This window comes from Myodes glareolus, chromosome 26 (genome assembly GCF_982192425.1).
Source record: "Myodes glareolus chromosome 26, mMyoGla1.1, whole genome shotgun sequence".
In the NCBI taxonomy this organism is placed as follows: domain Eukaryota; kingdom Metazoa; phylum Chordata; class Mammalia; order Rodentia; family Cricetidae; genus Myodes; species Myodes glareolus.
In genome coordinates this window covers 40967202-41111380 of record NC_142051.1, presented here as the reverse complement: position 1 = coordinate 41111380, position 144179 = coordinate 40967202, and the positions used below count along the sequence as shown (strand labels likewise).

At 41.2% G+C, this 144179-nt stretch overlaps 4 protein-coding genes across 8 annotated transcripts; 3 read left to right on the top strand and 1 right to left on the bottom strand.

The window, feature by feature from the left end:
* The first annotated feature begins 16710 nt into the window (after positions 1-16710).
* LOC125389981 (tubulin alpha-1B chain) lies at positions 16711-17846 on the top strand. Its single transcript, XM_048418731.3, has 2 exons — positions 16711-16800; positions 17137-17846. Exons 1-2 carry the CDS (start codon positions 16726-16728, stop codon positions 17833-17835), a joined length of 774 nt encoding a protein of 257 aa, XP_048274688.3. The 5' UTR covers positions 16711-16725; the 3' UTR covers positions 17836-17846.
* Positions 17847-48134: 30288 nt separating this feature from the next.
* On the bottom strand, positions 48135-101172 carry Parpbp (PARP1 binding protein). The gene is made up of 11 exons (XM_048418691.3): positions 101059-101172; positions 97432-97569; positions 89664-89894; positions 85257-85361; positions 77128-77298; positions 75764-75918; positions 65194-65374; positions 62209-62387; positions 60838-60919; positions 55433-55565; positions 48135-55042 (listed from the first exon to the last, which is right to left on the bottom strand). The coding sequence occupies exons 1-11, from the start codon at positions 101131-101133 to the stop codon at positions 54714-54716; spliced, it is 1779 nt and encodes a 592-aa protein (XP_048274648.3). The 5' UTR covers positions 101134-101172; the 3' UTR covers positions 48135-54713.
* Pmch (pro-melanin concentrating hormone) lies at positions 53292-54550 on the top strand. Its single transcript, XM_048418300.3, has 3 exons — positions 53292-53540; positions 53874-54072; positions 54320-54550. Exons 1-3 carry the CDS (start codon positions 53292-53294, stop codon positions 54367-54369), a joined length of 498 nt encoding a protein of 165 aa, XP_048274257.3. The 3' UTR covers positions 54370-54550.
* A 22-nt stretch (positions 101173-101194) lies between the features above and the next one.
* Nup37 (nucleoporin 37) lies at positions 101195-131601 on the top strand. Of its 5 annotated transcripts, none has more exons than XM_085683431.2 (10): positions 101195-101283; positions 102461-102678; positions 107708-107832; positions 110461-110533; positions 112867-112961; positions 122237-122327; positions 126318-126499; positions 126847-126897; positions 128948-129041; positions 131253-131601. In XM_085683431.2, exons 2-10 carry the CDS (start codon positions 102523-102525, stop codon positions 131424-131426), a joined length of 1041 nt encoding a protein of 346 aa, XP_085539557.2. In that variant the 5' UTR covers positions 101195-101283; positions 102461-102522; the 3' UTR covers positions 131427-131601. The 5 variants fall into 5 exon arrangements, with proteins under 5 accessions (XP_085539557.2, XP_048274654.1, XP_085539558.2 ...); XM_048418697.3 differs by lacking the exon at positions 131253-131601 and adding an exon at positions 129953-130213 and having other exon boundaries at positions 101196-101283; XM_085683432.2 differs by having other exon boundaries at positions 101233-101287.
* The last annotated feature ends 12578 nt before the right edge of the window (positions 131602-144179 follow it).

Genomic DNA, 144179 nt, shown 5'->3' with positions numbered 1-144179 from the left:
CAAGATTTTCATCTCTGGAGCAGTCGTATGGCTTCAGTGTCAACACAGACAGTTGTTTATACTTGCCCGTGTTTTTCCTTTTTAATTACTGAGGGATAACCCGTAGTATCGAATATTTTATTCATTAGTTGAAGGGCATCTGGGTTAATTGATTATGATTATGAACTATGTTGATATAAATATTCATGGACACGTTTTTCTGTGGGCATCTGCCTTCATGTTTCTTGACTAAATACCCAAGAGGGGGAATTCTGAGTCCTTCAGTAAATATGTTTAACTTCATTAGAAGCTGCAAACTGTTTCCTAGTGTAGCTTGCTGCTTGCCTTTCTGTCTGGAACTCATGAGAATTATGGTTGCTATGCATCGTAACTAGTGCTTGGACCTGCTGAATTAATTGGCTTAATTTTACCTATTCTTACAAGTGTAAAGTTTTAAGTCATTACGGGTTTAATTTGCATTTCCTAGTGATTAATGACATTGAAAATCCTTTATTTCATTTGCCACTGGTAAATCTTCGCGTTGTCAGTTTGTGCTCTCTCTCTTCTCTCTCTCCCTCCCTGTATGTGTATCTGCATCATTTTTATAGCTATAAAATAAATTTAACTTTCTTGATGAATTATAGCTCAGATTTATATTTTCCATTGATTATTTATTTGATAAAACTTTGACCCAAATCTGTGGCATGAATAATAAAAACCCAAAGACAGATGTCGGGGTTCAACCTCAAAACCAGAGAAGCAAAGCAACCGAGCCATTAGAGAAGTCTCAACTCTACCAAGGCTGGGTGACCGCAGACTAAGCCACCAGAGCTTTTCTCTTCTCTTTACATTCCCTCTAGCGCTGGGATTAAAAGCGTGTGATTCCCTAGTACTGGGCTAAAGGTGTGAGCTACCACCACCTGGATTTGTTTCTGCATTGATCTCAGGTAGCTCAGGGGACCTTGAACTCAGAGATCCATCTGTCTCTGTCTCCCATATCCTGGGATTAAAGGTGTGTGCCACACTGCCTGACCTCTTAGTGGTTTAGCTTTGCCCCTCTGATCTTCAGGCAAGCTTCATTTATTAATGATACGATGAAATATCACTACACAAATCACTTTTCTATCATGCAAATGTCATTTTAGATGTGGATCATAAATTTTGATGTTATAGCTTCACTTTTTCATCAACTCAAAATATTTGTTTGGAAAGAGTCTCACTAAGCTGGCCTTGAACATTGCCCCTCCTATGTTGACCTCCCCACACTGGACCTGAACATGTTTACCACCACATAAAGCACAATTTGAAGTATTTTCTAATTCATATTTTATTTTTTATTGGTAGTTTCAAGGTCTGTTGTTTGAACCTTTCTTAAACTGGAAATTAATTTTTTTATTGGTTTCTAGTTCAGTAGTCTGTGGTTAGAGAATGTATCATCTCTATTTAATTTTTTGTAAACTTGTAGCTTACGATTCACAATATTGTCTATCATGGATCCATCCAGGGAGAAAAGGACTCCCTGAAATCACCAGAGGCGACTTATGTAATATAATATAAATGGTTTGGGGTCTTGGAAAACAATCTCGATGTCTATCTCCATAGATTTCATCCTCTAGGCTTCCTTAGCTCCGGCCTCCACTCTTTTGCTAATATCAACGAGGAAAGAAAGCTGTTTGGAATTTTTATTCCTTTTTCCCTCTCTGCCTCCATGTGTCAACAGTTGTGTTTCTGAGAGCCAGGCTGCCTGACCACCTATTCCCTGTTGTGATTCTGCAGCCCACACTAGCGCCGCTCTCAGCCCTTTCTCTTAGGAGCAGATATGGCTGCCCTGGCTGCCTCGCCATCCTCAGCTGGTTCCTGGGCGCAGCCTTCAATATTTCCACCCTGATCTGCCATGTCTCTAACCAGGCCCCCTCTTCCTTCACTTCTCATTCATCTTTTTTATTTTTTCTATATCTCAGGCAATTGATAGGGAGCTTCAAATAAATAATGATGGTATGTGTACTTCATTTTGGTTTGTTATTTATACCTAGGAGTCCAAAGAAGTGTTTTTGCACAATTTACATAGGTTTTCCAGTAGGAGCCAGGATCTTCTCTTTATTTTCTCTTACTCATCCTTCTAGACATAGTGTAGGGTCAGCATTTTTATGTGACCTGCTGTGATCTTCCTCTTCACCCACTTAAATAGCTTCTCCTCTGTTGCCAACAACTGTCTTGCTGTACTGTGGCCTAGACACGGCTCTTCAGACTGTAAGTCTCTCAGGATAATGCACTGTTTATTTTTCTAACCCTGGCATCTAACATATGCTTGGTGCACAGCAACTGGTCAAGAACTGTAGAATCAATGAGGTTTGAAGGGACGCCAGGTTCCTCTAGGCCAGAACGATGTCCATAACCTACTTACACCACAGTTAGGGCCACTAGTCAACAGATCTATGGATTCTCAGTGTTGATGCCAGGAGGGGCCCTCTCCAATTCTCCACAGAAACATACATGTATTTTCAGATCCAGAGATCCCTTGGTCCATCCATACCCCCAATATTACCTCATCTGATTTCTCAGCTCAGCACAGAACAGAGTTCAGAGCTGTATTCCAAGGATCTCCCGTACACCCACAGGCACTACTTTTCTCTCTGGCTTAAGAAGAATTGTTGTGAATCAAATGGAAGCTGTCTTCTCCCAAACGTCTCTAAACCGAAAACCGTACCAGAAGTAGAACTGCATCCCCCGAATGTATTCCTTCTTTCTCAACCGTTTTCTATCAATGAACCTTGGAACCTTGAGACTTCATGATTGACCCTGAAACTAAACGCCACCACAGTGATATTTAAAACAGTTTTCCAAGGTTATGCCCTGGGCGCTTAACTGTGTGTTCCTTCAGTTTGCACCAAACCTATGTCAATCTGCTGTTTTCGACTCCATATGGTCCGGCAAGGACCTCCTTCCCGTCTTCACCGCTGGGGGTTAGCTTTACAGCACAGTGAGTCACTACAGCAAGAAGAAAATGGTGCAAACGTCTCCATCACAACACAAGCTGGCTCAAATGTTGGAACAAGGCATGGAAATGAGATGGTCCTCCCTCCTCTCGGACCTGAGCCACCTTCCGCTGATGCAGCGCGGGAGCACCCAGCTTTCCGTTAGATTCAGTCACTTTGCTTCTTTGAAGTTTATGTCATCCAAGACAGTGATATAACAACAACACAACAAAATCCCAGGCTTTGTGATTGCTAGCTAGACCCTCTCTGCTTGCTGCAGTCTAGCAATCTTGAACTAGCTGGCGAAAAATTACTTAAAGATCTGGTAAGTGACGTCCATTTTCCTTGCCCATAGAGATGGTTTATGCCAAGAAAATTCTCCAAAACCAGAAGATGACTAGAAATTGGTCTAGAGAAATGCAATCATAATAAAGTGTATTCTATCTGTAAGGGGCTACGGGGAGTTTTTGATAATGTTACAGCCCGGATGTGAAGCTGAAGTCAAGGAGCTGAGGGAAGAATGGCCCAGCTCAACACCTTCCTCTCGGTGGTCTGTAGCAGTCAATATATTTGTTAACATGATGATTTAATCTGGGCTGATAGATATGATTAACGCCTGTTTTATCGATCACAAATCTTAGGCTCAGAGAGGTAAATGAGTCCAGAGGTTTATTCCAACTAGACACATAGGGAACGTGTTTGGCGGGAGAGTTAGTCTCCCCACGCATTAGCCCATTGGCTACTCTTACCATCACACCGCACCCAAGCGGGCACAATGTTGGTGGCTTCTCCCCTTCCTGAAAATATCTTTTCTGCTGTTCTTGCTGCCAATTAAGGCTTCAGCCTCCAACTCCTCTCTTCCTCTTGTAAGAGACCTTCTCCCTCATGTGGCTTGCAGGTTTGCAGGGCTGACCCCCTGCTGACCCCCACGGGCTCTGCTTTTCTCTGCTCACGCGGGACTACTTGTTAAGTATATGGCTAAAAGGTAAAGTTCTGTTCTATCTTATAAAATGGGTGTAAAGTCTTAAATAAAAGAATGTGCACACATCACTAAGCTATCATGGATATCAACATTATAACTTCAAAATGTATTAGCTCTGGGAAGTCCAAGGTGACTCTTCAAACTAACGTTTAAAATTAAAGCAAAGATAAAATTCTCCCGTGCCAAAAAGTAACAGCTGAAAAACAAAACGTGATCAAGAGTAAAAAACAGGGAACGAAATGCCGAGCATTTCTGCCCGTGGGTGCTAAGCCCAGACGAACAGTTTATTCGCCAAGGCTGCTCGCTGAAGACAAAGTCATTTGCGGCGGTTACTGTAAACGGTGAGATGGAAAACGAATTCCCTCTGTGTCACTAGGTTAGCAAAATGTTCTGCTTGCTGGCTCTGCACAGAGGGCAGCTCAGAGAACACCTGACCAGCTCATCAGCAACACGTTAGGCAGTTTGTCTTGGAGACGAAATGGTGAACCCGTTTGCACTTTTTATGACTTTCCAGACTTTTCTGCCGTTGTGTAGCAGGGCACTTGGCTACTGGAGGGTACTTTTGACGTGTAGTTCCTGGCATAGCTGAGTTACGGCTTAAGATTTCAGTCATCTTGATGGTTGCTGGGTTTCAGAGCAAGCTAAAACGACAATCTTATTCCCAGAAATGTCACTTTGAGTGGCCATCTCCTTATGTATGCCTATTTTCCAATATTCATCCAAAGATATACGGCATATACAGATAAAGGATGGAGACACAAAACATTTGTCGCAAACTAGATTTGGGGGACTTCTCAGGAACAGAAACTGTGTCCAAGTTTCCTACAGTGTCTGAAACATCAATAAATGTTTTCTAAACTTATTTTTCTCTTTACTGAAAACTCATAGCCTTTTTAAACAAATTCGTTTTCATAAAATAATTGTTAATGGCATGTCTGCATGTTGTTTCAAGTGTTCTCATTTGCCTCCTTGATATCTTTTAATGAATAAGAATTAATTGATAAACATCAGACGTCTTAAAATTCCATTCTTAAAGTCTGACTTAGGAATGCCTATGTGCAAATGGAGAGCTAAGACTCAAAAGTTCAGAGAATATTTGCAATAAAATCATAGAAGAAAATTCTTCTAACCAAAAGGAGGACATGCCCATAGAGGTATCAGAAGCATACAGAACACCAAATAGATTGAACCAGAAAAGAAAATACCCTCACTACTAATAATCAAAATGCTAAACATATAGAAAAACAAAAAAATTAAAAGATACAAAGGAAAAAGGCAAATAAAATAGAAGGGCAGCCCTATTACAATTGCACCTCATTTCTTTTAATGGAGACTGCAAAAGCCAGAAGAGCCTGGACACATGGCTATAGATTCAAAGAGAACACAGATGCCAGCCCAGACTACTCTACCCAGCAAAACTTTCAATCCCCATAGATGGAGGAAAATAAGATATTCCGTGATAAAGTCAAATGTAAGCAATATCTATCCACAAATCTGAGCCTACAGAAGGGGCTAGAAGGAAAACTCCAACCCAAGAAGGTTAACTACACCCATGAAAGCATAGGCAATAAATAATCTCACACCAGCAAAACCAAAAGAAGGGAAAACACACTCAAGTGACTGAGAAACAAACACTTAAAGAGTGTTCAGCATCCTTAGTCATCAAGGAAATGAGAATCAAAACTTCTTTCTGTCATTGAAGATGGAATCTCTGCTAGAGATTCCATCCTACACCTGTCAGAGTGGCTAAGATCAATAATACGAGTGACAGCCAGTGCTGGCAAGGATGTGGAGCAAGGGGAGCACTCCTCCACTGCAGGTGGGAGTGCAAACACTATGGAAATCAATATGGTGGTTCCTCAGAAAGATGGGAATTCTTCCTTAAAATTCAGCAATGTCACTCTTGGGCATAGACTCAAAAGGACATCCCATCCTACCACAAAGACACTTGCTCAGCCATGTTTATGGTGGCTTTATTTATAATAGCCAGAACTGGAAACAACTTAGATGTCCCTCAATAGAAGAATGGATAAAGAAAATGTGTAACATTTACACAATGGTGTATTATTCAGTTATTAAAAAAAAAACAACATCATTAAATTTTCAGTCAAATGGATGGTACTAGAAAAAATCCTGAGTGAGGTAACCCTGATCCATAAATACAAACATGGTATGTACTCAGTTATACGGGGATATTAGTCATTAAGCAAAGGACACAGCGCCTGATGCCATCGATATTGCTTTATGTGACCTCTCTCCTTTCATCTTCTTGTCTCGTAACACAAGAGGAAACACTTTCTCTCAATGTTTCTCAGAAACATTTTGTCTGTGCCACAGATCTCCTGACTTCACCTGAGCCTTAGACTTTCAGAACACAAGCTGTTTTCTATGGTGTCAGGAAGGGAACGAGGCGTGCACATGGTACACATACATACAAGCGGTTAAGACATTCATACACATAAAAGAAAAATAAATCTTTTTTAAAAAATCAATGTGGGACTTCTCTGCCCCCTACTGTGGATCAAGATGTGAGTTCTCAGATGTTCCTGCCACAGCTGCTGTGGTGACATCTTGGGTAAAGTACACCAATTTTTAATGAGCCCAGACTTATTTTTCAAGCTAATCCCCTGATTATACCTCTTTTTTCACTTGATTATCTTAAATTTTCTATGGCCATTTCAAGTTGATCTCTATTAAAAGTAGACTTTTACGCATGTCATGTCGACCTGAGTAACAAACAGGACCTCAGGACTTTCAAACGCCACCCTTAAGTCTCTATTTCTTGTTCTGAGTTGAGAATCCCACATGGAAATTTTCGTTACTGTTCAAAACCTCACAAATATTACACAGAAAAGAATGAGGCACTGTGTATTCTACTCTCGAACACTGTGTTCTACTTTCCGCTCTTCAAAGCACTTAACAGCTTAAACCTACTTTCCAGGACGGGGTTTGGTCCTCTGTGTAGCTCGAATGCACTATGTAGCAGACGTTTAAAAAACGAAACACAGATTACATCAGATTACAAGATCTGATTGGATCTAAGCATACAGTAAAAATGGGTGTTTTCTCCACACACTATGCTCATGAACACAAAACAGTAACTAAACAAAGCCAAACTAACTTTTTTTGATTATAGTCATAAACTCAGAATATGTCTTGTAGGAGAACTCCAATGGGCTTAATATATGAGGCCACCGTCATACCCTTGGCTCCCAATCCAGATGGGTAACACAGAGAAAGTTTTATCGTAGAAATAAAAGCTGGTCTAAGTTTTCTCAAGTCCTGAGAAAAAGCAGGGCAAGCTTGCTGTAACAGCGAGTCATTTTTCCGATCCGAAAACAACCAGACTCCATGGCTTCTGGCCTAGTCCCCTCTTCCTGGATTTCACCATTTAGAATGTAGTGTCTTTGCCAAAACACCTTCTTTGAGGTTTAGTACCAATTAAACTAAAGCACGATGTCAGAAAAGGAATGGAGACTGGCTCCAGTGTTATTGTCCAACGCTCCATGACTAATGTGGCGGAGGTCAGGAGTGAGAGGAGAATAAAGACTCTTGGGCAAATGAGTGGAACCTGGGACCCCGGGTAGACATTCGCTGTGCATGACCATGCGCTGGGAAAATAACCCTTTTTGCACAAAACTTTACCACGACCTTTCCTTTGGTTATAAATGTAGACAAGTAAGCCGCAGCAAAGTTAGCAACACCTATGACTGTTTCTTAGTCACTGTTCTGTTGCGTGCAGAGACACCATGGCCAAGGTAACCCTTATGAAAGACAGCATTTAACTGGAGACTTGTTTACAGTTTCAGAGGCTTAGCCCACTATCGTCATGGTGGGGAGCATGGCCATACACACGGCACTGGAGCAGTGGCTGAGAGCTACATCATGGTCCGCAGGCCCAGAGAGAGTGACACTGGGCCTGTCTTGGACTTTTGAAAACTCAAAGCCTACCCACTAATAGTACACTTTTTCCAACAAAGCCATACTTCCTGCAAACAAGGTCACACCTTCTATTTTTTCTAATCCCTGGTGACTAAACATTCAAATATGCATACCTACGGGGACCATCCTTATTCAAAACACCACAGACTCTTACTAAGAGAAGTAAGTGTTTTTATAGCATGGTATGGTGGCTACAGTTCTCTTACAGTATCCTTTAAACATATTCTCATTGGAGCTTAATTTTGAGCATCAGTTTGATTGGATTAGGAAGTTCCTAGATTAGTGAAGTATGCCTCTGGGAATGTCTGTGACGGCATTTCCGGCAAGGATCCACTAAGGAGAAGATTTCCCCGTACCTTGAGTGGCATCATACCATAGGCTACGGCAGTGGTTCTCAACCTGTGGGGCACACCCCCTTTAGGAGGTCCCATATCAGATATTTACATTATGATTCATAACAGTAGCAAAATTACAGTTATGAAGTAGCAATGAAAACAATTTTGTGGTTGGGGGGAGTCACCACAACATGAAAAACTATTAAAGGGTCAAAGCTTCAGGAAGGCTGAGAACCACTGGGCTAGAGAGAATGATGGAAGGGAAGATGGCTGTGGTGCGGGCATCTTCTCTCTCTCTCCTTCCTGTACAGTGCGAGGTGAAGAGCCCATGCCACATGCTTGTAGTATGAGGGCCGGCTTGTTGGGGTTTCTGTCCCGCCGGCACCCCAACAAGTCGGCAAGTCCCAAAGAAAAATCACACACAGGACTCCATAAGGTTATAAACTGATTGGCCCATTGGGTCAGGCTTCTTATTAGTCCTTGTAACTTATATTAATCCATTATCACTATCTATGTTAGCCATAATGGCTCAGTACCTTTCTCAGTGTGACAGCTTACATGTTGCCTCTTCAGTGGTCTGTACAGGAATGGCAGAGGAACCTTCCATTCCTTCTGCTTCCCAGAATTCTCCTGTTCTCATTGCATCACCTCTACTTCCTGTCTGGTTTTCCCGCCTATACTGCCTGCCTGGCCAATCAACGTTTTATTAAAATATGATTGACAGAATACAGACAATTCTCCCGCATCACGTGCTCCCACTGTGATGACAGGCTATGGAGTGGCAAAGCAGACCCAGACTTGGGGCCCATGGAATTAGGGGTCATAATAAACACACCCTTCTCTAAGCTGTTACTGCTATGTATTGTCACCATGATGAAAAGTCTAGTGGACTTTATATCAAAATTATGGTAATAGCTGACCTGCTGCTAAAACCACATATGACTCCGGAGTGCTTGCCCGCCAATGCTCAGCACGCAACACATATAACGAACTACTAAAACCTCCCAACTTCACAAGTCATTCAGACACTGCATTCTCACGTGTTTCCATATCCAAAAATCACAAATTGACACATAGGGAACCACAGAACTTGCTGCTTTCTAGCAATACCTGTCTATCAAATCAAAATAACTGATATTTAATGTTTTCATTCAAGCAAAGAAGGCACAGTCTTTACACCAATACTGTCTTTAATAAATAAGATTAAAGTTTCATTTGGCTATATTTTAAACAAATCATATTGTAAAGTAGCATGTTAATAAAAAAAGTACATATAGGACTAGGCCACAAACATAATATTTTGATAATTGTAAGTATAATTCTAATTATTCTTTGTATTATAATTCTATAATTCTTTGTAATTCTAATATGTTTTCTTTTATTCAATTAAATAATTCTTCTAAGAGAAGTTCCACAGACTTGACCGGATGGTCAAAGAAGATTATTATTTTAAACCAGTCAAGATCTTCTGACTATTGGAATCCCATCTATAAAACTGTAATTTACACAATGCAATGCTTTAGGTTTTCTTCACAATTCAGTACCTATGCTCTTTAGTTAGGAAGCGTTTTCTCTCACCAACCTCTGGCAAATGCTCCTGGAGAGTCTTTTTTATCTAAATGCTTCTTGCTGTCTTCCCTCTCATTTGATTAGGACTTGACAGTCTTTGATTTACTCTGACAGCGCTTCCCACATTTAGGGCTCTGTCCTCGTTTCTTCTCTTGCTCTTTCACCCGGTTAGAACCCGGCTTGCGGATGGCCCTCATTCCGCTTCACGTGAGCCTTCCTGACATACTGACCGCACGAGCATGCAGGTCCTCCAGGACCTGTACAAACAGTAAAATGGAACCGAGTTTTCCGGGGAAAAGCACTGTGATAAACACCAGACAAAGGAATTACTCAAAGAGCTACAGGGAGGAAGATGTAGAGGTAGGCTCTGCTGGGGGAAAGTGGATCTGCTTCCCAGGGAAATTCCAGAGCTAGATTTCAAATAGAACAACAGAGGAGACAAGAGCAACTCAAACTGAGAGACAATAAATAAACTCACATCCATTCCAGTGGGCTTGAGGGCTGATTTTTGGAAACTCAACACATGATTCTGAAGTTAATCTGGAAGAATAATATTTTTTAATCAAAAGTAGGGAAGGGATGAGTTGAGAAGAAGATGGGGGTCAAGTGAAATGGGAGGTGAATAAGAGTGAGTGAGGGGGTGAATATAAACATAATTAATAATATACTTTATGTATATCAATATATCTAATATCAAACATAAGTTAATAATAAAAATTATACCAAAAAATAAAACTTTCAAATAACTGAGAAAGACACATGTCCTATACCTTGGAGAAAAAGTTCCTATCATCCACACAAAGTTTAAAGGCCATCAAAAGAAATAAAAACAAAGCCAGGAGGTGGTGGCGCATGCCTTTAGTCACAGCACTCCGGAGGCAGAGGTAGGTGGATCTCTGAGCTCAAGGCCAGCCTGGTCTACAAAAACAAGTTCCAGGACAGGCTCCAAAAATTAGAGAATCCCTCTCTCAAAAAACCAATAGATAGACAGACAGACAGATAGATAGAAATAAAAACTAATAGACAACAATGGAAAACTCTCAAAAGAAGATATAATTATTGCCCAATAATTAAAATTGTAACTTAAGAAGTAAATCATGTTAGAACTGCAAATGGGCAAAGTCCTTTGTACATATTAGCACGAGTATGTGAAAGACAGCAGGTGAAAAGTCTGAAGGAGGGAGAATAAACAAACTTTGTAAAACATTCCTGAAAATTTCAGAACTCTTAAAATTTATAAATATACCACTTAGATCAATTAATCTTAAAACAAAAGTGAGTTTCTCAAACAGATATCGGTGATACTTGGTTAGGAAATGCCTGACCAAATTTTCTGTTTGTCAATGGTTTTCACTAAGAAATAAATGCAAAACACCAACGAAAACTAAAAAATCGGAAAACAGCTTTTAAGAAAGTGAGGAGACGCCTGCCACCTTGACCTACCAAATTTGGGGAAGAACTGCCTGCAGAGAAGGCCAAACAGAGATATTTATTTGGGGAGAACTGACATCTTGACAATATTCAGTCTTCCTTTGTCAGTAACCTGATATTATTCTCTGTTTAAAAATGTTCTTCTTTTATGTCCTTTAAGAACAATATTGTGGTTTTCTTCGAAATTCTGCACATCCCTAGTGGCTTTAGCTCTTAGGTAATGTTTACTGGCATTCCGCTATGTGACTTGTCTTCTAATTCAGTATTGCTGAACTGCAGGAAAATGTTGAGTTTTGCTTTATAATGACGAGTTGTGATTCAAAGGTATGATGTCCCCCAGAGGCTCACGTGAAGGTGGGCACCGGGGTGAGGCCTGGGTGGAGAAACTGGTCACTATGATCTTGAGGTGTCACAGCCTGGCACCGCTTCCTGTCTGCTCTCGGATTCCTGACTGTGGGTGTAATGTGACCAACCACCTCACGTTTCTGCCATGCTTTCCCACTGAGGTGGGCTGTATCCCCTTGTACTGTGATCTGAAATTAATTCTTCATTCCTTAACTTACTCCTTGTTAGAAATCTGATCACAGGCATGGGGGAACTAGTATTACTTTATTAAATTTCCCATAGTTCCTAGTTGTTTTCAGACTGTTACTTTGAGCTTTATATACCCTCACTCATACTATCGACCTGACTATTTTCTTTTTTTAAATTTATTTATTTTTTTATTATTAAAAATTTCCACCTCCTCCCCTCCTCTCACTTCCCTCCCCAACATCACTATTTTCTATCCTTTCCCAATATTCAATAACTTTCTTTCTCAATCAGTTTGCATTGACTAACTTCTCAGTGAATCCAGCAGGTACTTTTGACCACAGTAGGAATGCTTTTTATTTTATTGTTAGTGTGTTTATTATTCATACAAGTGGGCCTATTAAAAATGTTTTTACTGGATCTAGAGAATGGGATGACCTAGAAGGCAAGAGTGAAAAATACATTTGATATATGGAATGATGGTGACCTGTGTCAAATACCAATAGCTAGTCAAGGAAGATAGGAATGTGGCTGACCATGAGATATACCAACAGCTATTTCAACTGTGCTCAGACATGTAGTGAGAAAATACATTTGAGACATCTAGGGGTAACTTCTAATATAAGAGCCATCTGAAAATATACAAACGACTTGCCAAAAGCTGGCAAAACTCTTGACAATATCCAGAGAAGGAAAAACACACAAGATAAACAGAGGAACAAAAATAAGCACCTTTCACCAGAGTTATACAAGCTAAAGGACTATCACGTGTCTTTCAGGTGTCAAAGATTCTGTGTCCAGTAAAATTAATATTCAAATTTAAAGGTAAAAGTAGTATAGTCTACTCAAATCCATACAAAATTGGAGACATTCTTGTAGGATCTGTGTTAAATGGACATTCATGCCTTTCAGTGGAGAAAAAAGAGCTGCGTGCCAAAATGAATCTACGAGAGTGCTATGAACAGCGAGAGTACAAATAAACACAAAACATTCCCTCTTTCAACGTTTCCTCAGACCCTTTGTTCTGTGAACTGAAATTGGAGCAAAGTAGAATCTAGGAAACTAGAAAGTGGTCTTTGGGGAACATGTGGTATATTATAAAGTCGGGAGGTGGGACTCTGGGGGTGCAAAGGCTTAAACAGGGAGGAGAGTAGGGTTATAGAGGGAACAGGAGCTGGGCAGGGGGTCGACAAACCCAAAGAAGGAAGTGTGAAAAGCTGCATAGAAGCTACTATCTCACAAGTCAACTTAAAATAGATAAATAAATAAATGGAAAGAGAGTAGACACTGTGAGCTGAAGAAGAGGGAGAAGTGCAGAGGGTAAAAGGTCAAGCTGGACCAGGGAATGGAGGAGCAAATGGGGCATTAATCAAAACTAAGGCTCCATGGGTAAACGTTATGGAAATCCACTAATTAGGAAGCTAATTTCAAAACACAACTTTAAAATTAGTTTCAATGGACTTACTCTGCATGGGTGCAAAACACTACATTCTTCAGATAGGAGATATTAAGTGAAAATCACAATGCAAGGTATGGGATACTTCCCTAGAATTTTTTGGTCAGTGAGTCCCCACAGGTCTCTGAAACCGCATAGGCCATTGCTTTGCTTTGGTTACATGCCATAGCTACGTGATAAAAACCCTGTGGCTGAAGGCATCACATACTCTGGCTGCAGAATATAGAGGAATCGATCTCAACCAAGCAGGAAACCTCCTCTCCACTGGTTAGCTTTCACAGTGCCAGAAGGTATGACACAGGCCACGAGGGAAAAGAGTAGCCACAGTCTTGCTGAGTGCTGGGCCCTAACGCTACCATACTGCCCCCACCAAGCAAAGTGTTCTCTTGGTAGAGGCAATGAATGTTGTGGAGCAACTAACAGCATTCTGAAAGAACTCGAGACCTGCTCCGTGGGGGCATTTGGGAAGCCATAGACCCCAGGATAGAACCTGCGACTGCTTTGTTAAGTGACCATGCTGTTGAATTGCCTTCTACATATTTATGGTTATTTCCACAGACAGGCTGCTCTCGGTTTGGGTCAAAGCTGCATCTTTCTGAAGTGAGTGGCAGTCGGTGGAGGGTTGCGTAAGGGGACAAGGTGCTGGGAAGAAGACATTGTGTGCTCAGCCCTAAACAGCAAATCAATGTCAACCTCCCTGAAGCCAACACTCGGCTAATTCATGTCTCGGACAAGGAGGCAGGAAGAATAAAGAGCCAAAGGATGGGGAGACACGCCGTGAATCTATCTCCTATACATGACACCCTACACTTCTACCATAATAGCAGTCTCAAGGGTCTTAGAACAATGACAGACCTCTTGTTTTGAAATTACATGATTTTTCCCCTGTTTTTCTTGTATGCTGAATTTGGGGACACATCTTTCATCTTCTGATCAGCATCTACTAAAGCTACCCCCAAATAATTTTTAGGTCCCCTGATTCACTGCCTTAGAAACTTAGCTTGAGACTTAGGAGAAAAACACAAAACACTGAAAGATGTTACAAATGTAACTTAAATCTAAGCTCAATAAATAAATGACAGGCCGCCTGGACTCATCCAGCTCTTGAAAATAGCCTGGACAACTTTACCACAGAACAAAGTCAATACTGGTGTGTCATTTTGGGAGAAAGAACACTGGATCCAAGCTAATTATGTGACCTTGAATAAGCTACTTAACATCAGGACCCGAGGGTCCTGGGGGACATCCTCCTCTCCCTGATTAGCTCCAAGGACTACTTACAGGATAAAATGAGATCATGTACGAGAAAACACTTCTGGGAGGAGGGAAGGACACACAGCTCTCTGCAAGGGATAGGTGTTATTTCAAAGTCCTGCTTGGGTCTGGGAAATATCAATCTTCTGCATGTTACCAGCCCGCTAGTGAGGGAGCCTGTGGAGTTTTTCAAGAGGCCTGCAGGATCCAAGTTAGGCAGCTCAGGCTGAAGAGCCAGAGAGGGGAATTCTTGATCAGCATCTGCTTGTGATTAAGACTCAGAGGCGTGAGCCTGGACTTCGTGAGGGCAGTGCTAGTTACAGAATTCTTCGTAGCAGCAGATCCATCCTTTTAAAGTGGATATGAAAGGTAAACATGAAACTACAATTCTGCAGTTTCAAGACACGGAGAGGGGGGAGAGAAAGGAGAAGAGAAGAGAGAGAGAAACACGAGGCAGAAGCCAATGTGAAGGAAAAGTCCCTCCACAATAACCACCACCACATTAAGCTCACAAGAGCTTGCCTGTGCTCTGCTAACTGCTAAGCATATCTGCAGAGTGGGCCTCCCTGGCTCCCACTCTTCCACTCTTAACATGCTCCTCCTTTAAAGTTCAAGTTTGGTCAGTTTGGATCCCTGGCAAAAAAAAAAAAAAGCATAGCAATAACAATCAATCAGAACAAAACAAAACAAAACAATTTACCAAAATTCACTATTCGTTTGATCTGTGCCGAAGCTCTGACCATAAGCAAAGCAAGTGTGCTTGTTCTAACTCTGAAGTCATCTTCGACCTTGAGCACAGACTGAAGAACAGCAACCTGGAGGTGTCCAAGTGGGTTAGATAAGCAAGGAGTCCTGGGAAAGACTGGAGAGGAGCTGGGACGCGACTGGCGGGGTCTCCATGGGCTGTTTCATGACATTGTGCGGTTTCCGTCGTACAGGGGGAGCGCAACTTGTCCTTGGGGTAAAAGCCTTAGGGAGCATCTGTTTCAAACATATAAGAGGCAGCCGGACTCGACACCGAAGGTAGATGAGACTTTGCTAAGCAGAATATAAATTTCATTTGAAGGTACATGGGTGAAAAAACATAATGTCCTGCACCAGGAGGAAAGCCTGGGTTTTATGGGGAACATTTAGAGGCTATCCAAAGAGTCAGCTATGGGAACAGGCTGGCTGAGTTAAGCTCCATCCTTCTAGAAGCACTGGAATCGAATGGAGGGAGACCTGTGACTGTGTTCAAGGCCATGGAGTAAACGGTAAAAATAGAGGCGAAACCTTCTGTATGCTAGAGAGATTTAAGGATGGCCTTGTGCGAGAGAGGGGCTCCAGCTGGCAGAACGCTGGGCCTGTGCAACCAGCCTCTGGCCAAAAGAAAAGCTTCAGGCATTTCTGTTTGGTTAGATGAGCGATTGCATTCCATTAGAAAATAATCACCTTGTAAAATAAGTCACCACGAGCCATTCCATCTAGCTTCCAGAAACTAGCTCTTTGGGGAAGCCAACAGACTAAGATTATAATGGCCGTGAGAGGGACTTAGTAAGGAACTAAGTTCTAGGTCCCAACTTTGCCAGGTTCGCGCTATGGTGGGATTTTAGAGGGGACATTTATCTTATGGAAGCCTGCAAGGTATAAATGGGGAGAAAGAAAGACGATCTCTAGGGCCTCTTCCAGTTGTCGCAGGGTCTATTATTTCAGTTAAGCATAGAAAATAACTGAAGAAGTCTGGAAGGCTATACATCAAAACGTTACCAGAGGGTCCCTCCAGGGAGGAGGATTTGGGCTGGGGCTTGCACAATTGGAAAGAAAACCATCAGAGAACATTTCCAGTAAGGAAAAATACAGAGGGAGAAGCAATTTTTTCAAATGAGCCATTAAGCCAGGAAAAGTTCCAGTAAGATATAAAGTAATAAAGTATAGAAGTTCAGATATCAAAAGGCTGCTTGTAGTTGGAGTCAATGGAGGGCTTTGGAGGAGCCAGTGACGGTGATCTGGCTTCCCCACTTTTGCCCTTGCCCTGTTGGGCAGCCCAGGGCACAGCCATGAGAAAGTATTCCATTCCATCTAAATCCTGACCCTTCAGGGACCCTCCCTCCTTGCCCAGTAACAGAGGAATGGAAGTGCAGTTACCCAGAGACCCATCTCTCTTGATTACGAAAAGAAGTACAAGCTGAGTGTTTCATCTACCCAGCCCCCCAGGTTTCCACCGCTGTGGTGGAGCTGTCCCGTTTCATCCTCACCAGCCACATCACCTTGGAGCACTTTGATTGTGCCTTAATGGTAGACAATGAGGCCATCTATGGCATCTGTCGTAGAAACCTTGATATTGAGTGCCCCACCTACACTAACCTTGTTGACAGAAGTTTCCTGTCCCGCCTAATGCCGCAGCTGTTCAGTCCCAAAGAAACACACAGAGGTCTACATTAATCATAAACTGGTTGGCCTAGTAGCTCAGACTTCTTATTAATTAATTCTTACATATTACATTAACCCATTATTCTTGTCTCTGTTAGCCACGGCTTGGTACCGTTTTTGGCGAGGCAGTCACATCTTGTTTGCTCTGTGTCTGACTTCCTCTGAGTCTGGGTGGCTACTGCACACAGAAACTTCCCTCTTCCCAGAATTCTCATTGTCCCACCTCTACTTCCTGCCTGGCTATTAGTCAATCAGTGTTTAGATAGGGTACAGACCATTGTCTCACAACATAACCTTAACCACCTTATTAGCCAGATCGTGTCCTCCATCCCTGCTTCCCTCAGATTTGATGGAGCCATGAATGTTGACCTGACAGAATTCCAGACCAACCTGGTGCCCTACCCTCACCTCCACTTCCCTCTGGCCACATATGCCCCTGTCATCTCTGCTGAGAAAGCCTACCATAAGCAGTTTTCTGTAGCAGAGCTCACCAATGCCTGCTTTGAGCCAGCCAGCCAAATGATGAAATGTGACCCTCGCCATGGTAAATACATGGCTTGCTACCTGATGTCCCATGGTGGTGTGGGTCCCAAAGATGTCAATGCTGCCATTGCTACCATCAAGACGAAGCGTACTATCCAGTTTGTGGACTGGTGCCCCACTGGCTTCAAAGGTGGCATTAATTACCAGCCTCCCACTGTGGTACCTGGTGGAGACCTGGCCAAAGACCAGAGAGCTGTGTGCAAGCTGAGCAACACCACAGCCATCGCTGAGGCCTGGGCTCGCCTAGATCACAAGTTTGATCTCATGTATGTCAAGCATGCCTATTTGCACTGGTATGTGGGTGAGGACATGGAGGAGGGGGAGTTCTCTGAGGCCCGTGAAGACATGGCTGCCCTAGAGAAGGATTATGAGGAGGTTGGTGTGGATTCTGTTGAAGGAGAGGGTGAGGAAGAAGGAGAGGAATACTGATCTGTTCTTCCAGCCCCCGCTCAAGACAAACTCCCAGAACTTCAGCTTCGACGTTAGCTGACAATCACTGATGCTTCGTGTTAACATGATTCTGTGATCATGTCTCTTCCATGTGCCCCTGTGTGGTTTATTTCCATCATGTCTCAAAGTAAAAGCTTTAAGACAAAGGAATAAAGAGTCAAGTATGGTCACACACGACTGTAATTCCAGCCAGAGAGGTGAGGCAGGAAAACGGGGAGCTTGAGGCCCTCCTGGGCTACAGAGAAAGACCTTGTATTAAAAACTAAATAAAGAAGTACAAAAATAAGCAGACAAACTAAACAAGGAAACGTTCAGATTGACAAGATCAGCCAGAACCTGGGCAAGCAGTCATGGTTTTGCTAAGCTGGAAGCACAAAGAGTGAAGGTAAGCACAGAAATGTGAAACATCCTCTTGCCTCCCTGGTACGTGAGCGTTGATCTTAAATCAGTTCCCTGCCAGACTTTACTTCTTATCTTTTGGTTAAGGAATTATGATTACCCCACAAATATCATGTGGGTGCAGGAGCGTGGTAATGACAACCGAGTAAGCTTTTATGACATATTGCAGATGGACAATTCTCACGCTCTACACACACACACACACACACACACACACACACACACATCACCACCACCACATCCCCACCCCACACACCCACCTCACACACACCCACACCCCACACCCACACCTCCCCCCCACATCCCCCCCACACCCACACACACACCTCCCCCACACATCCCCCCCACACCCCACACACACATCCCCCCACATCCCCCCCCACACCCACACACACACCACACACACACACACACACACACACACATTCCCACACACCTACCCCACACACCCCACATTTAAAACACAAAAAGTCTTCACACCCCAACACCTCCCAACCCCCCCCCACCACACACACACTCCCACACACCACACACACACACACACACACACACACTACACACCACATTTAAAACACACACAAAAAAATCTTAAAAACAAAATAAAAGGCCTAGATAGAGACGACTTCTGGACGTTTTGTTCTTGATAAAGAAAAAGGGCATAAGAGTGAGATTTCTACTTGGGTAAACTTTTTCCTGTTTGTTTGGTTTTTTTTTTGAGACAATATTTCTCTGTGTAGCTCTAGCTGTCCAGGAACTTGCTGTACAGACCAGGCTGGCCTCAAACTCAGAGATCCACCTGCCTCTGCCTCCCAAGTGCTGGGGTTAAAGGCGTGCACCACCACCAGCGTGGGTCTACTTTTAAACCAGTTGAAAATGGTTTCGTCTGGAGATGTAGCTCCATGCTAGGACAGTTGCCTACCAGGCAGCAGGTCCTGTGAGGAAGAAACGCATAAGGGTGAGGTTCATAAAACTCCATGCATATATGTATCTGGTGCAAACACTGTCTCCAGTCAATGAAAAACAATTCACTGGGAACAGTGCATCTCTACCGGAAGTAAGGGTGGTACCAGTAACACCGTTTTGCAAGGTCTAACTGTTTGTAAAGAACCCAAGAAGCATGGAAAAGGATGGCTGAACAAGTAGGATAAGATGTCCACATGGATAGCATGTCCACGACCTACTTGAATTAACTATGCCTCTTTTATAATGTGATATCTCATTGCCCCAACAGGGAGACAAGAATATAATCAAGGTCAGCTTTCTGCTCCATGCCAATACCAGCTCTTTCCACACGCTTGCCGGACAAAGGGCAACGTGGTTTACAAGCATTAACTCTGTGGCTTAGCACACGCAGCATTTACAAGTTCAAGCAGTTCCGATAGCACTAAAGGGGAGATGCCACAAATCACACATGGCTGAACATTGTCCTTCTCTGACTTGCTGTTCCCTTTCACAGAGACACCAAACCCACAGAAGCAGAAAGAAATGAGCGGGTTTTGATTAACCATGGCCTTTTCCTAGAGCTGAATTATTTGTTCTCAGAAATTTAAACCACTTCATTTTGCCCAAATAGGCCAAGAAGTTCACAGGTAGAGCGAGCCAGAGTCTGGTTTGGTTCTGGGAGCCAAAACACGAGTCTACCCATTTGAGCTGACTAGACAAATAGACAAAAGAAATACTAAATTTATAAATGTGCGTGCGTGCGTACGTGCTGGGCCACGCACTCTCGCACATGCGAACACGGGGTTGACAGAAAGAATGAGTATTTTCACTGGCTTCTTTTCCACTTGGCTCTTCTCTACCATTGGAAATATCTGCAGTGCTAGATCCTAACGGACTTTGTCTACCTCATTTCGTGAGAAGCAGAAGCAGAAGTCGTAGAACACTTGGCTGTGTCCACGGCCTTTCAGGGGTTCTCTGCCCCTCACCTCAAAGCCTCCTTTTTCCACACTCAAATATGATCCAAGATTCGGTGTGGTATGGGACGTAAAGGGGGAAGTTATTATTCAATTAGTCGGTAAGTCATCAGCCTTCCAAATATTTACAATGAACTTCTCTAGGCACCGTGGCACATGGGAGCCAATAAGCAAGCACAGCAGAATGTATAAGGTTTTACGTTCTAAGGTCAGGATAAAACAGTTGTTAGTAGGAGAACAGCCTTTTCAAAGAGAAGAATACGTGTGCGCGCGTGCGCGCGCGTGTGTGTGTGTGTGTGTGTGTGTGTGTGTGTGTGTGTAGATCTAGGGGGTGCATAAATACAGATCTAGGGATTTTCTTTCTGGATACTACACAGAAGTGTTTTGCACATGGATTTGGACAGAACAGTGACGTGGGTGGCCTCCCCTTTCCTGCTTTCATTCTGATTAAGGCTCATTTTGCCTACGATCACTATGGCTCAGTGCCTCTTCACTCAGCTGTGCACGGCGGGCTTTGCGAACTCTTCTCCCCCCAGCCCCCACTCTCCCGAATCTACAGCTGTCCAACATGACCGCTTCAACACTGATTTTGGCTAGAGCCGTAGGTGCTGGTGGATCACTAGCAGGCAGGGTTCTGGGCTGGCTACAGGCTCTAGACCTGACTGAGTTTGACAGCTGTGTGGAATCCTGGTTCTGGTACCTCGGTATTAAGAGACTGAACTTGGCTTCTGTCTATCTCAGTGTCTCTTAGGTCAGATAAGATAAGAAAGGGTAGCAGCTTAAGCCCTACTCCACTAACCTACGGTGCCGTGGTATTTGCCTCAGTGCTATTTTACATGACACAAATAAAAAAAATGGGGCTGAGAATAGGGCTCAGTGAGTAAAGTACTTGTGTACAAGCATGAGACCCTGAGTGGAGGATCCAAGGCAGTGGAGGCACCTGAGGGGGACCCGGGTTTCTTGTCACACTCAGGTTTACAAATCTTGAAAGTTACTGTAGAATTGCATAGTCACAGGGACTGGAGCCATGGCTTTAGGTCAGCAGTTCTCAACCTTCTTGATGCTGCAACCCTCTAACAGAGTCCTCCATGTTGTGGTGACCCATTGTGGAAAATTACTTGAACTAAGCAAAGATGTATTACATTTTTTTTCTACCCGTGTAAAGGTGTGTTCCTTTGGCTCGTGCTGCGCTTGCTTAACAACGTAAGGATGTGTGTTTAATTGTGTAAGGATGTGCTGCACCTGTTTCGCCTTGCCTGCCTAAGGCACCTGATTGGTCAGTCAGTAGGTAGATGAAGGAAAGCAGGGGCTGGCAGGCAGAGAGAATAAGTCGGAGGGGGAAAGTCGGCTCCGGGAGAGAAAGGGAAGAACAAGCGACACACCTGGGACAAGAAGCTAGGCAGATGCCTGACAGACAGACAGACAGACAGAGAAGCAGTGAAAGTCAGATATACAGAACTGAGAAAGATAAAAGGCCCCAAGGCAAAAGGTAGATAAAAATAAACAGGTTAATTTAAGTTAAAAGATCTAGCCAGAAAGGAGCCTAAGCTAGGCTGAGCATTCAAAACTAATAATAAGTCTCCATGTTATGATTTGGGAGCTGGTTGGTGGCCCAAAAGAAAAGACCTGGTAGAGACCCACAAACCTGAAACCATGTTCATTAATACTTCATAACCGTAATTTTGCTAGTTAGGACTCAGACTATAAATACCTGTTATGCAGGATGTCTGATGTATGAAGCCCGACCCACAGGTTTAGAACCGCTGGCTTCATGGATTAAAACGCTTGCAGGGGAGGCCTGGCAACCTGAAACCAATCCCTGGAACCTACCTAAAGCTGGAAAGAGAAAAATGACCACAGAAAGCTCACTCTGGTCTCCACATGCCCAGAGGCTATGGTATACCACTGCCCTCTCTCCCCCTCTCCCCCACCACAGAATAGTAGTAATAAAATTTAAAATTTTAGCAACTTTTGTCATAATTCCACAACTTTTCCTTTATACGCTTATAATTGGATTAAGATACAGAATATACCAAATGCATACAAGTACACACACAATTCGCTTTCTTATGTACTTTAAAACTGAAAGGTACTTTTATTTATGGCTATTCCAGCTTCATTTCACCTGTGATCCTCAAAGCACAAAGACAAACCAATAAAGAATGTTACTTCACCACCAGAAAACAATTATGGTCTAGAAGAGTGACTTATAAAGATTATCTGAGCAAGACTGTGAATGTCATAAAAGATCCTGTGTTTAGAAACCCAATTCTGTTACCTTCACATTAAATTCAACCCAGAAAATCGGATGGCCCTCATCCAAGAGCTGGATGCGATACACACAGCAAAAGGAATTCACAGAAATACGCTGCAAAATCCCATTCCTTGGTCGTTCCCCAGTTTAGTCTGCAGCCTCACGTGTTGTTTATGCCAGCATGCCTGTCTGCCTGCTAAGCCGTACGCTAACTCCACTGATGACTGGGCCACCAGCGCCACGGTTGCATAACCCATCAAAGTTTTCATCCCAGCCTCGCCAAAAATGTCGACTGTATCTATTTACCAAGGAGCCGTTTTCAGGGAGCCCACACTTTGTACTTTTTATACGAGCAGTAGACTGTGATCTTGGTTGGTTAATGGTCTTGATTAAAATCCTTTATAGACATTGGCCAAAGACAAATGGACTCCCTATCTGAGACCCATCGCCTGGATTCCCTGCCATCCACCTGCTTAGCAATGGAGGAACTGCATTTACCGGAGCCCAGAGGCTTCATTTTAAGCCCGAGGCTCGGATAACCACACTGAAGTATTAACGCTGCATTCAGCTTAGCCATTGGATGATCTGCTTTATTCAAGATGAAACTTTCTTTCACCTATTGTTCCTTTTCTCCACAGTGCTTCATATATAAAAGAAATTTTGTTAAATTATGTATATTTCCAGCTAAGTTGGTCAACTCTGTTATTAACAGCTACCTGGATTCACCAATTTGTAACTAGAACAGGCTCACTGGAGTGCTGAGCTTTGGAGGTCTGTTGACCTTCTCCCTTTAGGACTTGTGGTAAGACAGCACGTCATGGTAGAAATGTGTGCCATCACAAAAAAACATCGGCTTATGGCCAGGACACAACAGAATAGAAGAAGAAAGGGTCAGGTTCCAACATCCTGTTAGAAAACACATTCCCAGTGACCTAACAGCCTGAAACAAGGTTTTACCACTAGAGCATCCTATAGTGACATGGAACGGTCACCAAGTCTTTAATTCATGTACATGAATTGGGTGATACCTTTCCATACTGTAGAATCTGTCTCTGGTTTCCAAGGGTTTGAGTCTCCTTACAATGCAAAAATGCAATCAACTCCATGTCCCAAAGCCCCAACCTTTACCTGTTCTGATAGTGTCCAAATATCTAAGTCCAGCATTTTGAGATACAAGGCAAACAGAGAGAAGTTCTTACTAAAATTCAAACTAGAAAGCTACATGCTTCCAGAACAGCAACAGGATAGGCATGGGCTAAAAAATTAATCCCATTTTAAAGACGAGGACCATAAAATAACAAGGGATTGAACCAAAGCAAGTCTGAGATGCAAAGGAGCAAACTGATTTCTACAGGTCTGTGCCTTTATCTAGGAACACAGGGTGGCAGGGTGTGGGCTCCGGAGGGTTTGGATAGCTCCTCCCCTCGGGCAGTTTTTACTTCAGCCCACTTGGCTACTCTAGCTAACTCTGCTCGCCAAGGCCAGCATTCTATGTGTCTGGCCCTGCATCTCCCTGGGCTCTCCGCGGGAGTGACAGTTTCCTGTGTCAACCCTATACAGCAGAGACCTGTCAGGGGCTACCCTCAGGACACCAACCATGCAACCAGACTGGGGCTGCCAGGCTTTCCTTAGAAACTTTGTTAGAGGTTTCAGGGACCCTCAGCTCTCACGCGGGCCTCCTGCAAAACCAGCACCACGCGGACAATGCCAAGGGCTGCTGCCAGTGTGAGCCCTACCAGGGCCCACCTGAATCACGGCTGCAGGGCCTTTCGAGCAAACTTTGCTGGATGAAAAGTGAAAGGAGTCCCAGAGTGCTTCTGAGCGTGCCTGAGGAAGCGGCTTCCCTGAAATCAAAGTCTTTGGGGATAAAATTGCGTGTTTACATGTTTGAGCCTGTGATGGGTAGAATGACTTTCAGAATGCTTAGCGACCCTCAAGGCATGTTTTCTATTCTCTCATTGCAAACACTTCCCTCTTCCTTCGCCATACCTTTATATAATATATATGGCTTTTCTTGCCAAGTTACAAGCTTTTCAAATCTTCCTATCTGCCCCTCTTTGCTCCCGAGTCCCACAGTAAATTTGGCTAAATGCAATCGGTAGTGCCCACCTCACTGGGTGCTGAGACGCCTTAAGCTCTCCTTTGACAAATAAACTGATCCGTCTTTTTGCACTCACCCTCCCATGACGACTCGGAGAATGGGAAAATGTCACTAGACTGTTTGCCACAGTGCGACAAGAACAACTGGATCCAATTTTCATCAGTGGCCTCGTCAGTCTTGTGCCTAATGTCGACATTCTCGTCGGCACTCTAGGCTGTTCCTAGCCCGTTCCCACAAGCTTCCCCAAAGTCTTCCTTCAAATCGGCGCCTAAGACCCTTCCACACTGTCACTTACATTACAATGCCACCCAGCTTCTCACTCCTGGTTCCCAGCGCTAGCTAGCCTTCTGCTACTGTAGCAAAGCAGCATAAGTGTCAAAAAGAAAAGGCTCAGCTGGACTCCGTCTTGGATCTTTCGTTCTGTGATTGGCTGGCTCCACTATTTGGGGGCCTGCAGCAAGTAACATGGAAGTAAAGCGTGGCAGAGAAAATATTGCCCCCCCGTCGTGGTCAGCATGCAAAGAGAAGAGGAAGGGCTAGGAGCTGGGGGAAGAATAGAGAATGAATGTGATTACTGAATGTGTATGTGTATGTATGTATGTATTATGAAATCACAAATAATGTATGAGATCACAAACTATTGTATGGGATCACAGAATAAAAATCATATCTTTTTTTTAAAAAAAAAAAAGAAGATAGGTATGGTGGTAGTCACCTTTAATCCCAGAATTCAGGAGTTAGAGGCAGAGGCAGGAAATTCTCTGAGTTAAAGGCCAGCCTGGTCTACACAGTGAGTTTTAAGCCAGCCAAGAGTATACAGTGAAACTTGTTTCAAAAAAAAAAAAAGTAAACCAAACAAAAAAGGAGTAAAACATTAAACAAAAACACAGAAAACCTTTCTACCCCTAACACTTGCAAGCAGTCGCTCTGAAGTTGTCAGTCTTTCCTGAATTCTTGCTTGCTGTCGTTGCATACAATACCCACCAACGGAAAGGGTTTCTGCCATATCCTTCAATCTGTTCTTACATGATCCTTCTGAAAAGCCATAAAGGACAATCCACATGCCAGCTTCTAACTGAATCCTTCCCTGAGTTCTCCGTATGTAGTTAGGTGCCGCAGCCTACCAACGTGTGTCCAGAATATCGCTTCCCTTTAAAGACAGAAGGAGCCACTGGAAGGTGTGAAGGAGGGGGAAGGTTACCCAGCTGATGACCTTGAAGGATGACCCTGGGGTATAGGACAAGCAAGCGGGTAGAGTCGCACAGGACAGTTACCAAGTGTTAACCCAGGTGACACTGACTTCAACCAGCAAGAGAAATATGCTCACAAGATTTGGCAACAGATTAGACAAGCGGAATCAAGAGAGAACAGGGGGTACAAAAGAACCTCCAAAACAACAGAATTATAGTTGGATTTTCCTTTACTCTCTCCCCACGTTGGAAAACCACCATGTTGTTGGACTCTTTGCTCCCAAAAACATCACACCTGAAGTCTTATTCTTACTTACGAAGGCCCGGCCTTAGCTTGGCTTGTTCTTAGCCAGCTTTTCTTACCTTCAATTGTCCCAACTACCTTTTGCCCCTGGGCTATTTCTTTTTCTTAATTCTGTGTATCTTACCTTCACTCGGCTCTTCTGGTTTCGCTGGCTCTGTGGCTTGCCAGGTAGCTAGTCCGTCCTCATCATCATCCACTCCCAGTCTCTTTCCCTCGATCTTCCTGTCCAGAGTTCTTCCACTGTTTATTCTTCCTGCCTGCCAGCCCCGCCTACCCTTGCTCCCGCCTCGCAATTGGCTGTTCAGTGCTTTATTAGACCAGCAGGTGTTTTAGACAGGCAAAGAATCACAGCTTCCCAGAGCAGTGTAGACAAAAGTAACACATCTTCACATCATTAAACAAATGTTTCGGAGCATAAACAAATGTAAAACAACTTAAAATAATATTCTACAACACAAAATATTGTGACTTCAATTTGAAATATTTCTTTTTAAAAAAAAATCACCTCAAGGTGTCTAGCATAAGCGACCAGGTAGAATGCAATATTGTTCCTGAAATACAGAAATCGGAGGTCACCAAGGTAGTTTACTTATTGTTATTTGTAGTTCATTTTGCTTTATAGTGTGAAATGGGGAACAAGAGTTTAGCTTCAGAAATGGAAGTAATCATCCCAGCAATGATTAGTACATAGGCATTATAGAGTCTTTGAATAAGGTCTAAGTCAGAGATAAAACTGTGGGGACTATTGGCATACAGATGACAATTACATAGAGGCGGCACTCTGTGGCATTAGGAAGGGAGACCGGAAAGCACCCTGCTATGCTTTTGTCACCAGAGGGGTCCCTTAACTTCCGCCCCCACTACCTTACTGCCAGAGCTTCCTTTTCTCATATAGCTGCCTTTCCTTTATAAAACCTACTCTGAATTGGGTCCAAAGACTCTTCCTTTTAAAGTCAAGGACCCCTCCCATCTCCCACTCTGTTTAGCCTCTGTAAGAGTGAGAACTGCCTATAACTATGACCATCAAGACCTGCTTGACTCCTTATCTGCAATGGTCTCTCATGTTCTGGTTCTCTCCTTGCTCTTCGCCTGCCTTCTCTTCTGGATCCACCTTCTCTCGCCCTCAGCTCAAATCTCAGACACCTATGTTTCCCCTCCTAACACGTGTGAGCTGTTTATTCGGTGACCTCACCTATCTAAACCGCAACTGCTACTTACACACAAAGCAGATCAAATTTTTATTATGAATTAATGTAGCACAAAATTAGAACTGGTCTTTGTATCAACATACCTTGACTTGGGCTTCCAAAATCTGGCTTCATGCCACAATTCAAACCATGACTCTTATTACTCTCCCATTTTAACTACATAGACGTCTGTGGCTTTCTTATTGCCCCACAGAATGCATTTCCCAGCCCCTGAAGCACTAATCCCTCCAATTATTTGAGATATCCTGCTTACCTCTCTCAAAATTCTTACACTAGTTAATACCAACATCACATCTTCCATGAACATTTGGTTCATTTCTGTCTGGAAATAATAATTTCTGTGATTGAAACTAATGGCCTTCACCACTTAAAAGGCCTTTTCATTCAGAATTATTTCATTTCTTTAACCACTGGTTCATTCCTAAGTATAGCAGTCTACCCACATTTATTGATTGGCTGAAAAGAGCTCAGGTAAATATCCAGAATCAAGATCTATAATTAGATGGGACCAATCTAGGCCCTCTGTATCTGGGTGACAGTAATGCAGCTTGGTCTTTCATGGGGTCCCTAGCAACGGAACCAGAACTGATCCATGAACTGACTGTTTGGAATCTATTCCCTATGGTAGGATGCCTTGCCCAGTCATGACGCAAGGGGAAGGAGCTAGGTCCTGCCTCAACTTGATTTGCCATGCTTTGTTGACTCCCATGGGAGGCCTTAACCCTTCTGAAAGGAGACAGAGGAGGAATGCATGGGGGGGGGGGGGTAAAAGGGAGGTAGGGGGAGAGATCTGGAAGAGAGGACGAAGGGGAAACTGCGGTTGGTATGTAAAATTAATTAATCGATTGATTGATTTAAAAAGATGTAGAATTAGACTCCTATAATTCCGTTGTCAACTGCAATCATTATTGAACCATTATTCAGTCGGAAAATAATTCTAAGAACTATCCAAATGTTGCAAAGTTAGCTAGATGCATTTGTATTCTAAGAAGCAGGCGTTCTTCCTGTAGCTCTGAAAGACAAACAGAAAGAAGGAAATGAGCTACGTATTGATGTCATCAGAGCGTAATATTTCAAGCAATATTTTATTTTAAAAGAAATGCAAGCAGGAAAACTTTCAAGTCACACCAAATATCATTAACCACATTTCCCTGGCGTGTGACTCACCAATTTCATGTGAATTAGTTCAAATTTCATGGTAACATGAGTCCATGTAATAGCAGAAATGAGCACTTGAAAGACTAGTTAATGCTTGATGTAACCCAACTAACTCACTAACTAAATCTACTCACGATTTAAAAAATGTGTCTGAATAATGTAGATATTGTGCGTAGTTTAATCCTAACTGGACCTTGACCAATTTAGTCACTTCGCTGTAAGACAAATTCTACATCCTTTTGCAACTGCAAGCTTCACAACTCGGGCAGGGCTAATTCTTTGTCTTCAGTCTGTCCGTCTTTCACATCTGCCGAGGCTGAGCTTGATCTCATGTTGCTTAGTATTTGATAGGTGATCAGCTCTAAAGATATAAGATTCCCTTTTGCATATGCTTAGCCTTTCTAATCAAACAGAGTTTACTGGTAGTTTTTCAGAATGAATCTTTCCCTGTATTTGGTTTGCCTTCAGATGTTTTCATTGTTGAGTAATTTTTACATATAGAATCTTGGATGGTGTCTTTCCTGTGTTAGGGATCTATGCTTTGAAATAATTCTGCCTTGCTAACTAGAAGGAAGTCACCAATAGTCGTTAAACTGAATTTTTATTCCTGGGACAAATAAACCATAGACAAGGTAGATAGGGTCTAAACTATTGGGCTGACGCTGAAGCAGGAAGCTTGTTTCAGGAGTTAACTAGGTAGAAAAGCAACAGCTATTCTCCTGGGATGACTTTTGAAATGCAAGCTGACCACAAGGGAAGTGACTGTGACAGGCTCTAGTTCTGCTGGACTGAGCCACCTAGGAGAGATCTTCCCCTGTTGTGCACATTGGGAGGCTTATAAACTGGCTACAGACTCTGCCATCCCTTCCCAAAGTCAGCCTTCTTCTGGGGTGGAGGGGGTGGCCCAGAATGCTTTTATAATTCCTACAGTCAGAGGGGCTGCCACAATAAAATAGCAACAGTTGGGGTTAGGCAGGCCCCCTCTCCCCAGCAGATTCCCCAGTAAGTGTTTTTGTTTCTTGGTTTTGTTAAAATGAGGTCCAAGTTATGGTTTCATAATTTCCCCCGTCACTGGCCCTGAAGTGAAGCTACTACAGCCCTCTAACTGGATGGGCTCCACTTGCTGCCGAGCAAACTTTTTTGTCCAAGATTCAAACCAAACTGAATGCTTGAGGCTTTGGGTTGTTTTGAGTTTTCTAAACTTCGAGCTTAAATTTTCATGAACCTTATTGCACTTCCTGATCTTTTCTGGGAGAAAGAGTGGAAAAATTGACTACTTTGGTGCCAGTGTTAGAAGCATTTCCATTAGCAGCATGGAGAGAGAATAGACCTAGGTAGGCATGAAGTGGATTATCTACTATGAAATATATATGTGTATATATATACATATATATTTAAAATGCTGACATTTTCTCTTGTAATAGACTCTCTTAGTTCCCCCCACTTAAATTATGCAATAGAAAAACTTAGAGTACTGCATTCCTAAAAGCAGAATCATATTTAAAAATCAGTAAGTTTTGTTCAGAATAGAATAGCTATTATCTATCAAAAAATGACAAATAAGAATTAAGTAAACGTAGACACACACTAAATGTTGTTTTGTAAGAATTGAGCGGAAGAGAAATGGATGACCAGATGTAAGCCTTCGACTTGAGATTGGGTGAATTCTACAGGTATTTCAGCAGAATGCAGATTTGCATAAGGAAGAGATTGTGCTAGAAACACAGGGCCGAAGAGAAATGAAGACTTCACAGAAAAGCCACGAGGAATGTTGAAGACAATGTAGTCATGGATTAGACAGATAGTTAGGGACTCTGCTACCCTCAAAAAATTTACTGCAATCTATTTCTAGCTTGGGCGGATACCAGTTCAGAGACCAACACCGTGAATAACAACTTCAGAGTTCCATATTGATGGACATTGTTGAAGGAGCATCCATGAAAACAGAGTCACTGAAAGCAATGATGAAAAAGACAGTGATGACCATTACATCACAAGCACCGCCGTAGTCTTTACCATCCTTATAGATAAGCCCTTCATACAGAAGTCCAGAAGGTGGCTAGATATGGAATAAGCTGTTTGTGAGTTGTCTGGCATGGATTTTTATTTGACAAAAAAACACTCTATTGATGAGTCAGAATCTCATAGTATCATTTAAGGACAAGTCATATTCAAAATAATGTTCTTCTGTCTTGAAAACACTGGAACAGGGGCTGGAAGGATATCTTAGCTGTTAACGGCATACACTGCTTTTACAGAGGGCCTGAGTTTGATTCCCAGCTGCCTTGGGAGCGCCTTCCGCTCCTTCAGCCAATAGCCACTGAAATACCAGCCCCCTGGGGCGTGGTATATTTCTCTTTAAAAAAGAGCGGCAAGCCTCGACTCCGGAGCTTGGTTCCGGCTCCTGCTCCAGCGACTAGGCTCCTTTCCTGACGGTTTGTGTTATGTAAAGTTTTACCCCCCAAAATAAATACCCCTTTAAAACCTAACTGGTGTGGGATTGTTTCGCCATTACCCAGCACCCATATCAGACGGCTCACAACCAACTGTAGTCCCACTTCAGGAAGATCTTCTGGCCTTTGTACCCAGTTGCACCCACAAATGTATCCACTCGTAGACACACCTATACATATTAAAAATAAATCTTTAAAAAATACTGGTATCCAGATCTCTTCCTTTTTCTCAAATAGAAACATAATTAAATAGAATGGTATTCTTCCAAAGAACATGATAAAGACAAAACTGGAGCATCCTATTCGGATTCTTAATCACAACTTCCAACAATATTTGGAGATAAAATATGCTGCTTTGGAATCTTTGTGAATATTATCTCGAGTAGCTAGAGCTATCTGTACGGGACGACGTGTAACTAACTAACCACAGGTCAGTCGCCAGGTCTGGGGAGGAGTTCTAGGGGCATGACAAGAGGAAACTGTTAGTCCTAGACAAAGCAGGAATATTGAAAATCAAGGAAACAGTTCAAATTAGGCCTTGGTTCAAGAAGAAGGAAGTCTCAGTCTGGCTGTGGGGTCATCGGTAATCAGTACAGGAGCGCTGGTGTGGGAGCGCCTTCCGTACATGTGTTGCTTTCATTGGTGGGCAGTTACATTCACATAAAAACCTGAGAGAGCTTGAAAAGGAATTCTAGACACACACACACACACACAAAAAAAAAAAAAAACAGAGTTTAACGCAGCTTCTTGCTCTGTTTGCTGGCGGCAAGCAGAGGCATGATTCCTTAAAGAGAGGTCTTCCTGGGGAGGAAAAAAAACCATGTGGTTTTGAAATGGTGGCTTCCTGGGCCGTGCTGCCAGCACAAACTCTGACTCTTTAGGGAGGTCCAGCTACAGAGGATTTAAATGGGGTCTGTGAGCAGAGTGCTACAACTTACTTAACAGCAACATAGACCCGCTGTGTGCCTAAAACTGGGGCAGGGTTGGATCAAAGAGGCGGCGTACATGCCTCTGCCACTGTAGACTGGGCAGAACGCAGGCAGGACAGTGTTGGCCCTAGCCACGTCCACTTAATATTTTTTCTTAAAAAAAAGTTGCTTCTGGTTAGAAAATAATTATAGATATACAATAAAGACAGATTCATATAAAAAAGACCTCTAAATGGGCCACAGTGTTGGATAAATGTACATAGGCTTGGGAGAGAGAAGACAAAGAGGATAGAGAGTTATAAAAAGAAGTAAATCATTAAAAAATAAAACAAAGTCTTTAAAGAAACAGAGTAAACTTGTAGAAAAAGTAATAGAGTAAGAAAAATAAGTCACATAAACATGGAATATGCATAGAGTCTGGTTTAAAGTAAGGGTATTTTACTTCGCCTCTTTGATCCAACACTGCCCCAGTTTTAGGCACACAGCCAGTCTATGTTGCCGTTAAGTAAGTTGTATCACATGTTACGTTTTCTAGATATATAGAGATATATTTCAGTTAGATAAGTATTCTTCAAATCTTTCAAAGACTACAGAATTTGGCATTTAAAGGTTTTAAGAACTTAGGACTTTTCATGACAATGAGACACATCTGCTCCTGGCAGCACCAACCTACTTCAAGAGAATAATGGGCATCGAAGAGGCTCCTTATGGAGTTTGCTAGCCATTTGGGCAAGAGACTGCTCTTGTCTGGACTGCTTGATGTTATCCTGTATGAACTGGACATGCAGGACCCACAGAAAAAATGACTGCTGAAGTTGCCTTAAAAAAAAGGTGAGACAGTCCTTCAGGGTTCATTTGATATGCAGGAAAAAGATCACACAGTACTGTTCTCACACGCCCTTCCTGAGAATTTTATTCATGCAACCAAAATGACTAGAAAACACAATAATATACATAATCCATACTTTCAACCACCAGTTAATTAGCCATCAAGAGCTAATAATTATATTACTTCTGATTTTGAAATAAAAAGTCCACCTGGACTCCTGTCAAAGGGCCCAAACATGTGCATCTTACTAATTCTCTAGATACCATCACTAATCTGTATGAAAGGAAAATAAAGAAGCTGAACTTCACTATGAGTCCACTATTAACAAAGTACAGATTGGGAAATTCTATAGACTGGGTGTTTTTTGGTTCTTTCATCAGGTGAATTATTAGAACTAGAAAATACTGGAGGTGAGATCTACATATCAAAAGGGACAACACCGTTTTAATGGGCAAGCCTACATTCTAAATTGTGGCATGTGTGTATGAGCACTGGAAAACACAGAAACTCAATGAATTAAAGCACTGGAAAACACAGAAATGTAATGAATTAACTTTTATGAGAATAGTAAGAGTAGATCTTTTGAGGGCGTAAGCCAAGGCTGACCAATGAGTGCGCACGGCTGAGCTTGGGTAACACATGGACATGTTGTTTCTTGACGTGGGTGGCGGTTATTGTATTTCATAATTTATTAAATATTACGTATCTCTTTATCTGTTTCGAGTGTGATATAATGTAATTTTATAATAAAATGACCAAAATCAATATAAGTGATTAGTAACTAAGTCACTAAGTGATTAATCACCTTTTTTGTGTTGTTACAAAGTATCTGACAGAAGCAACACGTGGAAGGGCTTATCTTGGCCTCTTGTGTGAGCCTGAGGGCGCAGTGCACCATGGGAGGAGAGGTAGCAGCTGGCCACACTGCATTGTCAGGGAGCGGAGAAATGAACGCCAAGGTCCAACTTGTTTTCGCCTGTTTGTTCAGCCTAGAAACTCAGCCCGTGAAACGGTGCCTCACATAATTAGGGCAGGTTTTCCCACTTCAATTAACCCAAATCTAGACATCTTCTCACAGGTGTGCCCAGAGGCTTAGCTCCGAGGTGAATCCAGAACCCAACAAACCGACAATAGGCATAAACAGTCACAATTTGTTATTTATATATCTTATTGGTTGAATAGGCACCAAATCATTGTCTTTGGAAGCTAGTGTTCTGTCATGATTTAAAATAAAGACACTGAACTGTGAAGGAACGTGACAGGTGTGACCAGGCACACCTGTAATCCCACCACTGGGGAGCTGGTGTCAGAGGACGAGGTATTCAAGGTCATTGCCAGCTATGCCAGAGGGTGAGGCCAACCTGAGCTGCACAAGGACACACAAAAGGAGACTGGGAGAGCTGGTTCCGCAGTAAAAGGCACGGACGGGATGCTATCGCGGAAGATGTGGATTCAATTTACAGCACACACATGGATGGCTGTTCACAATAGTCTGTAACTCCAGATACAGGGGTCCTGACCCCTTTTCTAGCTTCCATGGGAAATGCATACACACACACACACACACACACACACAAGACACACATATATATTCAGAGAAAACACTCCTGTACATAAACTAAAAATAAAACAATAAAAAAACAAACACTTTCTCTTCCTGATTTTAGCTTATGATGTCATCCTTTACCAAGTACATTCATACATTAATAATCCACAGTCAGTAGAAGGGTATTTGATTTAACAATGAAGAATTTCTAAAGAAAGTCAGGGCAATACAATTCATTTCAATAACATTAATTTGATACCTAGTTTCCTCTCCTAATAGGTAGTATGGAAGGTCATGGGATTAGCCAGACTAGCAATGATTAAACAAAGTTTACCTGAAGCACTTGGTAACATAACCAGGAGGATGGACATTTCTCTAACTTTCTATAGAGTTACGTTAACTCACATTCAGTTATGTCAATCAGAACACCTCTAAAAACTGCTTTTTCTAGTAATTAAAACTTTATTATAAAAAAATAGCAAATAAAAAAACATTAGGGAGTAAGATTAAAACTGTTTTTTCCTCTTGCCCCCTCTTCACCAACAAAACAGCTATCCAGTGGGAAGAGTGTAAGCTAGCAGTGCCGTTTCTTTCCTTCGCTGTTGAAATCTGGGACAGGGTCTTGCAATGTATCCCAGGCCAGCCTGGAATCCTCTCGACTCTCACTCTGAGGCTCTAATGCTGGGGTACGGACATGCACCACCCTCCCTCAGTGTATCCCAGGCCAGCCTGGAATCCTCTCGACTCTCACTCTGCCTCTTTAACACTGGGATACGGACAGGCACCCCCCTACCTGGTCACGTCACTAAGATCCCTTGTTAATAAAGTTACGCAATTTGGAACAGCAGCTGAAGATCGCTAGGATTTCTCTTCTGGCACACCTTGCAATAAAGGGTGATTGTATGGGAGGTAGGCAGGTTCGAGCGACCCTGTGAGGCTCAAGAAGAGGGTTTTAGAAGTGATAACTGGTCCAACAACACGCTTTTTATTCTTTCCCTGCTTTTCAGCGCCTCCCAGGCAGGAATTTGGAGTGGCTGGACCTTCGGCAACCACCACAAGACTGGAAGAGAAAGAATCCAGTCACTTCGTTCGCGCACAGGAAAGAAGAGTCTGGTCCTCGGGAGCATTCAAAACCATCACATCAGCCCGATTAGTTAAGTTCCTTCACTGCGGATTTCCGCTTCTCGGATAATTACTGATACAAGCATCAGTGATTTCCTTCTTATATCAACGGTTTCAGCATTCACAGACACATATCGGAAGCACAGATTAAGATGCACACACTACCTGCTGCAACTGGGGTCTGTGATGATGTCCATGGCCCGTTTCTGTTGTCATAGAAACCAGAGGGCCCTATTGACCCTGAGACAGCTGGCCCTGGCCCTTGCTGGACACTACTGAAGGAGAACTGATTCCGCCTCCTATGGGAGAGCTGCCCTCCTCATCCCCCGACCCCACCCCCAAATACCTCTATCCCCACCCCCATAACCCTAAGCATTCCCAAGAGTTGTGTCCCTTCCCCAGCACTCTGGAGAGAAGGCCGCACCCCTCACCATGGGAGCTGGTTCTGCCCCTCCCAGAGGAGGGCGGTCCCAGTAGTAGGGACCTACCAGCTCAGCTACCGCCCAGACCCACATCCTGGGTCTTGGGATGGCCCACCCGAACCTCTCTCTCTCTCTCTCTCTCTCTCTCTCTCTCTCTCTCTCTCTCTCTCTCATCTCCAGCCTGCTGGAGTGTGGGTAGGGAATGGTCCTGCCTGATGATAAAACGGTAACCACGGGATTCCCGGGATTCAGAGCAACAGCAGGGGTTTCGGTGAGTGTCCGGTAATGATGGTGTGCCGAGCCTTGAACCAGACCAATGAGTCATTGCAGTGAACCTTTTGTGGGTGGGGCTGATTGGACAAAAGGGTATGCGCCTGACTGCAGCACCCAATGCCACTAGGATGAATGGAAAGGAGTTGGAAAGACAGAGGAACAAGGTTGGGTTTTTTTTTCTGTTTTTTTTTCTTTTGTTTTTATTGATTTTTTTGGAGGCGTTCTTAATAAGGGGAGGCTGCAGGAACGAGCGGAGGATATGGAGGGACTGAGAGGTGAGTGAGATTGGGATGTACAGTGTGAAATACCCAAAGAATGCATAAAGAATTGTGTTATATAAAAAAGATATGCATGCTAACAAAAGAACCAATTCTCTGAGAAAGGAATTACATTCCCTAGCCCCTTCACACCAAAGAAGGCTATTAGGACTTACAGAATAACAGGCATCGAGACTACAAAGAGAGAAAGAAAACTAAAATAATAAACAACAGTAAATTCCCTATGTTCCTGGTTTATCTTCTACAACCTTCTACAGATTGCCATTTGCCGTATCAACAGCAGCATCCAAAGATTTCTTAGGTATCCAGATAACGTCAGCTCTTCATAGGTGAGAAGTGCTCCAATGAATTAGCATGATCTCTAGTTCTCAGCGGTCACTCATGCCCGTAAGTCACAACGTACAAGGAGTTTCTAGACAAAAAGATTGTCACCAACCAGAAAAACAGCTGTTAGAACATACCATTTCTTTCCTTCGTGGGCAAGACCTCGGCCTGGATTCTTTTGGATCAGTTATTGCTTACTGATGGCAACTGTGTCCTCCCACAATAACTGTGGCTTTCAACCACAGGGCAGCTGACACAACCATTGCTTTATGTCAGAAATAAGAAAAACACTGAAAACAGCCTGAACATTACTTAATTTTATTGACTGCACTGTAATGCTGATGGTGACTGTGGGCCCCGGCCATAAATTATTACCTTGTGCCTATAACTTGTCAGTATCGAAGACGTTGATGGAACGGCATTGAGTAAGTCGATTCCTCAAGAGTCACTTACACAGCTACTTTGAATCTCGCGGTGCAATTTCGTTATTTATCTGACGACTTAATAACTGCCTCTCCCATTAGAATACACACTCCATGCAAAAGCCCGAAACTATCTTATCCACAACTGGATTCCTAGGGCTTCCTCCAGGGCCTTGCATGTGTGATCAAAACATTCGGAGAGGGAGTACAATTATAAGACACAGATTTCTTTTCATTTCCCACTGGGGTAACAAAACGTAGAACAGGACTGGGCAGAGGTCTCTGTGGGGCACGTGCTAGCTGTCTAAGCAGAGGACTTGAATACAAGTCCCCCAGGATCTCAGTCAAAAGCCAGACACAGTGGCATATGCTTGGAACAGGCAAAGACAACGTGCTGGTCAAATATTCTAGCCAAACTGGTAAACTTCTGCTTCACTGAAAGAACGTGTCTCAGAAAGTAGGGTGAATGGAGGCAGAGCAAGACACCAACCATCAAAATCTGACCTAACCTGGCCTCTGCACTTGCATGCACAAGTCTCTCTCTCTCTCTCTCTCTCTCTCTCTCTCTCTCTCTCACACACACACACACACACACACACACACACACACACACACACACACACGGGACAGGGGGAGCAAACAAGACATTTATTCCATGCCCACTAGGGCTAAGGAGACACTGCGTAAGAGAGGAAGGAAAGAAAGTAAGCCACAAAAGATAAGGAGAAGGGCTGCAAACGACTATTTTTTAGGTAAGACAGTCATTGCGATCAGGAACTCCCAGGATCAATCGAGGCCTGCTCGGGATCTCCACAGGAACGAGCCTATCAACAGTCAGGCATGGCGGTGGGGTTGGGGAGCCTACTTCTCACTGCCCATCTTTGTGCTACTGATAGATGCGCGGAGAAGAACCCTTGCCTTCACTGGTGCGCCCGCTTGTGATCCCACCGGGTTCTAATGGATAGGTCCCAAACCAACGCAGATGGCCCTAGATAAGGCAATTGGGTCGTAAGACAAAAGCAAAAGTCATAGTCCTGGGGAAAGGACTGGTAAGAGCGAAGGCAGAAGGCAGTTTGGTGGAGACAGGAGAGGAGACGAGAGAGAATCATCAAGGTTCTAAAGTGAACCTTGCGTTTTAGCGGAACACCCTCCGGATAAGAATACTCTGCCTTCTCCAATGTGATGCTCGCCCCTCCCCTGAGGCAAGCCAGCTCCTGGAATGTGGCTACTGCAGCATCACCACAATGCCTCACTGTCGTCTCACTCAGGGCAGCACCCATTAGTGTTTCTTAAACATTCATGGGAGAATTTCTTCGAGTTCGGGGGAGAGAGCGGGGAATCTTAAATTATGTGTGGGGATAAAAGCATCCCTTTCCCCCATTGCCACAACACCCAAAATATACACAGCCAAAGAAAAATCCAAGAATGATAATCAGGATGCTGTTTACAAGGAGCTGTACTTCTCTAAGTTATATTTAAAGAAAGAATAGGAAAGAGCTTTGTCCTTGTTAGCTATACTGAGAACTGACAGCATTGGAAGCACACAACACTGTTAGAATTACAAACATTTGGAGCACAAATCCTATCAAGATGAAGACAAACATTAGAGGAGATCAGAAACGGTACAGGGTTGAAGAGAAGCTGGCCACAGCGACACGGACTTCTCATGTAACCCTTAGATTACAGTTCAGAGGGGTTTACCCTTATTTATTTGTTAATTACTTATTTGGGGGGACGGAATCTCATGGAGCCAAGGCTGACCTCAAACTTGTGTACCTGAGGCTAGTCTGATCCCCCTGGTTCCAGCTCCCAAGGGGTAGGAGTATAGTGTGCACCAGCATTCCTTGAAGGTTTCTATGGGACACATAAAGTGATATGATTTGCATTTTCAAAGGTCTGCTCTGGGTATTAAATTAAAAGGGGAATGTGGAGGGTAGGGAGTAGTGAGGAGGTTAGGAGAGGACTGAAGCAAAGCAGGAAATACCCCTCCACCTTCTGCCAGCTCACATTCTAACAGGCATGAACCAATCGGGAACAAATTCAGCTCAGTGTAACAGAGGGCCCTGTCTTCATTCAGATTCTATTTATACCAACATGTATGATCCATTCAAAGTTGATCTTATAAACATTTGCAACAACACTCCACAGAATAAAAGGAACTTCTGGTGGACAGTGTGATATTTTGCACTGTCTCAGGTCAGTGACGGAATATGGAATCACTTGGGATTTGAGACTCTTGAGAATGTCCATAGGGAATTATTCTGATTGTATTGATGATGGTAGGAGAGCTGCCCCCAAGTAGGCGGGTCCTGAGCAGCACCACTTCCCAGTCATGGATGTCACACAACAGCTACTTCACACTCTGGCCACCTTGATCTCCCCACCAGGATGGAACACGTCCCTGACCGTGAGTCAGAGGGCTCCCTTATGTTGCCTCGTCAGAGCACTTTATCAGAACAGCAAGAGAGAAACTAAAAGGAACAAGTAGATTTGGTATTAGGCAAAATGAGAACTGGAAAGATGTGCTGACTGATTCTACTTGCTGAATCCCCAAAGGAGTGATGTCTCTAGAGAGCATACAGAAAATCCATGCTTCATGGAAAGGTAGTGAGATTAATAAGCAATCACATTGCCTAATGGAGGTCAACAACACAAGAACACAAAGATTCAAAATTTCTACTCTCTGATACCCATGTCTCCCAGAAACTTCTAGTTTTCCTAGAAACATTAAGAGCCAACTCCGTTCTTGTGGTAATAATTTAAAAATAACAGCATCAGTCAGACTCCTGAAGCAGTGTCTGGCTGAATTTCATCTGTATCACAAACTCCATGTATGACCTTAAATGATGGAGTAGGCACTGCCCCAGTAGTTTGGTTAGCTAAAACATGAAATACATGTAAAAACTTGGTACATGCTTAATACAAGGTGTGGCTCTACAGTGCAGTGATTGGCGGCTGATTCCGCCATAGGAACTGCTCCGAGTGCTCACACACCTGTCTCTACAAGGTTCTAAAGTAGGTATTCTTGTCTGGGTTTTTCCAAGGAGGAAAAAAGCACAGAGCAGTTAGGTAGCATGGTCATACCCACCCAAACAGCAACTCTGAAAGTCAAGCCCAGGATGCTAGGCCCCTTAGCAGGTGCTCTTCAATGCTGCTCCTGTTGCCCACATACATTTCACATGCTAAATTATCCCCCACACACTAATTCGTTATCAGATTCCCTCGGCCTGTAAAGGTTATATCATTTAGAAAGTCTTCGAAAATAGAACTAAGTTAAAGATTTCAAGATGAGAAGACAATTCTGGGTCATCAGTGGACACTAAACTTATAAGAGAAAAGCAGAGGAGTATTAAGTACTGACACAAAGAGAACATTGTAACATGATGGCCGGCTTGTTGGGGTTTCTGTCCCGCCCAGTACCCCACAACCGGCAAGCCCAAAGAAAATCACACACAAGACTCCATAAGATTATAAACTGATTGGCCCATTAGGTCAGGCTACTTATTAACTCTTATAACTTATGTTACCCCATTATCCTTATCTACATTAGCCTCATGGCTCACCTTTCTCAGCTGCCCCGCCTCTTTCCTGCCTGGTTGACCCGCCTATACTTCCTGCCTGGCCAATCAGTGTTTTATTAAAATATATGATTGACAGATTACAGACAATTCTCCCGCACCAGAACATCATTAAGGGCAGAGCCGAAAAAGATGCAGCCAGTGAAGGCTAATGGTTGCCAGGAGATGGAAGGGGCAAGGAAGGGCCATCCCCTTGGAGCATCTGGAGGGAAGAACTAGCCTGTCCACACATTGATTTCAGACTTGTAGCTGCAGGAACTGTAAAAAAAATAAACGTCTGTTTAAGCCACAACGTCTCCAGTCTTTTGTCACAGTAGACCTAGATAATTAATAAATAACTATCATATCATGTACCACCTATTCTCTTAACAAGAAATAGCATCCATGCTTTAATCTTGTATGCATTGAGAGTTTATTATGTGTCGGTCTTTATTCTTCAGAATAAAGACCCTTTATTTTCAGAGGAAAAGGGAGTAAACAAAGCACTAATTTTCCCTTCATGTAACAAAAGCATGCAAGGCTTCAGAAGGCACTCAGTGATAATATGCTTATGGATTATGTTTTTGTGGTCAACTAGGAACCAGCTAGGCATAGGGGCTGATCTCAACTTATCTTGTGATTAAAGAGATTTTGATGATTGTGTAACATGCCTGGAGGAACATGGACCTCCTAGCTATTGAATGTTCTCATGATAATGGCAAAAGTTGGGTGAGAAGGCTTCCCAAACATAACCCTATTCCTAGTATCCCCTTGTATAATATTTTAGTCTTTAAGTCTGATCTTAGAGAAGGCTTATCACTAAAATAGAGACCAAAGTCTATGAGTGGGCTACAAAGTTACAGGGCTTGGCTATAGCAAGAATAAAGTCATGAGGGCAAGATTCTACAGACTAGTATAGTTTTTATAAACTAATAAATACATAATTAATTTAATTGTAATAATTAAATATTACAATAATAAAATAAATATTACAAGAGTGGAGACTCAAAAATATGAAATTTGGCTGTAGTACCCATACAAAGCTGCAAGGAGAAGGATCTCTGTCTCTATGTATGTGGGTGCACATGTTTGTGCAAATACAAGTGCACATATGTAGACAGCAAGGGTCAACACAAGACATCTGCCTCAATTGTTCTCCACCTTACTCTGGGGTACAGGTTCTCTTGCTGAACCTAGAGTTCACCAATTAGTGAGGCTGGGTAGCCAGTGAGCTCCAAGTATCTGCATATATTCATAACCCAGTACTAGAATGTATAGGTGTATGCTGCTAAGCCTGGCTCTTTTACAGAATTCTGGAGAACAAACTCAGGTCCTTATCCTTGTATGGAACAAATTTTATGGAATGAACCACCATCACATTAACAGAAAAAGGATCTCAAAGGATATTTCAGATTTGGATGGATGGATGGATGGATGGATGGATGACTAGACAAAATGAGGGTATTTTAAGAGCAAGAATTATTGTGAGTAAAACAATGATGATAGAGAAGAGCACTTACTGTGGAAATGGTGGAAAGATTAGCAGGTATACCAGTTATCCAGACGCTTTCACTATCCAATCTATCACACATGGGGAAAATGCAGTCTTACCAAAAAAAAAAAAAAAAACCACAGTTAACCTATATAGAAGAAACCACCACATTTTAAAATGTTTTAGGAGACTAGAGTTCAAAATATAATAAGTAGGAATGCCTGAGGGCTGAAGATATCCACAAGAGTACAAACCTAAGATTCCTAACATGCATGACAATGAAGACTCAATGTAGCTTTACAGTAAATACCATGAAGAAGCCTGGAATTATGAATCCATATACACATAGAACAATCCTTGTCGGTAACCCAATGCTGAACGCTATCGTCAGATTGTTTTTCTGGAAGCAAGATATCAGATGACTTCAAAATTGCTAGGAATTAAAATAAAATTTAAGAATCATCTTTCCAAGGAACTAGAAAAAAGTCATGAATATAAGCTTAAGCATTTTTACCAACATTTAATGTCACTTAAACCTTGGTTTGTGACACGAGTGTGAAGGGGATTCTCAAGATTAAAATTCTACTATTTGAGTATGTTCCATTCCTTACAACTGGTTCTTCGCTTAGCTTAATTCTGTTCACATGACACTAAATACAACATACCATCTGGTAATGAGACTCAAGACCAGATTGACCTCACTATGTAGAGCTGAGAGCAGCCTAGAACTCATGATCCTCCTGAGTTCTAGGACAGACTGGCCTTGAACTCATTATTCTCCATCTCCAGAGTTCTAGGAGAGCAGATGAGAACCAACATGCCCGGCTAACTCTTGGTGAGTGGGTATGTGACTGCTTTTCCTGTTAGCTATATAATGCAGCCCAGAGGCCCCTGGGAAGGAAGTGTAGGATGAACTCTCCTGTTAGTCATACCTAACCATATCATGTCCTCTGTTGACCCAGCTCTACATACAGACATCATTTTGCTACCTGTGTTCCCACACCTTCATTTCCATTACAGAGCTGTTGTCTTTGTCCCTTCTCCAATCGTTCAACAATGCTATCTGAATATCAAGTGCATTTAGAAGTTATTCTGCTTCACTGAACTTTACCACACATGTTTAAGATTGGGAAGCAAGATGAATGTCGTTCTCATTCTACACTGTTAGGGGAATATGAAATCTTCTATTACCTGACTCACAAATTCGCCTGCCCTATCACCATTATCACCATGAAGCATCTTCCATTTTTAATCAGAATTCTTCCCTTAGTATCACACCCCTTTTTGTCTACAATTCAACTTTCCTGCATTCCTCGGTATCATTAGCATAGTGTCTCTCTTCAGTGTCTTCTCTGATTCCCTCTCATTCTTCCTTAAATCTCTTCCCATTAGGAAACAGTATCTACTGGTGTCATTGAAAATGCTTCATCAAGGTCATTCCATTTATTTATTTATTTGTTTATTGTGATTTTATTTGATTTTTTAATTAAAAATTACATTCATAAAATAAATATCATCTGACCATAACATATGACCTCTATATAAATGGATTCTATGTGGGAATACTTTGTTGATGACTTATAGCTATATTTGTGAGAAAGACTGGCTGGTCTATACTTTTTCTTTCTGATAATATTCTTTTCAGGTTCTGGTAACTAAGTTTATACCAGACTCATAAAAAAAACAGATAAATATCAGTCAGGATCCAGCAGAAAAGTTAAAGCACACATATAGACGCAATCATATGCAGAAACATATACACAAATTGCTATAGAGATTTGAACTGATGTAACTGTGGTAGTTAATTCCACACCCCTACTAAGTTCACTCCATTTCATGCTGACATCCACAGACTAAGCAAACTGAGGTTGATGGATGTGAATTAAAAACTAAGGAGCAAAACAGCAGAGAAAAATTAGACTGTACCAGCATGACTTGAAACTCTTGAGAACAGAATGAAACACATCAAATTTTCCTGTGTCAAACCCTCTCTCTCTCTCTCTCTCTCAAGTGTTCCCCTTGCTCCACATCCTCATCACCATGAGCTGTCACATGTGTTATTGATCTCATACATTTTCCATTTTGACAAGTGTAAGATGGAATCTCAGAGTATTGATTTGCATTCTCCGATGACTAAGATATTGAATGTGTTTGTTTATCGGTCGTTTGAGTTTCCTCTGCTGAGACTTCTGTTTAGATCTGTACCCCAGATCTAGTTTTGTTGTTGTTGTTGTTGTTGTTATTTATATAATTTGGATATTAGTCCTCTATTGGATGTGAAGTTGGTAAAAATCTTTTCCCATTCTGCAGGCTGTAGCTTTGTCCTATTGATAGTGTCCTTTGACTTACAGAAGCTTTTCAGTTTCATGAAGTCCCGTTCATTAATTATTTTTAGTGTCTGCACTATCAGTGTTCAGCTCAGAAAGTCGTCTCCTCTGCCAATGCACTCAAGCAATTCCCCAGTCTCTCTTCTATCAGGTTCAGTGTATCTGGCTTTATGCTCAGGTCTTTGATCCCTTGTGAGATCAAAAAAAAAAAAAAACTGGTTGAGTTTTTGTGCAGGATGATGAGTATGGATCCACTTGTGTTCCTCTACATTGTGACGTCCAATTAGACCAGCACCATTTGTTCTTCTACATTGTGACATCCACTTAGACCAGCACCATTTGTTGAAGATGCTTTTATTTTCCCCATTGTCTATTTCTGGCTTTTAATGGAATGGCTTTGAATTTCTCTCCATTGAATCTGATGTTGGTCATGGACCTGCTGTAAATTCCCTTTATGATGTTGAGGTACGTCCCTTATATCTGCCAGGACTCTCATCAAGAAAGCATGTTGGATTTTGTCAAAGGCTTCTTCTGCATCTGAGATGATTGTGGTTGTTTTCTTTCAGTTTGTTTATATGATGAATTACATTTAATGATTTTCATATATTGAACCATCCCTGCATCTCTGGGATGAAGCCTATTTGATCATTGTGGATGATCTTTTTGATGTCTTCCTCTATTCAGTTTGCAAGTATTTTATTGAACAGTTCTGAATTTTTGTTCATAAGGTAAATTGGTTTGTAATTCTCGTTCTTTGTTAGGTCTATATGGTTTGAGTGTCAGGGCAATTGTGATCTTATAAAATGAACCGGGCAATGTTTCTTTTGTTTCTATTTTGTGGAATAACAAGAAACAATGGTGTAAACTCTTCTTTGAAAGACTGGTAGAATTCTGCCCTAAAACCATCTGGTCCTGGATTTTATTTCAATGGGAGAATTTTTTTTATTGTTTTTATTGAGCTATATATTTTTCTCCACTCCCCTTTCTTTCTCTCCCCTCCCCTTCTAGACTTTCCCATGGTTCCCATGCTCCCAATTTACTCATGAGATCTTGTCTTTTTCTCCTTCCCTCAATGGGAGAATTTTAATCACTACGTCTATTCCACTAGGGGTTATAGGTCTATATAAATTGTTTATCTGACCTTTAATTTTAGTAATTGATACCTATAGTGAAAATTATCCATTTCTTTTAGATTTTCCAATTTGGTAGAGTGCAGGTTTTAAAGGTATGTCTTTATGATTCTCTGAATTTCCTCAGTGTCTTTATTTCCCCCGTTTTGTTTCTGATTTTGTTAGTTTGGATATTCTGTGTCTTTTATTTAGTTTTTATAAGGATTTGACTATCTTGTTTTATGAAAAAAACAATTCTTTGTTTCATTGGTTCTTTGTATTGTTCTTTGTTTCTATTTTATTTATTTCAGCCGAGTTTATTTCTTGCTGTCTGCTCATCTTGGGTGTGCTGGCTTTCTTTTGCTCTAAAGCTTTAGATCTGCTAAGTCACTAGAATGAGATTTATCCAAATTCTTTATGCAGGCACTAGTGCTATGAACTTTCTATTAGCACCACTTTTAATGTGTCCCATAAGTTCAATGTGTCCCATAAGTTTGAGAATGCTGTATATTCATTTTCATTTAATACTAGAAAGTATTTTATTTCTGTTTGACTTATTTTTCATTCCGTAGAGTTGTTCAGTTTCCATGAATTTGTATATGTTGTTTCTGTTGCTGTTGATATCCAGATTTAATCCAGGGTGGTTTCACAGGATGCAAGGAGTTATTTCCACTTTCTTGTTTTTGTTGAGGCTTGCTTTGTGACTGAGTATGTGGTCAGTTTTGAAGGAAGTCCCATGAGGTCTAAATATCTGTTAGATTCATTTGGATTATAATGTCTATTAGTTCCAGTGTTTCTGTTTAGTTTTTGTCTGGATGACCTACCATGGTTGTAGGGTCCGGTCTACCTTTGCTCCTGGGGTGCATCTTGAGGAGAGTTTCTGGTCAGCCAGCTAAAACTTCCTGTTTAGCTCCTGTGCTCCCTATGCCCGGCCTGGTGATTAGCTGTAGGGCATTGTGTCATCTTTGATAAGGTAATTTCCCACTTGCCTGGGTAGAAATCCTTGTGCAGCAGCTAGGTATATAAGGATTTCCCCAAAGTTGAATAAACGGCATTCGGCTGATCTCCTTTTGAATGACCCAGGTCTCTTGTGTGTTCTTTCAATCTCCAGGCCCTTGCCCAGACTTGCGTACGGTACAGTGGCGCAAGAACTGTACTGAGGGGGTAACACAGAATCGGGTGTTACACATGGTTAAATAGCCCACTTCTATATAGAAGTGCCCCACCATCAGTGTGTGAGAGTCAATGTGTGATTTAATTTGTGGCACTGCTTCTTTTACAAACTTAGCTGGCTTTGTGTTTGGGGATTAGATGTTAAGAACTGAAAAGTCATCTTTGTGGATTTTTTCCTTTGATGAGTATGTAGGATACTTCCCTGTCTCTTTTGATTACTTTTGATTTGAAGTCTATTTTGTTAGGCATTAAAGTAACTACACCAGCTTGCTTCTTAGGTCCATTTGCTTGGAATATCTTTTCTCTATCCTTTATCCTAAGGAAATGTTTTATCCTTGAAGTTGAGGTATGTTTCTTGTATGCAGCAGAAGAATGCATCCTGTTTTCTTTTTTTCAAATATTCATCTTTTTTACTTAAAATATTTTATTCATTTTACATAGCAACCACAGTTCCTCCCCTCTTCCCACTATCCTCTTCTTATCCCCAACCACTCCCCATTCTCTCCTCCTAAAGGGTAAGGCCTCCCATGGGGAGTCAACAAAGCCTGGTGCATTAGGTTGAGACAGGACCAAGCCCCCTTCCTTCTCCCTGTAACAAGGCTGAGCAAGCCATCCCACCAAGGCAATGGGTTTCAAAAAGTCAACTCATGTGTCACGAATACAAATGTGTGTGTGCATATGTTTGTGTGTACACGCCTTTTAAGTATATACAGGTGTATGGACACACAACACATATGTATATGTGCTTGAGTGTGTTGGAGGCCTGAGATCTATGTTGAGTAATTTTTACAGTTGCTCTCCACATTGTTTCTATTAGTACTTTAGAGACAAAGTCTCTCACTGAACCTAGAACTCATCTATTTGGCTACAGTGGCTGGTCAGTAAGCCCTACAGGTCTTCCTGTCTCAGCTTCCCCAGTGTGGGGATTGCCAGGGTGTGTCACCATGCCCAACTCTTACGTGGGTGCCAAGACTGCACTCGGGTCCTCATGCTGGTGCAGCAAGCACTTTACCAGTGGAGCCATCTCTTTGCTCTCGTATTTCTTGTCCTTCATCTACTTCATTTTCTGAAATAATTTATTTTTATTTTTTTAAACTTATTTCTGATTCTTTTTTGTATTCATTAAGATCAAAGCTTAAGGTGTAAACTAGTTTTTTGCTTTTTATTTTAGAAAATGCACATTTTAAAGCACATGTTTCCTTTTAAGCACATCAGCTGGTCCCACAAATTATGTCATATTTATCTTCAATCCAAACTATTCTCTAATTTTTTATGGTTACTTTCCTAAACCACATGATTTTAATATTATTGACTTCAAATTTAATTCCAGTGTGATTCCAAAGCACAATCTATGATTTAAAAAACAAAGCTTAGCATATCTAGCAATCATGAAAATGAAACAAACTGCCCAATCAACTTCAATACAGGGCAAAGCTATTCCAGAACTTCCAAAATCTGCTCTCTTAGCAAGTGTCAAGGATACATAAGATGATACAACAGTAAAATTTTATTAAATACATCAGCCAATAAACAAACAAGATAGGAAGTCCTGAACAACTCTGTACTGCTAGGAGTTTAATTTTGGACACGCACATCAAAGTGAAGCAGTTAGTGGAAGAAGACGGCTGTCAGCTGATGTGCTGGCGCAGCTGGACCTCCATGTGCAGAGCTAAGGACAGAGAACCAGCTCCTGCCGTTTAAAAACGCAAGGATTAATATGAAAGGTGATAATTAAATGTAAGATAAAAAAGCTTCCAGCAATGTAAGAAAACATCTTCGTGTGTTAAAAATAAGCAAATATTTCTTAAAAGATGAAAGCAATAACAATTCTTAATTTGATAAACTGCATCTAATCAAAAGGAAACTTTAAAAAAATTTTAAAAAAGAAAACAAATATCTTTTTTCATTTTACATACCAATCCCAGTTCCTACTCCCTCTCCTCCTCCCATTCCTTCCACATACCCCGCCCCATCCCACTTCCCATCCACTCCTCAGAGAGGGTAAGGCACATTGCTTTGGGGAAGGATCAAGGCCCTCCCCACTGTATCTAGGATGAGCAAGGTATCTCTCCAAAGAGAATGGGTTCCAAAAAGCCAGTACAAGCAGTAGGGATAAATCCTGGTCCCACTGCCAGTGACTCCACAGTCTGCCCCAGCCATACAACTGTCACCCACATTCAGAAGGACTAGTTTGGGTCCTGTGCTTGTTCCTTCCCTGTCCAGCTGGAGTCAGTGAGCTCCCATCAGCTCAGAAAAGCTGTGTCAGTGGGTATCCCTGTCATGGCCTTGACCTCTTTGCTCATAGTCTCACTCCTCCCACTCTTCAACTGGACTTTGGGAGCTCAGTCGAGTGCTCCAATATGGGTCTGTTTTCATCACTTGCTGGATGAAGGTTCTATGATGATATTTAAGACATTCATCAGTTTGACTATAGGGCAAAGCCAGTTTGGACACCCTCTCCTTTATTGCTTAGGGTCTTAATTGGGGTCATCCTTGTGGATTCCTGGGAATTTATCTAGTGCCAGGTTTCTTGCTAGCCCCATAAAGGCTCCCTCAAGCAAAATATCTCAAAAGGAAACTTTGATGCTTACAAAAATTCAACTAGGTTAAGGGCAGCCTGAGAGATAACAGTCACATACACACACATGCACAACAATATACTCATAATTAACTCTTACAACTCAATTAACAAAAGGCAACATCCCATACAGAAAAGGTAGAAAGAATAAAGGGATACAACTAAATATCAGTGATAGAATCTACGTGGAAATATCCAGGCTATTCATTGCATCTGCAGCAAAGAAAACAATTGAGTGTTTTGTACAGAAACAACTGCAAACAAACAAAAATGTCTTTTCAAACTAAACGTGCTGGTGAATTCTAAGACTGGCCTGGCCTTGGCTCGAATTCTCGGCAGACCCAATAGAGGGCTCCCAAGAGAAGCCTCCATCAGCCTAAAACATCCTGGGCTGACTCAGATGTGGGTCCTCTTGGTACAGATGTGTTACATTTCAAGACTCCATTCGCAGTAGACCTGTGTATGGATTTCTTCTGGGATGAACAAATTTTAGGAGTTTAATGTTTCTCTCTGTATTTGAAGATTCACAGTAATTATTTTTATATTTACTTATTTTTACTGAATCAAGTTCAACAAGGAAGAATTTTCCTAAAGCACTGTTTTTCTACACATAAAAGTTCTGAAACAACCTTGGGGCTTGCTAAGAAATTTAATCAGCAAGAAATTCTTCATTCTTAGTAAACCGATGTCCACCTGATAAGATTCTCGGCAAATTTACTCTAGTCACATAACAACAGTATGCTAGCTGGAAGAAAGATTAATAATAAAATAATTTACAAACAAAGACAGTATTCATAGTAGTTCTTCAGAAAATGAAGTTGCATTTGATATAAACCTAGTACTTACCCAGGTTTCCTGAACCACACAATTCCATCTGGCAATAGTTTTTTCTTCTTCAAAGTTGCTTTCTACTGCTTGGGGAACTAAATTTTCAGCATCAATAAAAAAGAAATCTGCCATGCTCCACTGCACATCAGAGTAACTGATGTAAAAAGAGTTATCATTAAAAATTGGAAACTATCTCTGTAATTAAATGGTTATGAGAAAACCTCATATTGCTCAGAGGCTAAAACAGTTTAACCAAAATAAAGGAAAACACTAACTAATTTTTTAAACTGTCAGAATGGTTTGGATTTGGCCTGAATCATAGAGGAAATCTAGCCAAAACAATTTACCCAGTGGAAACTTAAAACAAAATACATAATTATTAATACATATCATACTCCAACACAGCAGCTCAGAAGAAAAGGTTAGTATTGATGAGCACTTCTGAGGATTGTGCACACACCTCCAAAGCAGATTTTAGGTCTGGAAAACAACACAGACCACAAGTAACAGCATTAAGATTAAAAGCAAATAAACTAGCAGCAAAAACCAGATAAGCACTCTCTAAGAGCTAAGAGAACAGAGATTTTTGTTTATAACACCCAGAAAACACTCACCTATTATAATTTTAATAGCCCTGAGTGACTGAACATTAACTAGGTCTATCTGATAAAATATACTTTGTACACACCATAGACAATAAAATATTAAAACAAAATCAAAGAGGTTGAATACCTCTTTCTAACTGAAAAGAATAAAAACAATTTTAAATCCCACTAAGGGAAAACCACACCCAAATAGTGTACAGTAAAGGAAAAGACTTACCCTTCTTACATTTTATGAAATTATTACAATCTAATGTCAAACTCAGACAGATTCAGTATTAGAGAGAACTTATAGATCTCATTCATGATAATAAATTTAAAATAACCAAATGAAATATTTCTAGGTTGAATATAAATGAAAATTTGTTTTCCAGCACATGAAAATTTTAATACTAAAGAAAATCTATTAGCTCACTAAAGACTAAAGAAAAAAAATATACGATCATTTCCAAAATACACAGAGTATTAAGCATTCAATAAAATCCAGCAATTTCTGATTTAAAAAAAAAAGTCAGTAAGGCAAAAACAGAAGGGAATCTCCAACCCTTTAGACAGTCCACAAGAGACCTATGGTCGTGCTCAAGGGCAAAGTGTTACTATTCTCTGTAAAATGATTACTATGCAGATGTCTGTGTCCTCCCTTTCAACACTAGCTGGAGGTTTGGGTTGGTGTGTCTTCATAAAAAGTCTCTAAGGAATCCATGTGCTTTTGAACTAAGAATTGTCCAAGAATAGCCAACGAACCGCTTAACAAAGCTCAACAGCAGAGGAAACGGCTGGGAGGCTTCACCCACTCAAACATTAAAATATAAATTGATAAGTCTGTCGATGTGACAGCAGAGTGAAGAATTCAGAAAAGGACCTACACGTTCAAGGAAGCCTGAACATACTGGCATACTGCACGGATAAACTGCAGATCAACAGGAAGAGGATGCATAATGGCCCAGGAAACGTGTAGACACTGGAAACTTAAAAGCCTAAATATACTACCATTTGCAACATTCTAAATAATTTAGAATTAATTAATAAATAATAAATGTGACAATGAAAATATTTAAGTTTAAAAATAAAATATATGGGAATACATTAATAATCTCAGAGTTAGAAAAAATTTCTTGAGAAAGCACATATTAAGAATAATTAAACATGAAGAATTTACATATTAATATTAAGCAGTCGAGGTCACCAAAACACACCACGAACAAGTTGAAATAACAAGTCCCAAACCAACAAAAATATTTCCAACATGCATACCTAACAAATAATGTCCAGAATAGTGTGTACAGGGTGCTCATAATCAATTAGCAAAAGACAGCCAAAGTTGGGCAGCCCTTCTTGCAGCTCTGAGTGCTAAGAAGGACTGACAACTGAAGGCCTGCCTCGACTCCAGAGTGAGTTCAAGGACCCACTGGAAAACAGGGCCACACGATCTAAACAACGAAAACTAGAAGAAAAGAAGGGTTAGAGATACCGCTCAGTGATAGAGCGTGTGGCCAGCACATGTAACCCCAGTTCAAAGCTCAGGAGGAGGGGAGAGGACACACAGAACAACAGCTAAGAGAAAAGCCCCAAAGCATAAGGCGATACTCAAGTACTGTCAGGGCCAAACATGGGCAACAGGTTCTTGTGCCCTGTTAAATGAAAGCGTTTCTAAAACCCAACACAGATATACTGTGGCCTAGAGACTACAGGCACACACACGCACACACAAAGACTTGCATGAGAATGTACTAAAATCTTACAAATTAAGTCTGAAACATGTGATTAAAAGAAACAATTTCTAAGCTCACATTGGTAGCACAGTACCTACCTGTAATCTCAGCCTTTGGTAGGGTGAGGCAGGAGGACTGCCATAGATTTAAGGCTAGCCAGGGCTACAAAGCAAGACCCAGTCTCAATAAATAAGAAACAAAGCAAAAGCAGAAAACTTCTAAAATTAATCTCTATGTGAGCCATCAATATTTTTCACAGACTTTTTATCGTTTAGTTACTAAATTCACTAATAAATATTTATTGTCCTCTTGGAACTGAGATGAGACACCACACAGATGGGTTTTGGACGAAGTGAAATGGTTTTGGGTTTGTTTATTTTGTTAATACTGACAAGCGTATGCACTTTAGATCACAAAAGATTATATCAAGTATTTACAAAATAAAACTCTTTTCTGGAGATAACTTCTATTTAAGAAGGATTAAAAGAGCATAAAACTTTATCCTTATCATCCGTGAATGAAGTAACTTGTGTTTTAATAACTTAATCAGAAACCACAAAGAAGGAAACAGTCTTATTAAAAGAGCCTGGTGTCCTGTGGTCCTTCCTTAATAACAACCCACTTTCAAGAGCCTATAATCTATTCAATAGAAAGCCTTCTATCAAAGGCTTTAATCAGATTCTGAGAAAACTCACACACAAAATAAACAACAGGGCACTAAAACCCAAGCGATCAGACACTAGCGGCTTTACAAGAGGCTAGGCCCTCCGTGATGAGTCACTTCTAGAGGATGAAAAGATAAGCCCTTCAAGTGTTTTCTATTCAGGCAGAAAACATATAAAGGTAGGGAATCATTCAGCCACTGTCAGAGTGCGAAATTTTTCATTTTCCACATTCTTGCTACGCTTTATGCAAGCATCAAACTAAGGATGGCAAAAATGAGTCTCTCTTCCTACATGTTAATGCTGGTTGTTTCTTTGTTTTCTCAAGGTATTTTACTTTCAGCTTCCAAGTCCATAAGAAATTTAGAAGACGACATGGTATTTAACACGTTTAGGATGGGGAAAGCCTTCCAGAAGGAAGACACCGCAGAAAGATCGGTTGTGGCTCCCTCTCTGGAACAATATAAAAACGATGACAGCGGTTTCCTGGGCGACGACGAGAACAAGAATTCCAAGGTAAGTACACGCAGCCTGATTATTACAACAGGAAGGAAAATGACTGTTATATTATATATCACCCAGAAGTAAACTTGGTGTTTTCATTTTATAATTGGGAATACTGCCACTACAGTCACAGTACGCGTCCAGACAACTAGTACAATTTCACACGTACCCATCTTACTTCCCCATCTTATCCAAAAGCTTTGCTTCTTGTATCTAAGATATTTTAGAAGTGAAAAACATTGTAGAGCACCTTAGAATTGATCAGCAAGCATGCTGGGCAACTGTATTTTAGCTTGTCTGTGCTGAAGACGAGAGCTGGAACACAAACCAACCTTCTCTTTACAGAACACAGGCTCCAAACAGAATCTCCTAAGTCATGGTCTGCCACTGAATCTGGCTATAAAACCTTATCTCGCTCTGAAAGGATCAGTAGCTTTTCCAGCTGAGAATGGAGTTCAGAATTCTGAGTCAACACAAGAAAAGAGAGAAATTGGGGATGAAGAAAACTCAGCTAAGTTTCCCATAGGAAGGCGAGATTTTGACAGTGAGTAGCTTTGAAAACTTCAATTCCTACATCTTAATTCTCTAAAAAGCAGTCTGAGCTTAACTGACTACGTCAGTGTGTAGTAAGAACACGGGTTCAGTTCTACCAGACAGCAGGTGACCCTGTCAAAATGGGAAATTCCTAAAACTCAGTAATTGTGGTTTGATTTATTCAGAATTTATTAAAACAGGTCCATAACTTTCCTTGATTCTGTGTGGTAACTGCGTTGTCATCTGTTCCCTCTCAGTGCTCAGGTGTATGCTGGGGAGAGTCTACCGACCCTGCTGGCAAGTCTGAGTCCTGCTGGTCCACACCGTCCTTCCAGAAGAACGCAATTCATTGCAAGGGGAGAGAAAAGCCCTTGGTGTTGATATGACTTGTGTATTATCCTAAATGTCTGTTTGAAAATAGTTAAGACGTAATGACCTACATGATATGCTTTGACTTGTGCATTAAACTTTATGAAATTCCTGCATAATGCTGACTTACTGGTATTTTTGAACAGTGGTTAACATGTGTGCCTCTCATCCATCTATCAAAATAATAAAGCATCAGAATTTACATCATGATATTTAAAAGTTAGCTCATGGCTTTGGTGAATGGTCTTCTATACATAAATCTAAAGCACACAGATGACAAAATCATAGCCTAAAAAACTGAGTTAACTTGGTCTGGCCAGGAATCAATTTGACCCTGGCAGTACACCTATTGTCTTTCGTTCCGCGGGCTGGTTTGCCACCAGCTTTACTGTGTGAGTCACTGGGTACTTTAGGGAACTTAACAAGTTTATCTTGGTGCGGTTCATTTCCGTTATCACAGGGGACACTGTCGCTGTCTAGATCCACCTGCTTCCTTTTGGGTATTTTCTTTTCTGTAGGTTTTCTAGGTATTTTGTTGTCTTTACTTCTGTCTCGATGCACACCTTCAGAATTTGTTTCAATTCTTTCTCTTCCAACAGAAGAAAGGGTACCTTAAAATGACAAGGGGAAAGGAATTGTATAATACTTAGTATTACAAATCATGAGGCATATAAAATAATCATTAAAATGACTAGAGCATCTAAAGACATTTATAATATAATAATCCCACCCAATCAAATGTCAAGAAATAACTATATCGTCTTTTTACTATGCCACATCTCACCCCAAACAATGAATATCTATGTAAAAATACAACAGGTAAATACTATGAATTATTTTTTAAATCCACTTAGCTAGTTAAATCATATCCTATTCCTATCCATAAATTTGTACTTAGATTCAATTTTTTACACAAATACAGGCCTTAAAAACAAGTCTTTACATTTCCTAGTATTTGTAAAACTAATTGGTTGACTAATTATTCAAACAAGGTTAATTACCAGAAGCATCACTTTCCAGGTGAAGAGCATGAGACGGCTTTGATGATAAATCACCATTCCATCTGTTCTTGCTCACTGCACACTCATCTTTATAAGTACAAGCAAACTGTGATCTAATTAAGGTCTGCCTCATCTGGTAACACAAAGAAAAAATATGCAATTATATTTTGTCTTATTTTCCATTTAGTTAGAGACATGCTCCCTAGTAATTGAAACATACTATGAAGGCAGTTCTTACAAACAACAACACTCACTGGGAACGTCTATCCAGATTTTTTACAGTTTTGGAACTCACTTGTTACTATGGTTAGTTTCTTAGTTCTTGTTAGCAATATCTAGCTTTGTCCATATGTTTTATATTTTTATAACAGTTATAAAATTCAATTTTATATTCTAGAGGTCTTATAATACATTCCTTTGGGCTGCTTTGCAGTGAATGTTATGATAACTGAATACACACACACAATCATAAAAAATGGGAGGTCTATACTGTATTAAAAAAAAAAAACTCCAAAAGAAAAGTAGTACATGCGACTAAAGACCTTGGTGGAAAGAGAAAGACTAAAGCAAAAATGGGAATGGAGACGTTAAAAGAAACGGAAATAGCAAATGTTTAGCAAGGGGAGCACAAACAACATGGAAAGACATTATTTCTTAGTTAAATCAAATATTTGGGGAAACCAGAAAGAGTTTTTAACTGTATCATTCTAGAAAGACTTAACAAAGAGTTTTAATGGTGAAAATTCCACAATATACACTTGCATTAAGCCTCAGAGATAAGAAATCAAAGCCCGGCTTTCTCATAAATGAAGACAAGTTATCAGACAGATAAAGTTAATAATGAGAGGGTATGGCGATAGCCCGCTGTAGTCCTAACACTCTAACAGACTAACGCAGGAGGCTCGGAAGCTGAAGGTCAGCCTGGGTTACATAAGTACGGAGACACTGGAGGGCGAGGCGGGGAAGGGAGAAGGAAAGTCAATCTATGAACTAGGACAGGAAAACACAGTTTGGAAGTGCATTCTGCAATGAGACTGCTGAGCTATCCCAGGCGCAGGAGTCCATTCCAGTATTCCTGTATCTAGTCTATACATAAAGTGTTGATACATCATCAATCACACTTAGTCCATAACCATTGATGGTGATGCGGAGAATTCTCCAAACCATTAGAAGCCACCTCATATCCTTTCAACACTTCAAATTATATTTATATTATGCTGGATATTACTAAGAGTGTTTACTGATTAAAATGTAATTATATATTATACTTAGTAATTACATTTTATGTTATATAATCAGGGACTAGTGTTCTAATTCACTCAGATGTTTGCAAAGATGATAGCAATAAAATCACTGACCGTAGCTTGAAAGATACAAGAATGGTCACCTTTCCAGCTGCTTCATAAAAGCCAGTTTCATTTCGAGCAATAACTAGGACTAGATAGCACTGCGTCTCTGCATCTGTAACTAGGACTAGATCATTATTGCGTCTCTGCATCTGTAACTAGGACTAGATCATTATTGTGTCTCTGCATCTGTAACTAGGACTAGATAGTACTGCGTCTCTGCATCTGTAACTAGGACTAGATCATTATTGTGTCTCTGCATCTGTAACTAGGACTAGATCATTATTGCGTCTCTGCATCTGTAACTAGGACTAGATAGCACTGTGTCTCTGCATCTGTAACTAGGACTAGATAGTACTGCGTCTCTGCATCTGTACCTAGGACTAGATAGCACTGTGTCTCTGCATCTGTAACTAGGACTAGATCATTATTGTGTCTCTGCATCTGTAACTAGGACTAGATAGTACTGCGTCTCTGCATCTGTAACTAGGACTAGATCATTATTGTGTCTCTGCATCTGTAACTAGGACTAGATAGTACTGCGTCTCTGCATCTGTAACTAGGACTAGATCATTATTGCGTCTCTGCATCTGTAACTAGGACTAGATCAGTACTGCATCTCTGGATCTGGTAACTTGGGACTAAATTAAGTTGCTAAGTCATGCTAAATAATCTTCTTCCCTTTGAGACCTTCAGCTTCTGTTGTGGGCCATTCTGACTGTAACTTCTTAAAATATTCTTTGTTGTCTGTGCTTAGTGATTACTTTTGGAGGGGTTGTGCGCGCTCGGGCATGTGTGTGTGTGAAGCTGCCTCATCCAACCTGGCACCTGCAGGAGTCAGAGGCTGATGTCAGGATGTTGTCCTCAATCACTTCATCCCACTGCCCCCCTACTCCCACTCAGCCATGCTGGGAACCTGAACTCAGGTCTCCGTGCTTGCCCCGCAGACCCTTCACTCACTGAGTCAGCATCTCCCCAGCCTTAGTTTTGGTCGTTTTAGTTACTTTTCGATTCATTTTAGGAAGCAAGGGAGAGGAGATTCTGAGAATCAACCTCAATGCACCTTTTAATTTAATTTAATTTAGATATGCTTTCACATTTTCAAATTCCCAGGCTGAACTTGGTTATCTAAGAAAGAATTCCCAATTCCACAGGACAAGGGCTGTTACGGAGGCAGCAGAGTCACAGAGAGAAGCTGGCTTACACTGCCGTTATCTAAATTCCATGAACCCTACTGTTCCTTGTTTTAAGGGTCCCATGCTTTCTGGATCGAGCAGTTTACATTATTAAGTAGATAAATACATATACAGCACGGATCCATTGAGATGGTAAAAAGCATTAGAGACACAGTGGGGAAGAGAACCTGTCTCTGACCTCACAGCTGAGGCAGATATGCAGACAAATCTAGATGGAAAGGATAAGACTTAAAATACACGGACATTTAAGGAGGTCAAATGTGCCCTTAAACATTTTCTAATAAAAAAGGCAAATTAACAAGTTATTTAAACTAGTTTGGGAAGTAATGATAAAGAAATCAGAGAAATACTCTCCAAAGACCTGTCTGTATCAAAACCATGGAGATTTAGTAGAACCTTCCAGTTTCCTTTATAGGGATGAATTGATTAAACAATCAGAAGAGGGTTTTCTAGTAGACCACAGTGTGCAATGCAAGCTAAAGACCTAACTTGTTACCCGAAAAGTATTCATTACATTTATGAATCTAAGGAGTTAATTTTCCATGTAATATTGATTTGGACATATGACACCAAGTACAAATAATCTAAACCCTCTACTGCTCTCTTCTATTAAAATGCTCTCAGTATCTCAAGTGCAGACCACATGGAATTTCCAGTACAAAGAAAACAAAACCAAACATAAACCTCACCACAACTTTGGGCCAAAAGAGCAAATGTAGCAGGAAATAGAGCAACACCTAGCTGAGCTACCATTTCATCAGCACTCAGGAGTAAATATCAGTAATAACTCTTGCTATCTCCACAAGTACTTTACCTGATTATGCTTATATGTTTCGCTAAATTCACACATTTCACATTTTGCTTCTGCAAAGGCTACTTACTATAAAGCATAGTTATGAACACTAACGATTTATTGTCTTTTAGTTCCAGAGATGTTTAGACTAGGCTGACTTCGCTGTTGAATAACAAAGTAGTGTAAGTTTAATTTCATGGTTTACAAAATGACCTCAGATACGTCATGGTCACTGTAATGTAGACAACATCCTCTTCCACCTATGTAAATGACACTAAATTAGATGATCTTTCCCATTTCTCTAACACACATGCATTTGTTTTCATTTTATAGCAATTAGCTGACCCTTGAGAATTTCTAAAAATACACAGTCCCAGACAACATTCCAAATACATGTCCTCACACCCACATACAAGTGCAGTCCTCACACCCACATACAGGTGCAGTCCTCACACCCACATACAGGTGCAGTCCTCACACCCACATACAGGTGCAGTCCTCACACCCACATACAGGTGCAGTCCTCACACCCACATACAGGTGCAGTCCTCACACCCACATACAAGTGCAGTCCTCACACCCACATACAGGTGCAGTCCTCACACCCACATACAGGTGCAGTCCTCACACCCACATACAAGTGCAGTCCTCACACCCACATACAGGTGCAGTCCTCACACCCACATACAGGTGCAGTCCTCACACCCACATACAGGTGCAGTCCTCACACCCACATACAGGTGCAGTCCTCACACCCACATACAGGTGCAGTCCTCACACCCACATACAGGTGCAGTCCTCACACCCACATACAGGTGCAGTCCTCACACCCACATACAGGTGCAGTCCTCACACCCACATACAGGTGCAGTCCTCACACCCACATACAGGTGCAGTCCTCACACCCACATACAGGTGCAGTCCTCACACCCACATACAGGTGCAGTCCTCACACCCACATACAGGTGCAGTCCTCACACCCACATACAGGTGCAGTCCTCACACCCACATACAGGTGCAGTCCTCGCCACTCACCAAACAAACTTCTCTTCGCAAGAGATGGGGAGAACTACAGAAAATCACAGCCAATCCAAGTGGAGAGCTGGAGCCCAGCCAAGGGATACATCTGCAGTATACCTCCAAGATCTACAGCTACCAATTGGAGAAGACAGGGCACAAAGAGTTAGAAGAGCCAGGGAATCAGAGAATTTGTTGTGAGATTGTGTCTCTTAAGGATACTAGAAGCTACACTCCTAAAGTCTCACAACATGACTGCCCAAACATGACCTGCACAAGGATGACACCAACAGGCACACTAACACAGGTGAGGAAAGCAAGGTAGGGAGGGAAGGGCTCTGAAGAGACCTCGACTCTACACAGAGAACCATAGGCAACTCAGGAATGTTGAGAGTGGGAAAAATAGTCTTCCCCGGGGGAAACCACACCAATTATCCAATACCAAATGGTCAGTCATGAAAGTAAATACATACAAGTTAACATATATACATACAAATATATACATACATGCATACATATATGCAACCTGCTCAGCGTGTATGTGTATATACACACATGCATACATACATACACACATCCAGAAATACAGAGTGTACACACACACACACACACACACACACACACACACACAGTATGTAACTTAGAATGCCATCCACAGGGAATGCTCTTCCCTTAGCAGTTGTGTATCTCAGTACCCGTGACACTGACGGCAAACACATCCAGTCTTCCCCATCCCATTGAAGACATCAGAAGTACAAATGAGGCCACAGCTTCCTTACTTTTCCTCTCACTCACGCCATAGACAACGGTGTAACATTTACGACTGCTTATGCCTTTCTTTCATTTAGCTCCAGTAAACTAAAAAACTACAGATAGGTTAAGATTATGTAAAAGCGATGTTTCTCTATACCAACATCATTGCCATGGCTTATTTTGCATTTCCTTCTTATTGTGTTATGTGAATTGCACATTTACAATATCCAATCCAGGTTTGTATATTTATTTCTTCCAAAATAAAACAATAATTACCATTTTGATTAAACTTTATTATACCTTAACTTTTTCTGCTTGCACTGACTTACGGATTCGCTCTCTGAGGGGTTTAATTGATGTATTATCCACCTGTGTGGGAGACCTATATAAGAAAAAAAAGACACATATTAATAGAGCTTGAATGTTTCTGTCCTTTCAAAATTTTATTGATATCTGATTGCCAGTGAAGCAACATTAAGAGGAAAGGCCTTTAGAAGGTGTTCAGACTAATGTCCTTATAAAAGAGCCTGAGACCCTGTGTGGCCCCTGTTGTCCTTTCAAATTTTCTACCACAGTAAGAAGCATGAGCAGGAGCAATGCATGAGGAGCAGGCAGGCCTCTGCCTACAGACAGCAGTCAGTCTGCTGACACTGTGATCTTGGATGTTTAGGCTTCGGAACTGTAAGAAATGAATTTAATTATCAATCACCCAGTCTAAGATATCTTTTGGTAGTAACTAAAATGAACTATGACACTCATAAACCAGAGTAGCTTTTAAACTAGTGTTCTCCTTACTCCCATAAACGTTTACAAGGGGGAAATAAGCAAGTTATAATTATGATAAAGATTCCAGAAGACAATTACAGTCAGAGGAGTAAACTCAACGACGTAGGACAAACACTTGGTAGGAAAGGGACAACAGGGCGACCATTATGTATGCACACTACAGAGAGGCCATGCAGGGAAAACAACACTGTCATCTTCTAATGAGGCAGTTCTTAACAGAACCCACCTACGCCGTATCTGCCGCTCCTTACCTCATACGAGGTTTCTGTTGGTTAACAGCAACCGTAGCAGCCTATGGGATTTATTACAGCTGCTGCAGCAAGAGCAGGGCAGTACCAAGGTCTGTCTAGAACACCAACATTCACCTCGCAAACCCTTTCCTTCGTAATGCACAGGGAGCCAACAGATGCTGATTCTGCTATGAATACGGTGTGCACGTCCATCCTATTCTTATGCAGAACAGTGGTCCACAAAGAACGACTGCAAGGCTGGGAGAGGAAACCTTAGCTACTTGTTAACTGAGCTCTCTCAGGAATATCATGACATCTCTCTCAAGTCTCATTTCTCCACGTAGACAGTGGGGACACTATTAAAGGAACCGCTTGAAGGGTTGCGGTTTAACAAGGTTCTCGACACACACCAAAACAAATATTTTTACAGCAAAACACTTAGAATCCAAATCACCTGCCACACTCTTAAATGCTATATTATAAATATAACTGTGCTACAGTGAAATGTCCAATCTTCCTTTAATTTTTGTTGGCTTTTTCCATATTATCCAACTGCTTCCAAGTTTCCTATCATAGGTATAAATTCCTGATAATCAACAAGGTATGTGTGCATACATACACATACATACACATGTACAACTTCCACATTACACACCTGAAGAGCGTGACAAAAGAAGGTCCGCTGTGTGGCACTACACTCTCATCGTTATATAAAAGTTCTGCTCTGTTTCTGGTGGGAGCACTGGCCGCGTCTTCATCCAAAAGAACCAGCAAAATTTTCACAGCGTCTCTGCCACAGTACGCAGTGTCATGGTTTATGGCAAAAGATTTTGGCTGGAACAAAAATTAATTTTAAATTATACACAATAATCACCTCATCTAGGTGAATCAGTCACGAATTTCAATTTCAAATGTCATTTTTCTTTCTTTATTGCTGAAATCACAGAAAATAAGCTATAGATATAAGCTATCTAGACATTTCTCCTTTAAACCACACTAAAATCAATTTCACAAACTTTTAGACATAAAAGAATATCATCAAAGGACGACATTTGTTTCTGATGTGAATAACATTAGGCTTATAAGATAGAAAAATCGAATCGCTGTCTAGTTAGCCTCAACCCCATGACTTTATCTCTTAACCTCTGTGTGCTTTTCCTCTTGTACAAAAGAGGCAGGGCTCTGGCAATCCAAAGGAAACCTCCATGTGCTTAGGGTCTGATCAAGAGCCAGATGTGGTGCATGCCTATAACCCCAGCACAGGAGGGGGGGTGAAGGGTGGAGCCAAGAGCATGAGTGTGAGACTAGTTTCAGTTACATGAGTTTAAGATCAGCCTGGGTTATAATTAGACCCTGTCTCAAAAATGCAAAACAAAAGGCTTAATCAAATGAAAATTCATGATTACCCTATGCTCTAAGAATTATTTTAAGAAACTAAGGCTTCCAAGGTGAAAAGCACTACCTTCAGAGAAATCACGGCCTCTTGATAAGACAAGTCAGCAAAAAGTTACGTTACAGAGTGCAGTGATATTTCTAGTACACACACGCACAGTGTGGTGGAAACACCCAACTCATCATGGTGAGAATACTGTGGAGAGAATGGAGCTAAGAGGAGTCACAGAGAGGAAGGAACTGCAGAGATCAGGCGCTAGGACAGCTCACAGACAGGAAGGAGCTGGAGACCAGGGGCTAGGACAGATCCAGGCACCTCGGTCAGAAAGAATAGTTCATGGGAGTGTGAAGAAACTATGCGTCCATGCACGTAAGTCACAGGGCAATTTGCTTTATTAAGCAAGTAAATAAAATAATCTTATTTAGACTTTGGAAAAATCAACAACAGCAATGTGTAAAATATATTTTAGGGTAAAATTTGTCAAATATGGACACGGCTACAGCAAATTAAAAGATTACAATAAGTTAGTTTTGAAATGAAACGGTCTGAACTAAACAGTGCTGAAGCAGATTAAAAAGGGAGAGCCGGGAAAGGAGTAATTAGAGAATAAAGAAGGTGGTGGCAACGCATGGGGCCGTGTCACATACAGAGACGTATGAGCATAAACTCCTGGGGATTCTTGTTGGGCTAAAATACCCTACTATATGTAGTACGGGACTCTGAGAAATACTCAGCTTCCCTACACCCAAGATGCACTCACTTGCCAAAGAGCAATGGCAGAGCCTTGTCCACTGGGGTGAGGGACCCTGTGCCTGAACATCAGAGCTGCTCTTTCAGGGCCTTCGGTGGCACTTGTGCCAGTCACCTCAGCACTGACCAACACGGCTTTGGCCTCCCTCCCTCTCTGTCAGCTGAGGCTACCAGACGAACTGTAACACGCAGCTGTATTCAAACTAAAACCAAGAGCTCACCGTGACCTAGCACTTACCACATGGTTTACTTCGGTATCAGAGAGGGCCACATGGCTAATAGTACCTTCGCTGAGTGTTATTTGATGATGTTTTCAAAATTCGTGATTTAGTGGAAAACATAAGACTAAGAACAGGTGGTTTGCGTCAGGATTTTGTCTGCCTACAGATGAGAAACTGGCACTCTGATAGATCTCAGATGGCAGTGGTTCCTGGCTTACACTTGCAGTGATAACTCCCTTGTGTTTTGTGCCAAGCTAGTTACTCAAAATGTTGGCATGCACATGAAATAATTGGGGTAGCATCCCAGAATCTTCCCCATGATGCCTTTGAAGTAAATCTAAGAACATGCATTTCTGTGGTATAGATAAAAATGATCACCAAGGCCCGTGGATGAAAGAATGAATAAATAGCAAAAGCAAAGAATTTCTTCATGCACGGCCTGCCACAGTGACACCTAATGAAAAGGGCCTTTTGTTAACCAAATCAATACCACAATATAGACAGGCACCATGATTCACACTGTAATTCCAGCATTCAGAATGCTATGATAGGAGTTTGAGACCAGTCTGGGCTACATAGTGACTTCCAAACTAACCTGGATGACACAGAAAGGCTTCATCTCAAATAAAAACAAAAGAAAGAGAAAAAAGAAAAAGATAGACCCACCATAATAATCTAAAACTCCATTCTGCATTTAAAACCATAGCAGTTCGTTTCTGGAGTAATGATCTATTAAAACTGACTATGCAAGAAAGCCAAGGAAGAAGGATACATTGTATAATTAAAAGATTCCCAAGTATATGGAAGGTTGAATTGTAATCAACTGAAAATGTAGTTAATAATAATAATTATATAGCTCTATTTATGAAAACTAAACTTCTGAAGAACAAACCTGTTCTAATAGGACCGCTGCTGTCCTGCAGAGATGTGAGCATTGCAGTCAAAATCAGACTACATTTACATCAAAGTAAATAGAAAAATAATGATATTACAAAAATTATTATTGAAAAGTAGCCCTAAGCACCTTAAGTACCCAGTGCTGAAAGATATACTGGGGATTATCCAACACCTTATTTCAACAAACACCTTGGCCCCAAAGATGTTATGATTTACCTAAGTTGAACATAATCCTATTGAGAAAATCAGATTTGATGGCATCATCTTAAAACATGGAAAAGGCATTCTTCTGACTTGAGTAGCAGCAGCAAACAATTTCCACAAAGAATAGACGAGATTATGCTTTATACAGAAGGACAATGAAGAATAAATCCGTTACCGCTGCAGGACTGACGCCGGTGGTGCTGACGGCTACGCCTTCTTGAGAACTGATAATATTCTTAATCCTCAGATCCAAATCCCGAACAACTTCCTCTACAGCCTTGTAAAAAGGATCTCCACTGTTGTGGCCTTTGATCAGCTGCATCTTTAGCACCGATAATATCCGGCCCCCTGCCAGGCTGAGAATAGAAATAAGAGTGTGCTTCTGATAGTTTTGTAAATGACAGTAAGCTTATAAGCTTGAAAAATTATTTTTCAGTGTTAGCACCTTTCAAAGAATATAACTCTGACCTTACAGATCAAATAGCAAAGCACTTCAGAGAAAGATAAAAACCATGAGCAACAAAATAAAGTCTTTCATAAACCCAGCATGTCACAAGTTACATCTTCCCTGATTTGAAAGCTAAGGAAAAAATATTTTAGTTATGTATGAAATTGATGCAGATCAGATGAACTTCTATTTATCTGATATATGTAAACTATATACTTTTATACACTACTAAGACAAGAAAAACAGTCACCTCTCAATGAATGTCTAGAATGTTACCTTAATCTTAAAACCAACTCAATAAGCTGCCATTGAACTCATTTTCAAGAGATGAAATACCTTGTCCTAGATCACATGGTGTCCCAGGATGGGAAGAGGAAAGAAGCCAGATCTGAAAGAAATACTAACCCTACCATGCAAGAAGCAGTAGTATATACAGAAGAGAAAATTAAGTTAGCAATGATCAGAGCAAACCAAAACTAGACTTAGGGCCAATAGACAAATTGTTTTTTTCAAAACCTGACGTCAATGTTTCCTTACGAGCCTGAACCTGGGTTGCAGCTGCTGCTCCCTGGGATTGGCACAGGCCCAGTGTGAGAAGCACAGCAGGGTGGTCTGCTCTGAAGAAGTCAGTGTTGCCCAATGGTGCATGAGGCCTCTCTGTTGAAGTCATGAGGTATCCCGGGAAAGGGTGTGCCCAGGAAGACGTATCTGGTTTACCGTGGAGTCATGGCAAGTCTGCCTCCCTTTACCTTGGGGATGCTACTACACTTCTCTTCTGTAGTAGCATAAAGGAAAACTATGAACTTAAGTTTCTGTCCTCAATACCTTATCACCAGGTTACAAATCTTAGTCAGGTATTCTAACAAGTATGTGAAAATGTGATTGATCGGGTAAATATTCGGTGCAAATAGAAAAGGAAAGTCAGGGGGCAGTCAGAGGACGGAAAGTCCAGCCGTAACTCCCTAGTGCTGTCTCTCCCACATTTCCTATCGTAGGAATCATATCCCGTCTGGCCCTAGCTCCTGATCCTGCTTTTAATTGTGTACTGAAATACTTTCTCCGAGAAGGGTACAATAGAGCTGCATTTGTACCACAGGGGACTTTGAATGCAGAGCAAGGTGGGAAGCATCTCAGGCACAAATCAGCTCTGAGAGGGGAATTACACTTACCACTCTTCAATATCAGTCTCCAGGAACACACAGAGGAGAGAACCAATGTTGATGAACAAATATGCCCTGTTCTAGCTGAAGACTCCAAGAGCAAAGCACTCTGGGTATTTCCTACTGCAGAATAGGCCTTTATATTTATCACCTCCTAAAAACTTCACATTTATTTGGTTTCTAACTGTGCCCGTGCCTTCAGCACTTTCACCAGAGTTGGCTGGTCCTTAATAAGGAAGCACGCTGCACACACGGAACCATAGGCCTATGCTGTGCTTTTCTTGCAGGGGTGGGAACCTTCGGCTCTGGCACTTTGTTGAGGACTTTAGGTCTCACAGGAGTAACCCCTTGAAGTGTGTATGATATAAAGATAAAAATTCTGTTACCAAGTTTGGCACATCCTAGTTTCGTAAGAAAGTCTATGATAGACTGTTAAATGCTGTATATTGTGCATGCCTCTAATCACAGTCCCAAATGGGTCCTATGAAGCTTCTAATAGTAGGAAACGTGCTTCATTATTACTCATATCGCTATTTGCAATACAAAAGTACTTAGGGGGTTGCATTTATATTATCATGGTCTATACTTTGAGTAGACAGATCACTGAGCTTGGTAAGACTGGAGAAAAATCTTCAAACATCCCGTCTTCCCCTCTGAAAAGAACTAACGGGAGCTGGTGTGGTGGTAAGCAGGATAGACGGGTGGCCTTTCCTTTTCCTGAAGGCGGATGTTTCTGGGTATGGCCTGCTGGGGGTAAAGCCTGAGAGAGCAGAGAGCCACAGACGGAGCACAGGGACTTCCACATTTGATATAAACCTCAGGAGGGAGGGAGCTGGCGTGACTTTTATTAGTCTTCTAAATGTTTTTCTAAAATTTTTCCTATAGAGTAGCAATATAGAAATAAAATTGTTTTGAATCTATTCGTTATATACAGAGCACTACAAACTCTACTGCTTATTTTAATGTTTAAACTACTGCTTTTAGAGTCTTTAAATTTTACACCAATATAATCATACCACAACCACATAGTTTTATTTCTTTTAATTATTTTGCCTACCTTCTGACTTGAATTGGCCATCAAATACTGTACTGAAGAGAAATGACAGCAAGAACTCTCATCTGAATCTTAATTTGAATAACATTTTATAGTTAACTATGGTTTTTGGTTTGTTATGGTGTTTTCTTGTTTGTTTATTTGTTTGTTTTTTGAGACAGGGTTTCTCTGTGTGACAGCCCTAACTGTCCTGGAACTTTGTAGACCAAGCTGGCTTCGAACACACAAGAGATCCACCTGCCTCTGCCTCCCAGTTCTGGAACTAAAGGTGTGCACCATCACTGCCCTGCAAGTCAACTAGGTTTCTATAGGAACCCTTGCATCAGGGTACACAGTCCTTGCTCATCTTTACGCTGGGGGATCATCCCTGGAAGGTGATTATGTCTTTCTATTAGACCTCAGTTTGAGCTGTCCTTTGGGTGTTAGTGGCTTTACAAAGAGAATTTCTGGACTGGAGAGAGTGCTCATTGGGTAAAATGCTTGACACACAAGCATGAGTTCCTGAATTGGATCCCCAGCTTACACATCAAAAGCCTGAAGCAGTGGAGTGTACCGGTAACCACAGGTCTGGAAAGGTGGAGACAGGCAGATCCCTGGGGCACACAGGCAGCTACCACAGGTGCCAGCACAGCTGGCCTCAAAATACAATGCACACAGCTCCTAGGGGGTTGATCACTGGATTCCACACACATGTCCCCAACCACACACTTATACTCATCCTCCCCCCCACAGAACAGAGTCCAGTTTACTGAGAACTCCATTTGGCTTGTTCCACTTTGACTTGTCTCTCTGGCTCTTCTTCTTCACCTGATCCTTGGTCTGTATTCTTTTTTTTTTTTTAATCACATTTACCCATTCATTCAAAGTATTAAGAAATACTTAAAAATGTTATCTGTTATTATTAATTTTGTCAATGAAAGGGTCATTCCAGGGAATCTGTCTGCCGTACGTCCCTAACTAGAGTCTAGGCTGATTCTAGGAACACCTTCACTTATATAAGAACTTTCTTTTCAGCTGCTACTTTAAACATATTTCTATTAAAAGAACAGACAAATTGGGTGAAATATAGCCCAAATCAGTCCATAATTAGAACACTGGTACTTTCTGCTGCTCTGGTAGTTTCATTAATTTGCAAAAAAAAATTGTTTATAATACATAAAATATGTGTTTAAGCCATTCTATCTTTTATTCAGGGTGAATATGAAGTCATGGTTTATAGCCGATATGAGCAATGCATCTGCCAACTAAGGAAATGTTCAGTTAGGTTACCAGCCTGATAAAAATTCTTTTTATTAATAATGATCTTTCAAGTGGCTTTTAAATTTATTCTTTTATTGAAGTAGCTAGGTCAATTACATAGGCTTATTGAAACTACAAATAAACTATCAAAAGCATTTTTAATAGAGATTCAAAGAATAATAAAATATGAAAAAATTTCTTAGTTGCAAATTATAAGAATAAAAATTTTAAATAATACTAAGAAAAGGTTATCATTTGGTTTTTCCCTCATTAATTCGAAGAGAAAATTGCTGAATTCTCAAGATGGTATAAATCATTGCCAGATTGTATCTAGGAAAATATTTATATGCTTTAACTACTTGCCAAGGTTAATTCTGGCCACCAGCAAACATTCTGAACACTGCTACTATGGTGAGTTCATACACTCCCTACCAGAGCCAACCATTAGACTTCCTAGCTTAGCTGACAATACTGCAACTTAATTCAAGCTGCTGCTCTTAGAACCAGAATCCAGACCACCCATGTTATGCACTGGTTTTTAAGATAAAGAAAACCATTTGGGGGGAGGAGAATTCTCATTGCCCCATCTCTACTTCCTGCCTGGTCACCCCACCTATACTTCCTGCCTGGCTACTGACCAATCAGTGTTTATTTAAAATACAAGTGACAGGGTACAGACCATTGTCCCACAGCAGAGAATGATACTAAAAGTACAGAGGGAGCTTGAATGGAAACGAGGAAGGAAGAATGAGTTATTCCCAAAAGATACAGTTTTTGCTAACTTAGATAAACATTAAAAAGAGAATTTAGAGGAAAGAATTGAACTGTAGCTCCCAACGCCATCACACTCGAGGCCCTGGGCAGAAAATACAATGAAGCTGGTAATGAAAAGCAAAACTAAAAATTAAATGGATGGAAGAAAATACTAAACAACAATATGAACAAATACTTTCATGCAATTGATTACTTTTCATTTTGATAAACAAAATATAAGGCTTTCCATTATATATTCAAGAATTTGAAAACTATTTGCTTTAACATTCTTAAAATTATGACTTAAGACACATAAATAGTATCAATATACTTCTGAAGCCTTTTCAAACAAAAAATAATGAACAATACAGGAGACAAGTAATTTCCAGTCAAATTAATATTCTGTAGCCATATATTTAGTCCATATATAACACAGGTATGCATTAAAAAGCTGTGTAGTAAGCTTAAAGTACAGCAATGTGAAATTCTTATAACAATAGAATCTAATTTGCAAAAGCTGAAGCTTCGGAGACATTTTCCAGGTAAAAGCATGGCATGCATTTTATGGTGGCACCTGCAGGCAAAGTGCAGAAATGCAGCCAGTTTGGCTAAGAAGGCCTCATGAAGACCTGGCCAAGGATACTGAGTGACAATTTGGGTTTTTCCATTTTCCCCGTTCTTTCCTACCAACTATTTCCATTATATTCCTGAGAGCCAGCGTGTATTATAATGCCTCCTTTATTAGATCAGCACAAACTTATCCTCAGGTGCAAGAAGACATATCTTTATCTCTTAAGTTGTGAGGTAAAAAAACAAAGAGGATGAAGAAACAGGAGTGAAAGGTGGAAGGTAAATCACACAACTGTGCGCATCAGCCAAGACTCCTGGGGCTTCATCCTGTACCCAGTATGGAACCGTGGAAGGTCTTTAATCATGATACTATCAAAAGCTATTTCGGGAAGACCACACCGGCATCAAGAAACCAACAGGATAGAGCAATGCAGGCTCAAGAAACAGAAAGAATAATTCAGGTGAAAAAGAAAGGGACAGCGAAAACTAGAAATAAGGTAGTAGTTACAGAAACAAAGACAAGAGAAGATGTGAAAATGTTTAAAAAAAAAAAGTAAGCTAAGGCAGTGACAGGGAAAAGGACTAACCATACATAAGACTCGGGTCACTGGAGGGAAAGGTGAATCCACTCAGGTGGCATGCAGTTTTTCAGAGGAAGATGAATATTAATTTTTGGCATACATTAAATTTGAAGTCCTGGGAACTCACTTGGCACTGGTTGGGTTTCCCCAAGGAAGAGACTCTTAACAATTTCCACATATGAAGTTAAAGAGGTAGAAGATGAGAGATGACATCACAGAAGTTAAGAGGAGAAGTTCTAAGAAGTGGTCAAATATGAGGAGTGGAAACATTCCAGAGGGTAATAGATGCCCGACCACAGAGGAGCACTGACAGAGGAGCACTGACAGAGGAGCACTGACAGAGGAGCAGAGGGGGTAGTAGGAGCCGCTGGAGAGTAAACAAGCAAATTCTCCTCAGCTCTGCGTCGATAGCTATGGCCAGCGCATTAGTGAAGACAGTCAGCTCTTATAAAATTAACTGCCAGGAAGACACGCACAATTGCACATGTCACAATTGCAAGGACAGAAGGAGACAAAAAGAATACTAATTTCTCATGAATCTGAACAAAAGGATGATGGAGAACTGAACAGAAAACATAGTCTGCTGGGTTTTTTCTTACTGTCTTTATAGACTATGGCGAAAAGTCCAAGTCAGGAAAAAGTATAAAATTAAAGTCAAAAGGACCAATAAAGCAGAAGTCTGGTAGGTTACCCACACCTCCACATCTAGCTCACTGCAAGTTTACCCTTTAGAGTAAGCTCAACTGTAACACATTTCCAGGCATGCTTTCCTGACGCCCTTATCACAAGCTCCCACAGACCAGGCAAACCTAGGTCCACCCACTGTCTCTCTCCCATCTCATAAACAGGGTAAGTTTTTAGCTTTTAATAGTTTTACTATTTTGAATTACAAAATTAACATACACTTACTGCTTAAAAAGAAGAAGACCAGACTGCTAAAGTAGACTATTTAAATTCCCACTTGAAGATAGTATTTAGATACTGACTTCCTCACTGCCTTCCTCAGAAGATAGAGTATTTGTTGTGACCAAAGTGACTACTTCAAATAAATGGCTGCTAAGTTGAAGAAATATATTCTCTCATATTGGGTGCCTATAAAACAATTCCATTTCTAACCATTTAGTCAATTTCCCCAACCATTTAGTCCACCAAAATTTTAACAGATTCATTGAACTGAATGTATGCATGTACCTTAGCTTTCTTCCCGAACTTTACTGAAGTCAAAGAAGAGCAAAGCAGTTTTTTTAATCCATACAGAAAAGAAAAATACTGGTAATGGCAGAGAAATTCCATCAAAGGAAAGACTGAGCAGACAGACAAGCACTAACTACCGGAACAACAGCAGCAACAGCAGAAAGATAAAAGCAAGCCACTGTGAAGAGAGAGTGCGGGAGCCTGGTAGGATCCTTGGAAACCGAAGACCCACAGCAGGGCTGTTTCCAACCAAGGACGCAGAAAACTGGACACGTTTCTACCCTAGCTCCCTCTCATTCTGAGCAGTCAAGTCAGGGAGGACCCAGGGCCAGGGCCAGCAGGACCGAACAGAAAGGGTAAAACTGCGCTCTGTAGCTCAGTGTCGACAGCCCGTCCATCACAGGGCACAGTTTTGGCTTTCAGGGATTAAAGCACGGATTTGTGGATAATTTTGGAAAGACACCAAGAAATGGTATACAGTTATCTGAGGTCTGCAGAGTGACGTCCCTAACAGAAGGGCCAGCTGACCACAGTGCTGTAATTGAGCCCAGGACACAAAGTTGCTTATCGGCTTTATGGAGCCTCACTTTTAAAAAGGAAAGGACTGTTGGAATCACCATACCTTCTAAGAATACAGGCCAAAATAAAACTCTAACCAGAAACTCTTAGAAAGCAAATAAAAATGTTAAATTCCTCTTGCTTTTTTTTTTTTCATCTTGAGGGAAGGTCTCACACCGGAGTCCTGGCTTGAACTCAAGAAATTTTCTAGTCTCAGCCTCCTAAGTGCTTGAAACGGGTGTGAGTCACCACACCCAGCTGAAGTTAAATATGACTAACAATCTTAGAACGGCAAAATATGGTAAGACCATAAAAAGCCAAATGTGAGAAAAAATGTGTTTGCTCCCTGTCGGCTTTTATTTTCTTCTTCTTTTATTCTTGTTACGGGGAGGGGCAGCAGCACCCGGCACTCCGAGGACACCTTCCAGGAGTCGACTCTCTCGTCCTCTCAGGTGCAGGAACAGAACTTAGTCATCAGGTGTTCACAGCAGGTGCCGTTGTCTGCTGAGCCACGCCCTTGTCCACGTGTTTGCTTTTAAGAATAAAGCTGTCTGAGCGACAAGAGCTCACCAATGGAAAGTAGAGCCATGAGGTCCAGAGGACAGGGCGGGGGCAAGGAAAACCCGCTAGGTACTGAGGAAGGTGCCCGCGACCATTCTGAGGCAGGCCTAATGGGGAAGGTACGAGTTGGCAGAGACTCTTTGTCTTCAAAGGCAAGGGATGATTTGGTAAAGAAACCAATATTAACACAAAATTTGTCAAGTTTGATAACTAATTGATGAATAATAAATAGGAAACAAATCAAAAAAAAAGTAGGGGCTCGAGTATGAACTCTCTCTTAGGTTCACATTTGAACACTTGGTTCCCACCTGGTGGAGTTTTTTGGGAAAGCTGCAAACTCTCTCTGAGGTGGTTCACTCGGGTAGGTCTTGAGGCTCCACACTATGACCTCACTTCCTTTTTACTCTCGGCTTCTGAATACGGATGCCCACATCCACCTTCCTGCTCTTATATTAGAGATACCCATATGAGATACAACGCAATTCAGAACAAAATCCTTTAAAGCATGGAATTTGGGGCTGGCTCAGTGGGTACAGATGTTTGCTGCCAAGCCTGACAACTTGAGTTCTGTGGCATGAATAATAAAAACCCAGATATTGGGGTTCAACCAGAAGAACATAAAAGCAAAGCAGTCAGCCTCTGGCTCTTATTTCTACCTCAGACCGAAAATGGAGACCCTGCCTCTATGGTGAACTGTGTGGCTACTGGGATTAAAGGTGTGTGCCACCACTGCCTAGTCTGTAAGGATGACCAGGGTGGCTGTTTTACTCTCTGATCTTCAGGCAAGCTTTATTAAAAAAAACAAATGAAATATCACCAGAGTTCAATCCCTGGGACCCACATGTTGGAGGACCAATTCTTGTCGGTTGTCCTCTGGCCTCTATTCCCATGCCATGGCACACATGTGATTCATTCCATCCACACAGGCATGCACACACATTAAGTAAAAAAGAAAAGAAATATGGAATTTGATTCTTGGAAAGATGTTTCTCAGAATGACATAAAAGAATGTCTGCTGTGAAATATTACTTTAACTATGTAAAGGTGGGTTACATTTGTTTATGCTCATTTGTTTAATTAAGATGTGTTGCCTTTGTTTAATTACATAAAGATGTGTTGTTGTTCACTTTGCCTGCCTAAGGCACCTGATTGGTTTAATAAAAAGTTGAATGGCCAATAGCAAGGCAGTAGAGGGATAGAAGGGGCTGGCAGACAGAGAGAATTAGTTGGAGGAGGAATCTAGGTGTGTGTGTGTGTGTGTGTGTGTGTGTGTGTGTGTGTGTGAGAGAGAGAGAGAGAGAGAGAGAGAGAGAGAGAGAGAGAGAGAGGGAGGGAGAATGATGGAGATGCTTGGGGCTGGCCAGCCAGGCAGCTGCCAGAAAGACAGACATCGAGTACAGCATACAAAATGAAACAAAGGTAAAAATCCCTGAGGCGAAGGATGAGGAGAAACTGGTTAATTTAAACTGTAAGAGCTAGTGGGACTGATAAAAAGTCTCCATGTCTTGATTTGGGAGCTGACTGGGGTCAAAGAAAGCCTGCTACAAATGTCTATCAGTGAATGAACTAATCCAAGGCTCAGCTCTGCTACTTAATGACTATGCCATCCAGGGCAAATGGATTGATCCCCATGCTTCAGTCTCCTCATCTCTAAACCAGGAACAGTACTGTTATCTACTATGTGAGACATTATACTGATCACGTGATAATCTACACAAGAGTTTAGTACAATGTTCAATAAAAAATAAAAGTTCGGTAAGTATCAACAACTTTATTTGAACAATGCTATGACACAGCAATCAAAATGATAGCAATTCACAAACCTAATAGGTATGGTCTAGCCCAATCCCCCTAAAATTACTGTAAACCAAACATCTAACATATCTGCACTATAAACAGAAGTCTATCAGATTTAAAAGAATGTTTATCTCTAATATCACATAAAACAAATCCTAGATAAACCAAAGATTTGCAGATGAAAAAAAAACTGAAAAATAGTCTGGCGGTGGTGGTGCACAACTTTAATTCCAGTACTCAGGAGGCAGAGGCAGGCAGATCTCTGTGAGTTCGAGGTCAGCTTGGTCTATAAAGCAAGTTCCAAGCCAGCCAGGACTGTTACAGAGAGAAACCCTATCTTGAAAAATCGAAAAAAGAAAAGAAAAGAAATGAAATGAAATGAATGGAAGGAAGGGAGAAAGGAACGAAAAAATAATGAAAAGAAGGAAGAAAGAAAAGAAAAAAATAGCAAAACCCAATTTTCCTCCTCATTGTTGGTATTGGTTCCCTTTACTGCTAAGTAAAAACACTTTAAAGAAATTACTTGGTCAATTCCAGTTCTGTAAAATTTGTCTCTTCCATATAAAGATAAATAATAATCATCTTCACTGAACAAATTTAGTTTGAGCACAACTTTTGGTTTCTACACGCAAAAACATAGTATCATAGCAAGGCAGAAATTTAGAGGGGAAGGTTATGCAGCTATGATTTATCTAGTTTGATATTTTATTTCTTTACCTATGCTCCGTAGTGATGTTTGGTGTTTCAATATTACCTTCATTCCTCCCTCTGGTTCTGTAAACCTTTAAAGCCAGATTAACAACAAACAGTTATAATTTATAAATTATTACCTTGGGTTTCTTATTTCTCCAAGAATTTCGTCCAACTTGTCAATGAAATTGATGAAGTCAGAGAGCCCTTTCACATGTGCCCGCAAAGGATCGGACGGTGACGGCGCATAGCCCTTCCCTCCAAGCTCTAGGGTTCTAATAAACGAGGTGGCCATCTGCGAATGAAGGTGGAAGATTCCACAGCTTTGAATGGTTTTTGAAAGTTAAATTACAATATAGCTAAGGAAGCTAGGTACAGTTATATAATCCTAGGTATATGGTTACACCGAAGAACATTTTATGGATGATGTCTCATTCTGAGGAGTGAATAAGCACAGCATTGAGTGCCATGTGGACCCCATGCTGGACAACCAGCTGCAGGTGAGACTGGATGATGAGGCAATGACGGAGAAAGGATGAAAAAATAGTCGCATCTGAAGAGCAGATCACTAACTATTCAGACTTGGCTTAGAATATAGTTTCACTTATATGGCTAATTGGCTATTGAAATCATCACGTAGAAGAATTCATTTTCAATGTCAATGACTCTATTTTACATGGGTCCAAACCTTCACTTTACCTTTGCTAAGAAACAAGATTCGTACTGGATAATCACTGGATTCCAGCAAGTTTTTACATCCAGGATAAGCAGGTGAAAGTCCTATCTTTACACTGAGAAAAATGCATATTTGATAGCTATACCCAAGACATCTCCATCAAAAAGATACCATGTTCTCAAACGGTATCTTCCAAATTATTCTAAGAAAGGCACATTATGGAATATCAATAATTTGTGGGGAAGTTCTATGGTCAATGGTTTGAGGAAGAGCAACAGATGATGTAACAAGGCTGTTCATAAGACATGAGAAAGTTCCTTCAGTGAAGGACTTCCCACAACCCTTGATACGCATGTATGCATTGTGTAACCAAGCAGCATATAAGCCACGTCTGAAGACTCTACCATTGGAAACACTTATTCAAGAAGAGTTTATCAAAGACAGGCACGGTGATACAAGCTTATCATGTGTCACCACTTGTGAGACAGAGGCAAGGGGACTAAGACTCTGAGGGCAACTTGGGCCACATAGTAAAGCACCACAAAATAAAGAAAGAAAAGAAGGGAAGAAGAAGAGGAAAATTGTATATTTATTTATTAGGACTAACAGCCTATAAAATATAATTATGTAGGGAATACTGCTAAAGAGAAATTCCCCCTTTGCTAAACTTGGAAGACACAGGAAAAGATAAAAAAGCAATGAATTTTCAAATGCAGAGGAAAAATATAAATTAACTACTTAAAAATTGTTTCATTATAATTACAAGAAATCTACATTAAAGGTCACTTCTCAAGGAGTTATAAACAGTCGTGAAGTAAGCATCCATACCAAAAACATGGACAGCTGTTTCTCTCGAGCAGCATGCTTCAAGGTGGTGAAGGCCTCTCTCCCCAGTCCTCGGTCAGGGATGTTGAGCACCTGAGCCAGAGCTAAGTCATTCTTTGAATTCACTAGCAGGCCCAAATAGGAAAAGAAAATTTTCTTCGCCAATAGCCGTACCTGTACAGTAAAGTATTCCGTTATTTTCTTTATTTCAGTTGTTCTAAGCCTCTTTTCTCTATTCAGGAAGAATACATAGGATCTGTAATCACAGCTGTGCATCTCACTCCTTAGGCACAAAGAACAGCCAGACTAACTGGGGTCAAGTTGGATAGCCAACTTGATATTCTTTCTTCCAGTAATGAACTTAATAACAAGAAAATATTAACAATGATTAATGGAAAATTGGTCTTCAACATGATACAAAAGGTAGTTCATAGAGGCCTTTCTGCTGAGGTTTCATCTTATTTGTCTGCATAAGCCTGCCAGGAAATAATGGCTGAAGATACAGTTTCCAGAACCTTAGAGTGGAACCCATTCAGTCCCTGAACCCCAAGTCTATATCCCAACACCAGATACACAGCTAGAATTAAATGCTTAAGTTATTGAGAACTACTAGATAGTGACTGACATTATCCAATAACTAAAGATCAAAATGAATAAAACAAATGTTTAGAAAACAATAACACCTAGTGTTGACATTAACCTTTGAGAGCATAACAGATTTACTAAGAAATACGTAAGTTATATGAAAACATATTAAATATATATGGGAAAAAATCTTAAGAATTACTACAAAGTTATAGTAAACAAGGCGGGGAAGTATATTCAAAAAAGATGCATACACCACCCGGGAGAACCTGGAAAGAATCCAGAGGCAGATGGACAAAGCCGCGGCAACAGAAATACAAAACCCAGGGCATCAGATCTCCAGTGTTCACACCAAGACAAATGAACCTCACCCAAAAGCTCACACCTTTTATGAAAACTAGCTCAAAATGGACCACAGACTTAAATGTCCAATATAGTCAGGCAACTTTTAGAACAAACCATAGGAGAAAATCCTTAAATCCTAGAGTGGGGCAGAGAACTTAGATTTGACACTAAAAGTACATTCAAGGGGGCGGGGGAGAAAGGCAAGAGAGAACTAGACCTCAGCAAAACCAAGCTCCTCTTATGGACTCTCTTTGTGTTCCTTTCCCTTCATCCATGACTACCTCCCACAGCTCTGGGGTTGTTTGTTTTTAGTTCTCGCTCTCCTAGGGTATGCCTGCAATCTTTTCTGCAGATAACAGATCTTCAGACTCTGGGCTCAATTCATAAGTACTTCAGGAACACCGGAAATCTGAAGCCCTGCAATGGATCATCTCCAAACTCTAAGAGAGTATTTTCTTTCAATTTTCTTAGCCCAGTGTAAGAGGTGGAATACCTCCCTGTGGACTGTTGGCCAAGGAGACCCCCCAACCTCCCAGAACTTACAGGCTACCACCACTGTTTCTGGTTGCCTACCAGAAGTAGATAAACAGAGCCTGCTGCTGAAGACACAGCACGCTTTGGTTGCAGGGCATGGAGTAATTAAATTGGAACTGACCTACTTGCTAGTTTTCCTAGTTCCAGAAAGTGCTATGCAGGCTACTAGAAGGAAAAGGCTGTCAGAGGTCTTACCTAGCTAGCAATGTATATGCTACAATACCGACAAGCTAGGAAAGATGGGCCAGAGGCACAAGGCACACAAGTGCGTTGAACATTAAGTGTGCAACCAGGCACTTTCTGACCCATATTACAGAAGGGAATTTGTGCCTGGTACCATAAACCTGTTCAAAAGTCCGTGACTAGGAAGGTTACGGGTCAAGAGAGGTGGGGAGACAACTATTTATGCTGTTTCACTAAATGCATATGGTGTCACGTTGTCAAACTACCGTCTAAATATGCATACAGCAGTGCTGCTCCCAGGCAAAGTCACAGAGTGTCTCTTTGCAACAATAGGCAATGAAGAGACTCAGAGCTGGTCAAAGTACTGAGAATAAGTGAGTGTTCGGCCCTAAATGAGACAGTTGTACAGGCCATCCCCCATTCTTTCCCAGAGCTCAGGGAACATCCAAGGAAAGGGAACAGGAAGACTGGAGGAGCCTGAGAAGAAGGCAAGAGTGTGAAGCTGTCTTCGGAGCCCACGCACTGACAGGAATGGTGGTTATCTCCACAGGACCTACACCCTCCAGCACTCCAGTACTGTGAAGCAGGGACACAGAGGACTCCCGCCCCAGCTGAGGAACTGTCAGCAGGAACCAGCCGCTGGAGTCAGAAGTATGGGCCCTGGTAAATAACCACACACCCATGGCCAGACAAGCGGCCATAACTAAACTCAGTAGGTTACTTTTTAAATGCATGAAATTAGGAGGGGGATATGTTGAGAAAGGTTAGGAGAGTAGGAGTGAATATTATAAAAATGCATCATGTGCGGTTGTAGGGGTTTGAATGAGAAGCCAGCCCCACCCCAGGCTCATATATTTGAATACTTGGCCCCAAATTGGTGGAAATGTTTTGGAAGGATTATGTGTTAGCGGAGGTATGTTACTGGTGGGGGAGGCGGGGGAAGGCTTTGAGGTTTCAAAAGCTCATACTGTTGCCATTTAGCTGTCTCTCTGCCTCCTGGTGGTTGTCTCAACACATAAGCCCCCAGCTGCTACTCCGGGCCACAGCTGCTGACCGCCATGCTCCTTGCCACAATGGTAATGGACGAACCCTCTGAAACTGAAAACTGTTTAGTCCCCATTAAATGCCTTCTTCCATAAGTTATCTTCACCAGAGAACGTCTTTGCAGCAACAAAACAGTAATGAAGAGAGCATATATAAAATTGCCAGAGAATAAATAAAAATTGTTTTAACTAATTTGTATCTGTTCTGTCTTCCCACATTAAAAATGTTGAACTGTAAAAGAAAACTCAATAGATTAAAAAATAAAATCATTAGGAAGATTCTTCTGGTAAATAGTAAATGCGCAGATCCTAAGTTAATGTACATTTTAAAAGAAAATTTAAAGATAAGCTTTGGTTTATTTAAATATGCAAATGTAAAATAATTCTTGGACTTAAGAAGCACTCATAATTATTAAAAAAAAAAAATCTTAATCAGTGCCCACCCAACACGGCGGCTCAACTCTAACCCCCAGCACTTGGGAAGCTGAGGCAAGAGTATCACTGGGCATTTCAGGGCAGCCTGAGCTACAGTGTGAGACTATGCCTCACAAAAACAAAAAGTAAAGGGAAAAAAAACTTCATAGGACAGACAAGGTTACTAAAATTACAGATTTTAGATAAAATGTTAACAAAATTAGGGCCAGGCAGTAGTACACGCCTTTAATCCCAGGACTTATATTTAGAGATCAAGTAGATCTCTAAATTCCAGGCAAGCCTGGCTTACACAACTTTCAAGGTTAGCCAGGGCTACATAGTAGGCCCTTTTCAAAAACAACAACAACAACAAAAAAGGAAGAAAAACATCAAAAGAAAAAGAAAATAGCTCCCAAAGATTAACCCTGAGAGGGAGGTAAGGGGGACAGATGTTAATGCCCTGCTCACAGGACTGCTGAGCTCCCCTGGCCAGCTGACCTTCCCTCCCCGCACATACCATGTGTTCCTCCTAAAGTTGCCTGCCTGATTGACAAGAGTCCTACCACAATAAAGAAGGCAGTCCCCATCAAGAGAAGAATCCGCATGCATAAGCTACTCCCATGCACATTCCACCCCAGCTGAGGAGCTACTGGTGACAGCTGAGGGCTTGGAGTCATCCTCAGGGCTGCAGCCCTTAAAGGGCTGCCCGTGCCCAGTGGATGTTCCTACACCCATGCTCACAGAGGCAGCACTATGTGGACTCAATGGATTTAAATATATGTGTGCGTACACACACACACACACACACACACACACACACACACACAAAACTGGAAAGAAGAAGTAGGGATAGGGGTGGAAGATAACATATATAAAGCCAACCTTTAAGCACCCACACCTACTACTTGCTCTTTAAGGCTCACAGATTCCACTTCTCTGATCCAGGCCGCTGGGCAAACACTGGGGAAAGTAAGTATCTTGGAGTCCTCACAGATGAAGGGCTTCTTGAAACTGGCTGCAGCTGGACCTGCTTCCCTCTCATTATGGTCAGATAACATGGCACTTATGGTCTCTGTGCTCTTGTATGTGCACGTTAGTTTTTAAAAGGCTCCTTGGAAAAGCGGTCCATAAATGTAATTATGACATCCAGAAGCAAGAACGCAAACTGAAGGAATCCCCAAGACGAAAGCTTTAGCACAGCACCAAAAAATGAGAGAACTAATCTATTTGCTTAATACGCTGATTCTACACACCACAAAGTACTTGCAGTGTCTGTGGGCTGGACAGCTTTATTAACTTCGTCACTGCTTCGCACTTATTCCACTACTAAGATGCAAATATCCAGCCTGAATCTGAAATCAAGATTTTTAGATAACCACAAAAAAATTTACTTGATTTCCTCATTAAAAACTTTCCTTGCTAAGACATAAATGCTTGTGTATAATGGCAAATGACTGGACTGGAACTAATAAACTAATACAATTTTTTATTTGCTTAATGGCCAGGCAAGGGAATATTGTATATTTCACTTGGTTACCCCAGAATTTCTAAAGCAACAGTTTAACACCTTAGGGGGAAAATAGAGTAAAATAAAATAAGAAAATAAAGAGTATTCTTAAATTGATCTTACAGTTCCATGAGAAGATTTTGATGTGCCATTAAGAAATGTGTTTGACAATCAGAACATACCTCTCCAAGGTATATCCCCAAAAAGTCATGTTAGAATTTAAGTATGTCGACTTCTAAAAATGCCTTATCAAGCATGAGCCTAAACGGTCCCTAGAAAGGAAACAAAGCACCCTCAAGAGAGGGAAGATGATGTCAGCAGGGAAGGAACCAGCTCTGCAGTTCACCAACACGTGGAAACAGAGAAGGCACAGCCAGTTGAGGGTTCTGGAGACGCCAAATGAGAACTGTGTGACTTTTGGAGGCTGAACAGTATGTGAAAGTATTTTTTACATCAAGTTCTATCAAAAGTAGTCTGTTTCGATCTTTTTTCGCATTTTGTTTTGAGCTATGTGCTAGCACACAGAACCCTTCGCCACTGTGGCAGAGGGTGCATGCGTTCCTAACTATTTTTCCAAAGCTGACTTTACTGATGTGCGGGAGAGCCTCCCCTTCCGGATCGTCCTGAGACTCTCTTGACTCTCACTTGACACAAATTCCTTGGGATGCGGCATGTTCACTTTTGTGTCTTCTTCCCCCTTCCTGCATCAGCAAAGAACTCCCTTGAGAGCAGAGATCCGTTAGGGCCTGATTCCCTGAAACTGGCTTTAGTAGTGTCAGAGATGGCGTGCCTCCTCGGGACACTGGGTCCTTCCCATACTGCTGTCTTCAGACTGGTGGTTTTGCCATTCTCACCCACTTTCTGAAAGTCAGGGTCAGTCTGAAAGTTTAAGTTTAGTGTGGAACACTGGCCTGTTCACGGTGTTAAATGAAGCCTTCATCGGACTTTATAGAAACACGCTCTCTCTGTCACCCAAAAAGAAGGCTGAAAGTTGCATGCTGTTAACGACTGCCTACGTTTTACCTGAAATATCATGATTAAAGAAAGTATATTAATAAGTGGAATATAGCTAGCCTTGGAACAAAATAGAAAAAGGAAATATAACTCAAGAAAGAAACTACCATTTTTTATTGTGTGTGTGTGTGTGTGCGCGCGCGCGCGCGCACGCTACACTTGTCCACATGGGCTTGGGATGGAGTTCAGGATCTCAAATCCAGGGCCAGTTACTGGTGAAGCACCTGTTCTACCACTTAGCTACACCTCAAGTCATGCTCAGTGTTTCCTAAATAAAGAAACCATATGGATACAGTGAAATTCCAGCTATCGTCCTTTGTTCCAGCTATCCTTTGGGGATACTGGTTTATATCTTTAAGTCAAAATGAGAAAGCTTATCTGTCCACACACCTGACAGCCCTCTTTCCTGAAAGAGTATAACAACAGTTACTGTGTCCTCCTCACAGAGTTCCAAAGAGAGAACAGAGACACTGGGCTGCTGAGGTACCGATAGTATTTGTCATCAAGTCTGAAGACCTGAGTGTGATCCCCGGATCACGCGTGCTGGTAGAAGAGCGCCAACTCCTACAAGCTGTCTTCCGACATCCGCAGGCATTTCTATCACACACTCACACACACACTCACACACACACACTCACACACACACACACTCACACACACACTCACTCACACACTCACACACACTCACACACACACACACACACACACAGTTTTTAAGAGAACCATCAGTGACAAGACTGTTCTCATTTGATACAAACATATATGCTCATTAAGTAAGAAAATTTTGGTTAGCATTTTGCAAAAAATTAGGACAAGAACAAAAAATAAAGAGAAAGCAAGTAGAAAACAAATAATTTTAAGCAAGAGAAAATAGTAATAAAATTACTAAAAAGAACCTGGTATTTGGAAAGGAACATTCATGGTAAGCCTGGGATTTTCATATACTAGAAACAAGAAAATACTCAGACTTATAGGGCACATGACAAACAGACCCTGGAGCTACCTTAACGGGGTTCTCAACTGCAGTACTCAAGTATAGCAGATCTCACAGCACTGAACAGACAGAGACAAACAGGAAAGTGGATGTCTAGTTCACCTCAGATGTGGCTCCATCTCACCCACCCCTTAACTGGTAGGAAGTTTAAGCAATCAGCTTCACAACTTTAGAGAACTGTTTTATCCCATTAGACAGAATAAAGCTCTGGGTGACTGAAGGTGACTAATGAAGATATTACAAATTTAAAAAAAAAAAACCCTCTGGGTTCTACAAATGCTGGAAAAAAGGCAACAATTGATCATCATGGCATGTATTAAAAGAACCCATTAGGTAAAAGGTTGCTGGGAGGCAGGATTACTGCTGCTGCAAAGCAGGGCCCTTCGCACAGGTCTTTGGTGATGACAGCAAAGTGGGAACTAATTTTTTATACTAGGGAGATCTATCAGTTCAGGACAGCCTGAATTTCTGTTTCCTACAGTGACGCAAAACGAAATATTTCTTATCAGTCACAAAGTATTTTTTATAAAATAGTAACACCAAATATTAACTTACAGCTTTTAATCAGAGACACAACAAACTTAGGGACAGTAGAGCATTAAGTAGATAAAGGAAAAAAATAAAATTAGGGAAGACTAAAACAGTCCACAGAGACCCGTAACTACTTTAGGGACACAGAGAAACCAGACATGAGCTTATCCTTCATTTTCACACAGGAGTTTCAGTCATGCACACAGCACAGGGTTTGGGAATCCTAAATAAGACAGGAAAAAGGAAGCACGGAAGGAAAACCAAGTGCATTGTTAAATCCAGGAAGCGAGCAAGCCTTAGCTAGAAGCAGCGAGGGTCTCTGCTCTTTAAGGCTCAGCACCAGACTTCAGCACAGTCTCAGCACTGCTTCCTGACAACTTACCAGAGAAACTCATCAAATGTGGTAACCTTACTGGAATAGACAGCCATGAAAGGAGATTTCAAAAACACATTCAATAAAATTTTACTGATTTTGCCAACATTCTTAAACTCTCATCATGGTGATTCTATTAAACACAGAAACTTTTATAAACCCAGCTCATGGCTAGTTAAGGCAACAGGTAGCTAGTATAATCTTCAGCTGTGGGTAAACCTCATTAGTTGGGGTAGCATGGACAATGTACCCTGCCATGAGAACATTATCAGCTGCAGAACACATCCTCTCAAGAATCAACCATCTAAAACAGCAGATGTGAATTTTAATTAATAGAAAGTTAAAAAGATCAACCTGACAATATGAAACATAACCATGTCTCCGGCACTTAGGCTGTGCCTGTGCTTGCTCCAGACTGTGAAGATGCGGACTAAGATGGCTTTCACCAGTCACAGTGTATTATCCTTTGCAGATTCGGCTTTATTTAAACAACTTTAAAACGAGGGGAAAAAAAAAAAAACAAAAAACAAAACAATGATAACCGCAGTGAACCAACAGACGGATGATCTGAGGGAGTCACATCCTGGTTAACTGACAACGAACTGGTACCTTCTCATCGTCCTGGCTGCGTTTCACCGGGGATGCAGGTACCTGAGGATCACTCTCATCGTCCACTGCCCACTGTGTGCCAAACAGAAAGTCCCGGAGCTGACTCTGTAAACAATACACAGTATAATGAAGGTCACAGGAAACAGAATAGCATGTTATATAAGATTCTGGACAGTAAGTGTCACGGATGCTCCAGGACAAAGTGTTGCTTGACATTTGTGGATAATTATAAATAAGCATAACATTTTCCTCTACATACTTTTGCATATTCTCACAAACCCTTTTAAATGAATGATAAAAAAATTTACTATGGATGGGAAGGAATATTATTTTTAATCTTTTGCCCAATAACAATAATTCAATAATAACTTATAACTAAATAAATTTATAATATTTAATACAGGAATTTTATCAGCTCATATCTACGTATGTATCTTGTCTCATTAATATAGCCTAGAACTTAGATTTCTCTTCAGTTAACAGTACTATTTATTATGACATATACATTTTTATTTAGTTATACCCTCAGGTGTTTTTCCTTCTGGGACTACTAGCATCTTCATGTCAGGACCTGTAGCTCTAAGTTCTTTAAATTTATTGTTTATTAGGATATTAAATTTTTTTATTTTTTATCAAAAATTTCCACCTCCTCCCCTCCTCCCACTTCCTTCCCCTCCCCTCTCCCCACTCCCCCTCCCCATTCTTCTCCAGGCCAAAGAGCAGTCAGGGTTCCCTACCCTATGGGAAGTCCAAGGTCCTCCCCACTCCCCCCAGATCCAGGAAGGTGAGCATCTACCAGAATTAGAATATTAATTTTTGTGTCAATAAGTCTTCTGTATTGAGAAATCTTTCCTCATATTTTTCTCTGAGTTGTCAAGAAAACAGTTTATTTTTCATAAAATTAGAAGGAATTACTTTGAAGTATTTGCCTTTATATGATTACATAACAAGTTATTGTGTCTTCTTATGTTTATGCTTTATTTGACAAGTTAAAAGACTTCTATCATTTTATAACCTGAATAGTGGTTCACACAGGAGGAAGTTCATAAAGGTCACAGATGGTGAGGCATCTTACACAGTAAGTTCCCACCACACACACAACTGGCGCAGAGGAAATGCTGTTCTAGCCCCGTGACTGCAGCTGTCAGCCGGCATCAAGCCCATCGGTGGTGGATTTCCTGCTTGTCCCAAGGCCGGTAACCCTTCAAAACATGCCTCTAACCTGACACGAGAGGAGGGAGAACTTTCTGCCCTACCTGAAGTTTAAAAATAAACCTCTCCCGCCCCTGGAACGTCCTAAACCATATATGCCCTTGGCCTCTAGTGGATGTTGTTCTTCCAACTCAGTTTTCAGTGTCTCCCAGTCACGGTGCTTTCCCTGTCTACTCCAGCATCTCAGAGAAGAGCCGGTACTCCTGCCCCTACCCATGAAGACGGGCTGAGGGAAGGAGGAGAGGAAGGATGGGGCCGGCAGGTTAGGGTACTTAACGGTTTTACAGTAAAAGAACAAGTGTTTGGATAAAGTGAGTGGTACAATCATTTATAAGTGCAAAGCCAGCTTCGTATTTAGTGGACATGTGTTCAGAATGACAAAAGTCCGTGCCCTTTGTGGAGATCGGAGTTGGCCTCTTCTGTATTGAACTGCAGCTCCTGGCTCACAGGTCTCTTATTCTCGATTTCAATAGTGAGGTGGTGCTGCGAGGCCTCCTCGAGGTTCTGAAGCAGGCGCATTTCCCACTGCCTCACCCGCTCCATGGCGGCTGCCAGCTTCCTTGGGTCTCGTCTCCTGCTGCGAGTTTTGTGGAAAACCTTGGGAAATGTCGAGCTCAGAGACAAGGCTGCAAGAGACTGTTGCTTCTGCCGAGGACGTTGGGTCAAGGGGGCTGACACAGAAGCTTCTTCCGCGGGAGCAGAGAGATCCCGGCAGGGCCTTAACCGCCCACGGGGCCGCTTGGAAGCCCTGGAAATTGGCTTCCGTTTCCGAGTGGCGGCTGCGGCATTGACTTCTGCCGTGCGGATGGGGATGCCCTGGGAAAGGCGTGAAGACATCAGGAGTCCACCTTCCGCACTCTTTTCACAAAGGCCACGGCTAAGGGTAGCTTCCTCAGGAGTCCTGTGTTCTCTTTTTAAGCATGGCCTCATCAGGATAAAAGAGCTCTTGGACCCAGAGTTCAAGTCAGTGCCTTCCGTGCAGCCTTGAAAGTTGGAGCGTTTCTGCTGGCCAAAGCCGTTGCTGACGTCACTCACCACTCACAAGATGCCGAAAGCAATTGTCTTCTTTGTTAGATACCCTGACCACCAACAGAAAGCAACTGTTGATCTTGCCCAGAGGATCCACAGATCTCTGGGCCTAAGTTCTTCTGAGAGCTACACTTCTGCTGGTCATAGCCTCTGATATGGTGATCTACATACTTCAACTTCATGAAAAACCCAATCTGTCCCAGCTCTTTCGCCTTCATATTCCAGCTAGAATCCAAAGCCTTCTATGCTCCCAGATGGAGAGGAAATAAACTAGGGAGTAAAGGTTCAAGTTACCACCTTTCAGAACTACCTCATCTTTATCTTAATTCCCAATAATCTCTGCATTATTTAAGCTCCAACAAATAAGAAACAAAGCAACCTTATGAAGGCCATGAAGATTCAAGAGCATGAAAATCAGGACCATTTGGAGTATTCTGATATGTAACTTTAAAGAAAAATACAAATTAATTAGGGTTACATTTAAGACCCTTTGGTTAAAAAAAAAAAAGTCAACCCAAAGTATGTTTTGCTGTATAATTTTGTTGTTAGGGGAAAGTTCCTTGGAGAAAACCTAAATATCAGAGACTGAGTTTTAGAATTCCAGAGTTTTCTTCACGAGCTACCTTTTGGCAGCTTTGGCTAATCTGTGGTGTCCTCCGGAGACACATTAACATTTGCAGGCAATCTCCCATATATATATATATATATATATATATATATATATATATATATATATATAGCCTGCAAAGAGCCGTTACAGGCCTCTGCACAACGTGGCCCTGTGGGAGGGAACCCATGGAGGAAAAAGCAAGGGTTGGAAACAATATGCCCAAGGTATCAGACACGCTACCGTTGCCATTTCTACAGCTCAGTGCTTAATCTGACTAGCTCTATATGTTACCTATGGAGAGCTAGTAAAAAATCAGTCCTATAAGCAAGAAAATTTAAAAAATCAAATCCCAAGGTGTTGCATGTGGACACCAAAGAAGATGTGTGAACGTGGGCTTGAAGAACTATAACAGGGCAGGAATTAGTAGAATGCATGAATGGAGAAAAGGTCACAAGCTGCCCAGTATCCACTCTTGCTTAAAGTATGATGGCTATCACCTTGGCACCTTCTGCTCTGATCAAGACCACACCCCTTCAACCATGCTGTAAGCAATGAGACTGAATAACAGAGTTGTTTTCCTTAAAAGAAGTGCTCCATCCTCCAGCCCTAACGCCTCCTGCAAGGAACACCGCAGCAATGTTGGAACCTCAACAGCTACCTTTGGCCATTTATAGGGGAGTGAAACTAACTACTTTCTTTAAGTACATTTTATAGTACAGATTTCTATTACAATGAACTTAAATACTATTCCCAATTATCATATGAAAAGGGATTAATTAGTATCTCACAAAATATAGTAAATATTCCTAAGTCCAGCTATAATTACTCAGTCATTATCAATCTTTACTTTTTTATTTGCACACACAAAATATTAAAGTACTTTCAACACTCAAAAAATAAAGCCTGCACATATACAAATAGATTCTAAAACTGTTAATCAATTCTAATATAAACAAATCTAAGAAACACTATAGCTTCTAAACTTTTACTCTATTAAAAATAAATATGCTTACACAATGAAGTCTATTATCTCATAGATATTATATTATTCTATTATCTAATAGTGATATACACATGTCTATCTAAAAAGATATTAAATCATGTAAAAGAACTATAACAATCACTTTATACAATACACACAAACAAATGTACATTCAACAAGGAAGAAAAATGTTATAGACAGGCAATTTTTGATCTAATTCGATAGAAACCTGACATTTGGAACTTAATTTCTTTGTCAAATTTTTATACATTAAGAAGATTTTTCTTATATCAAATAACAATATCACAAGTCCAACAAAACTTATTAAAAATATTTCTTTCAAGTAAAAACTAGCCTTTAGGTATCTTTCCATTTTTAAAAAGATTTAAAAAGTAAAAAAAAAAATCAACTTATTATATCTTTTGCTTCTACCCAGTACATTACTACTGAAAACAAAGAGTCCAGCCTCTACACTCCACCACATTTTTAAAACTAGTAACTCTATAGTGTAAAATAAATATAATAGAGCTAAACTTTAATTTGATGAAAGTAGGATTATTTTTAAAATACTTACAGAGGATATCATGTTATTCTCACAACTGGAGGTCAAGTTGCTACATCTCATATAGACATCAATCAGATCTAGCAGATTACCATTCTTCAAGAAATTGTCGTACGTTTTCTTAATGTCTTCATAGTGGTCAACCACTTTCAGGTTTTCCGTGGGCAAGCTCAGCTTTTCATGTAAGAAGTATTTCCATGTCAGTAACACATCACTGAGAGAGACTGCAAATTCTCCACTGTGCTGAAGGAGAGGCAAAAAGGGGGGGGGGGAAGCAAAGAAAGAAATGATAAATATGAGTGCTTAATACTTGGACATATTTATCTAGTGGCTTATATTTGATAAGAGAAATACAAATAGCATGTGTTTATAGTAAATCAGTTTTGAGAAGCTGATAAAACATATATAAGCAGGAAAGTTTGCAAATAAAAAAATATGGTGAATGGGGTCGGGCGTGGTGAAGCACGCCTTTAGGCCGGACGTCTGGGAGGCAGAGACAGCAGAAGCTCTGGGTTCGAAGTTAGCCTGGACCACAGAGCATGCTGCAGAAGAGCACAGAAGAAATCCTGTTTTGAAAGACAAAACAAAACAAAAAAATAAATGAAATAAAAATTTCACGAATGTATAATCAATGTTTCAACTTTCAAACTCCACTGCATCTTTTACTCACGGTAAAAGGATGGGTGCACAACCCAAAGCGCTGAGCTAAGGTGTTTCAATCTCTTCTGTATCTCCAGTGCCATGAGGAATCCCACCTGGCAACAGCATTCTAAGTGCTGGCTTTAAAACTCAGCCACAGTGTTCTGGTCATCATTGTTATGACGTATGTTTTGTCATTATTACAGAGGAAGAAAGAGATCAGCGCAAAACTCAGGGTCTGGAAAGATTTTTGTTTCTTCCCTGGTCCTAAATACACTAAATTATAATAACTTAGTGCTAAAAATCAAGTTACGCTTCTCCCTATGAGCACTCAGATGCCATTGGTCAGGCAAATTTATTCTTCTACATTTGGCTTCTGTTTTGTTTTGTTGTTGTTGTTTTATTCCTGAAATAAGTCAAAAGATTGTGATCTGACTACACAGACACGTGGTTGACAAGAGACCCAGCAGCACTGCCTACAGGTGCAGGTCAAGAGTCACCTCGTGTAAAGCTTTCCTTGAAGTGTCTCCTTGGGCGGCCATGTGACACATTTTCAGTGGACAAGCAAAAGGCTTGCTCTGTATTCAATGTATTTTCCCCACATAATATGTAGGATATTAACAATGGCGCCTCCCCAAAACACCAGCCGTGACTCATTAAAAAGTTCTGACTTCTCATTTTTAATTCAGCATGAATAACAAATATGTTTGAGTATCCATATGTGGGTCTGTGAAATGTAACATGTGCGGGCTTCGCAGTCAAGTTTCTTCCAGCTTCTGCTCACACTAAGACCTACTGGAGCTCCTTTCAAAGATGATAGTAATTACGTAGTTAGCTACTGTTGTTGTCTGGGACTAAATCTTACTTAATCAAGAATAATACAGAGTGATCAATACATTCAAAACATACATTCTTATATATATTTGAATTGTTAAAAATCTGTAGCTTTATCTTTTATAAAAGCATATATGCTATTTGAGATCCAGATTTAAAACATGATTAAAATGTTTTTTAAAACTCAATTGTTTATTTACCCATACTGAGACAATAAATTAGCCCTATTGTCTTAGAATAGAAGCCTGCTATATCACAAATATTTAAGTCAACTGTAATATATGAAGCTAACTCAATGACCCCTACCATTAACTCTCAAGGTTTACCATAACCCAAACATAAGTCAGATAATTTCCCAGCACCATATCAAAAATGAGATATTTTAATACTTCCTAATCCCTTAAAGGTTATAATCTTAAATACACTTTAAGTAATATAAAACAAATTCAGTGAGTTTCAACACTAAATTTGCTTTTTTCTCAAAAATTTCTAAAAATTATTATTACTATGACAATCCTTTATACTTGGAAAAAATTAAGGTTTCCTCACTAAAGTAAACATACAACTTATTCTCATTCTGTCGACTAGAGATAGTTGAAGGGAAATTGTGCAAGCTCACGCTCTTATCTGTTACTAGATTAAAAGTGTTCATACTGGGACTGTAAAAAAAAACTGTATTAAAGCCAAATAAAATGCTGTCCTGACATTAGTTTTCATTGGGTGCCCATCAAGACTGACTACTCTATGACTCAAACCAGTAACAAATCAGACAATGTTTTGCTTGCTATGAAAACATGCCAGCTGACTAATGTACGAAGCAAGTTCAAACTCTTCAGTTCTTTAATTCTCTTATGGACATGGGTTATATTTCATAAGGATGAAATGAAGTGTTGGAATTTCACCTCTTTTTGAGAATGTCATATATAAATACTACATGTAATTATTCCTGTCCCTTTCCCTGCTCTAACTCCTCCTGTGCACCCCCAAATTCATGACCTCATCTTTATTATTGTTACATGTGCATAAGTGCTGGCTAGTCTTATGTCAACTTGACATACAAACTACAGTTATCTGAGAGAACCTCAACAGAGAAAATGTCTCCCTAAGATCCAGCTGACGGGCATTTCCTTACTTAGTGAGTGATGGGGAAGGCCCAGCCAATTGTGGGTAGTTCCATACCCGGGCTGCTGGTCTTAGGTTCCATAACAATGTAGTCTGAGCAAGCCAGGGGAAGCAAGTTACTAAGCAGCACCCTCCATGGCCTCTGCATCAGCTCCTGCTTCCAGGATCCTGTCCTGTTTAAGTTCCTGCCCTGACTTCAATCAATAATCAGCAACAACATGGAAGTGTAAGCCAAATAAACCTTTCCCTCCCCAACTTGCTTTTTGACCATGGTGTTTCATTGCAGCAATAGAAACCCTAAGATAACACACATATATATACACAACCTAATAAGTCCATTTAGCATTATTTGAGTGTACATGTGTGCAGGGGAAGTCACTTGGTATAGAACAAGCTGTGCAGAAGCTCGCCTCTGAAGAAAATTGATGGTCCCTCTCTCAAAAGTCTTTGACTGCCTAAAGCTCTTGATCTAGGGAAGAGATTTTTGGAATTTCACCTCAACCACATTGGCACGTCAGTGTTGTAATTAGCAAATCACATTGTTGAGATTTCTGGATGCAGCTTCCCTGCCAAGCCGACAGGACACTATCAAGTGGAACTGCATATTTTAGGAGCACTTGCACTCTGGTTATACCTCAACATTAGTTTATGATGGCTCTACTTTTAAATAAGATTCAAAATTTAAATTAATTTGACTTCATTTAGCACCATTAGAGAAAAGAGCATTGGTTAATTCATTCTGTGAACTTGGTTATGTCAGATATCCCAACTCTGTTTCTCTGCTTATAAAATAATGAATAAAATAATATTGTACATTTGCTTTTGTCTCTTTCCCCCTTCAAGGTAAAATAATTCTTGAAATGGTGGTTGGTAAATGTATAATTGTTAAGCCTGCTTATTCTGGTTTGCTAGGTCATCTTTAAATCTAACAGTCTACCGTGGGTACTGTAACAATTGCTTTGTATGAAGTTATTAAGTACCTTTATTTCATGCCATGAAACATAACATGCTGTCACCTTATATAAGGTGACAAATACACTATTATAGAATAACTGCAAGACAGACTCGAACTGTGAAGCCATGTCTCAAGAAAAGACCAAAACATTAACTGCTCCCCAATGGAATCAAAGGCATTTGCCATAGCATGAGATCAGAGGTCCTCAGTGTGGAGCTGGGGGAGATGGAGGAGGGGGCGAGGCCTTGCTGTGCAGGGTGAAGACTGAGCTGGAATACAGGCACCAAGTAAAGCTGGGCAACTAGCCCTGCCTGTCACCCGATGGGAAAATACAAATGAAAAACTGCCAGTTGAAACAATGACATTTCATCTTACATCTTCTAGAAAGGCCATCGAAAAAGATGAAATGTTCTTCACTTCTCCCCTTCCCTTTCCTCCCTCCAAATGTAATCCTCTGCCTTTCTTTCAAAATGAGGGCCTCTTTTGAATTGTTAAGACTGAGCGAGTGTGTGTGTGTGTATGTGTATATGTGTGTGTGTGTGTGTGTGTTCCTAAATATATAAAAACAACCTGTTGTCCGTATAATGTTGCATGTATTTATCTTTTCAGGACTGATCATTTTATGAAAGAGAACTTGTTATAAGTCATGGTGTTCTAAATGAGAAATGTCCTTCATCGGGTTATGCATGTGAACACTTTGATCCCTGTTGGTGGCACGTCTAGGAGGTATACAGCATTGCTGGAGGAAACCTGCCATCGAGGATGTGCTTTGAGAGTTTATAGCCTCACCCCACTTCCATTTTACTCTCTGCTTCCTGCATGAAGAAGGAGACAAGATTCTCATCTTCCTGCCCAGGGCACCTGCGGCCAGTACAGACTCCCCCAGCCCTGGAAGCATAAGCCAAAAAAAACTCTTCATAAGTTGCTTCTGGTCACAGCATCTTATCACAGCAATGGAGAGTAAAGAAAACAAGGGTCTCTAGTTTGATTCCACTAAAAGGTCTTTAAGGTGTAATACATACACAAGCAGAGAAGACTAACACTAATATCGGGTGCCGGATACCATGACACATTTAAAAGAGTAACAATGTGTAAGCATGGCAAATGTGAAGAATCTGTGAGCTGACATTGAGGGAATCCATGGACTATTCCTTCAACTTTCCATCAATTTAACTTGTATTTCCAAAGCACTAAGTAAAGTGAGTACTGCTTCAATCTATTCAACACACCTATATGCAATGTTTGTTTAATAGCTATGGCTAAAAACAAAGTATAGTCAAACTGGACTATAAGCACCACCCCTCACTTCAGCTAGCCTGTCCCTTTAGGATTCCTGAGCTCTGACAGACAGCACTCCATGTGCTGGCACCCATCCTTGTCTTAGCCCTTACTCCTTGTGGAGTCAATTCTTTCCCTTACTTTATCTCCGTCTTTATCTCTCTTACCCAATCAAATGCTTGGTTTCAGAGCCCCATATACTTCTCATAGTTAGCATTTGCATTTATTTGTATAATTATCTGCATACTGTCTTCTTCACCTTTGAGTAATAAAGCCGGACTCAATACCCCAGCTCACCGTTCTAACTCCAGCACATAGTTCGATGCCAGAACATAGTCAATGCTTAAAGTAAAGAGCTGTGCCTGCAAATGCAGGCCTGCAGCCTGCCAGGCTGATGCAGGAGTAACAAGAAAAGCAATGCAAGGACACCAAGGTGAGGATTTCCTGGCACATCTGGGGAACACCAGGGGCTAATTACAGCAGCCTGTGGGAAATTTCCCATCTCTTCTCCTCTTTGCCTTAATGGTACTTTCCAGATAAAGTTTTCCTGCTCCTAAAACTGCCACAGTCTTTCCACCTCAACCCCTATTACCCTGTAGTTTGCATATTTGTATCCCCATAGCATTTATTATGATCCAAAATACGCCTGTCTTGAGTGGGAACTGCTCTTTTCCACAATATTAACTTGTAACATCAGTGTCTTAGGGTTTTGATTGCTGTGAAGAGACCCATGACCACAGCAGCACTTATAAATGAAAACATTTAATTGGGCTGCTTACAGTGTCAAAGGGTTAGTCCATTATTGCCATGGCCGGAAACATGGGGGCATCTGGCACCATGACAGACATGGTGTTGTACAAGGAGCTGATCCGTAGGCAGCAGGGAAGAGACAGGGTCACATTGGGCCTCAAAGTCCACCCTACAGTGACACATTTCCTCCAACAAGGCCAAACCTCCTAATAGAGTTACTCCTATGGGCCAAATATTCAAACACATGAGTCGACGGGCACCATACCAATTCAAACCACCACAATCAGGGAGTTCCTAATTTGTTGTATTCCCTATGTTTATAATGCCTAAGACATAAAAACTCAACAAATATTCTTAACAAACACATAATATAGAAGTTGCGAAAATTCTTCTCCATTCAAAATTATCTATATACAGGTTGAAATATGGAAAACTTGCAACTTTCCATACAAAGGCAAGACTGTTAGAATTTGAAGAGGAAATGTTTCCCATGGATTTATGCACTGAACACCTGGTTTCCAATATGGGACACTACTTTGGAAGATGCTAAAAACTTTAGGAGAAGGGGCCAAGATGGAGGAAGCAAGTCACTAGGGGCACGATTTGAAGGCTTGACTCCATCCAAGGTCCATTTCTCTCTGACTCCTGCCCATCACAAGTTGAGGAGCGGCTGCCATAGAGTCTCACTGTCAGGATGCTATTCTAGACCATGTATCGTGAAGTAACAGATCAAGGACAAATGACTGAATTAAGACCTGAAAAACCATGAGCCACGGTAAGTTCATGTCTCCCTCTCCTTCCTCAGCTGTTTGTCACTATGGCTGGAAGAATAGGGTAACTTACACACTGTCCGTTGGTGTAAGTCTATTTTTAGGTGTTAATTTTAATTTTCAAAGAATGGTCATATTATATGTCAACTTTTTTCTCTTTGTCCTAAATGGTCTTTATTTTCTATTAATGTCTAATACGTTTTGAAAATGTATTGGTCTGTGAAATCTAGAAGTCTGATATGTAAGATTGAAGTAATTCCTAAGAATGTCATTCCACTGTCCATGCCAAGGTATTGAACCCGACCCACTCTTCCATAGTCAAGTCAGTATCTTGATCTCCCTGATTCTTCTTCAGAACTGATTATCCCCCTCCCCTAAACCCTCCCTTTCTTTTATCCCTTTCCTAAATCTTTCTCTCTTCATATCTAGGATCTATCTAAAAACAAGAAACCCTTTTTGTTTTTACTACCCTAGCCTGAATTTATCCCACGACCATCTCTAGTTGAATATCAATGGGCCCAAGCTACCTCCAACAGAATCACTTGGTAGCGATTTTCTAAACAATAGTTTCTTGGTTGGTTGGTTGGTTGGTAGGGAGTGCCTCCCATGTGCTAGAGAAGAACGCTATCACTGAGCTTTCTCCATCCCCTTTTTACATGTTATTGTGAGACAGAGTCTCAAAGACTCAAGTCATGGGTTGAACTCACACTTTAGTTCAGAAAGGCCTTTAACTTCTGATCATCCTGTCTCTGTCTTCTGAGTAGCTGGGTGTACAGGCCCATGGCACTTAGCTCCAATGAGCTAATATTCTTAAAGACCTCCCAAATGATTTTGATGCATAAACTGATTTTTGTGTGTGTGTGTTTGTTCGTGTGTTTGTTTTTTGAGACAGGGTTTTTCCTCTGTGAAGCTTGGCAGTCCTAGAACTAACTTTAAAACCAGGCTGGCCTTGAACTCAGAGATCTGCCAGCCTCTGAGTGCTGGGCTAAAGGCGTGCAGCACCACTGCCCAGCCATAAACTGATTAAGAATACATAACTCATACGACAGTGCTGAGACTAGACATAAAATATGTTGAATAAAATTATATGTGCTCCTCTAGAGTTTCTTTTAGGGAACAAAGGAACAATTATTAAATAGGAATACACACACACACACACACACATATATAAAACCATAAGAGTTGCAGATTTAATCTTTATGACTTTTTCATTAAATATCAAATGTACACATTCCATGTTCAAATTATACACATGAAATAATTTAATAAATCATTTCAGATGCATACACTATTTATTTGACACAGATAAGCAGAAGCATTTCTAGAACAGCCTATGACAGGAGGACAAACACTACAAAGAGAGTGATGTGCTTAAGCTCAAGCTTACTAAAACAGGCAGCGAGCAAAGTTCAACTAAATACAGTCTGCTAACCTGCTTGTTGTTCTCGGCCATGGAAAGCTGCAGCGCCAGGAGCATGGAGTCTGGACCACATAAAGTGGTTCTTTCAGAGGTACAGAAAGCACGCCAGTTCCTCCTAAACTCTTTAATCATATCCAAGACAGACATTCTCTTAAAGGAGAACAGAACACAATGTTAAAGTGACTTGTTGTAATTGGAAATTAACATTTAACATGTGTAAGAAAGCATGGTTAGAAAAAAAAATAGTGAACAAGGGGTCATTTCATATTTACCAAGATTGCTTTTAATTAAATTTAGGCAAACAGAATACAATTTCTGCCCAATCATATTTTCCTCTAGTTTTCTTAAGCCAAATCTTTTGAAATAACAAAAATCCAACCTCCAATTTTGAATTCACATAAAACAGACACGCAAATTCTGCAAATTTATAATTATAGACATAGACACCAATAATTACATCTGTATTTTAAGACAGTTGTTCTAAGAAAAATGGCCCTATAAGTGGAGAACTGGAGGTGGGGCTCTCACTCCTGCAGTCCCCAGAGTGGCTCACTTTCTGCCCAACTGAATCTGGAACAGTTATGACCTGATTTGACTAGAAGACTACGAGATCATGAGAATTCTAAGTACACACCTTAGAGGTTTGTGCAAGAGTTAAAACAGTCGAGTTTTGATTAAGAGTGTTTGTGCTGAGCTGTTTTTATAAACTCTGTTTATGATGAACACCTGATTTCCTTCTGGGTCTGGCGTTTTTGGTGCACATTGGACAGGCTTACCTATGAGTCCAGTAAAGTCTGGCAGAGTTTCTAAGAACTTCCCGTGGTAGACAACACGGATGACTTTGTGACTCTACAGAAATGACACTCAGAAGCTCATGTCTGGTCTCCCTGGACTTCATTCCCATGCCTTTCCCCATCACCAACGCTATCCTATCCTTTTGCTATCACATACACAACTACACCTACACGCTGACGCCCCTGGTCCTCCTAGCAAACCGCCAGTCTTGGGGAGCCCTCACTCTCCTGCTGTCCTGAGCCTGCTGTACTAAACCCAGCTAACCCGCTGCAGAGGACACCTGAGAGAGCTGACAACTTATCCAAACTCCACAGAAAGAGGATCCCAGTCAACATGGAAGGTGAACCTCAGCAACGTGAGTCGTCTCTGTCCAGGCAAGCTGAGAAATCGCCTGATCCAACAGAATCTTAAGCAAATGCTTGGTTATTTTACAGTGACCACGGTACTGGTGTTTTGTTACACAGCAAAAAGATAATCAATATTTCCTCTAACACATGAAGCTACCCAATGTCAGATCCTTTTCAAACGTTCAACATTAATTACTTTGTTCAATTTTCGCGTGTCCTAATGACGTCAATCTATAATTATCTGCATTTGACACATGAAGAAAGTAATGTCCAGCGACACAAAGCTAGCATATAGCCGAAACGCATAAATCCAAGACTCATAATCCCAAGCCTGGCACTTACATCACTGTGTTTCATAACTTCTCCTAGATGCACACAATCAACATTAGAAATAATCTGGCACGCTGTGAACATTCTAGATACCAAACCAGTCAAGTCCCTCTTCTGCTTTCCTTCTTCCTGATGGCACTTACCCTTTCTTAAACGTCTGTGTGTGTGCTCACTCACATGTGAGCACATGTGTACAGAGGCCCAAGAGTGACACTGGGAGCTTCTCCCCCTCTGCTGTCCACCTCATCCATGACGGAATAATCTCTTGCTGAACTCAGAGCTCGCCATATCAGCAAGTCTGGCCAGCCAGCTTGCTCCAGGGATCTCTCGTCTCTGCCTCCTGCACACTGGGATTACAGACTGTACACCAGCATTTATTTCCTTCCTACCTCCCCATTATTCATTCCTCAAGGGGCATCTACGTCATCGCGTGACCTGGCTGTGACTAGTGCAGCCACACCGATGTGGGGAGCTCAGACCTGTCCAATAATTGTGAAACAATAAATTACAATCTGCAGTGCAATTTAAACAGACGGCAGATGATCATAACCAGTAATCTTCATTGCTGGGAGCTTCCCTCCTCTTAAAAATAACACACTACCTCTTTAAAAAAAAAAACAGAAAGTGAGGAAGTAATAAAAACATGAGCTATCATCAGTGATATGATTAGTTTGCCTGAAGTACTTTAAGGTTTAGATTTCTATCCAAAAAAAAAACAAAAAAACAAAAAGCAAAAAAAAACCTAGAACTAAATCAAATCCCTGACTCTATCGTGAATTATGGGATCTTAGCAACTTACAGCACTTCTCTATGCCTCAACCTCCTTGCTGTGAAAACGCAAAAAGTTCCTACCTCCCATAGTTTTGGGAGAAGTAAAAGACACAACTACATCTAAAGCTTTTATAGCAACGCCAAGCACATTCGTTATGATCGTGCATCATGGGTTTTTAAGTTGTTTTGAGTTAAAATTGAAAGAGCATTACAACTAGTGTCAGAGCCAATAGTCTCATCTAGGAGGCTACAACTCTTTGGAAGGAGGGAAATACTAAATATTTGTGACATTCAGGCCATACAGTCTGTTTCACAACCACATACCTTGTCATAGCAAGGCAACAAGGAACAATGTATAGACAAGGAAACATAGCTAAACCCCACTAAAAAAAATTCTTTTATTTTTGGACACCAAAACCTGTTTTATATAATCTTCAGAAGTCACAAAATTTTCTCCTTTAATTTTTTTTTTTCACCGACCATTTAAACATGGAAAAGCAATGTTTAGCTTTGGAACCGGCTATTGACAAATGGGCGCTGCAGCTGGTTTGCCAACCTCTATTGTCGCCCCAGCTCTTTCCCCAGTTGCCTAAGCCTACATTCGTTCTGGACCTGGCTGCCGCGGTAAATGTATTATCACATGGGAAGCAGGGCGATGCCTCACCCTCTGCTCTTATCTCCCAGCCGTTGTGAAGAATCCATGAGACATGAAATATGGAAAATGAATGGAAAAGGGCCCTACAGAGGAGTGACGAAAAAGGGACAAGGGGAGGATGAAAGAGATAGAAGGTAGCAGAAGTAATAAACTCTTACTTCAAAAACTGGACTAGAACTAGAAGGTGAACTAGAGCAGATATTCTGAGACAGAAAGTTGCCCCTGGAAGCTAAAATGAGAGAGCGCCAAACGGCCCGGCATCCCTGCTACCACATCCATACATTCATTAGCTGAGCACCGCGATGAACATACATTTCTTCACGTCCACACAGGAGACGGGGGTATCTACTTAAAAAGAATTACGAGGCATCAGTGAAGAAAAGCAATATACAGCTTTCTTATTGCCAGCTCTTAGAAAACACTGCATAAAGGGATGACAGCCGACACTGTTCCTCTCCTAGTCCGGTCCTGAAATGTCCCTCTGAAGGATGCAGCAGCTGACACACACTCTGGAAGTGGGAATCTATACAGGGCGTGTGACCGGACTGCCAGCAGATCTGGACGGCCTTCATGCAGCCCAGCTACAGACAAGTCGCACCCTCGCGACCTCCCGGGTCCTTCTGCACAGGACCCTGCAAAGTCAGGGCGCAGCCACTGCCCAGACAACGCCGTCGCCTGGCGACGAGGCATTCCCGCGGTCACCCGAAACGCCTTCTCGAAGAAATGGCGAGGTTCACCTACTTCGGGGGAGCCCAGATGGGTGCGAGCCAAAGGAGGAGCAGCGCTGCCAGGACACCGACACCGGAAGGCGGACATTTGAATGGCCTCGGCGTGCCTTTCAAATCTCGCGGCCGGACCCAGGAACCAATCGCCGCGCTCGACCTCCGACCCGGAAGCCGAACTGGCGAGCGCCGGGCCGGCCCACAGCCGGGAAGCTGTGCTCAGGTCGCCCTCCCAGCCTGCGGGGTGCGTAGGTATCGAGCGCGGCGGGGTCGGGGGCCGCCAGCCCGTGACGCTCCCCCCAGGGACCCTTCCCTGCTCCCCGGAGCTCTTCCCTGTGATTTCGCGGGGTGGGCGTGGGTTGTCTCCGGAGAGGCGTCGGGGGGGGGAACACCCGTGAGGGACTGGATCTCCTAGGTGGGCCCTGAGAATGTCGACCCCGGGCTTTAGAGACCTGGAGGTGTGGGAGGGGTCGCCTTCCAGTCCGGACCGCGAATCTCTTGCACGTCCTATTAGCTCTCTGCTCTATGGACTTCTGTGGTCACACGTAACACGTGTCCAGTCTGGAATGCTCATTTATTAAGGTTGTTATTGATATATAAGCTCCCTGAGGTGAGGACTCATCTTAGTCTCCGCAGATACTCAAAAGATATTTAATGTATTTGTTCTGAGCCTAGAGTGACACCTCGTCTTAATCAACAGCAAATTAAAATTGTTCTCTTGTGGGAATGCTATTCAGTGCCCGCTACCTGTCCCGCCACAGATACGTTGAGCCTTGTGACTGGCGTAATAGCATGGCTATCTCACATTACCTCAAATTCTGTGTTTCATATCTGCTCGTTTTATTGCGTGGGTTGACGCTGATTTGTAACTATCCCTAGACCATAATATCCTTCTAGGCTCTTCGACTCCTTGTCTCTTTAGGCAGGGTGGGAGTTTCCAGTTCATCCTACATTGGATGGAAATTTGGCTAGACTGTCAAATTGGAATATTAAAAGTCATATAATTAAAACAAATATTGTAGCCTAGTCTTAAGAAAGGCAAATGTGTGTATCTGTGTTTTCTCTAGCATATAGACCTAATACATACTAAATCTTTTCAATTCTTTCCCCATTTCTCCACTTGGCAAGATCTTAGGCAAAATGGGGGCTATTGGTAGTTCCAGCTTTTATGGTACTCTTAAGTGTGATGGTGTCAGTAAAATGCAAAACATGCCAACTACAGATAGTGCTGTATCTCTGCTACATAGTAATTTTAGGAATCTATTTTTATTAAAATTTTTCAGCCTTTAAGTGTGAACATGTGTGTGTTCATTAATATAAGCAGAATTCTCTTTCAGGCTGCCCCAGGTATTGCAATGCCTCGCCTTATTTTGATTCCTCCGTTGGAAAACTAACAGTTTTATTTTGTCTCTGGCCCACAGTTTCGTGACAGTCAATCGAAGGCTATTTGATCCTCACAACTGCTCAAGTTTTGAGATCCAAGATGAAGCAGGATGCAACAAGAAATGCCGCCTACACCGTGGACTGTGAAGACTATGTCCATGTGGTAGAATTTAATCCCTTTGAGAGTGGGGACTCCGGAAACCTAATTGCATATGGTGGCAGTAATTACGTGGTCATTGGCCTGTGCACGTTTCAGGTTAGTCTACAGACTGCAAGGAGTGATAGTGGAGATATTTTATCAATAACAAAATATACAAACCAAAGCTAAACGTTCAAAGTGTGTTGCGCTTAAATACAAGAAAAAAAAATGACTTGACGATCCATAGAGAAAGGCTCTCCCAGTCGTAATGATTGAGACTTCTGTATACATTGCATAGATGGTAAAATAAAAAGTATGAAGCTCTTCTTAACCCAGTGATTACTAGTGGAATATTCTTATATATTCATAAAGGGTATGATGTGACTGAACACTCGCACATGTATTTACATGTATTAAAAAGTCCAATTAAATGCAGTCCAGTTCAAATTTCCCTGCATTGTAATGTGTTATAGGAAACAGGGTTACGCTGAAATTCTAAAGAAAATTTCTTGGAAAGAATCTGTAGCTTTTGTAATATTCGTCTTTCCTAGCAAAGTGTGTGATTGCATGTACAGCAGGCAGTTCATTGCTCCGAACTCTGGAGCCACATTGCCTAGACATTGACTTTTGAATAACTGTACTTAATTAAACCTTCATTAGATAATTAACCTCTCTTCTCTAGATGTGAGGAATATGATGTCCAGTACGGTTTGTGAGGGGTAGGGAGTGGGTGCATATCAGTTTCTCATAGGACATATGACACATTGTAACCCGGATGTGAGTTTTAGTTGTGGTCGAGGGGGGCAAGAGTGACAGCCATGCCCTCATAGTTAATCATCAAAGGAAAATTGCTTCTAAGAGACCCCATACCATGTTTTCTCACAGGAAACTGAGGTTACATATAGGAGGAAACACTCAGCAAGGAGGATTCAACCCTCTGGAATTTCTGCAATTCTTTGTTTACTAAAGTAATGTTTACAGAACTATATTTTTATGACCCCCTTGACCTAAGTTCAACTGGACTGTCATAATCACAAGTCATGTGATTTAACCAAATAATGTAGCATTGTCTTAAGGAAGGTTTATTAAAAACTTTCTCTAATGTGGGCCACTAATCTACAGAAAAGCAGATAAAAACCCATATGGTGGGATTGTGTTTCCCCTCATTACTGTCAATGCTTTCTGAATTAATAGATGCACAAAGAATTGTGTTTCCAAATACTGATAAATATATTTACTTCTAGTTTAAATTCAGTTAGGAAATACTGGAAGAAAGAAAGGAAAAAAATTAGGAGAAGAAAAAAGAAGACAGGTAACGAGGAGAAAGGAAAACGAGAAGGGAGATGCATGAAGTATCTGTATGGCTTGTCTTTATTGATCCTCGGATCTGTGAGAGTGACAAAGTAGGTCTTCCAAGTTATCTAAGGAAAAAACAATAAGGCTTTCTGTTTTCCTAGCCTGTAATGAACACATTAGAGATAGAGCTGAGTACCACTGGCCTTTCCATTCCAAAAGAGAATAGTTTCCATTCTGTCTCAAAGATGTTTAGGGGATTACATAACTACGAAATGAGAACAAGATTTAGACCTCTTTCTAAACTCTGTTCTTTCCTTCTGTCAAACCCATTCTGTTTCTATTTAAATCAATAGTTCAAATATTGTGAAGGATTTATTTTCATTAGTTTACCCTTGGAGATTCAAAAGAAATTACAGTTCTCATGTATCTGTTCAAATGCTATTGAACATTCCCACTCTTTCACCCTGGAACCTTTAAGTTTGGTCTCACCCAATTTCATATCTTCATTTCATAAGAAAGATTTATATAAATGGAACCAATTTCCCCATGCCTGTCCGAAACAATAAGATTATCAGGAAAGACTGAGTCCGGAAAGTTTGGAGTCTCAGCAGAAGCGTTTCAGAACCTCATGCTGTCCTCAGAAGGATCCAGAAATGTGGGTCGAAATGGTAGACTTGTTGATTGTTAGACATTTGTTCAAATGCGTGAGTACTCAGGGCCAGGAAATTCAGAAATAAAAATTGGTAAAGACCTTATCCCCAAAGAGATTCTTAAATCAGTACTCTTGTAAAAGCCTCGTTTATAAATGACCAAATGGGGATAAAGTTTCGCAGCTTGTTCACTCCTGAGTAATAAAGACGTCTCTAGCTGGGCTCAAATGAGAGCATTGATCTAGGCAAGTACATTGTTTTTGTGGAGAAAATGAAACAAAGATACCTTAATCCTTTGGATAGCCAACTTCATTTAACAAGTATTTATTGAGTTCCACTTGTATGCCAAACTCTTGTGTTCAGATCCAAACATTGTTTAACAGATTGGACCAAGTCAAACAAGCAAAAATTTAATAAAGAAGACTATAAGTCTTAAGACAATAGACTTAGAACTGGGAAGGGAGAATTAGGACTTAGAAATTTTAGCCACCTGAATATTAACACGAGTCAACACAATGGGGAGCCAAGCAGAGCTGATTCAATACTATCCAGTTAGAATATAATATGAGCCACAAATATAAGTTTAAATGTTACGATAATAACATAAAAGTAGGGCCATGAGATAGTTTAGTCGGGAAGGCACTTCTTGCCAAGCCTTGTGACCTAAGTTCAATCCCTGGAATCCATGTGGTGGGAAAAAAGAACCAACTCCTAAAAGTTATCATCTGGGTTCAGCCTGTGCACATATACACACAGTCCCATACAATAAAAATAAAAGGTAGGATTAACTTTCAACATTTTACTAAGGTAACTAAAATACTTCATATAAAATCAATATGATACGTCAAAAAATAATGTAGTTGGTATGTTCATAGAGATCTTTGTATATATTTTATACCTTATAAAGTAAGTATATATGCTGGCTGCATTTCAAATGTTTTAGGTTCTCTGTGGCTACTAGCTACCTTATCAGACAGCACAGTTCTCTATAAATTGATAATGTTTTATATAATCTTTATTTCTCAGCATTGTACTCAGATTAAAAGGAGGTAGTGTATTTGAAAACAAATGTCAGAGCCTTATTAGAATTGTTTAAAACTCATATGGAAGTGGTATTGGACTGGCAAAGTTTGACGTATCACCTCCGTTTGTTTGCAGTTGTTGCTTCATTCTGGCACTAAATTATGCTCTGAATGTGTTCACCTATTAGAAATGGCTACAGCGAGGGTTGCCATCACTAAGTTAAGTGTTCACCTATTAGAAATGGCTACAGCGAGGGTTGCCGTCACTAAGTTAAGCTTGTTCTCTACACTTCCAGAGACAGAACTGGACATTAAGTAGAATTTACATGGAGACACTCTTGCTTCATGCTAAGAGCTCTAATAGCCCTAACTACTGCTGAGTCTGCTTCTCCCAAAGCAGCCCTTTCTTTCTCATTGGAAGTGTTCAGAGAGCTATTCTTTTTTTAATATTTTTTCAGATGTCTCAATAAAAATGAAAGCACTAAATAAGAGTTGCATTAGATACACCAGCCTTAATTTACTGAAATTCTGTACGTGGCTCTAAATGGGTGCGGTAGAAAGCCTAACACTTTCAGATCCTTTAATAACCCTTCACCGACTGGGCTGTTCCTCAGCCTCACATTGCTGGAGCCTTGTGTAACCATTTCTATTACAGCAAGTTTTCCAAAGGCTCTAGTTTCCTGCCTATACAATACTGCCTACACCCCGGACCGAACCAGAAGTAGCATTCATCTCTGTCTATACCACACACACTGCTCCTTTCATCGGCTGGCTCAGTAAGAGACAGTCATGCCAGGGCAGGGCAAGGCTTCCTGGTGATACATAAAGCTTAGTCTGTGCAGCCCCCATGATTTCACCATCCCTCTGGCCGCTCAGTAATTCCATATCTAATTTGAGTGACAAATACAGGACCTGCTTTTCATCACTCTCGTTACAGTAGCAAAATAATGTGTGTTTTTATATAAAAATCCATTTTTAGATTTGTCAAGTATGGAAAAATAGAGCTAAGTCAGACTGCAGTCAGCTGCAATTGGGCTGCTAGACTTCACTTGCAGCTGCTTGGTGGCTGCTGCCTTGCGCGTGTGTTAGCTGAGCGGTTGTAATGCACGCAAATTATGAAGTAGTGAAACTTGTCAGGTACCTTTTCCACCAAGTGTATTTCTGTTCATCTCTAGTGGGAAATCTTCTTGTTAAGTTTACCTGAAATTTAAAGTTACTTGCAAATGGTGTTTGAATTTGAAAGCCATGAGGAAGATGCCTGGGAAGTGACTTTGCTGGATCTCAGAAGCTGTCCTGAGAAAACCAGTACATCTGTTGGGATTCAGCACAAGCACACAAGTGAGAGTGTTCTCTGAAATGTGTAAAGAAATATATAAAATAGACCTTTGTAAGTAAGGATTAGCAGCTGTTTTGGAAGACGCCGAAGTGTCTTCCCTCATTGCCTTTCTTTCTCCCCGGAAATGTGCTTGGAATTGTTTGTGGCCAATTCATTATTTTCCATGTAGTATTATCATTATGTGCCAGAATTCCGAACCAGTATACCTTTATAGTCACCGTGCATGGCTTCTGATGGGACAGGTGAATTGCAAAATCTTCTGCATATATAACACTGAAAATTAGCACTGGTGTGGAAGCCTGGACTCTCATCCAAAGGGTCTTCCACATAGTTAATATGTGTTCAGTTGTCTATCAGTTGATGAGCTACATATACCATCTCATTTTTGAAAAGGTTGTTAGGCAATGTTTTTACTGCTAAAAATAAAATATCTCCTAGGTAAAGTAAATTATTTACTGCTTTGTTTTACCTAAGAGGTGTTTTGTCTTTCTTTGTAACTGAGGCTTCACAACTGTTTCCATTTGTTCATTACATTTTCTTTGCCCCTCCCCCGCTTGCTAGGGGTCAAACCTAGGACCTTGTACATATTAATCAAACACTAAAACTCCATCTCAAGCCCCTAGTAATCAAACCTAGGGCCTTGTACATGTTAGACAAACACTGAAGCTACATCTCAAGCCCCCAATATTCCTTTTAATCCCATAAACTAGTATGCTCTCAATATCTAGTTTTCTTCTACACTCTTCAGAAGCATATGCATACCTCCATTAAATTTTGATTAAGATGAAATTCAGAGCATTGTTTGTCTTCATAATATTAAAACATTTACTGTATACATTTAGGAGGAAGAAGCAGACATTGAAGGAATTCAATACAAAACACTACGAACATTTCACCATGGAGTCCGAGTTGATGGTATAGCCTGGAGCCCAGAAACCAAACTAGATTCCCTGCCTCCAGTGATCAAGTAAGTTCAAACATTCCCATGCAGTATTACTGATGGCCTTCGCATCCAGTGACCCCAAGTGCCCTCTGCTTATTGGGTGATTAGATATTTGCTGTTATTTAATAATTTTACGTATCATCTTTGCAATTTAGATTTGTGACTGTGACCATTGCCTTGACCATGTATTTGGTCCAAACTATGAATCTCTTTACCTGAGTTTCATTAGAATTGTTCAAAGTCATCACAGAGCCTGTACTTTTGAATTAAAGTATGATTTAGGAGCCAGCAAGATTGCACAGTTGGTAAACATACTTGCCACCAAACCTCACTACCTGACTTCAATTTGCAAAAGCCATCAGATGGAAGGAAAGTTAATCAACTCCCTCAAGTTGTCCGCTGACCCACACATACCGCCATTGTGTGTACGTACAAGCACACACAAGATAATTATAAAAACAGCCAAGTGCTACTTTGTTAAAGTAACATTTTTGAAACAGTAGTATGCCTTTCTGACCCCACATATGAACCAAGGTCATATTCTCATTTTTAGGAGAACATAAATTTGGTCAATGGGCTTCAGTTCTGATGAAAGTATTTTTTAAAAAATAAGAGTCAGTTTTGGGAAAAATCAAGTATTGATGTGTGCTAAAACTTTATTGGGTTATTTAAGGTATGTTACAAATCCCTGATCTTGGTTCCTACAAATGACAAAGCCTAAAGATTTGTCTTTTGGGGGAAAAAAAGTATTTAATAAGTTTAAGTTAGCTATTATTGAAGTAACTTAAAATTTTAATTAGGGGACAACTTATATCAAATGAAACTGTGAGCTCTTAGTAGTATAGTTTAATGAGCCAAAGAGATGGCTGAAGAGGTGAGAGCATGCTCTGCTTTCGCAGAGAACCCAAGTTCAGTTCTCAAGGGACTGGCAGCCACCTGCAGCTCCTGCCCCAGGGGGAGCTGATACCACTGGCTTCCACAGGCATCAGGACATACCTACATACCAACATACACGTGGGCACATAACTAAGATAAAAATATTTTAAAGTTTTGATAAGTGCATGTACTTTTGTGCAGGGTGTGTGTGGATGTGCTGGTGTACAGATGCTGGTGTACAGCTTTGGATGTCAGTCAAATTAGTGCCGTCAGATGTTAATGTGCTCAGAGGGACTTAGAGAGTGAAACGCCGTGGTCACCAACACTGTTGTGACATTGGTGTCATGATGGAAAAGGAGCTATGCTTGTTTGGTGGTCTAGAGTACCTTCAGTCATGCCCATGAATTTGTTTCAGTGATAATTCTAAATTCTGTCAAGCCGAGATAAAGAGTAAGTACATCAACACGGTATGTTACCTTCCAGATTTTACATGGAGTACATAAAGTTGCAATCTGACATTCAGCTTAAGAATTTGATCATGTCTCTTTACTGGCCTGGTTTTTTTTATTTTTTTTTTTCCTGTTGGTTTTGTTTTGTTTTTAACTAGACTTCGTAAATCCCATCTTTCTGGAGACAAATATTCCATGCTTCACGGCCGTTTATGCCATCACTTTTTGGCAGCGTCTATGTTTGTTGGCAACTACTTTAAAAAATATAGAAGTAAAATTCAGACCAGACCATCTGACAAGGAGTTTGAAAATACACTGAGAATTATAACTACTTCATCAGACCAAACACTGGCACAGTGGTTTCTCAGCCGCAATGTCGGGTGTCCCATCTGTTCACTGTCATCCTTGTACTTTCATAATGAGAAAAGAAAACCATGTTGTGTTACTTAGATATGTCTGTGTTCTTCGTGAGTGGTGACAAACTTGGACCTGCCTGATGGTTTTAAGACTCTCCAAGCAAGTGCTTCATACTTAGGATTACTATGTGGAGACCTCTTGCTTTTCTATGGCAGCAGAGAAAAGTTATACACAGACTTGTTCATTCATTAGCTTTTACTAATATTTATATATTTAAAATATCTTCCTCAAGACAGCTCTTCATCCAGTAGAGCTAAGAGAAGCCAACAAGTTGGTACCCTGACTCGTATATAATTGTATATGATTATGGTCATGTGATCTATTTCTGCTTTATTTTTTAAGAGTATTTTGAAATAAATAGAATTTTCTTTGTCACTACATAGTGGGCTCTATAAATGGCTAAGGTATGACTTAGAATCTCTCACTGTCGAGTTTTAGTTCTTATATTTAAGAAGTTCTCGTTGGTAATGCAGTGTGCTGTGTGTTTGTTTGTCGTCCTCTCCTGACCCGTTGCCCTTCTGATCCCGCTTGTTTTTCATTCACAGTAGCTGAGAACAGATTACTCATCTTGGTTCATGTCTCTGAGGTTGTCTGCTTTTCTTAAAGGATGACTTGTAACCCTAAAGTAGCAAAAACTCAGAGAACGGTAGAGAATGTAAGGCATTCCGTGCCAACTTAACATGAAATTCCGTGTTATGTGTTCCAAACATTGGATTTGTCTCCTACTTTGTTTAATGGCTGTAATATTTTTAGTGCAAACTGCAGTAACCCCTGCCCCCAACCACCATTGACCCCAGAAAGTGTCATGTGTTACGACAAGATTTGATGACTTAGAAGCCAAGGTGGCATAGGGAGAAACCTTTAATTTCCAAAGGCTAAAAATGGGTTTGTTTGGTTTTTTTTTCTTCAGATTTTGTACTTCAGCTGCTGATATGAAGATTAGATTATTTACTTCAGATCTTCAAGATAAAAATGAATATAAGGTATATTGACAACTACAATAAATTGATATGTTAAAGTATGTTCATTTTCTTTGCTTATTAAATTGCACTTATGATTTGAAATGACCTTTTAGTACCTATTGGATTAATCAAGAATTCTTTAGAGGAACAAAAGCAGTAGAATGAATACATATTATAAAAGTGGATTTATTGGCTTGACTGACATTATTAATAGGAACTGGGTCATCCAGCAGTGGCAGTCTATGTGCTGAAGGGGCTGGCAACTCTGTTGTTGTTCGGCCAGTGAAGTTAGAAGCTCAGCAGTGCCCGTGGTCTTGGAGGCCTGGAAGGTCTCGGTGCACGGGCAGTCTGGTGTCAGCAAGAATAGGGCACACCAGCCAGAAGTGAAGGCAGCTGACAAGCAGCACCGGTTATACCTGGTGCCAGACACTCTGGGGGAAGGTCATCTCCCTTCCATCCAAAGTCCTGTGTCTTAGTTAGTTCAAGATCCAGTCAAGCTCGTGGTTATGATTCGCCCTCTCTCCAAAGTCTGCAATTTAGGTTTCATTTACTGTATTATACACCCTAGTAACTGAACTTTTAAAAGGAGCTAGTTAGTAAACATAACACTTATAGATGCTAGGAACAGCCAGCAAGAGAGGTTTACATGTGGATATAGGAAGGGTGGAATGAAATACAGCTTCAGGAGACAAATGTTGAGTGCAGGGTGACAGATTAGTGGGGAGAGGAGAGTGAGCATGATATATGCATTGATATCTACAAAAATGAAAAATAGTATACAGCATTCTTAAAATTCGCTGAGGGCATAGGCCCTGGGTATTCCCACAGTACACATAAGGAAGGTGAGACAAGAATATCTAAAACTTGCTGTGGGTAGGCCAGCTCTGTTGCTATAATCATTACAGCATGAACATACTCCTTAAATAATGTAGGAAACCTCAATAAAGGCGGAAAAGATTTCAGTCGATTTTTAGAAACTAAACGCAGATCTCCTTCGGGAAATAGGTGCAGCAGCACCGGGTGCAGCGGGTTGTCCAGGGGGAGTCCCAGCCGGGCCCAGCATTGATAGTGCAGCAGAGGACCCGTGGTTCTTGGAAATGAATGCCTGCGTGTAAAAATGCGTGGATAAAGTTTACTGTGTGACTCGCTGTGTCACACTGCAGCTTCCATGATGAGACCTCCCCTCCCCCCATTTTCTCCCTTTTTTTCTCTAAGTTTTTATTTTATATTATTTTCAGGAGAGATGGGTGGGATCAGGAGGCTTGATGTAAAAAACACGAAGAGTAAATAAAAACAAAGTTTTTTTTAAAAAAAGACGAACAAAGACAGTAGATTCCAGAGTCACACTCCCTGCCTTCAAAGCTCAGTCCTACCTGCAGGGACTCTACTCTTCCTGGCAACTCTGTTCTTACTGGTAAAGTTTGGGATCTAGTACCTGCCTCTGGTTTTTGGATACTGAGTGAGCTAATTCATGTAAGACCTTCAGACTAATACTTTATACATAGTAAGCCATGTGGTGTGTGTGTGTGTGTGTGTGTGTGTGTGTGTGTGTGTGTGTGTGTGTATCTATATAAAGAGATATAGATACATTCTATTAATAGTAAGTAGCTCTCGTGATGAATTGAAACTGTATTTTCTATAGAATAATAATGGTCATTGCAAGTTCCCGTTTGTTCCCTCAAGCGCCAGAAGAGGACTTTTGTGTTGGTCATGGCTGTGGGCTGGTAGTGTTAGCTGTCTCCGGTGCTGTCGCTCCCATGAAACAAACAGCTACAAACATTAGAGATGGACTTGAAATTGTGTGTATTTGCTAGGTGATTGTAGTGTGTAAAACAGCAGATCCACGAGAAGAAGCCTGGAAGGACTCTGTCTCAGGAAGCCCAAAATGTTTTTGCAACTTCAATTTTTATTTGAGCTTTATGTAATAACAGAGCATAGAGATGCTATGAGAACAGGTGCAGTTAAAAAGTTAGTATGTTTCTGGAAGAAATACATACTAGCAAAGAAAGACTGTGTGTTGAATGGTTGACTTCTTTCCATGCAACTTTCTAGGAAAGTGGCTATATAAAACATACTGTTAAAAAGGCAGCTTTCTTAAATGTATTTATAGAGAAGTATTCTGGGCTGTGGCGGTGCACGCCTTTAATCCCAGCACTCAGGAGGCAGAAGCAGGTAGAACTCTGGGTTTAAGGCCAGTCTGGTCTACATAGTTCAAGGACTGTTAGAACTACACAGAGAAACCCTGTCTCAAAAAAAACTTTAAAAAGGGGCGGGGGGCGAATTACAAAGTGAAGACATTCTATAGGGATATTGTAGACTGTGGCCAGGCTTCCCTAATGGTCTTTCCCTCCCAGGTTTTGGAGGGCCATTCAGATTTCATCAATGACTTGGTGTTCCATCCCAAGGAAGGCCATGAGATCGCCAGTGTGAGTGACGACCACACCTGCAGGTATGTTGCTTCTGTTACCACCACATTTGTGAATTGTTGTTGTAGTTTAATGAACATTTTAAAAATTAGGAAATTATAATATCATGCAGTATCATAAATGAAATCTATTTTATTTAAATTGTAGACAAGGCACAAATATTCCAAGACCAATAAATTAAGTTTTCATACAATTAATGGGTACTCCTCTTGCTGGTCCATCAGTAGTTTTGTCCTCTTCTTTTGGATCTGCATATTTATAAGCCTATAAATATGTATGTATGGATTTATAAACATATATATATATATATATATATATCACTGAATTAAAGTCTCCAATACTGGGCAAGCTCAGAAGGATAATTAAGTCTCCTATGATATTATGAGGTTATTTCTTACATCACAAAAGGTAGGTTACTGTTTATTAGTGAACTATAACTCTCATATGCTGCCTAAGAAGGAAACTTAAATAATTTGACAAATCCTAAAGTCTGTCTCAGTGGATACACTTCAGTATGATGTATGTCCCCCACAGGCTCCTTTCCCAGTGCAGAATGGATAGGATACATGTAACATTTTGATTATGCTCAAAGCTGTAGAATATCAAAATAATTAAAATGCACAGCAATGGTATAGGTAGAAATGAGCTAAAGGGTGCAGGGTAAATTGGGGGAGTCAGTGAAGGTGCCATTTGCTTCATGGCTTTAGCAGTGCCCTGAGCAGAGTTCACTGACTGCGCTTTCAGCACTCTGTGTGTCAATGCACATAGATCTGTACAGTGTCTAAATATGTAGTGCTTCACACTGCAAGTCAGTCTGCCTGCTGCTTCTTAGATAGTTTGTCTTTATGTAACTTATAATTTCAAAGGCATAGTTAGTTATAGGCTATTGTATCTATGTACTACCTGCTCAAATTTCCTTGTGAGGGACATGAAACCTAAGTCCCCAAGTATTTTATTTACTAACCCATTTGTATAAGACCTAAATAATAAACAGATCATTTAAAATAATAGGAAAATAGCAATAAATCTTGATAATTTGGTTCTATGAAATGATTTCCTAATCAAAAGCATTGGAATAGTGAAGCCCGTCAGAGCACTGACTGCTCCTCCAGAGGATCCAGAGTCGCCCAGCACCACGTGGCAGCTCACAAGCTGCCTGTAACTCCAGTTCCAGGGGCTCCAACACCCTCACACAGACATGCATGCACATAAAACACCACAATAAATAAATAAATGAGTTTTCTAAAAATAGAATTATAAAGCCTGAAAGGAGAAGAAATGAATGTCTTTGCTAGGCACACTTCATAGTCTGCGACTATTCCTCTAGGGCTTTGCTTCCGCTTTGGCTTAGTTTGCTTTAGTTTTAATCATTTGTTTGCTTTTCCTTTTTGTTATTGAAAAGCAAATATATGTGTATATACACACATGCTAGATAGATAGACAGACAGGCAGACAGATACTCTGATTAGGGTTTCCCCTTCCCCTGACTCCTCCCAGATCCTCACCACCCGCCCATATTCACACCCTCTCTTGCTCCCTCTCACTATAAAATAAACAGGCATCTAAATAACAACAATAATTTTAAAAAGATAAAATAAAAACAAACAAATTTGAATGGGACAAAAAAGGAACAGGAAAAAATCAAGAGCCCCCCAAAAAAAAAAATCCCACAGAAAGTGATGTAAAATTTCCTTACCATTTATTAATAAATAAAGTCCATGGACAAATATTAAAGAACAAAAGGGGAACCTGATTTGAATCACAAGCCACAGCTGACTCCCAAAGTCGCTGGCTCGTGGCTTGAAAGGGACATCTTAACCTCTGTTCACTTTTTCTCCTGGTCAGGTTCATCCCCAATGAAAACCCCCCTCTTGGACCAAAACATACTCCTCTCAGTTGGCTGGTGGACCCACGACAGCTCCTTTAACAAGATACACACATAGACACAGAGACATGTACATTGGCACACAGGAATCCAACAAAGCCCAAAACCAGAAACCTTGCTATATAACCTGTAAGGTACAAAATTTACATTAAAGCATATTAATTACATTTTATAATTATATTTACTGTAGTAATATGCTTATTTATATATCATTTTATTTTATTTGTGGTATATAATTATAAATAAAAACATTATGTTATGTATATTTAACAATATACATAAATGGTAAGGAAATTTTACATCAGTTTCTGTGGGGTTTTTTTGTTGTTTGTTTTTACAGATATGACCAAATAACTAGTTTGGTTATTTAGTATTTAAGAATACTAAATGATGCCCTAAGATGTCCACTGAACCAATTATGTAGTCTCTCAAACAGCTGTTACAAGAGAAGCATATACCACACACTCGTAAGCTCTTGCCATAGGCGGTCTATTTACATACATTGGGAAACCTGTTAGGATCCATTACTAATATGGACTTTCTCTACTTGGGACCATAAAATATGTGAAATATTTTAAGATAACTATTAGCTGGGCAGTGGTGACTCGTGCCTTTAATTCCTGCATTCGCATTCGGGTGGCAGAGGCAGGCGGGTCTCAATTCAAGGCCAGCATGGTCTACTTGAGTTAGTTCCAGGACAGCTAGGACTGTTAGAGAAATCCTGTCTTGAAAAACAAAAAAACCAAAACAAAACAAAAAAATGTCCTTGATGGAAGTAGCAAAGGGGAAACTGAGCCTTCTGAAGAGAAGCCAATGTAACATTTCTTAAGAATAATCATTATTGAAGACCACATAGGAAATGTCTAATAATTTCCAACGTAGAGCAAAATCAGGATTGATTATTGTTATGTTGTGACTAGAGGTTTCAGGGAATAAATACACTACAAATTGGATCACATTTGCATACCTTTATTAATTCAGTGAATGAATTAATGCTAATGAAAGATAAAACAGAAGCATAGTCAGTTCTCATTTTTAATCTTTTAATTCTCATTCTGTGACTAGCAATCCATTTCTTTCATCATTAATGTTGCATGCATATTAAAGTTTTTGGTGCTGCTTGCTTAGTACACATCAGTATTATAAAAAGGTAAAAATCAATTCTTATGGTAATCTCATAGTGTATTTGAAAATGACATATATTGACATACTCTTTGAAATATCCTTGCTTCAAATTATCGTACTATTTAGTTGTCTCTACTTTTTTTCTTAAATTAGAATTTATTTACTTATGCGTGTGTGGGCTCAGATATACCAGGGGTGTGTGTGTAGAGGTCAGAGGACAAGTACAGGAGCGGTTTTCTCATTCCGCCGTGGGAATCTCAGGAGTTGAATTCCCATCATCACGTTGGTGGCATCTCAAGAGGCCAGGTCTCATTTCCTAGTGCTTCAAAGAGGACACTCTGCATTCAGTCCACAGGGGCATGGTTTTTCCAGGGTCTCTCAGTGTAGTAGCCCTGTCTGTCCTGGGGACTCCCTTTGTAGAGCAGGCTGGTTACCTCTGCTTCTAAGGCTTTACACAGCTGCCAAATTCTTCTATAGTCCAAGCTATTAACTAACAAAAGTTGTAAAGATTTAATTCTTAGATTTGGGCTTTTAATTATAAGAGTTATAATTAATTAATTAATAAAAACTCAGGAAGTAAAATTGGGGTTCAGTCTGAAGGTCAGAAAAGTAAAACAGCCAGCTACTGGCTCTTATTTCTACTTCAGTCTGAAATGGTGATCCTGCCTCCAGGAATCCTCAGAATGAGACTGAGAGTTGTCTCCTCCTATTTTATAATCCTCTCTGGGGCTGGGATTAAAGGAATGCACCACAGTGATTAAAGACATGCACCGCCCTGTTTCTATGGCAACTAGTGTGGTTACTGGGATTAAAGGTGTGTGTTACCATTATCTAGTCATAAAGCTGACCATTGGGGCTGTTTTACTCTCTGATCTTCAGCCAAGTTTTATTTATTAAAATACAAATGAAATGCCACTACACACCTCTGAACTTTGCCCTAAAGCCAGATATGTTAAACACTTAAGTCCTTTGTCTCACCATCACTTTCTCTAATCGTCTAACCTGAGTTGCTTGATGATTCATAATTAAGAAGGAAAATCTTCATTCTGCTATCACAACAAATTGAACAAAATGTATTTCCTGTCAACACTGGCAGTCCCATTCTCGCACACAAGGACAGCGTATAGTGCCTTCTCGTCCTTAAGACTGTATTTCTACCCGTTACCTTTGTTCTTTTCTATTTAATTAATCAACACTCCGACTCATGTGATGTAGTCATGTTTTTTAGAAGTTCTGTGGTTTGTATTTTGGCTTTAATGGATACAGATGCATCACCTAATGTCATGCATCTCTTCTTTTGTCTGTTGTTTGAAAACATTTGCTAGCAGAAATGTCCTTCTGCGACACACTTTCTAGCAGACAGTGAGCTGCCAACTGAAGCAGAATAAACAAATAGCAGTGTGTTATACATGAGATTCCTCTAGAGTTCTCAGACAGACTACCCACCACCAGTTGTCAACTGAAAAGGTCCTTGAAAATACTATGGTATTTCGTGCCAGCACACAATTTGTGGGATCTTTCAATTAATTACATGACAATTATATTTTCATACCATATGGTAACGAAATTTAACATTCTGTTGAAAAGCTCTCAGCCTAAAATAAGGCAATGGTTTTATTAGAAAAACTAGAGTAAGTATAATTCATCAACTTGGCCCAGTTAAGTTTTGATTCCTCCATGTTACAGTTAAATCTAACTTCTATTTACAGGATGGTATTGGAATGGGAAGTTCTTTGTTATAGTTCACATTGGGTAAAGACAGCTGTTTTCTTTCTCTTTAAGGATGGTGCCCTATCATCCACTTCTCTAGTGCCTTTGGTTCATTGTAGATTGGCTTCTTGGTTAAGACCTTAAAACCTTTACCTCTGATATTTAATTGCAAGTATTTACATAGATAGCACATTTCATATAGCTTTTGGCTTTTTGGCCCCAGTAATTTAACCTGGCAACATTTACACCATATTTTTATAAACTGTATGTTTCTTCCCATGAGCTTGGCTATGTCTTCTGAGAATGCTTGTTTGTTTTCCCTTTGAGGCGCTGGAGATTCGACCCAAGCCTTAGACGTGGCGGCAAGTGCTCCGCCACAGAGATGGGGAGAGCCTGCTCCCCGACTAAAGCTTTTCTCGTTCTCTAGTGTGCCAGCTTTTTTGAAAAATATGAACACATTGTTGAACTCAAATAAATTTGGAATTATTAAGACCTAGATTTCCAGATTTCAATGTCTTCTTATGGGAAGCCCTGCTATCTGGTATGGGCTATACCATTGAGTTTTAGAAAAGCAGAAAGCTGAGAAACTATCTTGAAATCATGCCTGCCACTCATTTTAATATCCAACACATGTATGAAGATTCATTTGATAGCAGAGCAAAGCCCTTTGTCTTAGGTTATTAATCCAGTGATTGCCATTGGGACATTCTTGCTCTTATGTGTATTTCCTCATGTTCTCTCTTTCTCCCTCTCTTGTCTGTCTCTCTCTTGTTGTTTTATGAGCAACTACCATAATAAAATATCTACAGTGTAAACAGCATGGTTTAAAAAAGGTTCATAATTCATCAGTATTTGATGAGTTTTGTTTGTTTAGTGCTTGCTTGTCTCACACACCTAATTTAGATTTTTTAATATTCATTTGTTGCCATCAAGTTCGTTTCATTGAAATAGTTCTTTCATTTTCATGTGTTGTCAGTTTATATAACTAATTAAACTAATAAGGTTTTGAGTCACATGCAAACAGTGCTTTGCTGGACAGAGCACTTATGGTCCGTCTTGGCGAGCACACTGCAGTTGGGCATTAGGCATTCGGAAACAGCTTTCTCCTGTGATTTCAGAGCGGGGGACAGGAAGAACTGTCAGCAGGGATCTGCTGCACACTGTGCCTCTGCTGTCTCTGTCAGGGTTTCTGCTGGGTGGTAGAGCGCCATGGCCAGACACAACTTGGGGAAAAAAGCTTGAGCCCTCAAGTCCTACTCCTCACTGAGAAAGTCATGGTAGGAACTCAGGGCAGGAGCCTTGAGTCAAGAACAAAAGCAGACGCCATGGAGGAATGGCGTTTACTGCCTTACTCCCTATGGATTGCTCACATCAGTTATTAATCAAGAAAACATCCTGTGGACTGTCAGTTTGAATGGAGGCATCTCCCCAACTGAGGCTTCTCTTCCCAGATAACTCTAACTTGTGTCAAGTTGACAAACAACAAAGAAAAGGATAAAGGCATCTTAAAATTTGTCCAAATGTATTCATGTGTAGATCATGGAAATGACATCAAATACATGAAAGAACAATAATATAAGAACTCTGTCTTAGGGCCTAGAGAGATGACTGGGTGGTTAAGGGGACATAATGGCTTTGTAGAGGACAGTTCTTATAGAGAACAGATTTGGTTCTTAGCGCCCAGAATGGTCACAACCACCTACAACTCTAGCTTTAGGAAATCTGATACTGTAGCTTCTACAGGTACCACACACACAATTTAAAATTTAAAAAAAAAAAACTCATAATCTTAGAAATGAAGCCAATCTTACGAAAGAAGATCATCTGGAAAACTGCAGCTTTTGACATTCAGACAAGTGATGTTTTTTATTGGAACACGAGATGGGAGTTTTACCTTTTACCGTGGTGATTGTAGACATGTGTGAGGGAAGAGCACAGCAGAGTGTCGCTCACCCAGAAAGGAAAGCTGTTTGGCAAATGTCTGTCTCACCAAAGTTAAACCCATTTGTAAACTTGATCCACCAGTCCCATGAGTAGGTATGTACTGAGCAGGCAGTAGGGATTGTGGGAATGGCTGTGTGCTGCAGAGGGGCTGGGGATGTCACATGGAGGTCTGTAGGCACCAAGGGTGGACATGGACAAGGAGATTACAGTCTGAACGTCTGTGGCTGTGTGTGTGCTGAACTGGGAACTCTGAAACGAGTGGAGAGATTATAACAGCGTTCTCACAGGACATGGCAGCGAGTAAAGGAAGCCAGAACAGAAGTGCACACTGTGGCGTTGTCTTTATGCTACTGAAAAGTAAGCTACCCCATTAGAAGTCATAATGGTGACTTTTTACCTTGTCACAGAGTGAGGAAACCCAGCTAGAAGAGAGCGTGGGTGGGGGGTGCTCTAGGTTGAGCTGCTGTCCTCTGGGTGTGCTCTGTTTAGTGTGCTTAAGATTCATCTACCGTTTGTGCATGTGATATACGTCACACAAGAAAAAGAAATGCCACATGATCAGATGGACTTAATATATTGGTAAAGATAGAAAATGAGTTGAGCTCCACAAAAGAATTTCAGAGGGCTTAATTACGGAATCTATCAAAAAGGGAAATAAGACATAACAACTTAAATTGTACCATCTGCAGCTAATTTAGTTAGGATAACTTATTTTAGTCCAATTTGTTATATTTTGCATACTTAGTACTGAGATTATGCAACATTTGGGAATTATTGAATCAGTGTATAATTACAAACCATAAATCATTGTATCCCAGTCCTCTGAAATATAATCCATATGACCCTCCTCATGCTTGAACTGGCTCCCCTTTTTTTAAGGGATCATTAGGTTCTGATCAGGATAAAATACTGCTGAAATTAGACTAAAATTTGGTTCATTAGACCACAATATACTTAGTTAATTGACTTATTTTCATAACTGTCTCTCTATTTTTCACCTCTTTTGTCTTCTTTATTTGAAGGGGGGAAAACCATGAAAATAGTTTGGCATGTATTTGCTCAATTTATATAATTGCCAACAAAAATCAAATTCATTTTAAAATAAAATCAAAAGAGTGGATGTTTTAGTCCACCCTCAGTGAGACTCATTGAGTTGAGAAGACAGATTTTTAGTATTCCAATAGTGATAAAATATTTGCTAGCCCAGGACTTCATTATGGAAATGGAGAAGAAAGATTTAGTTGCCTTAATGTCTAATCTCATCCTAGGTATTGAAGGACAAGAGTTTAAACCCTTGGTGATTTGCTTCTTCAGTTAAGCCAGCGCTGTCTCCTTCATATAGTTAAAAGAAATGAAAAGTATCTTTTGGTATAAGAAAAGATATGCTTCTAATATTTAATCAAGTAGATGATCCTGAAGCATGTATGCTAGTTTATGTGTTACTATGGCATTTCAAATTTGACATCCCATACTTTTCACAAGTAAACTTTCCCCACTGTTACATTCCTTAATTTTTACAAACTCCTGCAGAGTCCTAAAGAAAGTAGGAACAGTAAAACCTACACAAAAGTGGGGAGACCTCCTAATCTTGATTATCAACCGACGAGGGTTGCTGAGGATGGAGCCAGGACCTCATGTGATCATCACACACTCTACTGAGTTGTACCCCTTAACTGTGAATGTACTCACTAAAACCAGAATGCTGGAGACACTTTGCCACCCCGATCCTCAGCCTTCTGTCTCCTGCCATGCTAATCTACTCAGCACAGTGGAACAGTGACTGGGTGAGAATTGTGTGCCCTGCCTGAGATTTCTGAGATGAAAAAGCCCCTGAGACCTGGGCGGTGGTGGCGCACACCTTTAATCCCAGAACTCGGGAGGCAGAGGCGGGCAGATCTCTCTGGGTTTGAGGCCAACCTGGTCTACAAGAGCAGGTTTCAGGACAGCTAGGGCTGTTACACAGAGAAACCCTGTCTCAAAAGCTGCTGAGAAGAAGAGCCTTATTTTTGAGTAGGCTGGTGCTGATTGATAGACGGTAGAAAGAGCCGAGTGCCTGTCTCTTTAGCCTGTCTTTAATCTGGTAACTGTTAAGCATGTCAAGCTTTGGGGAGAAAACATTAGAAAAGTCAGCCAGACCAAAATCCTGTGAGATGAGACAAGCCCAAAGGTGGGAGGAAATGGCTACGCACTGAATTCCTATCACTTCATATTTACTTCCTTATTTTGAAAATGGAAAGACTGGTGTATAGAGGGGTGTGTGTGTGTGTGTGTGTGTAAGCACCACTGATAGGAATAATTATTAATTGAAATGACATAATAGGCATGCAACCAGATTAATGGCCTCGAAACATTGATTTTGCTTGCAGTGGACACATAAATAATTAATTAATGTTATTATGTTAGATTAATTAGAAAATATATGACTTTGTTTCCATAATTGAGCATGGTGAAAGTTAAATTCTTTATGTCAACTTGACATTGTTTAACAACAGTATTTTCATTTTCTCAAAGATGTTTATCAAATACAAGTGTATGTAATAATCTGTAGGTAATGGCCTTCATCACATTTGTCAAAGTTTCACTTTATTGGTAGTGATATATCAGGAATATTTAACATCAAACTTTTTTTATTAGGATTTGGAACTTGGAAGGAAAACAGACGGCTCATTTTCTTCTTCATTCTCCTGGAATGAGTGTATGCTGGCACCCCGAGGAAGCTTTTAAGGTTATTATCTGTAACTTGGCTTTCCCTTACCAAACATGCAAGTATAATGCCTATACTTGTAAAGGAAAAGACCCAATGACTTCCCACCTCAACACAAATGAGCACAAAAGCATTTGAGTTAGTACAGAAGTTGGCACTTTGTTTCTCTCGTTGCCGTACCAACCATCGTTCATATATGCAGAATATGGTTCTCCTGGCCTTTGGCAGGCTGCAGCCTGGAGACTGGGGCTCAGTCTAGTTAGCCATGTGCAGTTTACAAAAACAGAACATCAGAGGTTAAATCCATGCTATGAGCCACATACAGACAAGAGCTGTCAGTGGCATCAGGCTCATCTGTTCTGTATTAGTGACATCCCATTCCTGTTCAAATTTTTTTAAAAAAATTGAAATGAAATCTAGCAATGCTGCAGCACGCATGGGCAGCCCGTGTACGACGGTTCTGTTGAACTTGTCCAGACTGGATTTTATGGTCTTAAGTGGATGAGGATGACTGACCAGGTCTCTTCCTCTAGAGGGCACCAGATCTCATTACAGATGGTTGTGAGCCACCACGTGGTTGCTGGGAATTGAACTCAGGACCTTTGGAAGAGCCATCTGGGCTGTTCAAATTAAAGCTTCCTAAGATACTAAAGCTACACTGAGTTCTTAACTACTGCTGTTTAGCCTTAATTCATGGTGAAGACAGGAGCCATTCAACAAGTTTTCTCATCTGCCAATGTTTCTCATGGACTGTCCATGTTCATCCCAGAATTGATCCCTCAGCATTTCCACCACATTCTTGTGGCACCTGATTTTCCTAGCTCTCTAATAGCTTCGTGCCTTTCTCCAGATCAGTGCTGCGTCCTCGGTTTCACACAAGAAGACAGAGCTGATTAAATGTAGCAAATGTGCAGTGGTAAAGCTCTTCCTCTTAACAATTAAATCATTCCAACTCCTTTAAGTTTTAAGCTGTCTCTGTTGTACCTTTTATTTCTCAGTGTTTGGGTAGATTTTCCTTTGTTTAGCTTTCTTAAAATTAAAATACAAAGTAGTGGATTTCATTATTGCATATGTATGTTCTTGTTGGTCACTGACCCACTCCCCTTCCACTGTCTTCCTGCCTTCTCTCCTGGTCGCCTTCCTGTCCCCGACACCTCCACTGTTCTTCATGTCACATGTATTGTCCTCCCTTAATACCTTTTCCTCTCCAATTCTCATGACCCCTTTTCAGCTTTGTGTGTGAGTTCATGAACATGTCTATTGATGACTGCTACGCCTTTCAGAATGGCTAACAAATTGAGTGGCCTAGATGCCCATCAGCAGCTGGATGAAGGAAATGTGATATAAGTGCAGAATTGGACTTTAGTGTTCTGCCATGGAGGGAAACGAAGTCACGGCATCTGCAAGGCAGTAGACGGAAGTCCGGCTGAGGCCCGTGTCTCCTCTCAGAGTCTAACTCTTACGTAGGTGTATAAGGGTGGCAGGTTTAGGGCATCAAGGTCAGCCCTCTTGTGACTTTAGTTGTATTGCATCCCTTAGTCTAGCTCTATAATTTCATTTAGTTACCAATATTTTCGCAAGTTACCTGTGGTATTTCCAATGCATTAGTGGATTTTTTTTCCTTAAAAAATGCTTAAAAGGAGACAGTTTTCACATTGTTGATTGTTTATTTCTTGAAACTCATCCCGTTAAATAAATAAGAGAGAGAGAGTGTGTGTGTTTCCCTTTGTGCTCTGTCACCATTTCTTACATTCTGATTGTGAACTGTTTGCCCTCCTCGTGACACACTGAGTGTGAGAGCTGCGGGTTTCCGCGGCAGCCCTACTCTTTCCTGCCGTCACTGTTCCTTCACGTCCTGGAGCGTCGTCACCCTCGTCACCTTTCTGTAGCCAAATCAAAGGACACTCTCAGGAAGAAGGAGCCTTACAGAGGAGATGAAGCGTGATCTTTGGACGCTTCATCCAAAGCGTGCCGAATACTGTTAATGCCGTGCTGAATATAGCTGCAGCAATCTTTTCTCCCATAGATGATACCCTAATGGCACGCTTTCATCAGTCGAAGAAACAACTTTCATGTAATTTTTATAAAATTTGGAGTTATTGTATAAATATGCATTTGATTACATATTTCATATAGTGATAAAACTAGTCTATTAAACATCTAAAACTAATGGAATATAGAATAAGGAAATATTTAGGTAGTAATATTCTTTAAGAATTCAGTATTTACTAGATGCTTGGCATAACAAGCCTATTACTACTTTTTCTGTGCCAGCTTATATGTAGCTTACTAAAAATAGATTTCATGAGCCATTATGATATTTCAAACAAGACATGGGCAGTCATTAACAGTATACAACAGTTTTCAAACTCCCTTCATACATGAGCTATCAAAACGGGAAAGATGCCCTCAGATTGCATAAAGTCTATACTTGGTTCTGAATGGGGAAGGCTAAAGTGAGGATTGACATTTCATAGTAGGGTTGTATATTAGTTGCTCTTTTCGTTGCTACAACAAAAAAGCCTGGTAAAGTGGGAAAGAAGGGTTTGAGCTACTGCTCAAGGGGAAGCTCATCATTTTGGGGGAGTCGTGGCAGCATGAGGTGCTGGTCACACTGCGTCTGCATGTGGGAAGCAGAGCGTGATGATCGCCAGTGCTTAGCTCGGTTTCTCTCCGCAGTCAGGGCCCCAGCACCTGTAGTGATGCCACCCAAGGTCAAGCTGGATCCTCCCACTTTCACTGGCTGAACCTTGTGGGTGTTCACTCTGGGGCATGTCTCCTGCGTGATTCTACACCCTGTCAAGTTGACAAGTGATATTAACCGTCACATCATGTTTGACAATATTTTATAAGCCAGTCCTGACATTGAGGAATTGAAAATCGCGGAAGTATCAATCAGAAGACGCCCCTGAGTCCTTTTCAAATTATCTCTGCCTTTAAAACAACTGAATCTAATGGTAGATTAAGGAAAAGGATGGTAGAAAGGGAAAAGGACATAAAAGTAAATTTGAGTTTTCTGCATCTTCACAAGGTAGCCATGTGTATACAGGTCAGGGAACAGCTCATCCTACGATTCAAGAGAAAGTCTCAAAACTGACAGAAAGAGGTGCTCTCCTTCCTATACTTCAGTCTGACTTTGTAAACACTTAGTTACACGTGTTCTCTCCCCCACAGCAGTGAAAGGTTCTGTGTGCTGGCTATATAGCTTGAAAAAGATGAAATTACATTTTTATAAAACGTGATTTTGAAATGTTTTTTCAAGTTTTTTAGCCAACAGAAGTAGAATTATCAACAGTACACATGCTTGGAAATATCTCCAGCATCATCAGCCTTTTCTGTTTCCGATTCTGCAGACTGGAGGACGCTCCCATCCTCGACAGGATTCGCTTTGTCCTGTCAGCACTTCATAGAGGCCGTGGTCAGCTTGGGCCTGACTTCGCAGGAGCGACTTTAGCAGATGGCGTGAGCTCGTCTCTGCGCCTTGGCCTTATTTCCTTCAGTCTCTGCAGCTCCCACCTTATCCTCACAGCTCCATTTCAGAGACAAGAGCTGCCAATCTCATAGTAGTCAATCACTTTTAAGTGGAAGAAGCAGCCATCCTTCTATCCAGACCTGTCTGTCTTTGACTGTTCCATGCCATGTAGACATACATACATCTGTAAACGCATGTATAAAGATGTGTAACAGAAATCACCTGTCAAAAGATACATAATGACCTCTTATTACTAGTGTAAATATAGCTTTTCCTAGAGTATTGATCTTGGTCCTCCTAGTGACAAAGCTGATAACCCTAAAATTTAATTTAACTTTTTTTGTTTCTTTTTGCCAATTTCCTCTGGAATGTTTTTGTAGTGATACTTTTATATAGCCTCTCATTTCTTATGCATCTGCCTTCTGTTTGTGATGTGTGTGTGTATTTGTGTGCGCATGTTTATTTTTATGACATTGAACCTCTCCTTAGATTTAACTGATGAGATAACATGAAGTTCCCTTCTTCCTCATGTGTTACAGCTGATGGTTGCTGAGAAGAATGGAACAATCCGGTTTTATGATCTAATGGCCCAACAGGCAATTTTATCTCTTCAATCAGAACAGACACCGTTAATGTCAGCACACTGGTGCTTGAAAAACACCTTCAAAGTCGGTGCTGTTGCAGGAAATGATTGGATAATTTGGGACATCACTCGGTCCAGGTAGTTATTTAGTATATCTACTGTTACATTCCATAAATACATTGTTAAATGACCCATTGGGCCTTTCTTATACATACAGGCCTCTGGGTACATTGAAAACAAGTCTCTCCTGTAGAAGAGCAGGAGTTCTGAGAATGTTAGAAAAGAAAAACACTGACCCTGTGGTGCCCTAGGGTGATTCTAAGTCATGTCTATTGTTTTCTATTTCCAATTGAGTGTTCACTTGGAATTTTATTGCACCTTAAATTTACTGGGCTCCAAAGGAAAAAACACCTTTAAAACATTTGTTTTAATTTGTCTACTTGAATTTAACACATAATTTCAAAATGCAAACTCTTGTTTCACAGTTATCCTCAGGAGACAAGACCTGTTCACACGGACCGAGCACACCTGTTTAGGTAATGTTCTCTTTTGTTGGAGTTGTGTGAACCCTTGATTTGGTGGTATGCCACTACCAGAATTCCTCAGCCCTCCCTTTTGCATTAGAGTTTGGGGGTTGGTTTGCTTTGTCTACTTGCTTTATAAGGGTTATCTTGCTTTCCCTACTACATAGTTGCTTAGTTTTTTGCTTTAAGCAAGTAGGAAATCTACTTTTTCAAACACTTAGAAAATAATCGTTCACAGAGAGCATGTAGCCAGTCTTCCAGTACTACCTCAATGTTGTTCTGTCCTGATAAATACAATATACATAGACCCATGTTTGCATAAGAATATCACTGTATTTTAAGCAATATCATGCCAGTTAGTATGACTCTTTAACATGCTGAAGTTTAGTTTTGTTTTTTCACTTAAATTAATATGTCTCGCTTTTGTCATTTTATTCCATTATTTAGTCATTAGCAGTCTTAAATAATAGAAAAAGCGTATAACCAGACTGAAAACACTGAGACATTTGAGATTTGCTGGAGTTTGTTTGTTTGTTTGTTTGTTTTAAATCAAGTCTGAAATACCCCTAATAAGATCATGGGGACTCCATTATTATTAAAAGTGAAATATATTCATTGTAGTCTTAGAATTCCATAGATTAGGGGCTAGAAAGATGGCTTAGCAGTTGGGAGTGCAGGCTGCTCTTCCAGAGGACCCAAATTCAAATCTCATCACCCACGTGGTGGCTCACACCTGTCTAACTCCAGACCAGGACTTCTGAATCCCTCACACAGACAGACATGCAGGCAAAATACCAGTGCACATAAAAACATATATTTTTTAAAATTCTGTAGATTATCAGATAACCCAAATTTCAGAGATATGAGCAAATACATGTGTTTAACTCAGTGACTATGTGTGCTTTGTGAGAACTCTAAAGATGTTAGAGTTCCCCTTCTCCTGAGAGTGAGAATCACCTCCTCAGTGTGATTAGTGAGAGTCACTTCCTCAGTGTGATTAGTGAGAGCCACCTCCTCGGAGTGATTAGTTAGAGTCACCTGCTCTTAGCAGCTCTTTGATGTCATTAAAAACCCAACCATTGCTAGGGAGACTGTATGGTGGGTAAGGACCCTTACCATGCAGGCATTGAGACCTGAGTTCCAGTCTCCACCACCTCCCCAGCATTGGGGAGCGGAGACAGGTGGATCCTAGCCCACTGGCCTACCGGCCTATAAGGAATGGTGAGTTTCTGGCTCAGTGAGACCCTGCCTGCAGGCAGTAGGAAGGAGACTAGTAGAAGGTATTGGATGTGTTCCTGGCTGATATCTTAGTCTGCTGCAGCGTCGCCGGAGATCACAGGAGAAATGGAGTGATTCCACATTTGTGGGGAATGGCTGTGGGGTTCTTCACCAATTACATCTCATCTCCTAGAGCTGGACCCTGTCACAGAGCAGTGCTGAGGTTTAGTTGGTATAGACAAAGGACAGGGGCACCGTTGAACAGTTAATAATGTCTGAGCCAGATATGTATTGTCAGAATTGTTTTCCTCTGCCTTCTTCACGATAACGACAGTCATCTATTGTGTCTCCACTAACATTCGCTGACTTAGGGAAATGGAGAGATTTCCCTCAATACCTTGAAGACTTGAGTGACCAAAACACAAGTGTATCACATGAACTTAAATGAAATGACAGTGACTGGAGAGATGACTCAGCAGTTAAGAACACTGACTGTTCTTCCAGAGAATCTAAGTTTGATCTCAGCACCCATATGACAGATCATAGCTGTTTTGATCTTCAGGATGTTTATACATGGCTGATGCTTTGTGTCTCCATCTGTGGAGACTGTGCTAACCTTGTTTAATGGTAGAACGTAGTCCTGAGCTCAAAGTGAGCACTCAGCAAATATCCAGAAAAGGGAGGTATTCATAGCTAAATAAGCTGGAGGTCTACATGGGAAGCCGTATTAGCAGATGTGGAATTATGAAATGACTGCTTTTGCCCAGACGGATGTAGCCGTCTTCAGACAAACTTATAATTGCCTTGAGGACAGTGTTTATGGCTATGCCCTCTTGTTTCTTAGGTGGTCTGCAATCAGCGAAAACTTATTTGCTACCACTGGGTATCCTGGCAAAATGACAAGTCAGTTTCAGATTCACCATTTAGGACACTCTCAGGTAATATAAAAAATGTTTCATGGCATTTGTGGGTAGGTGTTTTTTTAAACTGGATATTTGACTTTTCTATCCATAGCTCCCAAATTTGCAATTAGTAACTAAAGATACTATGTCTGCTCTCTACTTAAATGAAAGTTTTTTTTAATATTTTGATCACCAGTAGCATCAGATTATTTTTCCTCAAAATTAATGTAAAAATCATATTCCATCTGTTCTATCTGCATTTTATCTTTCATTTAAGTGTATTGATTTTGTTTGCTTGGTTTGTGTAGACTACAGAAATATTGACTCTGGACTGTACCACTATTCATTGTTGGTGTAGGTTTCCATTCAAGTCAGGTGCAAGTAGATAATTTGTATTTTATCATTTTTATGCTTCTATTACAAAAATAGTTTCTTACCTTATTTTATGTGTGTGAGTGTTTTACCTGCATGTGTGCACCACACGCATGCCTGGCGCCTGCGAAGGTCAGAAAAGGGCATTGGGTCCCTAGCACTGGGGTTGGGGTGATGGAGAACAGCCATGTGGGGCTTGAAAAGTGCCCTTGGCCACTGAGCTATTTCTCCAGTCCCATTTCTAACTTATCAAAGTAGTTTAGGGGCTGGCAAAGAGCCCACTGCTTTGTAGTTCTCCTTCTCCATATAATTCTCACAGAGGAGCACCTGTCCTGTCGTCTGGACGCCTGCTCGCATGTTGCACTGTTCAGATCTCTCTGTGACGCTGTCTCTGACTCTAGGGGTAGTAGCTTGAGAAGTGACGTCTCTACTATAAATGACAGTTATTTCATCAGCACTTACCAAGCAGTTATAGATGTAAAATACATTTCTAAAAGAAGAAGAAGAAAGAAAGATGGTGGTTTTCATTTTTTTAAGAATTTACTGTGCTTCTTCAATTTTTCACATATTTCTAGCCCATCCTCACTGGTTCTGTGGCCATCGGATCTGGTCTTTCCTGGCATAGAACACTCCCACTGTGTGCCGTTGGAGGAGACCACAAGCTCTTGTTTTGGGTGACAGAAATATGATGTTCCTCTGTATTTTTTATCATACAAATACTTTGTATTTTGGTGTATATTTTGGAGAAATCCTTATTTTTATATCAAATATACTGTAAGTCTAGAAAAGCCTCAGTTGTCTTCTTTGATAAATAAAATGATGAAGACTTCTTGAAACATATGTTCTTGTTCTTTCTTGCCATTCAAATGTGTGTGTACGTGCTCTGTTTGTGACATCTTGTAAGGACTGTATAATGACCTTAACCGCTCAGCTGCACAGACAAGATGACGAGGAGCATGGGAGAGAATCTGCTAAGGAGCCTGAGGCTGTCCGTCCTGGCTCTACGTTGTGCTAAGAAGTGTTGAGGCTGTACGTCCTGGCTCTACTTTTGAGGACATATAAACTTTTCCTAATTGTCAGAAATAAAAACATTGAGAACCCAAAGTTAATCAGCTAGGCCACCGTATTTGAAAATTGTTATCGTAAACTTAAGAAGTGGTGTAAAAACATAGTCGTATTTAGGGATCCAGTTTGGGGACGTGAGTATGCTGAAGTTGGGATCAAGCATGAGTTGCCAATTGTAAATTAATCCAGAATATAAAACTTGTGTAATGAAATTATCCAGTATAAGTACCATCTGTTTATTAAAAGTACCTATATTGGGAAAAGATAACTTATAGATGTTTAAATACAGTTTTGCCTAAAATAGATAGGTTTTAACCTAACAGGGAAGAAAATGCTGTTTCCAACCCTAAATTATATATTTCTATACAATAAGATATTATCTGGAAATGAGGGATTCCTTGATCTTTTACTTGAAAGAATGAAAGTTCACTGTTGCCCTTGGCTATAGACAGGTTACAGGATGCTTTCCAGCTGCTCACCTCGGTGTCGTGGAGCTCTGTCCTTAGTGAGCCTGCTCTCTGATGTGTTTCCATTAGAGGGGCACAGAAGCCGTAATCCTAGGAGTTCCCGTCAGCTCCAGGCCAGCCTGTGCAGAGTTAGACCCTGTCGTTAGATAGACAGAGGATAGAGGGTGGGTGGATGGATAGGAAAGTCAGACTAAGATGGGTGGGAATGTCCACTGGGAGTTATTAGTCATCACTCCGGTTCATGCTAAATAACTTGGTTCTGATACTGTGTTTCCTGGGTTTAGTTTTCTTGTGTTTTGTTTATAAATATGTCTGAGAGGGTTTTCCTTCTTTTGAAGTTCAGTTTCCCTCAAGATGGCTTCACTCAGAAGCATCGTGGAAAGAAAAAGCCGTGCTGATACGTTCTAACTTGTGTTGTTCAGCAGTGCTGAGCAGTCAGGATCTCACGAGCCTGCAGGACGTCGGGACTAATCCTCTGCTTTCAGGAGGACGCAGTCATAGTCGTCTTTGCTTTTGATGACCTGGCTCTTGAGAAATTTCAGTGTCTCTCTGCTGCCAGAACAGAATCACTCTCGTGTTTGCTCACTATGATAACTTGAGCCTGCCTATTGACACTGACTCAGATACGTTTAAAACAGGTAACTGTTGGAAATCTCGTGTCAGGAATGAAATACTGAAATCTTTTTGGCATATATGTGACTTGTTTGTTGCTGCTTTCCTTGCATCCGATTTGTCCAATATCAGACATCCCAGAAATGCTGAGGGAGTAATAAGACAACCTTGTGCCCCAAACTACTTTTAATGGTTCTAAGAAATAGCTACTTCAGACTGTTTCCATAATTTTCTATAGTTAAAAAGTTAACTCATTTTGACCCAACCAGTGATGCCTTTGCTCTAAGCAGAAGTAATGTTTGCAAACTGGAAATGGCTGTTTTGATTGCTGCATCCTCAGACTCCCTTACAGAAGCTTTCTGCTGCAGTGTGTCTTTAACACTGTGTCCTCGGGAACAGGACAGGAGCAAGCAGTCTCTTCCGTAGTGCACCTTGCTGATTCAAAGACAGCTCTGCCTTTAACTGCAACTGTACCATGTCTGTCTGCCTGCCGCCACATCGCTCTTGATGACAATGAACTAAACCTCTAAAATGTAAGTCACTCCAATTAAATGTGTTTCCTTTATGAGAGTTGCCGTGGTCATGGTGTCTCTCCACAGCAATAGAAACCCTAAGAAATTACCTAAGCACAATGATACAACAAAATCATTAAGCCATCATTTTGAAGATCTCATTTTGTAAAATAAACACTTGATGTTTCCTGGTGTATTCACTGCCAGGTTCGACTTAAGCATCTCTGCTGCACACATGGACACGCTCTTTATGGGAAACCAGAGCATTAGTCTCTTCTCTGACCTTTTCAGCTGTTCCATAACTAACCTGGTAAAACAACGGCCACTCTGAGTAGAAACAAGTGACCTTTTGTCTGGAAATTTCTTTGGGTTGACGTATTTCCATGTATGCCTTTGTCTTGTCTGTATTTGCATTCCAGGGTAATTTTTGACAAAAGACCTTGGAATTCGTAACTCTTTTGCAAGCTTATAAACTCCATATGAGCGTCGAATAATAAACAAAATGAGGCCACCAGGTTTCTTGACCTTTGTGAATAATTTGCATCATGCAGTGGATTTACTCTTTATGAAGTAGGCATTTCTGCCATCTGCATTTAGAGTGCTTTGTTGAGTCTCTATTGCTTTGTAATAAAAGGCAAAAGCAGCTGGCTTCTTTGCTTAGGAAAGTGGTTAACTACAAAACTTTGATCTTTCTCATAAACACAGCTGTCATCCTATCATTGAGCAAAATCCAGACGAGATTAGACTCTGGCCAAAATTAAGGGTAATCTTTGCAAACAATCTCAAGGAAGAAGAGCTTTCTAATACTGTTTTAGGGAATCTCTGCTTTGAGACAGGGTACAAAGGAAATAGGCCCCAGACAGCCTCTAAAGCAAGCCAGAGACAGCTAATGATGAATTTTACCACAGCGATAAGGACATGGAGAGTCACCAAGTTAGTTCATTTTGCTTCATCTCTGTTTAGACTGTCATCTTAAGAAATTGCTTTTCTTAGTTCACATCAAGTTTAAATCAGACCAAAACAAGTTACTTTTTAATGAACTTCTTGTTCGTATCTTTTTGGTCTTTCTTTCACTAACCCTAGTGAAAACGAAGTCTTTGTTCATTAAAATAGAACAGATGGATTTTATTACAATTATTGTATTATAACTCATTTTGATATCCAGCACACAGAAAAGTCATTCTTTAGTAATGTTTAGACTCAGGAGTTTCATGTACACTGCCGACTTCTTGTAGGTTGCTCCGTCATGCATGCTCTCCCGTTGTCTGTTCCTGGAGAGTGCCTGTGGAGGTACCCCACCCGAAATAAGTGACAGTTTCTTAGGATCCTGGAATAATAGACACCCCGAAGTCAAATTCACCTACCTATTTCTAGCAGACATTGAGTTCAGGTGTCCTGACATGTGCCACCTCCTACCCTAAAATTTCATAATAAGAAAGGGAAGTGAGGCTGCCAGCAAGGCCTTCAGTCTTCAGACATGGTGGCCCTTGGAGACTTTATTTAGAATTCTGGAGAAAGTTCTTAATGTTCATATATCCAGGTGGGTCTTTCTGCTTGGTGACTTGTATGCAGTTCTGGGTTTGCCTCTGGTGTTGAAATGGAGACCAGAGTCCTTCACAGTTCCCTAGGAGACAAGGCCTTCTAATGCAGGCTAGGTGAGGAAAACTCATCAAATCTGGCCTAGAAAACAACGGGGAAACCCACTGAGTTTGATTGGACATACTTGATACTGCTGTGGACTTTCCAATGAAATCTACCCACTTGCATTTAATACGCCCGTTTCCCCAGCAGTGTGTGTGTCCCTTTGCCTCTTGTTACAATCTGTGTGTGAGCATGTGTGCGCAGTTGTAGAGCATTTGCCCAGCACATAGTAAGCCCTAAGTGTGCTCTCTAACACTGAGAAAAGTAGAAATCCAAGCAGGAGAGAAGCGTGGTCCTCGTGCTGGCAAACCTTAGGAACCGCTTTTCTGAACCGGTGGACTCGGAACTTCTAGTCCAGTCCTTTCCTTTTTTTTTGGGGGGGGGGGGTCTTGGCAGTAATAGCAAAACTGAAAGGCTTTTTTTTTTTTGGTTTTTCGAGACAGGGTGTCTCTGTAGCTTTGGTGCCTGTCCTGGAACTCACTCTTGTAGACCAGGCTGGCCTCGAACTCACAGAGATCCGCCTGCCTCTGCCTTCCGAGTGCTGGGATTAAAGGCATGCGGCACCACCGCCTGGTTTAAAGTAGACTTTTCTTTAAAGAAGATTTAAATGCTTCCAGACTTGTGCAGAGCTAAGAAGAGCGGTGATCAAGGCCTACCTTGTTTCTACTCCCAACTAATGAGTGGGGCTGGTGATAAATTCGGAATCTCCAGAAGTATTTAAACTAGTTCATCCTAAACTGTTTGTCCCACCTTGCCTTCACGAGAAAAACTTCAACGAAGGCTCGGGCAGTGCATGGTCTCCTGAACAAGATCTGGCATTTCCCTCCTGTTCACCTTACATGGAGATCTCCCCTCCTTCTCTTGGCTTCCTCCCTCAGAGCAGGAGTTACGCACTGTTACAACGTTCTTGGAGGCTGCTGGAGCATCGCTAATGATGTCTCTATGGTAATCACCCTTTTCATATTTATTTCTCCTTTAAATAAGCTAAGGTATTAGAGGCCAGGGACGTTTGACTCCCTGATTGACAGCTGTTTGATCCTTCCCTAGCGCTTTGGCTGCCTGGAACAGGGGACCAGCAGCCCAGCAGCTAGCTGGATTCCCCTCACGCCAGCAATGGGCGCTTTGAAAACTACACGGCTGCTTTGAGGAAGTTAGCCAGGAACCACAGCTGCTTGCTATTAAATCAAAGCTAGACTCCTGAAGGCCCTGCCCCAGTCACACTTGTTTTAAACATCGGGTACAGAGCTTTCTGCCATCAAAAACCCTCTGAGCAACTCTAGGCTTTCTTTTCTCTGCCCAGGGCAGAGGAAGAATATTGCCCTTAATGGCCCAGCGAAAGGCCTCTGGTTGGTTCCGGCCTAGTCCATCATTTTTGTGATCGATGCCTGCATCCCCTTGCTAGCAGCGGCAGCACTGTTGGGCTCACTTTCTGGGCTGGCCTGAAGACCGCCTCTTGGACTGCCCCGTGGTGTGCAACCTGAGGCCCTCAGAAGGCTTCTAGAGAAGTCTTTTCTTGGCTGCTTCTGAGTTTCACCCGTAGCAGGGTGGGATGACCTGGTGGCATGAGGACCGGACAGCGGCAGAGGCTGCTGGGGGTTCCCGGGAACAGATGGGGCAGAAGCGATGCGGGATGGAGGCAGAGACAAAGAAACTGGGGGATGGGAGGAACTGGAGAGTGCGCATGGCGCTCAGATGACTACAAGGGTTCCAGGGGCTATCCAAGCCTAAGAGCCAAGAACCCCGACACCCTGGGTCAAGAGCTGTAACGCTCGACCTTACATCTGCCCACTCAGATTACGAGAGCAGCACTAGAGAATGCCCACCCCCCACCCCCCACTCCCCGCTCCTGCTTGCTGCTGTCTGTTCCCCGAAGCCAAAGACGACAACTTCCAGAGCTGCTGGTTGTTAGTCCCCAGAGCTACGAGCCTCTAATCTCCAGGGTTCAGAGCTACAGCAACTGGGTCTCCCAGTCCAACCTGAAGGCCTTGGGCACGCACCTGGATTTGCCAGCACCAGAATGGCTCCCCACCTACCTAGATTCTTACTGTGTAGGGTGAAAGGGCCCTAGCCAGCTGACCAGTAACACTTTCAATGAGATAGATTCCTCCTCCAAAGCCCTCAATGTGTGTGTGTGTGTGTGTGTATTATCACCTTCAGAATAACATTGGGCTGGGGCTGGAGAGATGGCTCAGTGGTTAAGAGCATTGCCTGCTCTTCCAAAGGTCCTGAGTTCAATTCCCAGCAACCACATGGTGGTTCACAACCATCTGTAATGGGGTCTGGTGCCCTCTTCTGGCCTGAAGGCACACACACAGACAGAGTATTGTATACATAATAAATAAATAAATAAATATTTTTTAAAAAAAAGAATAACATTGGACTGCCTGTTGTTTTACTGGGGACTTTAAAATGTCTTTAGGACCTTCTCTTGAGGTGACTGGCTTTCTCGAGAGAATCCAGTGTCCCACCAGCAGGATATAACTTTATAGTTCAGCATTCTGAGCAGCCTTGGGAAAGCCAGATCACTTAGCAGGCGCAGTCTAAAACAGACACACTGGAGTAATTGGACGGAAATTCCCTCCCTTCACCAAGTCCCGACAGAGGGTCGCATCACTCTGAAGGAGGGAGGCATCAAGGAGAGGGTAAGAAGAAGAGTATTCCATTCTTCCTGGGATTATAAACCAGTTCTGGCACCCCTAACCTTTCCGTCTTAAAGCAGTGAATAGAGTAAAGATGGGAGTCCATTTCTCATCCTTTCTCCCGCCTAAGAACTTATCCACGATAAAATTAAGTTTAATCACCTAGAAAAACCAAAGGAACTGCTGGAAATTCTTAAGATTTTCTTGAGTGAGTACATGAGTGACAGATACAGCCTCTACCCTTCAAGTCAGTGTTCATTATAATCTTTCTTTACTGCCAACGTTCACTACAGTAAATGAAATCTGGCTGTATATTTTAATTTTTGCCGGTGGGAGAAAGTCTGCACAAAACCATGTATGTCAGAAGATTCCTGGTTGTTTGCCAAAACTTTCAGCTATGGATCGTTTTTTATTAGTCCTAGAAATTCTGCTCTTAAAATGAGAATGGCGCTGCTATCAGGAGCTACAGATGATTGATAAGCCATCCTCATCAAAGATCCAGGAAGGCAGCCGGAAATAGCCAATCTTCTGCTGACGACTGAGACGTTCACAAATTGACAGTCTTGTTTTATGCACACACAAACACTCCACTCATAGATAGGCAGTGGCTAATGGTGACCTTTGTCTCACCCCTTCACCCACTCTCGAATCTTCCCTCTTCTGGGAAGCCCATCTTGGCTCTGGAGGGGTAGAACAGGCTAACAAATAAAGATGCATCTCAGAAAGGTCAGTTGAACACCCGGAGTTGTGCATCATACCTAGGTCGAGAGTTCACGGAAGACAAAGGTGAGGAAGCACAAAGGCCGGTAGGTCTAATTGTCATACTCGGCAAATACTTAGGAAGGGATTGCTATGCAGCAGACGTGGCTGGAATCTAAGTAGAGACCAAGGCAGTCTATCCTAGATTGGTATCCAGCATGGATCTGCACAAACAAGCAAATAGAGTACTTGGTAATATAAGATTAAACAGAGCTGGCTGGAAGCATATATTCAGAAGAAAGGCATCCTGGGGCAGACCAGAGACAGTAAGGATGGACGGGGAAGACCGCTCCTGGTTGGGAGATGGAAAGTTGTAAGAAAGCCTTTCAAACCTATGATAACAAGAAACCACTAAATAAAGTAAAAATCTAATATTCCCATGGGAGTACCAATGAAAACAAAATCTTAATGAAGCAAGTTCTGAAGAGAGAGAGAGAAATCTAGAGAAGCACTATGGGAGGAAAATGGAAGGTGGAGAAAGCAAGGCATTCTGCAAGAAGACTTGAGAGGAAAAGATCAGGTGAGACCTTGCTAACCATATGAGTTGGGGACAGATTTGTGTCTAGAAGGCCCCCAGTCACAAAACAAAACTCCCCTGCAAATCTACTAGCAGAAACAGCGTGTGGATGTTTTTGGCTGGCGTTCACTGTGTCCTGCACAAAGACAATCATCCCCGTGCATGTGGTGTATGAACTGTTGAAAAGCAAAGACTTGATGTGAGGAAGAGCAGAAGTTATCCAGACAGTGGTCAGGAGCAGAGATGAATGTTCCAGACGCAGGAGAAACCGTGTTTCGGGAGCCACTGTGGGTGATCCCAGGGATGGAAAGACATTGGGTGGACGTACGGAGAACAGTGGAGAGCGGGATTAAAGAAGAGAGCCAGCAGCCGAGCCAGCAGCCAAACGTTAGACAGAGTTGGAGATGCGCAAGGAAGGGCACAGCTGTCGATAGACTCAAGAGCTGCTGAGGACTTAGGTGACGAGAGGAACCAGAGGCGGAGTTCAGTCTGTAACTGCTGCATAGACCGCTACGGCTACGCAACTTTCCCAAGCTTGCTTGCCCAACAAGTCACAGTTGTTATTTTGTTCAAAATAGAATGATTGCCCTAAAATAAGATTCTCATCCTATGACTCCCTGGTTTTACTCTTTTGGGGGGCCTGCCACCCAGCTCCCAAATAAATACACAGAGACTTGTGCTTACTTCTGAATGTCCAGCCTTAGCTTGGCTTGTTTGTAGCCAACTTTTCTTAAATTGTCCTGTCTACCTTTTTTCTCTGGGCTTTTATCTTCCTTATTCTATACACCTTTCTTTCCTTCTTACTCCCTGACTGGATGTGTAGCTGAGTGTCTGGCCCCTGGAGTCCCCCTCTCCTTCTCTCGCTCCTCCCTTTTGCTTGCTTCCTCCTATTTATTCTCTCTGATTGCCAGCCCTGCCTGTTTCTCTCTCCTGCCTAACTACTACTGGCTGTTCAGCTCTTTATTAGGCCAATCAGGTGTTTTAAACTGGCACAGTAACCCAGCTTCACAGAGTTAAGCAAATGCAGCCCATCTTTGCATCATTAGACAAATGTAACACATCTTAAAATATATCCCACACACCCTTCTTAAAGCTCCTCAGAAGCTCCAATAGTGTTTTTGTTCCATCTTCTTCCACGGTTTCTCTTCTCACTCAGAGAGAAACCTAAAAAGTACTTGCCACAGTGTGCCCCTCAAAGGGCCTCATGGTTTTTTGTTTTGAGGCTTTTTGAGGCAAGAGTTTCTCTGTAACTTTGGAGCCTGTCCTAGGACTCCTTCTTGTGACCAGGCTGGCCTTGAACTCACAGAGGTCCGCCTGCCTCTGCCTCCCAAGTGCTGATATTAAAGGCGTGCGCCACCGCCACTGGGCTGCACCTCATTTTAAAGGTCTTCAACTGCCCACTGTCTTCATTCTGCTTCACCTGCCCTGTTCCGCTGATACCTGGAGTAGATCTGTGGAGGTGGTAAGGACAAACCTGCACATGAAACTCGGAAGTGGCCAGAGTGATAGGGAAGGATAAGGAGGTGGCGAGGAAGAAGAGGAAAAGCAGTCTGCTTTCCTGAAAATTTGGGGAGGTTTCCAAGCAGGAGAGGGTGGTCATTTTCTTCAATGTTACTTCAGGTCAAGCTGGGTAATGAGCAAGACTCTTGGTGACGTCATGGAAGTCACAGGTGACTCTGAGATCAGTACTGTGGCTTCTGACAAGTTCAGCAATGAACAAGAGGAGAACATTTTAAGAGAGAAGCTGGGCAACCCTTTGAAGAACTTGCCTGAAGGCGAGGGAAGAGGGTATTTCATAGAAAAAGGTGCAGTCAACTCAGGTGGTGGTGGTGCACCACTTTAATCCCAGCACTCGGGAGACAGAGGCAGGAGGCATTCTGTGAGTTCAAGTCCAGCCTGGTCTACAGAGCGAGTTCCAGGACAGGCTCCAAAGCTACACAGAGAAACCCTGTCTCAAAAAAACAAAACAAAAAAAAGAGAGAGAAAGAAAAGAAAGAAAAGAAAGAAAGAAAAAGGCGAAGTCATTGCATGTCTTATTTTATTGGAAATGAGTCAATGAAAGGGCCTTACTGATGGTGAGGGAGAGAAGGAAGCAGCCATTGGAATGATGTGCTGGGGTGAGTATCTAGGGCACAGGTAAAGAGGAATGGTCTTTTTCTAAGGTTAAGAACAGAGTATCCAAGTAACTGAAGGGAAAACAAGGCTCCCTCTGATCAAAGACTATGTAGATCAGAAATAGGTGTAGCAGAGGAACCGTTGCAAGGTCTAGCCTCAGGAATCAAGAGTAATGTAGCAGAGGGACCGTTGAAAGGTCTAACCTCAGGAATGGATGTAGCAGAGGTACTGTTGCAAAGCCTAGCCTCAGGAATCAGGAATAATGTAGCAGAGGGACCGTTATAAGGCCTAGCCTCAGGACTTACGAATTTAAAGGGATCTGGTAGAGGCCAGTCAACAAGTGTGGTATACTACAGTAACGGTCACAGAAAAGGTACTAAATGTTGCCAGATAGATGTGACAGAAGGGGACAAGTGGACTTACAGAGTTGTTATAATAAAGCACAGGGTCCCAATGGGTAAGAAAGGACAGAAGACATGAAGGAAGGGAGAAGTGATGAAAATGGAGAATTCTAGGAAATCTGTGCGATTGTATCTCCTAGAAATGGCAGGGAAGCTTCCCTTGTGACACCTCAACAATGTCCTGCCTAAACAAGACCCAGAAAAGTACAGCACCAACAGACAGTTGGTCCTCTCTTCCATGTTAACCTCACAGGACCACACCCCAACCCAAGTACTATAAGCAACTAAGACAGGCTAAGAGTGGGCAAAATAGTCTTCTCCAAGAATAAGCCTCTAATTGATTATCCAGTACCAACTGGCCTTCCCTGAAGCCGTACACATGCAAGTAACACTGAATAGGCTGACCAAATTGAATTTATATATTTGTGCATATATATATACACACATACATATGTGTGTGTATATATGCATATATAAACATGCATTGTATGTATATGTATATATACAGAGAGAGAGAGGAAGCCCCCATGAATTTGAGAGAGAGAATGGGAGAGGTTAATGAGGGACGGTAAGGAGAGAAATAATGTAATTATTTTGAAATTTCAAAAATGCAAAAAAGCAAAGCAAGAACAATAAATAGTAGACTCCTGATAGTTCAATAACCTATCAAAGATAGGATGATAAGGAGTAAGCTGGAAAGACTGAATCAGTGGACAGATAGAAAAGCTTCAGTAAAAACATGGAGGGGTGAAGAGACTGTCAAGTCCCAGGGATTGAAGACTGAGCATCAGTGAGCTCCGTGATTGAAGAGTAAAGATATTTGGAGAGTAACTGAAGGGACCGAGAAGCCAGGGTAGCAGTATCACCTCTGAGCATTCAAAGGAGTATGAGTGAGAGAAACCCAACCACAAGACTATCGTTCCTTAGAGCGTGAGCTCAGAACTCTGGTGGCAAGCTTACAGCGAAGGGAAAGACAATGGCTTTGAAGCAGCTAGGACCAAGGGAAATTGCTGTCTCCTCCCCTAATGACACGGGGGCAGATGGAGATGGAGAAAGAGCTACAGGTATCACACCTTAGAACATGAACTCAGAACTATGGTGACAAGCTTACAGAGAAGGGAAGGACAATGGCTTAGAAGCAGCTAGGACCAGGGGAAATTGCTGTCTCCCCCTGATGATACAAGGAAATGAATGAAGATGAAGAAAGAGTCACAGGTAGCAGTGTGCTCAGGAAAGGCTGATGGGGATTTCACCCCTAACTGACTTCTGTGTGTCAAAGCAAAGGACTGGAAATTGGGAAGGATAAGGTCATCCGTGTAGATGCCATTTTCTGGACAAGTCATAGCATTCATATGTCTGTTTTATACCATGATAACTTTCACAGTCACAAAGCTAAGCAGCAGGTCTTCTAGAAAGTTCTGCCCATTTTCATATATCCATCTATTAGATGCTGCTCCTCAGGACACTCTTTAGCCAGGCCTTTATGAGACGATTCGTCTCTCATTTGTCTGTCTCCCGGTCTGGACTTCTAGCAGCTGCATGTCTCTGTTATCTGTTTAGAGTCCCGAGCACCTGAGCTGTATCTCTCCTTTGTTCACGTCTCATGTCTGTTTATAACCTGTTGAGTACATGGTGTGGGGTGCGTTTGAGCAGCTGGGTGAAGGGATGAATGGGAGGATGGCTGATTAATGCCAAGGACCATGCCCGCATCATACTAAGCACTTACAATTGTGGGTTTAATTTATTAATGACTTTTCACTGAAAAGCAGCATGGCTTGTACTAATTGAGGACTCGTAAGAAGAGAAGAGCCTTTGCTCCAAGGAATTTACAGCCCAGTGGAAAATTTCCCAGTCGTATGGACTTTATCAAGGGGAGAAAACAAAACATAAGCACAGTTGCCTAGAACTGTCACGGCGTTTACGTTATTTATACTCATGGCACAAGTGCAGTTTAGGCATACCTCATTTTATTGTGGTTGGTTTTACTGGGCTTTCCAGATAATTGCTTTTTTTTTTTTTTAAATCTCCCGACAAACTCAAACTCTGACAACTGCATGAAGCAGGTCTATTTATCGGTCCTCTTCCCACCCGCTTGTGACCATGACAGGGTTCTAGGTCACATCTTAGCAATTCTCACAGACTTCCCAGCATCCTCGTCATGACTGGTACAGTAATTTGGGATCAGTCAGCACTGATGTTGCTGCTGTCATTGTTTTTGAGGGCCACAAATCATGCTCATATAAGATGGCAGGCCTAACCCATTAGCATCGTCTGGATCCTGACTGGTTCATCTACCCGTGTCTCCCTAGAGCCCCTAAGACACAGTAATGAAATTAAGCCCTTAAGCTCACACATGGAGGTCTCTTAAGTTCCCACATGAAAGATGAATCTCCTCTTCTCTCTCTTTCTCTCTCTCTCTCTCTCTCTCTCTCTCTCTCTCTCCCCCTCACTCCCTAAACCAAGTGCTAGAAAGGTTGGCATGTAGAAAGCACAGGCACACCGAAAGCTACCACTTAGGTTGTAAAGACAGAGGAAAAGTTTTAAAAAGATGATTATTTTTTAGTTTTATTGTTAAAACTTTCAAATAAAAAACACACTGGAAAATAACTTTCTAAAGGGAATTAACATAAATGATAATCAAACAACCTAAAATAGCTTTGTTATTAATATGGAGAAAGTTATTGGTCTGAAAAGAAAGTCAACACAGCATACTGTTCCCCATAGCCAAAGCCTAATCCCAGAACAAGGTCTTAATTAGCCTCAGTTTTTTGAAAATTGAGAAAGGTAAAGGCCCCACAGAAGGCAAATTTGATGCTAGCAGGGGTGTTTCATTCCGTTTGGAGAATGAAGTTGTCTTCACAATATCCAAGGGCACAGCGGCTCCCTGAGTGCTGATGCAGAAGATGCAGCAAGTTTATCCCTAAGGTCTAGGAAAGATAAAGGATGCCGGTGGCTACCCTAGCCAGCAGGCTTTCAGCACAGATGCAACAGCCGTTGACTGGAAGATGCCATGTCCGACTTTATAGCCAGACAGATGTCAATGCCTTTGTCAAAGCTTCAAAAGCCAGACTGATTTTCTTGCTAGGGCTTAATGAACCTGGAGGTTTTACACTGAAGCCAATGCTCATTTACCCTTCTGAAAAGCCTAGGGCCCTTGAGATTTACACTAAATCTATTCTGTCTATACTCTGTAAATGGAACAAAGCCCAGATGATATCATGTCTGTTTATAACATGGTTTGCAGACAATTTTAAGCCCATTATTGAGACATACTAGCCAGGAATTTAAAAAAACAACAACAACAACAACAAAGAAACAATTTGAAGAATCACTGCTAATTGACATTAGCTCTACTTGTTCACTCAAGAACTCCACAATGTTTTTGTTTGTTGACAGAAAATCAATTCTGCAATGGATACAATTTTTAACTTCAAGTCTTATTATTGAATAAATAAGTATGCCCCTATGTAGATGGCATACACTGTAGTAAGGAACTGCAGGGCAGGTCTGCTTTTCGCCTCACCCGGCTAGCTTAGTCCCAGAAATAACAACACATAAGTTGTATTCATTTAAATACTGCCTGACCCATTATCTCTAGAGAGTTAGTTACTGGCTAACTCTCACATCTTGATTAACCCATTTCTAATAATCTGTATAGCACCACAAGGTGGTGGCTTACCGGAAAAGATTCAGCATGTCTGACCTGGTGACTGGCTCCATGGCTTCTGCCTCATAGCCCTCTTCCCAGCATTCTGTTTTGTTTACTCCGCCTACCTAATTTTCTGTCCTATCAAGGGGCCAAGGCAGTCTCTTTATTGACCAATGAAAATAACACAATAGACAGATAACCCTCCTCCATCAATACACCTGTATATCAGTGCCATACACCTGTATTCCCAGAACTCAAGACATAGGGTCAGGAAGATCACAAACCCAATGTCATTCTGGGCTACTTAATGAGTTTGGGTTCGGGATGGCATACACAAGGCCATGTCTCAGAGAATGAAGCAAGAGAGAAATAGAGGAGAGGGAGGGAATGAGAAGACTGGGGAAGGAAGAAGGAAGAGCGGGGCT

Excerpts from the sequence above, each read along its gene's own strand:
- LOC125389981 (XM_048418731.3), top strand. The coding sequence starts at position 16,726 with ATGGTAGACAATGAGGCCATCTATGGCATCTGTCGTAGAAACCTTGAT. Across the intron at positions 16,801-17,136 it reads GCCCCACCTACACTAACCTT|ACCATTGTCTCACAACATAA; the intron begins GTTGACAGAAGT and ends GATAGGGTACAG.
- Pmch (XM_048418300.3), top strand. The coding sequence starts at position 53,292 with ATGGCAAAAATGAGTCTCTCTTCCTACATGTTAATGCTGGTTGTTTCT. Across the intron at positions 53,541-53,873 it reads ACGAGAACAAGAATTCCAAG|AACACAGGCTCCAAACAGAA; the intron begins GTAAGTACACGC and ends TTCTCTTTACAG. Across the intron at positions 54,073-54,319 it reads AGGAAGGCGAGATTTTGACA|TGCTCAGGTGTATGCTGGGG; the intron begins GTGAGTAGCTTT and ends GTTCCCTCTCAG.
- Parpbp (XM_048418691.3), bottom strand. The coding sequence starts at position 101,133 with ATGTCCGCCTTCCGGTGTCGGTGTCCTGGCAGCGCTGCTCCTCCTTTG. Across the intron at positions 85,362-89,663 it reads AGAATAACATGATATCCTCT|AGTCAGCTCCGGGACTTTCT; the intron begins GTAAGTATTTTA and ends TATTGTTTACAG. Across the intron at positions 55,043-55,432 it reads CCTGGAAAGTGATGCTTCTG|GTACCCTTTCTTCTGTTGGA; the intron begins GTAATTAACCTT and ends TGTCATTTTAAG.
- Nup37 (XM_085683431.2), top strand. The coding sequence starts at position 102,523 with ATGAAGCAGGATGCAACAAGAAATGCCGCCTACACCGTGGACTGTGAA. Across the intron at positions 122,328-126,317 it reads ACCCCGAGGAAGCTTTTAAG|CTGATGGTTGCTGAGAAGAA; the intron begins GTTATTATCTGT and ends CATGTGTTACAG. Across the intron at positions 129,042-131,252 it reads ACCATTTAGGACACTCTCAG|TTTCCCTCAAGATGGCTTCA; the intron begins GTAATATAAAAA and ends TTTGAAGTTCAG.